Source organism: Chanos chanos, chromosome 4 (assembly GCF_902362185.1).
Source record: "Chanos chanos chromosome 4, fChaCha1.1, whole genome shotgun sequence".
NCBI lineage: Eukaryota > Metazoa > Chordata > Actinopteri > Gonorynchiformes > Chanidae > Chanos > Chanos chanos.
Window position 1 is genome coordinate 22,569,116 of NC_044498.1, and position 123,017 is coordinate 22,692,132.

The following is a 123,017-nucleotide window of genomic DNA, read 5'->3' on the forward strand; positions in this document are numbered from 1 at the left end:
AAAATCTGTTTAACTATATGGATTTAGAAACTGCTGTGGAACCTAGACTATGCTAGGTGCTTCTTGTACCTATATTATGGTGTGTTGGCTTATGGTGATACCTTTACTTGTCTTATGAATATTTAGGAATTAGAAAGCAAGCTTTGCCAAAAGCATGTCAAATACAACAGAGTCATAACATAGGGTGTGGTGCTCGCCACCCTTCTTCTGAGACAAAATGGTATGGAAAAAAAAACAGAATGTTATAGAAATACAAAACAGAATGTTATGGAAAGACAAAACAAAATGTTATGGAAATATGAAACAGCATGTTATGGAAACACAAACAGAATGTTATAGAAATACAAAACAGAATGTTATAGAATACAAAACAGAATGTTATGGAGGTACTAACACATGCTGACAAGATCACCGTACAATGAAATGGTTATCTCAGCCATAGCAACAGGTATTCATGTTCTTTACTGGGTTCAAAGCATGAGATGTTATCATAGAAACAGGGAGATGATGAAAGTATATGCAGTAATCCACAATATTTGCATAAGATGGTGTATGGATTTGTTCACAGGAAATAGAGGATTACATGAAAAGGAGCCACAGCCCATCTGAGTTTTCAAAGGCTTCAAATAAATATTACACACCCCAGACAGGAGTGGAAATTGTTTTGTTTTTTTTAGTGATTTAAGCTTTTTGAGAAAGATTTGTGCACTGTCTTGGTCAGCAAGCAACTCTGAAAACCTCACTGATCCAAAACCTGTCCTTTATAGAGAAAGGATATTTTAACACAGGTCAGCACTGAAAGAACAGACAGTAGAAAGCTCAGAGAAAAAACTGTGTGCTGCCAGTACCCTTGGCAAAGGAACAAAAAGAAACACAGTTGGGTAAACCACAAGGGATGACTAAGGTGATTGCTTGGTGTAGCTGCACAATCAAAAATACTGTTTACACATGTCAGTCACTTTAAGTTGTTTTCAATAAATATATACAATTATTCAATCAGTAAAATAAAATTAATCAAAATAACAATGAAATAAATCAAATCAAATAAATCCAATATCAATTATTTGATGCTGGAAAAACACATTTCACTTTGTTGGACTGCTCTCACTCTGATCTCTCACTCTGATCACACATACAATGTTGTTAAGTAAATTTGCTCATTCAGTCTAAAAATGCTGTAAGCTCAGAGTCTATTTAGATCGAAAGTTGTTTAATCTTAATTAAATGAACTGTAAACACAAGTGTTATTCACCAGTGAGTGTGTGGTGCCCCAGTGACATAAAAAAATTAGCTCAGAAGCAACCTTTTTAGTGACAGTGACAACCAATTCACTGGTAAATACCCAAGCTGTCACAGATCATTTACAGATCAAATGGGAGAACTTCAAAGGGGAAGTCCACCCTTTTTGACTTATGAGCCCATTCTAACAATTAACCTTATAGCATGTCAGTACCTTCGATTTTTAGTCTTCTGTGTTTTTCATCAACAACGGTAAATTTATGCACTCAAAACTTTTTCCATTCAACATGTCATTCATTACTGGAGGCAGCTGTTTCATCATCAGCGGTTCAACGGATCTATTTTTTCAAGGGCAAACGACACATTTTTGACACATCTTTAACTGTCCTTACTCTTCAAGACTGTTGAGGACTTTCTTAATGTTCTCACTTCATCTGCATGGATTGACTCTGTCTCTGATATGGCACAACAATAGCATGTCTCATGTACAAATTCTCTCCATCCTCCTTGCCAAGTGCAAGTTCAAACACTTTCCGCAAATTAAACTGCCATAATCAGAACTGCAAACAATCGTCTACATAATAGTTCGTTATCATTTGCTTTATGACTTGGTTCAGCGTTAGCTGTCACCACGCTGCTCACATCCAGTGTTAAATTTTCGTAAAAATGAGCACGGACATGAGATGTGCTGCATGGACTCAGGTCTTCAGAAGCCATTAGTCTTTAGAGGTTCCAAAATCATTTAAGTTATATATACAGTTCTCACCACTGACACTTTTGATTAGTGCCGCCTGGCTACAAGTATGCAAAACACCTTACAACTATGCAGGGAGAGGCCACTTAAGGAAAGTTATGAGTCACTTGGCAGCCTCCCACTGAGACTGCATAAGAAAAAAATGAGTAAATTCTTCCATTAAGCAACCTACTAATCAATAGTTCCAACATGCCTATTAAAACAACTGTTGATGACTGGATTCAAACAACGACTAGTATCAGTTAGAATCAATCTACAACAAACCCATTGAAGCACTGTTCTCTTCAGGGCTTTTGGGGTAGTTTTAGTTCCAGGAACTGCCCATTCAGTTCACCCATAACTTCAGCTAAACTCATCAACAAAGAGCAGAATGACAGCGATTTACTCTGTCATACTTGTGTGGTATGGTATATTAACAAACTAATTGACAACACTCAGATAAAAGCCACTCCCAAGTTGCAAGCTTGCATTCAACAGACCCAAGGGCAAGCACTGCTTCAAGTTCTCTGTTCATGATTGGAACAGAGCTAATGCACTGAACCCAAGACTCAGGCTCCTTAATATGAGCCACTGAACTCTTTTCCCACAGTTTTAGTATTATTAAGCAAAATGCAGTTTGGGAACACGTCATCATCATTACAGGCCATAAGTAAGGTGTGGCTGAGGCGCCAGCATGTGCAAGCATCAGACTGACGAGCAACTTGGTAAAGGTAGTCAGACCAGCCCACACACACACACACACACACACATAGTATATGAGAAAGGCAGCAAGGTGTCATCAAAATTTCCATGAAGGAAACTCAGAAACAGAACTCACAAACATTTGCCTGTCTCACAGGTTTAGTTCTGTCTAACAACATCTATAAACGATTTTTCCTCTGCCTTTTGTTCTTGTATGTTGTCCAAGAAAACAAACAAATGAACAAACAAACAAACAAGCAAAAATCTATTGCAGTGAAAATGCTTTTTTGTATGCTTTATGCATGGTACCTAAATGACACATTAGGTTCTGTACATGTATATATGAAAACTTTTCCTAAATTATGCTCATAACCAAGAATCAGGTAGAGATTTGTTTTCTTTTTTCTGTCAGTTTTTTTTCCCCTAAAACCACTCCATACCTGCAGGCATTTTTGTTCATCTGACAACAGCACTCCAAAAATATAAGATAAAAATTAAATCACATCTTCACTGACAAAAGAGAAAAAAAGAGAAAAAAACCCATTTACTACCAATAAGGAATGCATGATTATTAATTGCTCAATCACGTGAAACTGCAAGATATCCATTGAAGGAAACCATAACTGTCTGAAATGGCACAGAGGAAAACACAAACATGCTCTTTTACTCACTGTCTGTGAATATGTCAAATCTCAGACCACTAGAGGCACTAGTGCTGGCACAGGGGTGAACTTATTCTCATAACTGGACAAGCGATTAGTGGGAAAGTTGTACCAGTACGAGCAAGAGTTGACTGACTCAGCCAACATTCAAGATAACATCATCGTAAAGTAAACCAATACGGGCCTGGCTTTGACTCTTACCACAACACACCCACCTGTTCACGTTCCTTCCGTCCTTAACAAGGAAGAAAATGGAGGCTCTGCCCTGGTGATCCCCCTATTTGAAAAATCAACACGGTGTGACGGTCACAGTAATGTCTGGAACCAAACAGACACCACCCTTACAGGTCTCGTCTGAGAGACAGGGAACGGTTCATTCCCTTGACAGTGCATCAGGAGAATGTGGCCTAGCCTGTTCTTGGCCCCCTTACAGAAACAATGTGGTCTCACGACAAGCCGCTCAAATGAACCTGAGTTAATTAAACCTAGTAATGAGCAGAGACATGTAGTCACTTGCCCAGAAGTCAGCACCGCATGTATATTCTCTTAAATGGTGGTGAAACATTCTGTGGAAACAGTGGGTTGTTAGTCAACATTTAGTCCAAAATGATTATATAAACATATTTTCCTTGTGCTGATATGATAATGGGTTTTACACCTCTTGCCTTGAGGTGGCTATGATGAAATCATATCATATCATATCATTTTCTGCCGCTTATCCGGGACCGGGTCGCGCTTATGATGAAATCCTTTGCTCTAAATAAAATTAAAATCTCTCTGGTGTGGGACTACTGAGAGGAATCACCTTGGGTATAGTAAGGAGTATAGAACACATTCACTTATGAGGAATGTCTTGTTCACAGAATTGTTTTAGGTATTTGTTTATTACAATGTTTAAAAGAGATCCACAATTATTTGTCTAATTAAGGTTCCTTTTGTTCCAGAATTACTTCTAAGATTCATACCTCTGATAAAGTAGCACTGCTAACTGGACATGTTTTCAAGGGCAAAGTGCCTGACATTCAAACAGTGACACTCAACCTGAGGTAGTTAACACCTGAACTGAGGGTAACAGAGGGATAAAGGCCTATACATTTAAAAATGTGTTGTTAAAAAAAAGTGCTAAAAATCCCCATTCTCAGTGTTATGTACATTTATGCCCGACAGGATTTTTCTGAGTGGAAGATAAGGCTATTCCACATTAGAAGGCTGTAAAGAGCCTGGGGATATAAAATTACTGTGTCCCTAGGCCTAGGCCTTAATCATTAATGTGACATGACACTGTGACACTGTCTTCTTAGTCTCAAAGGCAAAAAGTGAAATCGTCCTTCACGTCTGACTACTCATGACTCATAGTGCCTCAGAGCAACTCGTTATGATCATACTACATCAGTGAACTACTCCAAATGACTTATGGAAGAACACAAGACCTTTCTGATAAAGCATTGAACAAATCCGTTTATAACTATATACCTCCGCACTAGAGAGACAGTGCATGATGCATTACATGGTTGTGCATTCATTCCACATAAAGCCAACGTAGGTGAAAAAAGTACACTGAAGTATACCTAATTTGAGTATACTTTCCATGTACTCATGATCAGTGTACTAAAGTGTGCTATTTTCGATTTAATAATTATGTACTTAGTATGCTAATTATATATCATTAGTGCTGTTAAAGATATACTTAAATACAACTAAGTGTACTAACTGTACTATTTTGAGACACCATTAAGATGCCCTTGAATATACTCATGTGCGTCTATTTTTTTTTTTTTTACTAAATTTGTACTTTTTAAAAACGTACTTTGTTTCGATTTTAAGCATATTTGAATGTACCTTTCAGATAACTGTTAATACACTTGTAATATGTAGAAAATATATTTGTAATTCTATCAAAATGTGTGGAAAACACATGTTAAGTATACTTTAATTTACTGTATAAATACATACATCACAGAGTTCTTTGCTGCGAATTTGACACTCACTCGGTTGATTATAACTGATAAGAAGCTGTCTGATGCCGCAACTGTAAGAAAACAGTTCTCAGTATACAGAGCCAGTGTAATTGAAGTACACCACTGCTATATATGCATGTGCACCAGTCAACTTCCAAACGGTGACACACATGTTTCATTCCCTCACTAGATAAATTGCAGATAACAAGCACATGCAAATAACATATTACAGGACAGTAATCTCCTTATTAAGCAAGAACTCTTTAAGCACAGCGGAACTCCCAGCATGCCCTGTACAAACCAGGAAGCAAACAGCAACAGAACTCTGTTACTCAGAACTCTGCTGTAGCCTCCCGTCATTTCACAGATCCTCAGTCTCTCTCCAGCAGTCGTTGTTTGAGCATTGTTCACCTCGCGTCTCGTTCGTTTGCGGAATGAATTTATATTTTCTCTGTTTATCATAATATTTCCTATGTGTACTTGTATTTTTAACAATCTGTGTACTATTCTATGTTTTCCTCTCTCAGGTCATCAAACGAATGCAATCTGCAAGTGTTGAAAGAAAGAAAATGTTATGTCTTGGTGACGTTAACTATGTAGTTAGGCCTACAATGGTTGCGTTCGTAGGCCTACTGAACATGTACAGACATTTCTTTTTCTTGTCATTATTCCTTAAAGAATACAGTACATCTATTTACATAGCATTTACACTGTACTGGGTATTATAAGTAATCTAGACATTATTTAAAGTGTACAGGAGGATGTGCATAGGTTATATGCAAATACTATGTCATGTTATATAAGGAAGAGGAGCATCCACAGATTTTGGAATATAAGTATAAGTAATATAAGTATAAGTAATATAAGTATATAAGTTCCTGGAATATAAGTATACTTGTTGCAGTTAGAAACACTCATCTCATTCTTCACTCGCTCATTATCTAAGCCGCTTATCCTGATTAGGGTTGCAGAGGGTGCTGGAGCCTATCATAAGGCGAAAGGCAGGGAAACACCCGGGACAGATCGCCAGTCCATCGCAGGGCAGACACACAGACAAACACACTCACACACACATTCATACCTAAGGGCAATTTAGTGTCTCCAATTCACCTAACCTGCATGTCTTTGGACTGTGGGAGGAAACCAGAGTTCCCAGAAAAAACCCACGCAGACACGGGGAGAACATGCAAACTCCACACAAAAAGGACCCTGGCCAGGAACCGAACCCCGAAACCATCTTGCTGTGAGGCGACAGCGCTACCCACGGTGCCACCGTGCCACCCCAGTTAGAAACAAGTATGTTTAAATACATTGTAATACACCTTAATTGTGTGTCAACATAGCACTTCAAAACTGCTACACTGACAATGAGAACATATTCTGAAAGTGTGACAAAAGTAAATTTCCTAAAAGCCAGCCATTAAGTACACTTGATAATAGTATGTGAAAATCCACTGAATCCACATTTTAGTATGGTATTATATAGTATATAGTATAGTTTAGTATTTTGGGGTAGTATACTTTATCTGAACACACTAAATATCAATTTAAGTATTAGTGCTAATTACTGTACTTATATTAAGTACACAGAAGTACTACTGAGGTAGAAATGTACTTGTAATTAGTACATTTGTAATTTAATTTTCTTTTTTGCACTTATATTTAGCACACAAACTAATAATGTGCTAGAAATGTACCTGCTGATATTAAAGTACATTTTTAGTCCATTAAAATATACTTCATTTTTACGTGGGAACCTGCGAACATTGAAAATATCAGTAGTAATATTTCATGAACTTGGATATTACTGTGCAACTCTCAGGTGCCTTGGCACTGATATAACAGAAAGGGGGTGACGGGGCTACCAACGCCTGCCCCAACGGATCCAGTTTGCCCCTCCGTATTCTAATAGACAGTTCTTATTACAGTATCGGGACCAGGGTACTGTAAGGGGGTGGGGGGGGTAGGAATAATGCAAGAGCCCAGCACTGACAGGGGGCCTTCATTGAACACTATTATTATTAGTTTGGTGGCCCAATATTATATTCTTTCATAGGGCCCAAAATTTCAAGTGGAGCCCCTGATCGGGACTGCTGGCAAATGGAAACGTGCAAATACATTTTCACAACAGAGATGACACTGAGACGTTCTGTGGTCAGGTAGCTACTGACATTTTCTTCCACTTAGAAGCGAATAGGTCAGCTCTATCCATTGGATCCTACTGTTTCTCTCCAATGCATAAGCATAATTGTGTGTCATGAATATATGCTAAATAATAACAAAACGCCACTTGCTCCCTGTGCAACCTAATATGCTGTAATCACAGCCTCCGACTTAGACGATTCATGTACGTGTGATCAAAGGAAAAATCTAGTGTGTGCTGTGAAGGACATGGCTACAGCTTTCTGTTTAGATCATGAGTTAAAGCAAATCTAAGGTCTAGAAAGTCTAAAAAATCTGCAAAGTCTACTGCAGCATTAGATTTTTCGTATTTTGATTAAGTTTTTTTTTTCTTTTTTTCTGTGTGTACATTCGTGTGTGTGTGTGTGTTTTCTTCTCCCTCTTCTTTCCTAAACTGGCACACAAACCTTCTCTATGTGAATATCAATGTTTCAAATTCATTGGGTTACTGCCATTTGAAGACCATTACAAGAGAAACTCTAACAGGATCTTTACATGATTCCAGAATTGTGGTATAAAAAAAACCTCAAGAAGAAGATGTTCTGAACATAACATGCCCCTCGGGGGGGGTTCAAAATGGCATTTTGCTTAAAAATAATTCTCTGCTTTTTGCGGTTTTAATTTTCTTTTTTCCTTTCTTTTCTTTTCTAGTTCCTACAAGTTTGACTTTTCCAAGCCGACACAGAGTTTGTCAACAAACATCCCAGCTAGTTTTGACGTGCAAAACTGAGTTTGAGCTTGTTGCTTTAACAGTACAAGCTTTTTTTTAAAAGCACTTTTCATCTGTCATTCTGTGTTTCTAGTAAACACTTTCCAGACGCACCGGTGTGTCAAGCGATAAACATGACAAGCATGCAGAACAAGGGGCGGCTGGAATGCTGTGGCTTATCTCTCTATACTCTGTCAGATGACTATGAGTGTGTAGATAACACAAACTACAGTAAGAGATAGGAAACAAATGGAGGAGAAAAACGATAAATGCAATTTTTCACTGATCCCTGTTGTTTGTGACAGGCTCTACAATATTTGCACAACCTGTTCATTTTCTGGCTCATTGTCAGGAAAGGTTCATTCACCTGATGCTTTGTTGATGCCACAAAGCAGCATACGCCAAAAACGAGCAATATTTAAATATTTAATACTTCCCACAGGGAACATGAGGTCAGTTTCTGTTCTGATGATGATTACCATTGTGTCTTAGAATGCTTGTTTGAAGAGTGATGTTGGACACGAAGCCCATTGTGGTGTTCTGTAAGTAAATGATACTGTAAAAGCCCCGTTCAGAATTGTAAACTACACGATCCCAACATGCATAAGATTACTGAGAATTTATAAGAAAGGCCCCCTGAGGACGTGTATACTCTTGACAAAAGGTCACTGTTGAGAAAGCTGATTAAAGCCATATTTACCCATAAAGTTTACATCAGTCTCCAGTCTATAGTCTAAATTACTGTATATATTGCAACAGTAGCAAAAACAACAAAAGCAGCAAAAAAACCCAATGTAAATCTGATCTTTTCAGTTTGGGGCTCGTGACAACTGATGAGATAACACTTTTTTCATAGTCTAGACCCCTTTTCCCAGCCCCTCCCCTGGACAGTTATGACCGATGTCAGAAGACTGTGTAGGTGAACACAATGTAATGACAGCTCTGGCTAATCGCCTGTCTTAACTATCTAGTCTTTCCAGATCAGAGAAAAGCGTGGGTTTGGAATTAGCAATGCTTTTTTTTGTGCTGTTAGAGCAACAGACATTTACTGTCTCAGCCCTTAAGCTTCTCTGTCAAAGACAAGCCGATCCTGCCGCATTAAAAAGCTATCTGTCTATATGACAACAAGTTTGGGAAATGAGAAACTATAAAGAGAGAAAGACAAATAAAAATATCGAAATGGGACAGTTGTGGAGTTACCCAGATAAGGAAACTGTGGTCACACAGATGGGCAACGCGCAGCTGAAGTGATCAGAGCCATTTTCTAAAGAAACAGATTTCAAGTCTCTCTGCATGTCATACTCCTCTCACCTGTTTCAACTGTTATCCTCTCCCTTCCTTCACAGAGACATATGGTGGACTTAAATTGGAGTGGACTTCGGTCTGCTTTGAGTGGGCTGTGGCTTTTTAAATGATTTATTAACTGATTTAATTGTTTTTGGTGGATTTTTTACTTTATGTCTACTCAAGGCAAGCACTTTTCCAGAACACACGTAGCACACAGACACACATCATACAACATCTGCAATGTCTTTTAGCAGGCCACGTTAACAACAGCAACAATGTGACAGTTGTCTAGGGATTACCTATTCAGAAAAAATATTAGCATAGCAACCCTTTAACGCCAAACACACCTGTCTGTTTTTTTTTTTAGTTGTTATTTGTTTTGTTTTCTTCCTTTTTAAATCCTACCTCCGACTGAGCCACCTTAAGCTTGCTCAACGTTCTTAACGTTGCACAATGTTAAAACATGTTTATTCACATTAACAGGAACACAGTTATGAGAGATGGAATTAAACTAAAAAAAAATCCAGAAATCCAGAGTTAGCATGGTTGGAAGTTGCAATGGTTAAACAGATATTCACATTCAGACATGAGGAACGTGTGTGAAATATAATTCATAATGTGTCTTCAAAACAAACACAAAGTTACGAGCTAAACGTGGTAATCTGGTCTGTAACAATGGGTTAACTGCTTAATTGAGAACAAATGAACAGACGTTAAATAAGAAAGGGCCGTTGACAAGTCCATCACAAGATTAATACATGGATTTGATGCTGGATCATTTTCACATAAGATAATCGAAGGACAAACTCGACATGGCAGGTTATCAAGTTAATCAGCCCATTAGAACCTATTATATCCGTAAGCTAAAACTAAGCTGCTCCTGACACTGTGGTTTGAAGATAGCCTCAGGTCTTAGTAGTGCTTGTCAAATGCAAAAAATAATTATACATGGGAGCGGTACCAATGGTTTTCTGTGGAACAAGGATGGGCACATACTTCAAATGCATTTAGACTTGTCACGGCATATAGGGACAGGGAATGATTGACACCAGCTATTAATGAGAGGGCTGGAACTTGAGATGCCAGATTCAGCTAATTGGCAAGTACTGTTTAAACATTGTCCCGAGAAGTACGGCAAGACACACAACCTGTTTGAAGGCAAATTCGTTCTTTGATGGGGCCGCTTGACAACCACTCATTTAAAACCTTTCTCTGTGGGTCACTGGAACAATTTCAAAAGGCTAACATGCCATCTCTTTACACATTCTACACATATTTTACACTACACATGTTATTTACCTACATCTACACAATAGAGTTTAAAAAGTGTTTATGACCATTTGATTACATACAAAAGTGGTCCTTGTCCTCTCATATAAATGTATGATATGATGATGGTTATGAAACTGTATACAGGGAAATTACAATGGCATATTTGGAAATGCAAATAGATATAGGTGTGCATATATGGGTATTTGTAGATATCATAACATGAATGGACTATAGGTTGATAGAGATAGATATTTACTTCTTTGTGACATGAGGCATAATGGCCCATTGTTTAAAAAAAATTCTACTAAAATATTATTCAGCTTAATTTATTTTAAATTTATTTAATTTACTTTGTAACTAAAAATACTTTGTTTGGTGTATGAATTGATTGACGGATGAATAAACAACAAATTTGCGTTAGAGAATAGCTCTTAATCACAGTATATGTGCATGTAGAAACTGTAGTAAAATTAGCAGTGTTAACTGAACTCAAACACAATTAAACTCCATTTTTACTCTTACGGTGTTAAACTGGATCCACTTTAATTCTGTAGTAGCTAATTTAGTGCTGCTGAGTTTACTTTGTATGTTTGGATGTTTTTTTGTTAGATGAGAGATGTATAAGAGGGACAGTCAAATGAAATATTTGAATTAGCAATTCAAATATTTGAATTAGTAATTCTTTAAATTAGCATGTGGAATTCTCAATTGTGGTTGGAGGAGCATTGTTTCTGAGCTACAGTACTAACATCTGGGTAAGAGAGAAGAGTGTGTTAGGGTTATGGCACACACTGAACTGCTGAGATAGTGGGATATGATGACAGCAAGCGCAAGAGTTGAGACCTGCCACGTTCTTACCCCTAGCTATGTGAACGAATAGACTGAAAAAGTCTTGCCATTTTGCCAAAGGTAGAACAGAGGACAAAGGCCTACACTTACATAACCCTTTATGGCATCTGCTGTTTAGTCAACACTTTTGCTGAGCCTAGCGTTACCCAAGTGAATGACCAGATGAGAGAATAATTTCACAAATAAATGTACATACAAAAACTAACAACGACAACAACAACAACAAAGTAAACAAATAGAAATGAGTAAACTAAACTGACAGATGTTTAATTCTGAGATGAGAAAATCTTAGGGCTCATTGCTTTAAAAATATATCTCTTTATCAGAATAACATTTTCATTGATGTTTCAACAAGGTGTGATAAACATCTCAACAATAGCTGTGCTGATGGATGGATGGATGGATGGATGGGTGGATGGATGGATGGATGGATGGATGACAGTTGTATATTCGGGAATACCTTAAAATCGTGTAATCATGTCTAACTGCCTATGTGCCAGAATGCTATCTTTGCCAGTACAGAGCACCCTAATACTGAGGTGTCGAAATACTCTCCGCTGACCCGAACAACAGTAAATTGTTTGTGCCCTTTTATGGCCTACCGGTAGGATGATCATGAACTGACTAGGATATGCTACCATAAACTGTGGTTACTTTAACTCTATAAAAAAGTGTTCAGATTATGCACATACTTAGGAGACTGGCTAGAATATTAATGATTTATGTTTTTTATGTAGTAGATGCCATGTGTATTAATTGTCTGCATTCTGCAAGATTAAAAGTGATTAAATTTAAAAATTGAAATTGGTTGATCAGGGCCTAGACTAATCCATTTAATTTAGCCCAAATCTGGTAATTCTGGTTAAAAGTTATTGGTGGAAAACATGAAAATGATCAGCTAATGATTTTTTTGGTTGAAAACAATTCTTTATCCAAAATGTTCTTTCATAACACAGCGCTCTTGTTGACAAAAGAGTCTGATGCATGCAGTATTACTTAGACAGCGCAATCTTTTTGACGATCTTTTGGGAATCGATTGCTTGTTAACCGTACTTAGACTGAAGAGCAAAGGCTAGCCCACTAAAGTCATAAAAAACCTGCCTAAAAAGCCGTAAAACTTTCGCGTACCTTTCATTCCGGTTTGTTAACCGTGTTGACAAAAAATATTACCACTTATTTGTTCAAACGTTTGTTCCTTATGTTTAGACTTCAACAGGCTATGTGGGGTCACGCGGTCCATTAAAGTTGCGCATATACGCTGTCTTGCTCGACGCTCCCTAACCCGCCCGCTCCTTTGTTTGACTCACCCTAGACACACCTATGATACCTGCCAGATAGTCATTATCATAAACATGCCAAAGGTACCCCACCCTCTCTCTCAGTTATATATTACGAGCCCTTGAACTAAAACCATTAGCTGCTGAGATCTTTTAGGTACACCTGTCAGCGACTTCAAACTTGCCTGAGCAACCATGAGTTCTCTGTCAATCAAAAGTTTTTCCAGTTCCCGTCCGTCCTCCTCTCTATCATACACCGGAGGGTTTACGAAGCGCATCGCTGTTGGTCACGCACCGAGCGTGTATGCCGGAGCAGGGGCAGGCTCTGTCCGCGTCTCTTATGCCAGCGGGACGAGAAGCGGTTTTGACTTGGCAAGCGCACTTAGTGGTGCCGATAATGGCTTTAACGTGTCTCAAAATGAGAAGGCAACGATGCAGAACCTCAACGACCGTCTTGCAAGCTACCTACAGAAAGTCCGGTCACTGGAAGAGGCAAATGCCAAGCTGGAGCGTCAGATTCGCGAGTGGTATGAGAAGAGGACGCCAGTGAGCAGAGATTACTCTCACTATCAGGTGACCATCGACGACCTGCGCTCAAAGGTAAGAATATCGTTATGTGATGAGAGATGTAGATAATGCTATTCATCAATGTGAGTTTGAAGACATGTTGATGGACGAGGTATGTTTAATATTTGAATAATCATGATCTCAAACTATTCAAAAATATCCTTTGTGTCGATGTTGGCAAAACATAATAGTTTCGACAAATAAAATAAATCCTAAAATAAATGTTTGCTACTGATGCCTCTTGCTCACAGTTATCTGTTATCTCTCATCTTTGAATTTCATGTCCCCAGGTTCTTCCAAGTTTAAAGGTTTAATTACCAGAAACTATTAAAATGCATTCAATGCATTTGACTGTAGGCATCGATATTCTTGTATCGATATGTACTTATGTAGTAAATCTGGAACAAGGGTGAATTGTGGTTTTCACCTTGTTACCATAGGTACCTTGTGCTAAAGGCGGTGAAAGAAGAATAGATAGATAGATAGATAGATAGATAGATAGATAGATAGATAGATAGATAGATAGATAGATAGATAGAGCCAGGCTCATTATGTCACACTATTGTTAGCGACATGGTCACGTTTTCATTTTTTTCCTCTCCAGATCAATGCTGTCACTCTGGACAATGCCAGGATCGTCCTGCAGATTGACAATGCCAAGTTGGCCACAGAGGACTTCAGGCTCAAGTCAGTATCAATAGCGAAATGAAACGCGATAGCGCAAATCTACGAGTCCATTGAAGTTATTGTTCAGATAGCTTGGCTTAAAAGTATCGATTCTCAGAACAATTCCACACAATAACTGTATATTACTTTGGAATCTAAAGCTACGGCGCATCAATTGATGTGTAATACCAAAAGAGTGCACAAGAGGGCAGTGTAGCGACAACTCCAGACACTTGAGGATTTTTTTCCCTTAATGGCATTCCGTAACGTTGTCATGGTCACAGTCATATCTTTACCGGTTTTGTCGGTCTGTCTTGGATAGGTATGAGAATGAGCTGGCACTGCGTCAGTCTGTAGAGGCTGATATTGCTGGACTCAGGAAGGTTCTGGATGATCTTACAATGACACGGTCAGATCTAGAGATGCAGATTGAAGGCCTGAGGGAAGAACTGGTGTTCCTGAAGAAGAACCATCAGGAGGTAAGTGTTTCAGCAGCAGGACACATCAGTCAACAGCCCTTCCATCAATTTTACATCATAGCATAATCTTGGCATTTAAGATAATATTTGCCTGTTTTTAAATGACAGTATGGATTGTGAAAGGTGTTTTAATCTAATGAGATGACTCTCTGGTTCTTCTTGCCATGTGCAGGAGATGGCAGCACTGCGGGCCCAGATGACCTCCAGCTCAGTGAACGTTGAGGTTGACGCTGCTCCACAACAGGACCTCGCCCGTATTATGGAGGAGATCCGCGCACAGTACGAAGGCATCGCAGAGAAGAACCGCAGAGAGATGGAGGCTTGGTACAAGGGCAAGGTCAGAACACGCACACACTCACACACAAACACACACATATACATACACAAGGGGACACACACACACATACACACACACATACACACGCACACACACATGCACGCACACGTGCATGCACACCCACACACGCACGCACACACACACACACACACACAAACACACACACACACACACACACACAAATACGCACAGGCCCACATGCATTCTGAAAGTGGTTTCTAGTTTAGAGTACAACAAAAATAGTTTGTTTACTTGGTTTATCTTAACTCCATTTTCTTAATTGCTGTGCCCACAGTTTGACGAGCTGAACAAACAGGTGACCATCAGCTCAGAAGGCCTTCAGACCTCTCGCAGTGAAATCAGTGAGCTGAAAAGAACCCTCCAGGCTCTGGAGATTGAGCTGCAGTCACAGATCAGCCTGGTAAGTATACACCTCTTTCTTTCCCTTAATCTCTTTCACTCCATCACTTCACCTCAAAAGCACTGTCTTTCTTAATCGCTGCAACTCTCTGTGTCAGTCTCCCACTCTGTCCCTCCTTCTCTTACGATCTCTCTCAGGCTCACGATCTCTCTCAGAGATGGTGGAATGGATTTGGTAAAAAAAAAATAGATTTTGTATCAGTCACATTATTTTGTGAGCTTGTTTATAATATACTCTGTGCATGTGTGTGTGTTTGCAGAAAGCGTCTCTGGAGGGCACCCTAGCAGACACAGAGTCTCGCTACAGTATGCAGTTGACTCACCTGCAGGGAGTCATTAACAGCCTGGAGGCTGAGCTCTCACAGATGCGCATGGACATCGAGAGACAGTCCAGCGAGTACAAGATGCTCCTGGACATCAAGACCAGACTGGAGCTCGAGATTGCAGAATACAGAAGGCTGCTGGACGGAGAGGACATCACGTGAGTGAAGAGTTTTTTACAATACAGAATTTCAGTGTCTCAAAGAGAAAGGAAAAACAAAACAAAACAAAACAAATTCACATACTGATGGAGTATACCAACTATCCATTTCAAATTCACAAAACATCATTTTAGAAGTCTGCCGAAGTCATCTAGTACAATAGCGTGGGGTCTCAATTAATTTTTGATAACTTTTTTTTTACTTCCAGGAAAACCACGACAAAAGTGATTGAATTTACACCTCCCCCCAAACGTAAGTTTCAAATTTCAGTATAGTTAGACTATTAAATATAATGAAGTGTTCATATGGGTATTATTTCTTTTTCACTAATTTTCTTGTGAGTTACACATTACACAGAATATGAGGAGTCAATATCAAAAGCATGGATTCAGCATTAAGATATTCCAGTATAGCTGTAGATATAGAAAAAAGAAAGAGGAAAGAAAAATGCTTTTTATGTTTGCCTGGGATACACTTAGTGTAAAAATGATTTTACAAGCATACTGACATGGGTGTGGTCCTCTTTAGCTGATCCAGTGGTGACCAAACGTGTGAGGACCGTGGTCGAGGAGGTGATCGACGGAAAGGTTGTCTCCCGCACTGAGGATGTTGATGTGGAGGTTGTGAGCAAGTAGATGACAAAAACTCAACCAGTGGTAGAGCTGTGTTAAGACACATTCAGATAAATATCCCTCAGCTCTGTTCAGTGTAACTGGTATCGAGCACCTTTGAAACAAATGTCATTTTAACACCTCTGTGAAACTTCAAAGAAAGTTAAATAAAGCACCACGTGATGTTACATCTTTATCTGCTGGCTTTTTCTTTAAAAGTTTAGAGGGTTCTTGATCTTTTGATCATGTTTCTTTTGTTGTTGCTGTTAAATTGAATTATTCAATTCTGCATAAACTAATTACTCTTAGTCTGAAACATTCTTTTCCAGCTAAACACTTCAAAGCTTTTATACCTGTGAAGCAGAAACTGTTTAATACACACAGTACTACATTTTCTCAGGTCCCATAACTGCATGCACAGATGCATGCGCACAGCACACACAGCTCCAAGCACAGCTTCATCCCATACCCCCATCAGCCTAGTTTCCATACAGCTTCACCACACATAGCCATCAGCATTGCTTCATTACGGCTTCAACACACAATCATTGGCGCAGCTTCAGTGCAGCATCACCACAAATAGCTATCAGCACAACTTCGACAGACACAGCCATCAGCACAGCTTCAATACAGCAAACACAACTACAGCACAGTGCAGCATCACCACAGCTTCAGCACAGTGCAGCATCACCACAGCCTCAGCACAGCTTCACCAAACACCATAAAACCATTAGCACAGGTTTAATGCAGCTTCGACAAACACAGCTATCAGTACTGCTTCAACGCAGCTGCAAAAAAACAGAGCCACCACCAGAGCTTCAGTACAGCCTCAGCAAGCACAACCTTCAGTAAGCATCACCATACATAACCACCAGTACAGTCTCAACCCTTAAACTCAGCATGGCCCCAGCACAATCACAGCAAATACATTTCTGAGTTCAGTTTCAGCAAAGTACAGCTTCACCACAGCAAAGTGTAGTGAAAATGTGGAGTCTGAAATGCTCCTAACAAACCTGCGCTACTAAACAGAATAAACAGCTAAGTAGCAGCAAGGTAGACAGAAGAATAAATGCAAGCAAAATGTCAGTATTTCTACAAAATAATCTTAGATAGATAGATAGATAGATAGATAGATAGATAGATAGATAGATAGATAGATAGATAGATAGGTGGATAGACAGACAGATAGATAGATAGATAGATAGATAGATAGATAGATAGATAGATAGATAGATAGATAGATAGATAGATAGATAGATAGATACATAGATACATACATACATACATACATACATACATACATACATGGACACATAGATAGATTGATTCAGTTCCCAGGGTTTTGTCAGCATGTGAATGATAGTTCACCGTTGAGTCTGTGTGGCTTCTAACTTGCTCATGTCAAACTAATGACAACTGGTGATCTGTTTGTGTGTGTATATGTGCATGCGGTAGGGGGTGTTTCTGAGTGCGTGTTTCACTCTGAAATACGACATGATTTTCTTGCTGCTGCAGTTGTTCAGCTGTGAAATCTGCTGGGAAATTTCAGTAAATATCTTGGTTCAAACAGTGATCTCAGTGACTCTAAGTTGGCTTTGAGGTGTATACTGTTTGAGCGGCGTAACTGAGTAGGCTTTTCTGGAGTGTGATGGATGACTGATAACGACAATGGCAAATAGAAAGCACCCAGTGACTCACACATTACCTACATTAAGTCTCATAGCCCCAGTGTAAACAACTGAATTGGGGCATTTCAGTCATTTTTAGAGAAATATAAAAAGTTGCTGCTAAAGTGGAGTGGTTTTATTTCTGCTTGATCAGTGTTCTTTCTTTATAATGTTTTTTTTTTCATTCTAAAGGACAACACTCATCTTTTAAAATAAATCCCTTTGCATTTTCCTTTTTTAAAGAAAAGTTTTTCAGGTGTTTATGTCCAGTAATATCCAGCAGGGGGAGCCAGAAACAAATCTCAGACAGGATCACGTGTGTGCTCTGCGGGTACCAGCAGTACAAGAAGCAGTTTGACCCGTCACTAGAAAAGTTGAAGTCTTGCCTGAGAAGTGGATGCACTGATGTGAAAGCAGATTCTAGCTGCTCCATTGGCTATCTATAAGGCCCAAGTCCATAAATCAAAAGTCAAGTCAATCTTTGGTGTCTCAGGTAATCTTGAGATCTACTGTAATTATTTCCTTAAATAACTATTTAGAAAATCTATACCACAAGGCACATTTAACAAAACAACAGAAGGCAAAAGGCCAGAAAGAAAATCCAGTTTGTTTGTGCAACAATTACAGTGCAGTGTAGTCATTTATCAACAAACAATTATGTTAATAGTTATGCATATTGGGGAGGTACACACACACACACGTACACACACACACTTCTCACTAGGTTTTTAATCATCATGGCTCTCACAGATCCATAATGGAGTCACAGGCTGGCTGCTCTCAATCAAACACATCCCTGTTTCTATGGTGATGAGAACTCCTGTCCTACCAATTCCTGTGCTGCAAGAAAAAGGAACAGAGAACAACACCGCTTATTTCAAACATCTAAATAACAGATACAGTACATCCAGTCATACTGCACACTGCTGTAATGCCAAATGACAAAAATGTCCAGCTATATCTAGAAGAAGCAGCTACAGAGTTCATACATACATTGGTGGCAATTCATATACATATGGCACAAAAGAATAGCTCTTTCTAACAATGCTAAGTATTCACAGTGCAGACTTCTCCCCATTTTGGTCTGCAGTACCAACTACTGGAAATAGTTACTGTTGTTTGTAGTTGTTTAATGCATTTAACATTGAATAATTTGGAAAAAATGAAAAGTATGTGCTCTCTGGTGGGATAAGTAGGATGAAAGGACAGGACTGTCAAACATCAGCAAACATAAACACACAGTTTATGACTTCAGCTTAGCTGCATGCAAAACCGGACAAAGACCACTTCAATATTGAGAATGATTCATGAAAGCCCATCTGTCTTTTAACCTGTGTTAGAAAAACTTGTCATGAAATGTGACAAATACACGTAAAAAGAAAAAATGTTTTGAGTGTTCTGTGGAGTGTACATTGTGGAGTGATTGGTTACACTATGAAAACATAAAAAGTCAAAAGTGTTCAATAGCAGAAGAAATTAGAGCAGTTCTTAATGGACAGTTCTGATTATTTGATTCATGTTATCCAGTTTACTGAGAAATCCTGCTCTGTAGTTGGACTACCGATACAAACCTTTGTCAACAAGTTCTTCAGTTTTACATGCTGCAGTAATTCAATCTTAACTCATGTTTATTTACATATTTTAACAATGGCAATTTTCTTTTCTTGCTTAACATGCTATGCGATGACACACACCAAACACAACGTACACTGTGTCAGTCAGATGACCACAACACAGGCGCAGTGTGGTTGACTTTTAATGATGTGCTTTGATCAATCGCTTCGTTCCTCTGCTATAATTCATCAGACAAACATCAGGCTAAAGTTGTACTTTTCTTTCACATATTTCTGTAAGACTGTTGCTACTAGTAACAGAAAGTCTGAGTGAAGCTCTGATCTTGTGGTAGACTTTCGACCTACTCAGATGCATTGTCAGAAAAATATTGTGCATCATTTCTGTGTGTGACATACTGTATCTCTGTGACGTAAAACTAATGTCGCTCAAAACCCAAATTTGCAGATTACCTTCAGTAACACCTACTTGGGCTTTTGTGATGGTCTTCTTTGATTCAGATATGCTCAGGATAGTTTTGTGTGGTGTTTTCTAGTACTGGTTTTTGGTGCCTGTCGTAGAGTTCTGGGAAATCTCTCCAAAAGCAGATGTTAGACAGGAAGAGAGGATTCTGAGAGGATCCAGGCTGTTACCAAGCAACGCGCTCTCTCCACAGACTACAGCAGGACACTCTGCTAGGATTCCATCTCCTTGCAGAACATTGGTGCACAAAACTCCAGCTGATATTGGTTATTGACAGTATGGAACAAATGAGCGCTTGCTTGAAAATTACATAGTACGACTTGCTGAGACGCGAGGGGTCCAAAAATTTGATGAAAATTTATTTGACAAAGAGCATAGGCTACAGAAATCTTTCCTTTAATTTCTTTTTTTAATTGATATTTTTGACTGCACGTCAGTTACGCTTACGAGGACAACTTGACCTTCAATATGTGGATGGAAAATGTTTTGATTCTCAACCACGATTTGGCTTTTTCGCAGCTCCAAAATGACACTGAAAAAAAGGAGCAGAGAGCCTTACATAAGCCCTCAGTAAATAGCACGCCGAGTCTCACAGAGGGAGTGCCTGCTGCGCTGGTTTGTCATGCCCCTCCACACTGAGAAACCAGTACCAAAATAATATTGTTCTGCATGTTTCACTTTAAACCGACTGGGCATGGTGGAGCGGTCCATTCACTCTCCAGAGGGACAAACGACTTACGAATCAGCGCTTTTATTCATGAGCAGTGGCTTTTACCTTTTTCCCAAATTCTGGAAATGAATTAAGTCGTAATTACGGCTTTGCTTTAAATAACTTGTGGTCGGTTACGCAAATAAAGACTGTACCAATGTGAACCAACTGAACGTTGCCCCCCTCACAGTTCATCTACTTATAGTATCAGCTGAGGAGATATAAAGAATTGAAACAGCTTTTTTTTATTCAATGGGGATGTCCTTTTACGTGGTGGAAGTTAAATAGTGCAAACTACTTTCTATATACTGACCACGTCGTTGTTTGTTAACGGCAACGTGTTATGTGTAATGTCGGCGCTTGCTTCTCTTGAAACGGACTGGTTAACGTACGAGCTGTCATATTGCTTCTTGGTAAGTTTTACATTATCTCTTGCACTGATGACCATAGTATGCATTAACGCATGTTCTTCGTATCTAATTGACGCGTATATTAAAAGAGATCTATAGTCGCTGCTTTGATAGAAAAGAAAATCTCCAGGAGTCTGGTTGAAGCGGTTTGTTTTGATCACGGCACATGAACCTTTTGGATTTTCAGAAACTCAAGACAATTGGCATGGTACGACATCACTTAATCATTGGACGAAATAGTGGCTGTGTTCGTGACTCGCTCGCACGCAGAATTTTATAAATTGTGGCTCTCTCTAAACCAAATTCAGTAATGAGAATGGTGTAGTGTCCATGTCATATAAGTGTAACAATGGCAATATGATCTATTATTGGACTATCGCATCATTCAGTATACAAAATGCTGTTCAACCGAAGTGGTCAATGACAAGCTCAAACAAAAATGCTCATGACAAAAATATCGATGTGATCTGGTTACTAAGCCTCCAGGCTTTTTGTGAAAGTGATATTTCATGAGTCAGTGAAAGTTGATGAGGTCATCGTCCACAGGCTTTTGTGGGTGTATTTTGTAAAAGTGGTGTGAGGAGGGGGGAAAAAGTCATTAACCCTTGAAATGCTGTATTTCTGATTATCCTTAGCGTTATTAGGTCTTCATCCACCCATTTACATGCCGACATCCTTACTGTTGTATTCGACAGGTAATTGTGGCCCCCCACAAAAAATATCCATGTCAGTCATGAAATCTGTACGTATACATAAGTGTAATCGACAATCAGGTTTGTAATTAGGTCACCTGCTGATCTCTGCGGTCTCTGTGTGTTCTAAGTGGCCTGATTAACTTAATGATGGAGAGGTGTCTAACTAAGTCTTTCAGTTCCGCCATGGCAGCCATGTTTTGGCTGTCAGAGCTCCAAAGAGGGAGGGTGAAGAAGCTACGAGGCCTCTCTCTGTCCCGCGGGAATGGATTGGGATGTCTGACTGAACTGGCTGGACATGATGGGCTTTTCCTTTGGATGACTTGTTAAAGCAACAGCTGGAGCTCAGAGGAAAGGGTATCTCTTTCCTGGCCTGTGACTCTGATCTCAGATATACAGCCAGAGGAAACTCTTGGCTTCCCTTCATTGTGGTTCACAGGAAGTGGAATGTTACTGCTTAGAATACTGTATGCTTCCTGTAGGTTCTATAGCTATGTACAGGGTGTCCACTCATCAGCCTAAAGCACGCAGTGGGAGCTGATTTGAAGGAAAAACTTGCTCTGTTTATTGTATGTTTATCATTTGCAGGGGTGTATCCAAGTAGATACAGTATGGTTGATGTCACAAGATTATCCCTCACAAACATTGCAAAATTGTGGGAGGAGGCCAAAAAGCTGCAGATTTGACCTTTATAATGTTATGGTATTAGTTGAACATTAGTTGAACGCAATGGGGATACTTTTTTCATTTTCCCTTTCTTTGTCCCCATTTGGAATGGTTGGTTACTCATTCTCATACAGGTGTTCCCCTCACACACTTTAGTTTAGGTGAGTGAGACTTCCACTGATATGCATGAAGGCTGTCATCACATCTTTCCCCACAACTATCGACTTAGCACTGCAGAGAGACATTATATCAAGGAAAGCAATATTCATGTGATGTCACTCAGAAGTACATAGATGCCAGATTGTCAGTGACCACTGATGGGCAGTGGGTGGGAGAGCTCCCCTGGACAACACACCAACCCAGGGGAAAGGCACCACTGTGTTAACCAGCATCCCTGGCCACAGTCATCCAGTCTGGCACAGCTAGGGATTAAACCTATGTCACAGTTAAAAACTGATCAGTTCTGATATGTGTGTGTATATATATATATATATATATATATATATATATATATATATATATATATATATATACACACACACACACACACACACATATATAGGAATGTTTCCAATTGTATAATCTCTTTCATGTCTTTGAAGCTGTTGTTATTTTTTTATTTCCGTGCATTTGTAGAAATGTTTGTTTTTATACAAGTCTTTATGTTTGTGATAATTATGTAGACCTCCTCCCTTGTACCTGAATGATAAAGATAAGTGAGTAATACATTCTATATCAGAGGTATTTTTATGAATGGTTTTAAGGAATTTAATTAACAAAGTCAGCTGATTTAATTTTTTCACATATTGATCAATTAATTTGCGCATATGCTTTTTTTCTGACCTGTCATGCCACAAGATACAAGACATGAATTATGAAATTAGACTAGCGACTTTTCTTTAGAACGTGGCTTTTCAGAGGCCAAAATTGTGATTTGACTGAGTGGTACTGTGATATTTACAGCAGTTCACTATTTACTGCAGTCGCGTTGCTCTCATTTGTTTCTTTAAAATACAGTCTTAAAGGTTGCACCTTATAATTCTTTGTCTGATGGACATAGCACACAGGTAATTGTTATTAGCGGTGACAGATTCTTATGTAAATGCTGTAATATAATGTTCAAGTGTTTTCAGTATTTACATTTGAGTGTAAACAATTTAGAAAGCATCAGGAGCGATGGTAGAATAGGGCTTTGTATTTTAAGGATCTATTTTTAAGGCTCTTTAAAAGGAAATAAGCTTGTTGAAGCTTTCTAAATACTGCCGTGTCCTCACACAGGCCAGGTTCACGTCATCGCATCTAAACCTCATTCCGCTACTCCACGGCGCTCTAGACTGCAGATTTCATTACTCGCCATATAAATGTGCAGTTACATAAATGGCTGGGATGTTGGCCATGCCAGAAACGAAGGAGCGTGCAGATCCTCTGAGACTGAACTGATGTTGCAGAAAAACAAAAGGACTCCCGTCGTCTGTTTCTGCAGCTATCGCTGCGTTTTCTGTCTGAAAGCCAAGGAGAGGCCATAATCGTATTGCGATGTAGCCCAAGTGTCTGGAGCATATTTCTTCTGTGAAATTTGGTATTGCTAAATATCCAGAAGAGGTTTCCATCTGCAGATTTGTCTGTATCTGTTACTGTGATTGTTTCCATTCAGTGCATAAAGTAGACTAAACCGCATAATTCTCATAAGTATTGATCAAACATGACAGAACACAGACTTAATGGATTTTGTTTGTGTATGAATGTGGATATACAGTATTTGCATATGTGTGAGTATCTGTATGCTGAACGAGAGAAAACCTCTTCTTCTTTGAAACATAGCAAGCAATAGCTGCACTCAGCTGACTCCATTCTCCCTCTGTGTTCCAGGTGTAGCTGTCTCCATGGCAACCAGCGCAGTTCCCAGCGACAATCTTCCCACATACAAACTGGTGGTGGTGGGGGATGGGGGAGTGGGAAAGAGCGCTCTCACCATCCAGTTTTTTCAGAAAATATTCGTCCCCGACTACGACCCCACCATCGAAGACTCGTACCTGAAGCACACAGAAATTGATGGCCAGTGGGCCATTTTGGACGGTGAATAAGTCTCCATCATTATCAGACAGACTTGTATCTGTACTGGGTTTTTATGGAGAGTGTTTCATGTAAACAGTATACGTGGATTTGAGAAGGTGCATACGTTCTATTTACACAGGTTCTGAAAGAGTAGCAGGGCCATCCCTCAGAGTTCTGTCTTTATTTGTCTGTTGGTCTGATGCACTGCTAGCTTTTACAGATACTGTGACAAGGGATTCATCTGTCTGGGTGTTTGCGCTCAGGTTTTAATGTTATAGGAGAGAACAGGTTCAGGCTCAAGTAGCTATTATTACCATATTCCAGCATTTATCTCACCAAATGCAGACCAATGGTTCTTAGCGTTTCATGGTAATATATGTTTTTTTTTGTGTTGTTTTCATGTGTGTGCCGTGCGCGTGTGTGTGTGTGTGTGCGCGCGCATGTGCGTGTGTGTAGTTCTGGACACGGCAGGACAGGAGGAGTTTAGCGCAATGCGTGAACAGTACATGCGGACGGGTGACGGGTTCCTCATCGTTTTCTCAGTGACGGACAAGGCCAGCTTTGAGCACGTGGATCGCTTTCATCAACTCATCCTGAGAGTGAAAGACAGGTTGGAACCTCGTCTAGTCACCCAGCGACTCATCAGCAGCCTCAACAGAGTTACGGTGGCTGCCAAAAAGCTTAAACAACACGTAGCTCCTCAACAAAACAACAAGAACAAAACATCACATACATTAATTCAAAATCAGTACAATACTGACACACAGTCCAACTCTGCATTAGTGCGGAATATGCTTAAGACTGGAAGTATTGTCATTTTTAAATGGGTTTTGGATGGTGGGAATAACTTACCTTCTTTCTGTTTTTTTTTTCTGCAGTTTTGAGTGGTTACTGTAAAACATCTGTGGATTATTAGCTTTTTCCACAAGGATGCATCATACCCAGTCATACATGAACCTTCCTCTCCCACTACATTCTTTTTCACCCTCCCATTTCACTCAGCCTTTTTTCACTCTGACCTTGCCCTACTCCCATCACCAGTTTCCTATAAACTTCACTCTTGCTATCAGTCTTCACCTTTTGCCGACCAAACTGTCCAGCCATGAATAATGCATACCCTGCCTGCAGGGCCTTTTCTTTCTCTCTCTCTCTCTCTCTGGCTCTCTCTCTCTCTTTCAATCAGCATAAACTGCACCCGCTGAACACATGGCTCAGGCAAATATGGATATGAATATGCCATTAATGATTCATCTGTTTGTGTGTGTGTGTGTGTGTGTGTTTGTGTTTTTAGGGAGTCATTTCCCATGGTCCTTGTTGCGAACAAAGTGGATCTGGTGCATTTGCGGAAAGTCACGAGTGAGCAGGGGCGAGAAATGGCCTCAAAGCATTGTGTAAGTTTCAGTTTTCTCTCCTCACCTTCAGAAATGAACCCAGTGCTTTGAAAAGAGTAGAATAAATTGACATGTCTCCTTCATGTAGCTGAGCTTTTTAGGGTAAAACATACCCTATTTGTGTGTTTATTCAAATTGTGTTGGTTAAAGCAATGTTTGGACCTTAAAGTTGATCTTTGAATCCTATAAAAGGCCTTTAGAGAAGTCTGATTATTGACCTTTGCGATTAGTATAAATATAACTGATTATGTTGTATGCTATTGTGAAAAATGTACCCTGTATACTGAGATTTGAAAGCTATGCGTCAAACATGTCACAGTAGTTTGACTTGGCAACTGTGGGGCTGAAAATAGAACTTGTGCACACACTTGAGTGTGCTTGAGTGAAATTCATTGTTTTACTGTTCTGTTCATTGTTTGGGTTAACATTTCATTAAGTTTAAAGCACTCATGTTGTTGTTCCCTAACTCTGTATTTCCAGAGCAGTCAGAGAGGCTTCACTCCCTCATAGCCCTATTAGTTTGGGGAGAAGATGTTGAAAGATGCTATATATACATACATATATATGGTGTATAATATGATTACTATGATATATTTGCAAGTTTTTATATCTTTTTGTTTCTTTTGTGATGAGATAGCACAGTGTATTTCCAGAAATGTTTTTGCATAAATGGTAAATGCTCTTTATCCCTGGTCTTTTTCCCTTGCTCTACCTGTACTTACCTGTTGAAATGGTTTGGTCCACACTGAGTAGGTCTCTGGGAGATGATAAAGACAGTCAGTATACTATCTTTGGGGAGGGGGGGGGGCCCTATTGAGTGATGGTCACAACAACAACCACACAGTTATGATGGGAGATGGAGGCCAAAATGTAATCAGAGTGATTTAGAAACGTGAAAAAGAGAAGTAATCACCGAAGGTCAGCAGAGGTCAAAGTGGTCAGTGGGAGAAGCCTACACGAAAATAGAGGTGACCTCACACACGTGTAATGTTTTCATTTTGTCTCTCATTCCCTTTTTTGTCTTTAGATCACATATATCGAAACAAGTGCTAAGGATCCCCCAATGAATGTAGACAAAGCTTTTCATGAACTAGTACGAGTCATTAGGTGAGTGTCTTCAAGTCTTAGGCTTCCTCTTATGGGGAGAAACTCTGCTCGACCACATTAGGCTCAAACCACAGCACTACAGCAAAATGTGAACATGAAGATGCAGAATTAGTTATCAAAAAAATAAAAATCTTTCTTTGTTTGTTTCTTACTTTTTGCTGCCTTACTCAGGCAACAGATTCCAGAGAGAAGCCAAAAGAAGAAGAAAACAAAATGGCGTTCAGACAGATCGCCGGGATCCCACAGACTTCATTGTGTCATACTGTGATTGTTTCTCTGCTGTTTTATTTAAGAACTCTTTTTGTTGTTTTTGTCGTTGTTGTCATTGTTGATGATGTTTTGGGCTTGTCACCATGGCGATGAAGACTCTGACTGTTAACGCACCCACCGTGCCTACAGCCATGCCACACTGTCAATGTGGGAGGTGTTGTGCCTTACAGTGAAGTATTACAGCTCACCATGGCAACCAGTGAAGTATTACAGTTCACCATGGCAACTAGTGTTGTCCAAAGCCAGGAAGGGCGCATACTTAGGAGAGAAATGCCCCCATACAGCCACTGTAAAATCTCTCTCTCTCTCTCTCTCTCCAAGAGGAAACAGGGACGCTCTGAGGCCTTTTTTTCATATATGTTGGGTATTTTGTGTTTTGTCTGTGTTCCTAAGATTGATTGTTTTCAAAAGCATGACATAAGTTGTTTAATAGATGAAGAAACTGTCCTCACTCAGTGATGTTTTTTTTTTTTTTTGTTCTGTGTTTTGTGTGTGGAAAGATGGAGGCCGTTTTGTTTTGATTAAAACAGATGGAGCTTGTGATTGTCTGGAAGAAGGGCGTGGCTATACAGAAATACAGGCTAGCTTGTCATGGAAGAGGTTGTGTAGACGTGTCTGTGTGAGAGAGGTTCATCGTGAAGAATATGGAAATTTAGTGTTGTCTTCGGAGAGTTGGAGCTTAGTCGTCTTGTCGAGAGGTGGAGATTTTGTGGTTTTAGATAGACGAAGGACTGATCCATTTTTTGTCAATATATAGAAGCCCTGGTGTTTGTACGGAGAAGTGAAGACTTCTGGTGTAGAGATGAAGGTTTTATTTGTACTGAAAGAATTAGATCCACTGTCAGTGAGGAGCAGTGAGAGTGAATCAGGCACCAGCATAGACACCTAAATGATTCCCAGCTGGCAGGGGAAATCCAGACATTGTGTGTGAAAGTCTGGGAGGGAGCCAGTGGGCATCCTGTAACTCACACAGTCAAGACTCCCTGAGTTCTCAACAAGAGTTCATTTGTGTTGTTGCCTGTTTCACACACTAGCCGTGACTTATTTTAAAATGGAAGAATGTGTCAGTCATTTTGACAATTTGTGAATGTTTTCCAGTAAAGTTCAGTGTCCAGAACTGAGGTTTTCATTTTTAAAATGACATATGTTTTTAGTTTGGACCCCCCCCCCTTCCCCACCACCACCAAATGACACAAATTAAAGGGGCACTCCATCCTAAATCTAAAACTGTGTCTCATTTGTCATTTATGTAGAGTATGCTGTTTCTTTCCTTAAATAGCACGATAAAGAGCCTTCCTCAAACACCCAGGCTGTTTATGATACTTAGGATGGACCACCTCTTTCAGTACCCATTCCACTATGATTGTCTTACTGTGTGTGACTGTATTGTTTTTCTTTGTCACAGACACCTGATTTTGACTTTGGCTTCGACTCAGCGTTTCCAAATACCTGCACAGCACTTGTTCTGACATGTGTGGCCTGGTGCACAATATCTGGTCATTTGTTTCTTAACAGTCAAGCCTTTTTGCTACTGTTTTTGTATTTTTAAATTATTATTATTATTATTATTTGTACAAGCATATTTGTATTTAAAGTGAAAAGAGGCCAAAGGGCTCAAAACTGCTCAGCTTGTACTGCTCAGAATTTTAGACCTGCTTATAAATAAAAATTTGTGAACAAAAAATAAGAAGGAGCTTGTCGATTCTCTGTCCCATTTTGACGGTCATAGAGCTGGATTTCTACTGAACATATCTGCCCAGCCCAGTCAACTTACTGTAGAATTTACTTGTCTGGCTTTATATATACATACATATATGTATGTATGTGTACACACACAAACACACACATATATATTTTTAAGAGAGTCTAATCCATTTTCAAATGCCAAAAATGAAAACGTCAGGAAATCTTCCAATGAATGTCGCCAGTAATGAGCCCTTCTCGCGCAGTGTACTTTCGAACAGTGTAGGGCTGGCCGTTTTCAGTAGGTGTTAATGCCCTCTAGTGGTTCTACATATAAAATGCACGTGTGGACAGAGTGTTAGTCTACAACTAATAACACAAGGCAAAATCTTGTTCTCATGTAGTTGTATGCAGTAGAAAAAATACACTTTAAACAAGTGAAATGTAATTGTAAATATTATTGGAAACGTTGCTGTGAAATAATTATAAAATATCCACTGACAGATGAATATGTTGCAACCAGATGGTGGCAATGTTGAATAACAGACGTCACGGTAACGGCATTATGTAGATCAGGCCTGCGTACAGGATGAGATTCTTAGAAAAGCCAAAAACACCAAAGTCTTCTCAAAAGAGTATTAACGTGCTAGTTACTGAAGTTCCAACTGCGATTTACCAAAAATGCAAATACTCATTCAAACCAACAGATAGAGTGTTCTTGATGTTCAAGTGTACTAAATTATGACTATTGTCCATCCTACTTGAACAACCTCTTCATACTTCATTTTGACTGAATAGATGTGCCAGACATGAATATGAATTTATACCTCTCCAAGAGCAGTACGACATGCAGTATTCATGCCTTGTGTTTGAACATAACATATTAGTTTGTTTAATATAGGCTATGCAAAGGCAAAGGCAAAGGCAGATGTGTGATAAAGAATCTGGACAAGCCACTTACTGGTCTCCAGAGAAATAAACAAGCGAAGAGATCCAATTAGGATAAAAACGAAGGCGCTGTGAACCACATGCAATCAATAGCAGAGTAATATTATCTAAGATGATGCAGCCTTGGATAGAAACATTACAGCTGGCTATTTCTGGAGTGTTTTTCCCCCGATTCAGCAAACACGATATTCTTCCGCGAAAAACGTGGTCATTTCGGAGAATCAGTGTATTTCTCATAGCAGGTGGCGTTCGAAGTTTTAAAGACTCAGTGTTTTATTACACCCTAACTGTCATGGCTTTTAATAAATTGTAATAAACTGATGAGAGTTAAGATGCGCAATCGCCATGAATGAAAAGTAAAGCTAAAGACAAGCGACTTTATATCAATATGGCTTGAGTCCATCGATTGCCGTGCATTTCTCTGATAAGAAATCACCAAAAGCCTTCACATTGCTCTTGTGGCTTCGGCTATAGGAATTATTATAGGCTAAACGGAAGGATTCATTACATATATAATAACAAATTTAGGCTGTAGGCCTATGTTATCATACATTTGATACATCCATTGCTTACGCATGAGAAACGTATGATCCACCTAACTAGCATAAACCTCCCCACTGCACACTTCAGTTAATCGTTCTCTCCCAGTCAGTTGTGGATGTCTGCGAATTTGACGTTCCCGCTCAATATGTTACTAATGTGGGTGTCTACTTCATTAATCCCATTAGTGACGAGACAAATTAATATCCGCCAAAATGGATCACATCCTAGTCTTAAAAACGCATACATTTACGCTGTGTTATCGCCACTGCTGGCTGTATAAACTCACCGTAGCTGTCGATTTTAAGGATTATTCAAATTTTATGTCAGTAATCTTGTATACTTTCATCTTGGGAACAGTTTTTTAGGTTTACGCGCACTGCAAGCTGCAAAGTCTGCAAATTGGAAACGTTTGATTGCAAATTGGCGGCAGAGGACTTTGCCGCAACGAAAAAGGAGAAAATAAAATGTTACTTGGTAACATATAGGCTGTAGGTGATTTGGTATTTTTTAACGGGGGATGATGGCCCAATGGTCACTGACACTACTGTATGGAGTAGGCTGCAAGGGGGATGCAATTTGATTATTTTGCTAACAAGGGGAAGGCGGGGGACGGCACCCCCCCTACAAATCGCCTACTGCCTATATGCCACATTTTGTGACGGAGTATTCGGGTCACATTGAGGGGGGGAAATTCTGAGATTTCGAGCATAAAGTAATAATTTAACGAGAATAAAGTCGGAAAAAACATAGTTTTTATGAAAATATATTACCAGCAACCAACAGAACCGCCGAGAGGACAATCAATGGCAGCCTGAGCCTGCTTCTGGCAACTGCTGTTTCAAGATTCAAGAACTTTATTGTCATGGTGCAAGTACAACGTCGTGCCGTGCCACACACATCAAAGTCCTCATACCTCATACCATAATATGGTGCTGATATGCCAAAAGATTAAGTATTTCGTTACTTGTGAAACCTATACTAAAGTATAATTTCACAAGATGCTCCACGTTCCCCATTTTAACGCAGGCATTATGCTTTATTCTCGTTAAATAACACCTTACTCCTCAAAATCACAGATTTTTTCTCCTCATTGTGGACTGTGGACCTCGTCTATCTATCTATCTATCTATCTATCTTTCTATCTATCTATCTATCTATCTATCTATCTATCTATCTATCTATCTATCTATCTATCTATCTATCTATCTTTGTGTGTGTGTGTGTGTGTGTGTGTGTGTGTGTGTGTGTGTGCACGTGTGTGTATATATACATATATGATGTATATTGTGTGTGTGTGTATACACACACACACACACACACACACACACACACACACAGTATATATATACATTAAAGAACTGCTGTTTTTTCTGCAAAAACATTTAACTGTAACAACAACTAGTAAAGAAAAAAAAAGCAGCTATTGTCACACTTATTTCCCAGTTTTGTTTACTTGAATGATGGTCTCTGAGACATACCTTATGCAGAATCAGGGTGTGCTGGTGTCCTGTGATCTGCAAGACAGAGCTGAAGGCAGTGTCTGAGGAAGCTAGAGGTTCCTGTGAGGTTTGTTGGTGTGGACGAAATGTTTCTCTGTCTCATATCTCTAGTTTTTGGGACCAGATGCAAACACAGCTCATCAAACTGTCACCCGCACTGTTTCTCCTCACTTAATTCAAACAGTGTTTGCACAACGCAACCAATTATTTCCTCCCAACTACTTGCTTGCCTAGGCTGCAACACAAAAGAGTCTTCTCTAGTGACAATGATTTAAACCACAATAACCTGAGACTATTGCTGTAAAGTGCTTTTTTCTATTTAAAGTGATTAAACATTGTCTACGAGAATGCCGGTCTTTTTTTAAATATGTGCTGCCCGTCTGAAGTATGTGCCGCCGGTATGCAAAAAAAAAAAAGAAAAAAGAAAAAATCTTGTGTCAAAACATTTGTGACAACTTAACAGCCTGTCCGTCAGTAATTCTTCCATAGAAAGAATGGATGAATGCTGTAAATACTCTCTAATGAAAGAGATGTTAAACCAAAATGGAAAGGATGAGATGAGAATTCAAAAGATTCTCTGGGGGGGTCACTGAATCCTTTGGAAAAGCTGGCATGTCTAATCAGCCTGGTTTGTTCTGTTCAGTCCCTCTGTATTCTTCAGTGTGGACTGATTTGACTGCTGTCTTGTATTCTCTGTCAGTGTGTGTTAAATTTAACTGGGGAAGGAGATGAAAACACTGCCAGGCAGATATGGAGATAAAGAGAATTTTATCCAAGATGGGTTGCTCTGAAATGCATAGGAGATGAGATCATTTAATAGGGAAGATCTACGATCATCTCTGTTTGGGCAAAGGGCCCAGCTGAGATCGCTCAGTACTGTGATGTGGAACACTGGTGTAACGTAATGTAGAATATGATTAGCTACTGCTGTAACACAGTGTCTAATACTGTAATGTTGTACCATGGTGTATGGAGCATTTTGATATGAAAATGAGTTGCTGTATACACAACACTGTGGAATTTCACTGTGATCTTCTGTGGTACACTGCTGCATTCTTGATGTGCTTGGCTAAATTTATCAAGTTTTTATTTATCTCAAGTTTAAGTTAATTTATCACTGTGGTCATGACATGTTACACAAAGGATAAATACATGTAAAGTTAATATGGGGATAATCACAGTGTGTGTGCGTGTGTGTGTGTGTGTGTGTGTATGTTTGAGTCTTTTCTTAAAATTTGGACGGTTTCTGATTCCTTGATGTTGTTAGCTATGGAGTTAACAAGTATGTGGTGATTAGGTAATTTTGGTTAAATACAAGGCAGCTAGGCCCTCTATTGCCTTTTATTTGAGGAAAAAAACTGACCAGGTATTTTCGTGAGGGTGGGGTGTGGGGGCATTAATAGAGAAGCATTGGTATAGCCCGCTAAAAGAATATCATATTATCTAATTGGGATACAACAAAGACATGAACGAGTTATATAGTGTAGGCTGGTATAGAATATTATGTTAATAAAATGTAGGGTGATGTAACGCCTAATAATGGACTCCTACTCAACAGGAGATTTCTTTTCATTGGATCATTCATAATGATGATAATCAGACAGCAAAAGAGAAATCCAGTGGTCTTTAACCATTAAGTAAAGTGCACTTTTTCTTTTTTTAGCAAGCTTATATATTTAGCTCTTAAAAGTTAAAGTCAAACCTTTCTACACGGCTGGACAATAACGGATAGACTGGAGTGAGTGTGTGAACTGAAGGCAGTTTTACTTGAGGATAAGTTTGAATTATGACCAAGTGAGATGAAATGAGATGAGTTCACAGAATTCACATGGTTTTACAGCCCAGACATCACTTCAGTGGAACACATTTCAGATCAGAGAAAAAAGTGACAGAGCATACTCAAGCCCTTTTTTCTCTTTGTCCCTTTTATCCCTTTTTCTTCCCAATTTAGTAGTGTCCAAACTCCCCTTGTAGTTCTATTCCCAGCTGCGTGCACAACCCTCACACTAGCCAGTATTAAATCTTTTTTGGTACGACATTTATAATTCGTTCATCAAGTCATGATAACTTGGAGGGCCATTAACTGTGCCATGAAAATATGACAAAATTATCACCTGATACTAAAAGGACTGAAACATGTGCTCTTCCACCTTCAGCAGAGTGTGAGGAGAGAGCTCAAATGGAATCTTATTACAGCTCACAGTCAGAGTTGGCACATGTAAAACATGAAAACAGAGTGTTCATCCATTTTTCATCCTTTGTCATTGAAGTGAGACCTTCTGTCATGACAGATGAGTACTATTAATCTCACCAGCTCATCAACCTCACCATAGATTTGATTGATTTTCATTGCTCAAGGGAGATTGTGAGGAAAAGACCATTAACAGGAGACATTGTTGTGGGAACAGTTACTTTTCACTTGGAGCAAAAAATAATTCCAGTTGTTTTCCTGCTGTACTTCATATGTGTTTGATACAGCCTACAGATTAATTCAGAGTTCATTAGTCCTCATGGGTTTCTGTTCTTTCTTAAACAGTGCATATAGCATCTCATTCAACCACGCGTGATGTCACAATGTCGGCCTACAAACGCAACACTGGGCGCCAAATGAATATTCAAATTAGGGTCTGTTTTGAGTTCCTCTTCTGTGTTCGTGAGAGGAATATCACAGGGGTAATGAAAGAGAGAGAGACAGAGAGAGAGAGCGCAGGGCTGTCCATTCTGCTCCAGCTGTGAATATTCTTTCTCACAACTAAAAAGCACAAAACAAACGTCATTTTTAAACAGATTGATGTGTCCATTGTCCACCTAGGTTCACATGGCTTAGATTCTCTTTGACAATGCTAGGCAATTAGCAATTCTGCTATTCACACAGAAGTCCAAACACCTATAAAAGAGACATTATTTATGGGCATAAAATTGGCCCTCGGTTATTTGAGATTCATTTTGTGGGTTGGGGTCGCTGATTTGCATTAGTAAAACGCTTTAATCACCACTTACACAGCAGAGGTTGGCTTTATCCATGTGTGAGAGCAATAATTTATACACTGGCTTCATCAGACAAGCTCTACACTCCAAACCTTAATGTATTTGTTGGCTCTGAATGAAAAGTTACAAGCTTAAAAATCCTGTGTTAAAAGACAATGCTTTATTCACTTACTGACAAGATACTTACACTCACCACAAATAAATATCAAGTGATTTTTTTTCACTTTCCTTCCCAATAAAATGTCCATCTGAATGCTGAGAAGTTTCCAAAAAAACACAAAGCCAAACCACTTTCTAGAAACCACAAATAAGACACGACAGTCAAGAATGCTTACACGCAAGCTGTACCAAATGCTTCCATTAGACTGTATGACAGATGTGTGCATGCTTTGCTCTCAAGATTGCGGGACAAGAATGCGCAACAGAAAGAGAGGGAGAGAGAGAGAGAGAGAGTGAGAGAGAGAGAGGGTACATCTAAAACATTATAGAAAGATTTTTAGATGATCTTGACCCAAAAGCTCACTGTAAGCTTATGCGTATTCAAAATGAAAACACAACTTTGTAACCGCAGATTACTATGGGTATCAGAAAACTCAACTACCCAGCTTTGTATTTACAAGATTCATCCTCTATGAAATGTGACAGGGGAGTAACCTTCTGTGCTACGGTGCATTCCTGAGATGAGAGCATACTTGTTATCCAAGAGTGGTTAAGAATTCAACTGTTGTTGTCATACCATTGAAAATGCAATCCTAAAACTACAGTAGAGGATTGTACTAAGAACACTTTGCGTTGAGATGAAAGTAATAACTCAGTAATAAATCCAAAGCTTAGTCCGAATTTCAAAGGTTCTTTCATGGCATTTGTGTGAGAGAATGAAGTGTGTAAAACTTAAAGTGCCAGTGTGCTTTACAGTGTCTCCTCAGCCTCCTCTGTCATCCTGCTACATGTCTCACGGATCGAATCTTTCAGGCTGATGTTGTCAGCGCGTTTCGTGCTCTCGTTAAGGGTGATGTCATCGATGCGTTTTATGCTGTCTTTCAGAGTGATGTCATCCAGGCGTTTGGTACCCTCCTCGGGCTCCTCTGGAATAGAGGGAGGCAAACTCTCGATGTCAGAGTTGCTGAAGACGTATCCAGGTAGGGCCGCGTGTGTGCTGGCCCTTGGACCCATGCTGCTACGAAACACTCGACTGGAGAACAGGGCGGAGGTACGAGAGACTGACGTGAGCTGGGATTGGCTGCTTGTGCTTCTGGTAAGGTTAGTCAATCCGGAACCATATCGGTAGTTTGCACAAACAATAGGTGCTCTCCAATCAAAGGCCAGAGTCCAACGCATCCACATCTTTCTCATCTCTGTCTGTACCTAAAGCAGCATCCACAGGAGCAGGGAGTAGCATGTCTGTTTACCGGACCAATCAAACTTACATTGGTAGAGTTAGGTATAACACTTTGAGTTAATTCAACATGCATGCATGTGTGTGTGTGTGTGTGTGTGTACGTGTGTGTGTGTGTGTGCACTCACATCTGATACTACATACCTAGAATACACTTACCATGCTACCACACACTACTCTACAACAGACAAGCTTGAACCTGTAACCCTATACAGATATTTCATTCATTTCTCATCTTCTGTGTGTCTTGGGCACCCTTCAAATAAATGATTTGTCATGACCCATTAACAGAGTGCTAGTCCCCACAGTCTCTTGGCAAACATTACACTGCCAGTCACAGCTAGACTGAAAAGAAACTTGGGCATTCATAGAAATCAGGTTTCATTTTGTTGAGAGACATTCTCAAGTGAGCAGACACTTTGAATCACTGAAAGATCCATCTGATGTGGTACTCACCTCACCATTGCAGTAACAATAGATAATAGACACGAAGAAACCCTGAAACAGAAGGAGATAGGCTCTTATCTGTTCAAATCTGGAGTCATGTACACTTTAATTATTCTAATTGAAGTACAATCATAATCCCAGCAAGCATAATCCCATTAAAATATGGGGATTACTCCAGTTTCACTAACATTAAAATAACCACTTGAACACGTCGGCGCATGTTAATTGAACTTCTCGGTTTTTACTGAAAACCTGATGTGACGTCTGAAGGCAAGGCAGCAACCATTGTCTTAAAACAGCCTTTGGTAAAAGAGTTAATGTTGGCATGAGTAGGAATCAATTATACTCTCGTCTTTTGCTTCCCAAGTGAACAAACTCTTCAGAGGCCATTGTATAAAAGCAAAAGATCCATGACAAAGATCCATGTGTAAAAATAACTTGTTTTTATCATTCGCGCAGCTTTGCTTCACCATGGGGAGGGCAGTGAGACAGAGACAGGAGGACACAAAAATAGTGTGCTTTATGTGGTTACTAGCCTGGTGTAAATGACACATTACTGCTTACATGTATAGTTCATTGACTTTTTCATTAATTTCATATATTTGAGTATTGTCAGGACAGTCCTTATCTAATACAAACTCAAATACATAACCTACGCTGTCATAATGTCTGAGAACTTCTTAGCCTGAAGTGACAAAACCCAGTTTAGTATTAGGTTTACTTGAAAACTTTTTAGCAAAATGTAGCAATGATGGAACTGAATGGCCTAAACATCGCATTTCAGCAGATGTTACACCCTTATTATGGCATGTTACTCTCCAGATGACATGAAACTTTAAATAACCACCATTTAAAGAATGGCTTAAACCAAAAACATCAGTCCACTGACAAGAGGCAAACAGATGTCCACCACAAAATCAGACTCCAAATTATTGCAGTTTCATGTCTTTAAGTAAACTGCATCGACCAGTCTTTGAATTTAAATGCTCTCATTACTATGTGATGAACATGGCAATAAACACCTGAAAGGAGTTGAAAAAGAGCTCGCAGTACATCCGTGTCTCCCATCCGGCTCCAGTGAACGTGTGTGGCATCCCGACAAACACAATATAGTGAACTCCAAACACCAGGACTAGCACCAATGTCGACTTTGCCAGTTTCCTGTTTGAACCAAAAGAAGAAAGATAAGATGATGCATTTAAATAGAGAAAACTCACCAAGATTTCAACACATAACCTGTCTGACAGCCAGTGACGCTCTCTCTCTCTCTCTCTCTCTCTCTCTCTCTGTGTATGTGTGTGTGTGTGAAGACATTAATCTTCAGTTCATCTTCAGTGTGGGGGCACAAGCTGATGAGATACAACAGTGTGAAGTTGTACATATACACATTCCACATACTAAATCTGTTTCTCATATCGACCTTTCTATCTGGTGTATAGCTCTATGTATACTAATTCTCAGACAGCTGAGAGATGACTTTTAAACTTCTTTGAAAATAAATTATGAGTGGAAGATTTCAATATACTCAAAAAGAATTCATTTTGTGCTCCTACTGTATATCCATAGACTCAGATATTAAAAACTGATCTTGGCAGAGATTAGAACTGAGAGATAGAAAGGAAGAGAGAGAGGGGGAAAAAAAAGTTCAATGCGGATAATGTTAGACAATCTTTCTCAAAGTCACAGAAATGTCATCTTTGCGTTGAGTGCTAAAGGGTACATGACTCAAGCAGAGATCATCATCCCTTCAGTGGATGAAATTGGATGGCAATTATTTTAATAAGAAAAAGAACGCTCCAAGTGTGCATCAGCTTTAAGGGGAAAAGCTCCTCAACAGGCTAGAAGTAGTACACAAAAAATACTCCCAGCTCCACAAGATTTCACTAGAGAATAACCAATGAACAGAAGAGCCAGCACAATGGGGTTTAAAGGACATTTAATGAAGAAAGTAGAAGCTGCTGTGCTCTCCTAGTCTTTGATTTTTTGTTTTGTTTTGTTTTGTTTTGTTTTGTTTTTTGTTTTGTGTTGTTTTGTTTTGTTTTGTTTTTCTCTTTTGGAACTTGAACCGGAACTTGTAACTTGTAACTTGTAACTTGTAACTGTTTTTCTTTTTTTAATATGATTTAGAACTTTCAGAGGCTTATAAAGAATGTTACACAAAGAAAACAGACAATATGCACAAACTTTCTTATTCTGTTGAGCCAGATATGGGTTGCTGATCTCATTATTTTATTCCTATCCTCCATATCACACCAATGGGCAGGAGCAAATAGCCCCCCACTATTTCCCCTGCCTGAAGACAGGTACAGCGTGTTTCAGCGTGAGAATACACAGAATGACACTCATAAGAGTCTACAGGAAAAGTGCATGCACAAACAGTGTACTGGGGGACGTGAGACAGAAACATCACACAGATAAAAGACACATGCCTAATGTGTTACAGAACTGTCAAAGACAAGACCAAACAATATGTTTATTATAAGTCTGCAAAAAACAACCAACCAGACAACAAAACAAAACAAAACAAAACAAAACAAAACAAAACAAAACAAAACAAAACAAAACAAAACAAAACAGAAACAGTGTTCTATTCTATATCATCTGTTCTATATCAAGTCTATGACTGAGATGTACAGGGGTCATACAATCATCAGTGAGACTGATTTAGCATTTCAGCGCACGCTTAAAGGAAGCAGTAATTAAAAGCAAGGGATGTGACGAGATGCAGTGGAAGAAAAATATATGGAGTCACCTGTATTGTTTGCGTGTGTCATATCTTCCTGCGTTTGTTTCTCTGATCTTAGTGGCCAGAACTCGAACAATGTTTACAAACAAAATAAAGTTGAGCTGGAATAAAAAACAATCAGAAATAACTTTTTCAAGTCTTTGTCATGGTAGCTGTAAACAAAATGACATTTCTAATTGAATTGAATTGGATTAAATTCAAATGAATGAAATAAATTATACTTTTCTCTTTTACCCAAGCTTCAAAAGAACCTGTGTGTTATCAGTGAGGCATAAAAGCTAAGCTGCTTTTGGGATACTTAAAGATTAGGCCCATATATCTCTGAATTGAACAAGTGGATACAGTATCCTTGTGTTGCTGCTGCTGTGGAAAGCCGTGGGAACGGTAACGGCTAAGCTGAAAATCTATACCTGCTGTTTTTTTAGGAATAAGTCTGAGAGACTGTGTGGGCACTGCAAATCTACTAATCCAGCACGGTCATATCTGATTCCTCACAGAGAGGTCCACAGTCTAGACAGACAGAAGAGATCTGTCAGCCAGAAACAGGTTCTGATCAAACTCCAATTCCCTGATTCAAAGTCAAGGAGATGGCCTTGACCGAACCATCTCCACCTGAGACACGCGTGGATTAAATAGATCTGAATAACTGCGATGGTCCCATTGCTATTAAATAGACTGTGTCATTTTAATCATTGATGAGAGGACAAGAGGAGTTTGTTAATGGGAGTCTGTAATCTAAGCTGGTTCGACATTCACAAAAAAAAAAATGGATTACATTAACACTTTTTTATTCTGCCTCTCCCACCATGAGGTAAATTGTACTTTCCAGTGACACATTTAGAGGAAAGTACACTTACAGTTTTTTTAGTTCCCCACCAAACTGTGTGTTGCCTTTTGAAAAAACGTAGATGGAGACAGTCAGTCACTCTACACAGATAAACCAATTAAGTGTTGTGAAGCACTGAATACAAGCATCACAGAGTCACACAGCTGAGACTTTTTACCATAATGATTCAGCCATCAATTGGCTGACCGATTGGAAGGCTCCATGTGATGATTTTAAAGTCTCTGTTTATGTATTTTTTTTCCCCTCTCTGTTTTTTAAATAACTGGAATGATTAGTTCTTTATGCATGAAATACCAAAAACTAAAAAGAATCCCTCTGTGATTTAATTTAAAAGGCACAAAATGTGCATCAAGTTAAAGACTGAAAGATGCAAGATATCACACCAAAAAAAGAAAAAAAGAAAAGAAAAAAGAAAAAAGCATTGGTGGCTTGTACTTTTTTTCTTTAGTGTTTACAACAATTTATACCTTGCAAGTGTCTGGTCCCAAAGGAAAGTTTGTGTTGTCCTCTGCAATTTAACATGAGAAACAGGATCTGACAGGAAATGAATATTTGCAGGCAAAAACTCAAATTCCCTTTCAACTGCCAACTGCCACCTGCGGTCACTGTAGCATTCATCTGGTGTGCACGAGCATGGCTAATGTGTCTCTGTGTTTATTGTCGGTATGTTTCATTGGATCTCTCATTATTTCACTGACAGGCTAGAAGAGTATATGTTTGCATGCCACCACTTAATTGCAGGTCTCTTTAGCCCATCCAGACATGTTCATTTCATCTGAAACCATTAAAAGGTGCTATTCTGAACAAGGCTGCTAATTATCCTACCCATTACCATGTGCGTTGACAAATAGTGTACTGCTTAATGTAACCATACATGTGTTCATATTCCTCTGATTTTTTTATACTTATATTTATACTTATAGCATTGACATGCAACTTAAACCGGTATCCAGAGTTACCTAGGTTACGGTTTCTCCCCAGTTTCATTCCCACATATTCCACTGAAAAAGGACAGTCTCTACTCTAACGGCTTTTACACCTAAGCTAAACATACATATGCAGAAACACACATATGTAAACATACATATGTAGGTTTCTGCACAAAATGATTCAGAGATACTGGTGAGAATTAATATAATGCAATTCATACTTTCTATGCCAAAAAGAAAATGAAACTTTAATTCACGTTGTTTGTCTCTATGTATCCCATATGGAAAGGATGTCTCACTAAGCCATGACAATAAGTATAGGCACACTTACTCCAATGGCTGTCAAAATTGGAACCTGATAGATCCATTTAATATTTCCTGCACTCAATTCCCAGCATCTGCAAACACAACCACACACACACACAAACACACACAGAAAGACAGAGAGACAGAAAGACAGAGAGAAAGAGAGAGAGAGAGAGAGAGAGAGAGAGAGAGAGAGAGAGAAGAGGTATATCACTGGAGACATCAAACATTTTCTCCAAAAGTAGAACATATAAATCCCTTCCTCTGACACGTCTTTTGAAAAGCAGTGGTAAAACATTGAGGTCAACCGTCCTTCACTCAAAGCAGTTATCCTTTTAAAGATGTATATCTTTAAGAAAAAAGAGGTCATAATAAATGAATGAACAGGTTACAAATTGTAACTGCCTGGAAATGATAATCACAAGAGAAAAACAAAATTACCTCCTAAGAGTGCTCTGTCACCTCTAAATTGCACGTTCATCTCTCCCTCTTTTTGCCTTTACATTTTACCTTACTGTTTGCAGGAGTCACATCGACTTTCAGCTCAACATTTAAATCGGTCAGTTCATAGAAAGGTCCTCCTGTGCCTCTTGTGTGTCCGTGTTGTTTATGTTAGTTTCGTGGAGGAGCCAAAGGAGTATATCAAGTGAAGAGTCTTACCGAGCATCTGCCAGCGTTGCCCTGACAACAGCCCAGGCAGATACAAAGAGAGCTGGAACACCTGTAATTAGAGTCACAAAAGTCTCCCAGTTGTCAAACATAGCATTCAAACTTTTCACCATGTTAATCACATGGGTGGATGTGGAGCAAACAGACCAAGAATATCTGGCTTGATATGAAAACAGCCATTTAGTATGATTATTTTGACATTTTTTTTGGCACTGTCATTAATATGACATAATACCCACTCACCACAGATTATAATCTCCTCATTGCAGTAAATCATCAATTACAATAACAGTGCAAAACCCATCAGGTGGATGGTTAGTACTAATCCAATTGGCTCTCTCACGCTCAGGATTAGTTACTGAAGATATATGTCTGTCAGGATTCAGATGAGTAGTATCTAAGTAACGCTATGGTGAATTATCTAGTGTTTGATTTTTGAAAACATTTCTCAGATCATTTAAAAATCTCATTCCGAACACCAGAGTAATCCAACTGTCAAAATGAACTGTAGCTTTGGTAGAGTGTTTATGGTCCTCATCCACAATTATGAGAGAGACAGAGAAAGGGAGAGAGAGAAGGAGAGAGAGAGATAGAAAGATTGACAGAAAGATAGACAGATAGCGAGAGGGAGAGAGAGAGAGAGAGAGAGAGAGAAAATAATCTCACCCCATCCTATCATAGTGAAACCCCAGAGATATTTGGCATCAGAGAAAAAGGCCATAAAGATTAGACTGTGCAGGTACAGGCCCTCCACTAGAATCCAGTAATAGTTGGTTGCCAGGAAGTAGATGAAGAGCAGTACAGTGATTTTACAGCCAACCTGTCACACAAAACAGTCAGAAACAGTCAGAGTGAGTCAAAGCCACAGAGTGTCAATCAGAATCAATCAAAGCCGGTGGCTGCCTTGTCAGAGCCACTTAGAGCCAGAGTCTGACAGAGTCAATGGGCCAGTCAAAGTTGATCAGAATCGGGATGAGTCACCGCCAGTGAAAATCAGAACCGATCAGTTGGACTGAACCAAGGCGAGATCAGTGTCAGATGCAGTGACAGCCTGTTAAAGTCAGTCAGAGAAAGAGTGAATCAGACACAGACTTGTTCTGAGGCAGTTAGAGTTGGTCAGCACTAAAGACCGTTCCAGTCAGTCAGTTAGTCAAACCCAGACACAGTCAGGGACAGTGAGCACCAATCAGAAGAGGGAATGTAAATTCACAAAAAAAGACAAGGAGCTCAAATGTATTTTCTATGGGGTTTACACATTAATCACAGGGGCCTAAATCATAACTGCAAAGTTTCTCTAACCAAAAAAAAAAAGAAGCTCCAACTCAAGCAGCTACCAGACAGACTTTGAACTGACTGCATTTTTCCACAAAGCTCACATGTTAAAGGCTAATGGTGGGCATAAGGTGTGGCCTTGAGGAGTTGACTCACATACTGGTACTTGTCCAGAGGAACCACTGAGATGGTTTTAAAGCTGTCCATGAGGGCGGTGTCAAACTCCTGCAGTCCCCCGCTGGCATGGACCACCCTGTCCTTCAGGAAGATGCTGACGGCACGCAGCATGAAGGACACAAACAGGTGCATGTGGATGAAATTTCTCGTGCAGTGAAGACGTCTGGGGGATTTAAAAGAATTTTATTTTATGTATATGAACATGGAAACGTGTTATTCCATATAGACTGATTGTAAATAATATACAGCACTAAGGAAAAAAACGTGCAAAACCTAACCTAAAATTATGTAAAAATATGCAAATATTTAGATGTGCAGAAGGTTCTGTTTTTCTTTTGCCAAAATGTAACACTGAAAACAACCATCTGGCGATGGTGAAAAGGGCAAAGAATGAGCAAACAACACATCCTCTGGTACTCTCCAGTGAAACTGAACCATTTTAATAAAAATGGTCTCATTTCTACAGCAACATTTTTATCTTATTATGCAAGCTATTGTAGGAGCATACTCTTAGCAAAACGATCTTGGACATAAACTCTACAAAGTGGTAGAAAAGCGGCTGGCGTATCATTACCTACCTGAAATAACTGATGATAAAAATGGCTACAAGAAGAGAACTGAAGGACACTGCATATCCAATAGTGTACATGACATAGAGTCGCTCAAAAAAGTCTCTCTGAGAAATGAAATAATGCACAGAGACAAGGGGATTACATTTAAAAACCACATAACTACCTATACAATTATATAAAAATATAACACTGTCTAAAAATGACATATTGCCACACTATTTACAAAAAACTATTGAAACTTTACCATAAAAAATGATATATCTATTAGATTAAAACTAAACATTGTAAAGCTGTGTAAAGTGAAGGATGGCACCATGTGTTAGCATGGTCACAGGTCACATGGTCTTACTTTCCCTCTCTCCTGCCCTGGCTGCAGGAATCTCAGACAGTCTGAATAATTTGCCCAGACTCTGTTCAGATTCTCCACAGATGCCCAGGATCCATTTACATCACACTTACGGTAGGCATAACCTGCAAACACACACACACACACACACACACACACACATGCATACGCATGCACACACACACACACACCCATACACACACACACATGCACACACGCGCACACACACACACACACACGCACACACACACACACACACACACACACACACACACACACACACGTGCACGCGCGCATACAAACACATGCACATAAGCACACACACTTCATCAGACTCACATTGTGTGAACATTTGGTGTTCTCTTGTTATGAAGAAGAAACAGGTTTTGTACCTTTGTGGTTGAAGTCGTAGATGTAGCTGGGACAGGCCACTTTAGTCAGAGTACCAGGGGAACCCTGGGGCCAGCAGATCAGACCATCCCACCCAGGAGGACACATATTATCTACACACATGAACTTTCATGTATTAATATGATGAAGTGCATGGAACATATACTATGAATTAGAGTTATACAGAAAGCAGGACTAACTCTGGGGTTTCCTCTGAGACAAAATCTATTTTTTCCTACTATTTATAGCATGTCCCTGGAGCACACCAGTAAGAAACAGACTAGTAAGTTTAAGCTGTGATGCAGGTTTTACCACAGACCAAAGACAAGGCAGAAAACAGCATAATATTATGACTCAACACGTTAAGGAAGACCAAGTCTGACGGGGGAACGGTCTTACATCATAGTTAAATCTATAGCTCCACTGAGTTCCACCTCAATTGACTGGTTCCTTTTGTGTTTCCTCACACTAAATATGGGTATTTTCTCTGAATAGTCATCACAGTAAAAGAACTATGGGAAAGGGCAAAGTCCATTCTAAAGAGTATCCTGTTGAGCACAAATTGATCCACAGGCAATGGAGGCATTTGTAAACTGGGGGGAGGAGGTGGGGGGGTTCTGCTCTGTAATATTAATCAATAGCATAGAGCTCTCATTGTGATGCTCACTTTTCATCCAAAATTAGAGGAAATAACAAGAGCAGAACCTTGAACGCATCCAATAATTATGAGAGACCAAGACTGAGATATTATTTGGTTTGGAGAAAGCTTCAGTTTTTGTATTGGCCACTGTACTTAACTGCCTGTTGCTTTACTTTATGCAACGTTACCTGTGTGTTTCTGGTCTACTGCACTAACAGCCTGTGACTCAGATCATGGTGAGTCATTTCATCATGCCGGTCTTGCAAAGAGCTGTGTCTGTTTCAAGCCAATCATTTCATAGAGTGAACAAAGCAGCAGGACCAGTGCCCATTCTGCATGTTTCATACATGGGAGGTTTGATTAGTATAGAATAAAGAGAATGGCTGGGAACACACATTTTGAGAACATCACTAAATTCATTAAACACGCTAGGTTTTATGTGTTTTACAATACCTAACTCTTTTGCTTAGAACACCCCCCCCACCCACCCACCCACCTGGCACACACATAAGCCCTCCCTCCATTTTAGTAAACTCCAACAAACAAAGCAATTGACTCATAATCTTGGGGTTAAACACTAGGTCTGGAAATACCTAGGGTCCAACCAGCCACACAGATGCTCAGATGTAAAGCCCAACCTGTGGTATTCCTAGCCTCAGAATGCCTTGAATCAGTGAATATATAGCTGTTTTGATTTTAATGCAGCGTGATATGGAGGTTTTGTCTGTCATGTTCATTCAAACTCATTTTCATTCCATTTCAAATTAATATCACATGTTGTCTTATCTTTTCACTGTGCAGTGACTAACAGGAAGTTTGGGTAAACTGATCAAAGACAAATATCACTAACATTCCGCTCTCTGGGGATTTGATGTAGCACCATTATTATATCCAAGCAGTAGCTTTTATCTATGTGAAGAGGTCCCTCTTTCCCTTTTTCCGCAAAGACACTCACACAGCTTACTATTTTGCCACACGCACACTGCTATTGTCATTGTGCCAGTGGCAGATTTGGTTTTTAAGGATTGTTTTGAAGGATTGTCGTCGGCAACGAAAACAGCAACAAAAAAGCGAATAAAACCGCAGACATATGTTTATGCGATTTTCCCAGAGGCTGTCACGGCGGCTGTTTTACCGAGTGGCCGTGTGGAGGGTGAGAAAGGTTACAGTGTACTCTGAGACACAGTGGAGGGAGGGCTCTGCTCACCAGACGGACTTTGTGAAATGTTTTGGAGGCACTGGAGCTTGGAGTCGTACAGCAGGTACATCTGCTCCTGAGCAGTGAGTCCAACTTCCGAATCAACCTGCGGATAAACAGTATCGCACTGCACTGAGAAAGTCTGGTTGCCAAAATTTCACTTACAACATGCGCGCGCGCACACACACGCACACACACACACACACACACACACACACTTAAAGTCTTCAGAAAGTCTACATACTGAAATAAAGCCCTAATTGAAGACCGTGGACACCACATTTTACTTCTAAAAAACCAACTGAACCTCCAATATATGAACCTCCTCTATAGATTCCCCCCGACCCTTCAGGTATAGATTCTAGGTGCAAGGCGTCCAATCAGTTAGTGCTAAGAGATCGTTTTCTTCTCGATTTGGAGCCCAATTGAGGTAGCTTGTGAACACACTTGCCTAAAGAAATCGGCAGCTCCATTGTGGTCAGTGTCTGAAAATACTTTTGTGTTTCGAGTATATACATAAATTATCATGTCTATATATATTTGACTGGTTTCTGCATAGGTTAGAATAAATCAAATGACGTCTGACATTTTCGATAAATATTGATGATTTAGATATTCATTAACAATTCACGGATATTTTTCTTTCAGTTGTGTGCGACGTTCTGTTTTTAAACATTTAAAAACAGAAAGATGTCTTAATAACATTTAAAAGAGAATACTGTCCTCTTTTGCTGTTTGGGAGGAGAGAGAATTCGATTTACCAAAGGCTGCAATTCCAAATCTACAGCGACGTTTTCTGTTAGTAGCTAACTGAGGAACTGAAAAAAGCGGCTTACCTGCGCGTAGACCAAAACCCAGAGCAAGATTACTTCGGTAAAGATCCACATCAGCTTCATTGTAGTCGCGATGGCTACTTTAAATCTCAGAATCCAAAATACAGTGTTGTGTGGAACATCACGGATTTCTTTTTCTTTCTTTCTTTCTTTCTTTCTTTCTTTCTTTCTTTCTTTTTGTTTTATAACTTGTTCGTTGACATCCAGAGTGATGCAATTAGTAATTATTACAGTTTATAGAACATCTGGCTTCGGATTCACCGTTTCTCGCTCAAAAACGCATTCTTGATCCTATTAATATTGGCCTTAAATCTACACATGTATAAAATTATGGCTACAAGGCACGCTTGTTGCGAATTTTATTGGCTAAAGTTCCTCTCATATTGATGTCTTTTTGTCACAACAACGAGAAAAGTCTCCTCGTGAATTGACGAGTGCGCTGGATCCGCGCCTTCCAGAGAAGTCCCCACCCTCTACAACCGTATCATCTCATAGTGAGCACAGCGTGCGATTTAACGGACTTACACCTGCTTACTTCTGACTAGCAATTTGATCTAAGAGCGTACTTTGGGAATAAACACAGGACGAAAACGACAGTTCCTGGGGAACGGAATGCATATCATTCGTCTTTCCCCCCATTTGAGTTATTGAAAAAGCTCTTGAGTCTAGAGTTTGGGTAAGGAGGCACAACTGTACGCTCTCTCTCTCTCTCCCTCTCACTCTCTCTCTCTCTCGTTTACACACACACGCACACATACACGCGCACACACACACACACACACACACACACACACACACACACACTTAATCATTTATTAAGGAACATCTGCTGTCAACAACTTCCTGTGTGACTTAAGTGTCACACTGGGATCAGCTGCCATAATACAATCATCTACTCTGGAGATAACTTGAAAAATATTCTGGATCATTTTTACACACTCATCTGAAGTAGAGAATTAGTGTAAACTCTACAGGGAATGCCTCGAACGTCTTATAAAGGGGCTAGTTCCACGTGCGTCAGGTCAGACATGAAACATACACAGACATTTTCACTCAGAAAGTGCAAACACAATATAGGAAAAAAATCCCTCTGTGTAAATAGTAACAGTTTGCTGTATCAGACTGTGTTATGGTGAGTTTTCTAAATGTCCTCTGGGAGTCTTTTGATTGGTCTGAAGAGTCAGAGTGTAGTCCAGGCAGTGTGCTGCCACCTTAACCATACCAGTCATTGGTGAAGCCAGGCTCCAGTGGCAGGGATCCAGATTAGGAAACAAAGACCATTACCTTATTGACCAACCTGCGCTACAGTCCAACAGTTCCAATTTGATGTGTAAACTTTTTTGGATAAGTGCCCAGCTACTTAACAATAATAGGCAAATAATGACTTTACTAATCTACTAATCTTTTCGGTGTCAGAGAGAGAGCTATGTGGCAATATTCCAGACTTTAGAACACATTCATTCATTTATTCATTAATTTACACAAGAGTCTCATTAACTTTATTTGTTGGATTATGAAATTGTTTCTGTTACCTTTGTTTCTTCAGTAATATTTAAAAACATGTAAAAAGCACACAGACTCAGATGTAACAATGTAAGAACAACAATAAATAACATTAAATTAAACTGTAGTAAATGAATAAAACCTTTAAAGACAAGCTATTTCTGTTTTTGAAACAGTCAGTACAATGTGTTTTTGGCTTGGTATCCCACAGAACACACCTAATGGAAATAAATGAATCAGGACAAAGCAGTAATAGTCTCATGTATAAGTCGCTCACTGTCTTTTTTTTTGGTAACTGATTTATTTCAAATGACTCCTCTCCATTTTTCTCACATAGTCACAATGGATTTGAGGAGAATGATTGAATGGGAAATTGTCTAAGTCCTAAGTGATTCGACACTGAGAGCTGTTGAAAATGCGTCAGATGGAGAGCGTGATTTAAACAGAACAGAAGACTGAGAGAAAGTCCTTCAGATCATGCAGTCACTGCCATAGGCCTGCAAACATCTGCAATTCAGCCATATAGTGCTTTGCTATGTTAAATGTAGTCCTGTTAAAAGGAGGGAGTGACCCTTGTTGTTTAAAGATTGAGAGCATTCAAAACGACAGGAAAACAACTAAATCATACGTCTTATCACAAACGCTAGACGTGTTATTACCCTTCATTCCATGCTCTCATATTCCATGTTCCACTATATTTCACATTAAGGAAAAGCCTTTTTATGCACCAAATTGTTTTTCAATCTCAATTTGCTTGGTCTTGAGAGTGAGGCACAAATTATAAACATTTTGCAGAAAGCTCTGTACACAAAGGGAGTGAGTAATGACTGTCAATTACTTATCGACTGGTACTGACTTGTTCTTGACGCTTGGTGATGTCATTGTTTGGAAAGTTAGATTCACACACAATTAGAGTTTATCTTCTTTCATCTTCTCAAATCTCCTCTAGAATTTGAAGACAAACAGATATGCTCTGTTTTTCATTTAACACATCTACTGAGCACAATGAATCTCTTATGCTCAAACAGGTGGCTTTTGTTACATGGACTTAAGAGGCACACATGAATTCTTTAAAATGTGGTGCAATTCGAACTGTGATTAAGATGTTCGTTTGGAGAGAATTCTTACAGTCTGGGGATTTGAAGAATAAAGACGAAACCAAAGCACACTGAGAGATTAATTAAAAAAAGAAAAAAAAAGAAAAGAAAAAAGAACAAAATATGTTCCATTTTTCAGTCACATTACCATATAAGGCTGGTAGTGAAGAAGAGACAGCTTTGACATGGAAAATTAAAAACACATTGACATGACACTGAAATGGACAGTACTCCAAAAGAACATTTTATTTCACATTTAAATACGCATATGCACCCTGGTGTTATCTAAGCACATGAGTCATGGTAAATCACATTTGTGAGAATTATTATTCTTACAAATGTAAATAACTATTCTTTTGGACTTCCTTCCATCGAAAAACTGCATAATAATTGTTATAATAACACTTAGGGAAACGAAACAGCAATTATGCCAATGACGTAGCTTGGCTTTTCACACAAAATGTGAAGAACTTTAAGCCCTTTCGTGTCAAAGGGAACAACGTGTTTGTATAATATATTTATAGTTATAGTTTGCTTTTATAGTTTTTTCTCACAGGACAGAATGACTACATGACCCCCATATTCCCTACAGGATCCAACCCAGTTCTACCACATTTAACATCCATCTGTTCAACATTAAACTCTGTATGAAACCTACATTGTGTGTGTTTGTCAAGTCCCACTGAGGTCTGCCAATAGTTTTCAGCATATGATCAGTCAGACTACCTTTACACTGTCATTTAATTAATTTGAGTCTTGCTGCTGTTTCCATTCAATAAAAAAATGTAGTAGCAGCTCTTGTATTCACTAAAGAACAGGAAGTGCACAGTCTAGCCAGCTTTAATTTTCTTTGATTGTAATCATCATAGTGATTTTTGCTGAATCATTATCGTAGGTTGTCTGACAGTAATTACTGTTTATTGACTTTAACTTTAACTATAATGGTATTATTTTAAGAGTAATTGATCATGTGAAATTAGATTAGAGCAGTTATTGGTGAAAGCATTTGAAACAGATAGCCTGAAAGACGGGAACTTAACAAACATCCAAAAGATGTCACAACCCTAAATGAAATATTGGCATCAGTCAACGTGATGAGAATTATGCCAGAAGAGATGTAAAGTCTGCTCTGCTGATGAAAATTTGTGTCTGGTTACAGAAGATGTTTTTGATATGCCTTGAAATGAATGTACCCGTCCAGAGCTGGATGATTACTGAGAGTTACTGAGCTCAGACATCTATTTCTGTGGAAACCTCTGCAGCAATGTGCCAGACTGCTCTCTGATCTTCAACACTTTTTTTTTTATCAGGGTAATGCGTGAATCTCTGCGGCTCAGTCCTGCTTTTCCCTTTCATGATCCTCTGGTCCCGGCACCAGCTCCGGGAAAGAGTTCCCTGTAGATGTCTGTTTCGTATCCAAGTGAGGAGAATCAGGGATTCCCTGCACATTACTGTCAGGACTTTTGGTTGGAGTGTAGAATGCTAGAACACAAGTGATGACTGTGACTTGCTTTGTACACCGATACATGCATTACTGTATAATAACAATACTACTACTACTACTACTACTACTACTACTAATAACAGCAAGAATAATAATAACAATAATTTTAAAAATGTTTTTTTTGGGGGGGGGGCTAGTATGTATTGTGTATTGAAGTGTTTAGTAACAAGACATTGATTATTGTACAGCTGATTAAGAGAGTTTTGAGAATGCTGAGCGGAGAAGAGTTGAGTGAAGAAAAAAAAATTATCCGAATTCGAAATGGTTACTGAGGTCTCCTGACCCCCAGGGATTATATCTCAGATTCCAGACCGACTCATTCCCTTGCACTCTGTTATCTCTCTACAACAGAATCCCTCTCTCCCCTTCCCCCCTCCTTCATTTTCTCTCTCTCTCTCTCTCTCTCTCACAATCCTCTACCCCTTCTCTTTGTCTCTCTCAGAAACCTACTCTCTCTTTCTCACTCTCTCTCTCTCTCTCTCTCTCTCTCTTCCTTTCTAACCAAATCCTACACTCTCTTTTTGTTTGTGCTCAGTGCTAAGGATTGGAGGGATTAAGCATTGTTTGTTTCTTGCTGTTTTCGAAATGATTTTTTTGGTGTGATTGTACATGCTGACTCACAGTATAGGTTCCTTTAAAGTAGCTCCAAATAATTGGCAAATATTTCTGCTACCATAAAAACTGTCTTTGTATTTTCCTTTAAATTGTCCATGAAGAGTTGACAACTGAGGCATTTATAAGAAGATTAGTGTTGAAAGCAAAATAATCCAATACATAAATATGGGAAACCACAGAGTAAACAACATATATATGGACAAACAAATTCTGTACTTGCTTGGCTGGCAGCTTTTGTTTTTTGTCACACAATGACATTCTGCTTATGTGTTTATCAGCGTCATACTTGCATGGCATATACAAACCTGGATCCCAGTTCCACCTCGCTGGGACGGCTTTCAATGCATGGAGAACTCTCAAAGAGATGACAGCTGCTACTGCTGTTGCTAGGTGAGAACTTATGTGTTACTTTATTGTATAAATCCTATGACTGACTCAATTCATTTTGTCCCCAGGACACAATAGTGTTCAATGAATGCAACCAAGGTTAACAGGTTACACGGAATACTCACTCAAATGTTTGTATTGACATTCCTGTACAAAGATCCTTGAGGGATTTAATTGTTACAGTGTTGTTTCAGTTTGTTCATTTCTCAGATGTCACTCTCTTATACAGTCAAGGTTAGTTCATGAAGAACAACATTTATGTGTGTCCCCAAGCCTCATGTTCTCTGTATCTTGGTATATGTCTGTGTAATGTATGTACCTTACAAACCTTTTTTTCCACAACTGTAACTCAGCTAATGGCTTCCCCTGAGGATGTAACTCTTTCATAAGGTCTTGAACAAATGAAAGGCACCTGTATGGAGTGTGATACACAGGGTTTGTACAAATATGATCGCATCTGAGAGTTGTCAAAAAGGATCATGACTGGTCAGAAGGCAAATTTGAAATGAGCACACACTACATTATATATGTTTGACTGGAGCCGAGGAACATTCTAGATGCAATAAGTCATCGGGGTACATTGCATAATACCTGAAAAGGCCACTGTGCTCCTTTTAAGTTATTTTTAAGATGACCAAAAATGTAGAAAAAAAAAGTTCAGTAACTGCCAAAAAAAAAAAAAAGCTTAAGTGTTTCAGCATGTCAGGTTTGCTGAAATGGGAAAGGGGGCAGGTAATTTGCTGTGAAAGGATGTAATTATGTACCTGTAAATTGTCAAGACATTTCCCTGTTTCAAGATTGTAGGGGAACATTACTGACGTATCAGTGCACACGCTGGCTTGCATGACTATCTGGGTTTAGAAAAGAGGTAATTAAAACTCCACTTTGCTCATCCAGGGTGAACAGAGGGGGCTGAGTAATCACCATACTGCATGCTATTCCATATTCTGTGAGAGCACTGACCAAAATGTCACCACATGGTTCTGTTTACCCCAGAGCATTCAACGCCACAGGGGAGCATTATTCTAAGTGTTTTTCTTTTGTTCATCTTGAAAAGATTTGACTCGTTTATAGAACGGATCTTAACTACTCAGTTGATTGATTTACTTACATTATCCAATAACTGTGGTAGGTAAGAATAAAACTATTTTGAGGACAGAGACCAAATGATACAGGGCTTTACTGATGCATTAGTTAATGAAGTAACTATAAGAACTGACTTTAAAATAAAGACATGAGCATTTTATATGATGTGCGAACTTCAAACAGAAACTTGGCATAAATAGTTACTTATGAAGGTTTAACATTCCGATGGTTCTCTATACAGTTTAAGTGAATATGATTCCAACTAGACACTGCCCCCAAGTGATAGTCTCCATGACTCAAACTTCCTTTTCAGTTCTCTTCCTTCACCAAATGTTGTAACAAGGTATCTGGTCCTACTGCTGCACCATGCTAAGTATTAAGTATTCATTTAAAAGGAGGGCGTGCTTTGGTTTACTGGGCATTACAAATGCAAGACTCTGCATCTTACACTAGAGGGAAATATGATCATACCAAATTAATTCATTTTTAAAAGGGACAGTTTTAAATGTGTGTGTGGGGATATTTTTATTGTTACCGTGCCAATTTTGGCCAGACTTTAAAAAAAAGGCTTGTAGTTCTCTCAGGGTTAAAAGTTAAAAGTTTGGTGTTCTTTGAGAGTTGCCCGTAATCTCTTGGGAGCCCCCTCAGAACTACCTCCATCCTTTTCTGTCTGGAGGTGCATGAGTTTGTGCTTCATTAAAGGTCTTACTATACTGCAGCCTTTCAGTTTTTCTTCATACTCGCTTAAAATGCTTGAGTCTGAATACCTTGACAAACTGGCAGTTTTTCCTGCAATGTCTTGAGTCGATATGACGTACCACAGATACAGTTTCATTCATTAGAATTTAAGGGCAATTGGTTGCACCTCAGTACAATTCATACATAATAACATAGGTGGGTTGATGTCTCTCAAATTATGCTAAAAATCATGAATTTAATTATCTATCTATCTATCTATCTATCTATCTATCTATCTATCTATCTATCTATCTATCTATCTATCTATCTATCTATCTGTTCCTCTGTCTGTTTGCCTGTCTGTCTATCTACCTATCTATTAGAATTATTTTGTTGAGAGAAATAACAGACAGTGAAATTTACTTACTGTCAAATTTAAAGAGATAAACAGCATCACAGAAATATGGTAATATTGTTATCAGCAGTATGCTTTTGTTGACTTGGTCTCTTCTTTGGGCACAATTAAAACTTTTTTCTTGTAAAGTCAAAGAGATACTGGACGTCATTTTCATGACTGAAATTTCACCTATCCCATTTCACCATCTATTTCACCATGTGAAACATTTGCATTCAGAAAAGGGGTACAGCTGAAACCCTCCAGCAGTCCAACACTAAATTCATTCTGTATTCAATTCTAGAGGAAGCCACGGAACATCTTAGGGAAAGTGCATATAATATATGGTGGTCCTAGCCCCCTGTGGCTGAAGACTGGCTCACCCAGAAAAGCCAGCACTCTCCTGAATCCTCAACAAAGACATCACATTATAAAAACATGACTCTCCTATGTCATAAGACTTAAATTAGGTTTAACTATACTGCTTCCTTAAGCCTTTAATACCAAAGTTCAGTGGTGGTTGGTACTACTTTGTGTTCTCTACAATTTTATTATATTGTAGTGAATAAACATATCTAATTCATGTCTAAATAAATAAACAGACAGACAGGCAAACAGACAGATAGATAGATAGATAGATAGATAGATAGATAGATAGATAGATAGATAGATAGAGAAACAATGACAAGGGAGCTGAAAGCAAACAATTTTAGCAAGGCCTGATCTTACAACATATACCAAGAAATACGGTCCTTATTTGTAAAATATGAATAGGTTATATTGAAAGGTTTCGATATAATTTAATGTTTGCAAACAGTTGTTTACTCTAAATATGCAACACTGGGTCAAAACTCTTGATAATTATAAAGCTAGAAGCCTGGTCATCCACCACTCCCCTACAACTGACTGGTCTTGCTAAACATCCGAAATAATTGCTTGCAATTACATTCTCATACATATTTTTTTAACGCAAGGGCATTGTTTGTGGATTCCTGTTTCCTGACCTCATTTTGGTGTCTTTCAGTGCAATTTACGATTCCAACTTCTTACCTCGTAAACATGATTTCAGCTAATTACGTCATTGGCGTAATCACTATTTCAAAAATAGTCACTGAATATCTAGAAATTACCTAAGGGATAATGTATAGTCCACCGATCATTATCAAAAAATAAATCCCCACAGGACGAACTTAGGCGCTTTCGCACCGAACAGTTCTAGGGTCTAATTCGATAGGAACTACCCCCTGTGGAGCTTCCCCTAGAACTACATTCGTTCTAGGGCCTTTTTTCTGTTTGCTTTCGCACCGCCAGTAGGAACGCTGAAGTGACGTAAGCCGGCCGACGGTATAGCAGCTGAGAGCTGTTGTTTATGACTAACCAGGATAGCTGCACATTTTGAAGTACAAATTTAATGACTTTTAAGACCTTTTAAATACCTCCAAAAGGAAAAAAAGAACCATTACTGCGGCAAAAGAAATCGACAAACTAGACTACAGTATACGCAATGAGTTTTATTGAATTTGAATGACAGAAATATTGATTGCACATTAGATAACCTATAACTGCGTTCTCATTAACGAAAATAAAACTGTATGGCGATAGACCCAGTCAAATGGAGAAAATAATTTCCCAATGCATTTATGCATTTACCGCAGTAGCAGTGAATGACTTGATGGGCATAGTACTTTTCGGGTGCTAGCATAGCGCTTGTGCCTGACCCTTGCTCGCGGCATCGTGTTTTTTTTTTTTTTCCCCTTTTTCCCCGCCGCAGCCCTAAAATCGTAAGCTGGATAAACACACTCTTATTTTAGGTTAAAATGCGGATCACAGCCACACAAGCGGACACACAAGCACCTACCGAAGCGGAGTGTACGCTACCTCTTCAATGTACAAATATACATTGGACGTTGCAAAATGGTGATTGTTGGGGGATATAAAATACCGGTAAAATAAAACATAAAAACCATGTGCCCCCTCCTACAATTCCAGACATTTTGAGACATGAATATCAAAAGCTAAATGAAATACGTTCTAAGACTTTATATTTTGCACGGATCTTTAAAAATGGCGGTTGCAATCATCGTATACCCGCGTCTGGACCAATGGCTGTACACCTACGTCACAAGGTTCCTATTGTGCTGCAAAAGTACCTACCCTGGAGTAGGGGCTAAAAAGCCCCTCAAAACGGCGTTCTTAGAACTAAAATCGTTCTAAGTTCCTGCGGTGCGAACACGCCAAAAAGGGGGTACTTTCTCCAACAGTTCTAAGAACTATGAAAAGTTCCTCCGGTGCGAAAGCGCCTCTTGTCTCGTCCTGAAGGGATTTATACTTGACAAAACTTGACTTTGTTGCCCTTACATGGCTTCTGCTGAGAAAAACAGTCCTTCTAGCAAATAGAACTTTAAAGTTGCAGGTGTTGCGTATCAACGTGTTAGATACAAATTACCATGAATTACGACAAGTGAACGGACTACTTGCGGAATGATATGAAAGACATGAATCAGAAGCATTAAAACCCGTTTCCATTGGCAGCGGTTAATACTTTTTTAAGCGGTCATTATCAAAGAAATATCGGACCTCGGAAAGTTGGGATGGCCCATTCAGTTCAGTGGAACTTTCTGCAGCATTCTGAGGAACCGTATAATAACACGTGATATCTCAATATTATAACTAGTGTTTTAGAAATTCGATTTCACATCGTAATTCAGCCGTAACTGTACTTTGGTATCTACAGTGCAACCAGTACGCGATTTGTAGGGGGGTGCCATCGCCCTTGTTAACCTGCCATCCCCCTATATACTCTGTAGAGTAGTGTCTGTGACCTTTGGGCCAACCCTCCTGTTAAAAAATAACAAATCACCTACTGAGTGCAACTTAGTAAGTATATCCGTGTTACGTATACACGGATTACAATAATTACAATGTTGATGGCCGACCTATTTGGTCGGTAGATTGTGCCAGAAATCTGTGAAAACTGCTGTCATAGCAACCAGTACAACGCACAAACCAAATAGCGATAACGGCGCAAAACAGGTGCCGCAGCGAGTGCCTGGCAAGGCTGTGAAACTTAACTGTGAATAAACACCATAGTACAATTCATTAATTCATTTTGTGCTGAACTGAAAATTGGAAATCCAGTATTGCCTTTGCAAAATCTGTTTGCCCACATTTGGTCTTTGCTGAAGACAATGCTGAAACAGGCCATGAGCAGTTGATTTCCCCCCACTCTTTAAGGGAAATTACAACTGTTTCAAGGCATTTTGTGCGGTGAACCCAGTGTGTTCTGCAACTCATCATGGGCATGATTCATTATTATTTACAGAACTCCGTAGAGGCAAAGTTTTCTAAACTACCTCCTATGCATATTACTCTTATTATGTCGAAATTCTTTAAGTTAATAATACGTGACTGGAAGTAAATCGTAATTATGCAGTATTACGTCATAAGTCTGCGACATTACATAGTTGCTACGTAGTAATTATCAGTATAACAAGTCGTAATTGCGAGACATTAAATGGTATTTTAAAATGTTAGTTTCTAATTGTGAAATTTTTAACGACAGTTCTGCTCTACTATGTCTGATTTATTAGGTCACGTCAGAAGTGCAAGATATTAGATCGAACGGATACCAAAATATCAATATACCAAAACGAGGCCGACAAAAAGACACCCTCAACCCATTTATTTACTTGTTGCCCGAAATGGACTACCACAGCCTACCTGGTTGTTGGAAAAAGAATTTGATGGTTATAGAAGATTATAGGTAACTCGTAGAATTTAGCTCTGCGATGATCAGAAGAGGGCAGCAAAGACCACAAGGCAGACCTTCTCAGTCAATCCCGTCAGAATAGTCATTCTGAAATAATAATAACACCTGCAAAAACAGAATTTCACCCCGTCAAGAGTGTATATTTTACCGTCGACTTCTGGGCTAGTAATGTGTGTCCAGCTTAATAGCAGTAGCGGAAAGATTATACCAGCAAAGAGTTTTCTTTTTGAAGACTTTTTAATGACAAGTGTTAGGTAAAACTAATCTTGCCAATTTAACGGATGCATAGATTCAAACATCGCGATGATAGTTAAATGTAAAACACGAATTTAAGAAACTTTACTCCTTGAAAACTGAAGGAGACTAATTATAGCTAAACGCCTCCTGCTGCAAACAAAATATCACGGTCGCACTAGAAAACAGGCTGAGAAGCGAAATTTGTTCGTATTAACGAAATTACTGGGTAAGTATTTTAACCTTTTAAAATAGACTTGCCTTCTACTAACTGACATGTTTGATATCTCCGAGCAGTTTTCTAGAATCAAAATCGTATTACTATTGTTGTTGTTGTTTTTGCTTACTTGTTTGTTTATTTATTTTAAATAATAATAGTAATAATAAGATTAGCAGAAGATTCATCATCATCATCATCATCATCAACATTGCAGTTATCCTAAAGAATCGAGATCCAAATAGCTATCAAAATGCTTAGTTTTCTAACTCTTCGTAAATGTTTTCTTACCATGGTGCTATTGGCAATATGTAAATCATAGTGTTTTTAGGGGTGATTGATTCCAGCATTTCTGAAAACACCTCATGAAGCAGGTTACTATTTCAGGCAGGTGCCGTCACATAGATAGGCGATCTAGTGCCTTCACTGCAATGAGACGGAGACATTCTCTTCGTTTTTCGCTCAGATGGGAACACCACCACGCTCCCTAACTGTCCGTGTGTTACTGTGTCTGTTGGACTTGGTTGAGACAAGAGGGAAAGGATTCTCATCAGGCAGAGTTCGTTATACCAGATCAGCGAACAGACTTCAAGATTACTGTACGAAAACGTCGGAGATTTAAGTGATTTCAGGATTACATCGGCCAGTGAAAAGGTAAGCCCTCCTTTCTAGAAACGTGCGCCCTTTGGGCTGTTTGTCAGGTGTGAAAACAGACGCAGTTCTATGCGGTCCACTGCGGTTGTGCTAGCCATTGGACACTAAGAGAAGAGGGCGGAAATCCAGGGGACAATTAATGAATGCATTTATTGTTTTCCCGTTTCTGTCCACTAAGAAAACATGAACTAATGTTTTCGTTTTTAAGGTTTTACTCTGTATGTCTTGCACCTAGCTAATTCCTTGTTAGCTAGCTAACTGACTAGCTATCAAGCTAGCTAACCTGTAGTCAGATTGTGTTGGTTTCTCCTGGTGTCCTGTCAGTGGACTCTTGCTTGACATTGTACCCTGAAATTGAACACCAGCTGCGACCTGAAAATGGTCACCTCGGTGAGTAGTTCCCCTGCTTTAAGGAGCTCTCATCTGAACAACTGGCTAATCACAGTAGTTAGCTCTGGAAATTTACAATAATATTGGCTGAAACCATGATTCACACGCTCTATGGCAGTGTCTTTGAAACTGATGTACCGACGCGTGTGGCTAGGATAATTTTATCTCTATCTGCAGCCATGTACTGGCAGGTTGTGAACTGTTAAGATATAGTTACCAAATTAATTTCTGATTAAACTAGAGGTCCGTCATTAAAACTAAGTATCTAAAAAAGATGAAAGAATATTTTTTACCAGAGTTTATTGAGACTATCGATCAGTAATGAAGTGGCTTACCTCAGTGTCATTATATTTAAGGATTAAATCACTCTTTGTAGTCACCTTTCCGCGTATTATACTAGTGACCAGTTTAACCTGTTGAACAGATTATAGAGCATTACTGTAAGTACAGAATTATTAACCTGAGCAATGATTAAAGTAATAGCTACCGATACATCGGGTACGTGACGGGTCAGCTGAACTCAAACCACTTTACATAGACCATGCACCTCGTTGAAACTATGTGAGCAGGGACACGTCGGATCAGACTTTTGGAAAATAGACTTTTTGTTTATTAGGGTCATTACTTTAATTGTTTTTCCTGGACGAGGTTTTAATCGCAAGGTATTCACAAAACTTAGAAAACTGTTTTGTATGTAAAATATTTGTTTATTTCACAATTGTTGGATCATAAGGGAAATTGCTTAATTTGGGGGGCTTTTAAAGAAAGCTTGCATTAAACCTAACTCTGTTTCTGGGTGGTAATCATTTTACTGCTTGTATGCACAAAGCAACGGTTAAAAAGCTTCGTAAATTTTTCAGAAATAAAAGCAGGCTTATTTGAACTCTTATTCGTCTTTGTTTAACAGTTGGAAAATATCGTTTTCTACGGAGAACTAGCACAGTCAGTCTGGACAACCTAATTTTGGTAAGTACATAGCCGTTTTAGGTCTGTTCGCGGTGTGTTTATGTTTGGGTGCGTCATCATATTAAATCTGGTTCTAATGTAAATGATGTCCGATGTGCTGTCTGATAGGCTGGCTCGGAACAAGCCCCACGCATAGTAATGGTCAGTCTGCTAACTGTCGAGCATGACTCCTGACTGTACAGCCGCTGTCTCACTCGCCTCGTGCTTGATAAAGAGCTCTTTTCACTTGCTGCAGCACACCTCCCAAGACGTTTATATCTATAGGAAAGAAACTGCACTGGTGTGTGTGTGTGTGTGTGTGTGTGTGTGTGTGTGCAATGGCTGGGTCGGCATCACTAGCCAGGGGTGGTTTCGGGGGGGGGGGGGGGGGGGGGGGGAGGTTGATGGGCTGATGGAGAACTGTGGAACACAGTGTTGGTGATGGATGTCCTTCACAGCACCAGAACACTAACTCTTTCACTGTTGAATGACGCTTTGCCTCTGATTCTCCTCAAGTACATGTTAGGGCCTCCTTCCCCCTCCCTGCAGGCCGTCATCATGCTCTCTTCACTGCCCCTGCCACTGCCTCCTTTCATACTCCCTGCTGAACTGGCCTCTGTGCCTCGTTCCCCAGTGCTTACTGTCCTGTTCCCAATCCATACTGCTCACAGCACTGCCCTTAGTTCATATGGCATATTGTATTACCTGCAGTAGTGTTCCCAGAACATACAGGCCGCTGTTTGACCAGTTTTACTGTTTTTTTGTTCACACTGGCACCTTCACTACCTTCTGTCCTGTCCCCCATTTCATGCTGCTAGCTGTACTGCCTCTGGTTCTCCTTATCATGGCATTTGGTTCTCTGATTTTAACAGCTTGTTTTTCTTTTCTTCAGGCATGTGTCCCTAAGGGGGAATATTTTGCTGCACAGGAACAAGACAATTTTAAAAAAGAGAGAGAAAGAGAAAGAGGAAGTGTGTGAGAGTTCGATTTTTTAGTCTTACTGGGTTTTTTCAAATGTAACAAAACACAGTAGGGTGCAGGCAGGAGGCAGGACAAGTGTCAGACCAACAAGAGTGAATCCTTGAGGTTATATAAAGGGTAAACACAGGTCAGTCACTAACTCCTTTGATGGGTCTGTTTTCCTGAAAGATTTCATGCCTCTTCAGGAATTCTGTAAATGTTTGCTGCTTTGGCCAGTGTCTGTGCCTGTGTTTGCATGGTGTTTACAGAAACAAACAAGTAGATTTACATTTCAAAATGCAGTATAGGCCAATTTCATGAAAAACACAGGAACACTGACACTGCAAAACAGGATTGACCAGAAGTTGTAACACTGTCTTGTTGGTTGGTTAACAGTGGCTGTTTTATACAGAAAATTGGCAACACATCTGGTGGAAGGTATATGTACTCTGTTTGATGGGTCAAAGGGAAATACTGACACAGTGCTAATCCTAGTTTTCATATTGTCTGTGCATTTTTGTGTCTATCAGTCTGTGGGTTTTTCCCAGTTAGCGTGAGAAAACTGAAAAGTCAGAGAAAAGATATCACTGTTATTATCTCACATACACACTACCCTGGAAGTGACAAGAACCAAGAGACCTCATAAAACAGGTTCACAAACATACACAGTGTTTTCAAGTTATTTTTGAAGGAAGGTTTATATCAGTTCATGGTGACGGCTGCTTTAGATTTCTCCGGAAATTTCCATAGTTAGATGCTTAGTCAGGGAGGGACACTAGCACAAACAGGTCTGTCTTGATTGTTGCTCAGGAAACACTTCCATTACATTGACATGGAAACAGCATATTTTAAATGTGAACACCTCGTTTGAAAAAAAAAAAAGAAGGTGGACTTTTCAGAGACCTAGCTTTCAAATAATGCCAGTCTTCCAGAAAAATGAATAGAGACAGTGCACAGATACAGTCATCGCAAAATAAAATGTCCTCTGGTTTTTATCAGATATTTTTGTCTTAGTCTTAGTGTGCATAACTCTTCCTGTTAAGCTGTGAATAATTTAATGGCGGTGTTAAAGTGAGGATGAAACTACACCCTCGACTCCGCTTTTGCTACTTGTCCTCACCTTTCCTCCAGAAAATGAATTCTTAGAGTTAGAATTGTTACAATATTATAACATTATAGCTTGCAAATTACTGTGGAGCTTAATCTGACAGCCTGGATATGACAATGACAAGTTATTTTGGCCTTGGCTTCTGCTCTTACCATATTTTCTTTGCTTTTACTGTATATAGTTTATGTACTGTTTTACTTTGTTAAAAATTCATTATTCTGAGTTTATTATAGTAACCTTCGGAGCCTTTCAAATAATTAAACAAATCTCTTTTCAAGCTGTTTAGTCATTATTGCGGTTGTTGGCGTTAGGTAAAAATACTAAGGGAGGTGACATACTATAGTATAACCGTAATAATAATATTATCCTTCCATATAAAGCTGATGACCAAAGAAGGCTAAGTACCATTAGACATATGAACCTGATTAGGTCTGCTTCTCAGTGAGGTGGAAAACGTCCTTTTTGGTGGAAATGCTCCATTTATGAAGAGAACCATTTATTATTCATGAACATTTTTTCCGTAGCTTTTGTTCTGGTTATGTAATTTCTGTAGGGGGCTCTTTTCAAAGCTGTTATTCCAGTCCAGTTGCGTCTGGCCTTTTTCAGGCTAGTACCTGCACTGGGATTATTGCTGAGACTCATTTTCTGCTTTTACTCATGGAATATTCTCTTTCTCTGTTTGGCCAGTCCAGACCTTAGAAACAGAACAATGCCCTCTACACACACATTGTGTCAAGGGGATGGACAGACTCGGGGAGGCATTGGGCTCCACACCTCAAAGCACATTGGACCATGCAAATAAACCATTCCCTCACACCATTCGTACTGATTTACAAGTCAGATGTCTGATGTCTTGTATTGGACTTTGTCTTTCGCTCCAGATGTAATGTGTAGCAGATTTTATTCCATGACCAAGTCCTGAAATAAAGCAGTGAGAGGGTCTGAAGAGATTACGTCTATTGTTTAAATAAGGTAACTTCTTGCCCTACCAAAAGAAGAGATAACTTCAATAGCTTGAGTGACAGTTTTTCACTCAGCACTGACCTACATGACGTATGCGGCTCCAACAATGCTTTGCCTGTTATTGGAGTATCGTCTCAAAACGGAAAAATATGTTCTTCGCAAGCTGTTAACACCGTGGCTTTCATTGGGTACATTCAAAGCCAAAAAGGCCTGGTGCCAGTTGAATAAAGCCCTCTAAGTTGGGATTAATCCATTTGTGTCCAGTGGAGAGGCAGGGGGGGTCCCGGGGGGGGGGGGGGGTGTCGTCAGTAAACATCTGAGAAATGGACTGAATAACCAGTAACCAAGGCTAGGTTTATTTTTTTCTCAAATATCATGACTGAAAATATAAAGGCAGTTTGTGGAACATCTGCAGATTGTTTATGAGAACAAGCTTGAGTGGATATTAGGCTTAGTTTCAGCATGTTTTCCTTCCAGTAATTACACCCTAAGATGGGTCGTCACACCTGGCTCCAAACTGCCTGGTCCACTCCCTCAGATGCCTCTTTGCCTAAGAGAGAGAGAGTTTTCTCTTTTATGGCCCATTCACACCAAACATGCAAATGTCAGTGGGTTTTGATGTTTAGTATTGGTAGCATTGGTTTTCGCTCAGTTATGCTATGGTTTAAAGGGTGTAGAGAGTCCCAATCTTTTCAACGGTGATTTGCCACACGTTTTTACATTTTGGAATTTATTTGGTTCAAAGGCACACAGAATCCTCAGATTTTCACCATTACTTTGCCGTGGACTTTTAATTTTGGAATTTGCATGTTCAGCTAACTTAATTAAATTGCTTCACCCAATTGAACAATTAAGTATGTTACTATAAAAATTAAGTGTAAGAGTAACTGAGTGTTTAGAATTAGGCCACTACACATTACTACCGTTGGTTGGTGCCGTGTGAATGAGCAGTTGTAGTTTAGTTATAAGATTGAAGTTCTAAGAATAACTTCACTTGACAGTTCACATGGCAGTTTCCTGCAGCCATGGGTTGTGGTGTTCTCAGTAGAGAGGGGCTGTCAGTGTCACTGCTGTGAACTACTTAGCCTACATCTTCTGCTCAAGCTGACCACAACTCCTCTTGCTTTTAGGTAGCGTGTGAGGGAAAGACTGAGCAGTGGCCTAAACTCATTTTGGTACATTTTATTTTGTGGCATCCACTCTGAGCAGGTTAGCATTGTCCAAGCCTGTCTTTTAACTTGTGCTGTATGGTTGTCATATCGCTAAACTTCTATATATAACACTACGTTAGTCAGTGTGCTGTGGCCTGACCTTTAGTTTGTAATAGATAAATTACCTAGATAAGTCAATTAGATTTGCACACCCGGAAAAAAAAAAGAGTGTTCTCTGTTCAGGGCCCTTGTTTGGAGTTGGTGACACACCCACTGAACTTTGCTTCCTTTTATATAGTTATATATATGTTTATTTATTTGTGCGGCATCAGCCAAGACATGGTGGCATTGCTTCTTGTTAGCGGTGCTTTGAGACAGTTGGGAAAGGGGAGTTATTTAAAAAGGGATGCCTGCCAAATCCAGTGCCTTCATGAGGCGTACTCAGCCACGGCTGAATGCAGATGAGGCCAGAGCGTTCCTTTTTAAGTGGCTTTGATTTTTTTTTCTTTTTGAGTCTTTATTATTTTTTTTTATTCGAGGCTTGAAAACAGATGTAATTGATTTGGGGTATGGGACTGTTCATAGTTTTCTTTTTGCCAAAAGTCTGTGTATCTGTTGCCTTCTCTTTTTTAAGTACATGGCTATATTCATAGTAGATATGTCATAGTAGTAGATAGTATCTCATTTCCCTCAGGTTTCCTATGTCTGTATTGGTTATGTTATGAAGATACTGCAGAGAATACAGTAGACATGTAGAGGAAGGTTGTGACACCCCCCCCCCCCCCCCGCCCTTTTTTTTTTTTAAGCTGTAGCTGTGTTGCAGTTGTAGGGACATAATAAAACCCTGCATTGGGGATCTTTCTTTTTCTTTTGAACTGGTTTTATAGTGAAATGTTCTGACGTCAGCCTGTGGATGTACTTCTCAGCAAGTCTCAACTACAGAAACCACATCCTGCCAATGTTGTGTCGACACCCCCACCATCCCTTCAAGAATTTTTTTATTTTACCTATCCACCTGCTCCTGTGTTACAGTAAAATTCCCCTAAACACACACACACACACACACACACACAGCCCTGTCACCACAAAATGGCCAGTTACATGTTAATCTTCACTTCGTCCATTAACAGGCAACAGACAGACATGTTCTGATATGTCTTTGTCTCTCAAACCTTCCTCATCCCCTGTCAAATCCATTGACCCCCCAGCCGTGTTTGACAGTCAGGATCAGGCTAAATGACTTTGGACGTAACTCCCAGAATGATTTCTACAAGCGCAGTTAATGACTTGAAGGAGAACTCAGCGTTAGTGTCTTGGGAGTTGTGGGAAACCACAACATTGCAGTTATGCCAAGCTGCAGGAATGTTAAATCATAACACAGAGGCATGAGTACAGCTCATCCTAAAACACGAGGCAGTGCTCAAGCAATTAATATATTATTGATTTCTTAAAGATGTAAAATTGTGAACGGGGATAGATTTAAAGTAAAGAGGGAGGAAAATAACTAAGACTAGAGCACGGCTAAGCCTGCCTTAAAGCCTTTTAAGAGACTAATGTCATTAAGGCCATCTTGCCTAAGTCAGACAGACAGGACTAAAAAAAGAACGTGAAGAAGTAAGAGTGCAGCGGGGGGGGCTTTGAAAATGTCTCATGTTTTGGTGAAACTTCACTGCCATGGTGCTGGCTGATCAGTAGACCCATTTTATTTTCTTCTGTTCCTCAGAAATGTCTGATTTTCCCAGTCAGAACGGACCTCTGTCTTTTTCAAACCCTTAATGGATTTCAAACACTTCCCTTTTTATTCAAGTTGAAGTTGGAGCTTGAGCATGGCTGTCATGAAATAGTTCCCTCAGATGGTACTAATAAAAAAACAAAACAAAAAAAAAATAACAACAACAACTGGATTTAGCTTTCCTCACGTTTACAGACATATTTACTTTCAAACATGTAAATATTTTCACTTACTTTTTGACTAGTAATTTCTTTAGCTTTAATGATGAGTAGTTTTTTGTTTTTTTTGTTTTTTTGCAGCGATGCCACACATTTCTTTTGGTTTTGATGTTGTTTTCTTTATGCAACATTGCATCTCTCTCTGTCTCTGTCTCTCTCACTCTCTCTCTCTTTTCTCTTTCTCTGTTTCTTTCTCTTCTCTCTCCCTCTCTCTCTCTCTCTTTTCTCTTTCTCTGTTTGACTCAACGAATGTTGAGGTTATTATTCTCTACTGAGGTTTCGTGCTTTGCAGTTGTACTTCGTGTGTCTTGCGCACTGACTGCATATGAAGGTGGAGTCATCCTGACCTGATATTGTCTCCACGAGGTTTGAAACTCTCACTCCTGGTGTTCACAAATGATGGCCAGTGGTTTAAATTACAGTTTCAAACAGAGGCAGTTTGGACTGTTACTGCAGGCTGTGGAACAGAGATGATCTGGATCTTACTACTGTGACAGTCAAATACTCAAGCATTCCAAACCTCCAGCACATGGAGAGGTTCAATGCAGCACATCATCTGATGAGATACTGTGTGAAGACACCCCACAGAGCCCCCCCCCCCCCCGAAACTGTCTCACACCACGTCTTTTTGACAACTCTGGCTGAACCCAGACACTTTCAAAGTCATTTCAGACATAATGAGTCATTGAGAGTTGACAACACAAACTTCAGCAAACATATTCATAACATATGAAATATTTTTGAAAGTCATAGCAAAAAGCGTAGGCTAACAAAAGGGCAATTTTTTTTTTAAATTTGACGTCTCAGTGTATCATTCAAAGTGCATCAGTTTTTTTTAATCTGCACATCATTAAAGTAGATGTGTGTGTGTGTGTGGATATATGTCTATGGAAGTGAGTGGTTTGAGCAAACTGTGTGTATGTATGTGTGTGTGTGTGTGTGTGTGTGTGTGTGTGTGTGTGTGTGTGTGTGTGTGTGTGTAAACTTAATATTTCAGTCTCTCAATTTGAATGGTTTCAAAGTATGTTGTCATTGCTTGGAGTAAATTATATCACTTCATTAAAAAAAAAATCAGTGGGCAGCATAATTACACTTCAGTTTTTCCATTCATCACTTGGATTTTCTGTAATAGGTTAAAATGCGCTGGGAACTACGTAGATTTGATCATGACAGTAATGGTGGTGGATTTTTCAGCTTTCAGAACCCAAACAAAACTTTTTAAAATGTCAACAACATTAAAGAAGCAACAAAATTCAAGCCACTGCAATGTTCAGTGAACGATGCGTCACTTATCTGCTGCTGCAATTGATTTTCAGCATACCATTGGATTATAACCAGATTTCACAAAATGTTATTTTTACTGAAATTAAAAAAAAAAAAAACTAGAAAAGTCGTTGTTGTGTCCCAGTATGGAAAAGCGATTGAATTCGCCTCTTATATTGGTGTGAGCTTTGTATGGGGTGTCAGGAATACAGACGAGGATCATTGTACGTGTAACTAAATTTGAAGAAGCTGTCTAGGGTCAGGTCCATGTATTCTTTGGATATATGAGTTATTTACCAAAACTGTTGTTCTTACTGTTGAAGTTTTCCTCCTTTAACTGGAGTCAAGGCAATAAATAAAAAAATCCCATAAAGAGACCCAGGTAAGATAATCTTGAGTGAAAGAGTTGTTTAGATTGTGCAAAGGTCTGGAATGGTATGATTTATGGAAACTGAGGTCAGTAGACTCGGCAACTTCAGACAACATGAAAAAAAAAAACATGAAGGAGGGGCAGGCTTTGAACGTGCTGTGTTTGGATGGCCGACTTCATGAGAGAGTCATGTTGTTCAGACAGGAAGCGTTATTGAGGAAAAACCAAGAGGAGCTGGTCGCCCCTCTGGTTTACACGAGTCCTGAAACAGCGGGGGGGCAGAGTGTTTGTGAGATTCCTGTCTAGGAGAAGACCCAAAGCGTGGAGCTGACTCTGTGGATACTACTCCACAGCTCCTCTGATTAAGAAACAAGCATTAACCCTTGTGTTTGGAGCAAAGTTCCATCCTGGTCTCATTGATCTGGGATTTCCAGTAACACGCCCTTGGTACGGTTTAACCTTTGACTTGACACTTGAAATGATTATTGTGGTGAGTGGGGTCAAGCCTACCCAGGGCCATGGTATCGTCCGGGTGTGCCCTTCACATTTGGTTTACGTGGGCTGAGTTTCACCAGTCCTAAATACGTGATTCATTTGTTTAAACATCCGCTCCAGCATCAAAACCCAGTTATAAGGGGAAAGGATTACAGCGCCATCAGGATTCTGTGTGTTTGACTTAGTGCTCCAGATGACTCATGGTCTAAAAGAATGCCTACCACAGAAATCTTTTTTTTCTTTTAATCAGTGATAATGGAAATATCATTTTCATACAAAGGAATATCAAGAATGTATCTTGTCTGTTTTCACACTAAATAGCTATTCATTTAGGTACCACAAGAAAGGCAACACTGCTTAGTTATAGTATTTGGATAGAATAAACAGAGGCCTCTTGCCTAAACTGTTTTAATGTAGGATGTTGTTTCTGAAAGAGTGGTTACTCGTAGTGTCGTTCAGATCTTTCCTTATGAAACTGGGTATCGTGATGTCAAGTCTCTGTTTCTAAGTTTGTTTCTGACTTTCTCCTCTCTCTTTTCTCTTTCTCTTCTACCCTTGCAGTCTGCGTTTGTTTCTTGGCCGGTAGGATGGGTTCAACAGCACAGCAGCAGTGAGGGCAGAAGCTCCACAACAACGTCACAGCCCTACGCAACCATGAGAACCAGCACTTCTTGATCTCCCATCTTCCCCTTCACACGGACAAATTTGCGCACACACACAAACACATACGCACAGTCACACTCGCAGTCACGCTCTCGCCATGGGCTCAGTGTACCTGTGGAAGCTGTCTTCTCAGAAGCTGGGCTTCTTCCTGGTGAGCTTTGGGTTCATATGGGGAATGATGCTGCTGCATTTCACCATTCAGCAGCGAGCCACTCATGAGAGCAGCGCCGTGCTCCGACAGCAGATCCTCGACCTGAGCAAGCGATACATCAAAGCCCTGGCCGAGGAGAACCAAGGTGTCATGGATGGGCCCTACGTGGGTACCATGACTGCCTACGGTGAGTGGACTTCAGCCGTGAGCATGGGGCATGGGGCATGGGGATGGGCTACGGGGTTCCTGTGTGTAATATTCAATGTTCAGTGTAGTTCTTGTTCTTAGCATAACTTACACAAAGTTATACCATAACCCTCATTGGTGAATTGGGTATGTGAGCACTGGGATACAACAATAATTGATTATCCTGTGACTCCATAAGATGATTGTTGGGCGTGTGCCCCCCCCGCCATAGACCTTGTTCTTTTTGATGTTACTCACTGCTGTGCTGAGTTAGAATTAAAATTCAGTGAAAGGAATTTGATGGAAGGAAAGATAATGTGCCTTGGGCCAGTACAGCGAGGATTACTCTAATTGAGTAAGTTAGCTGAATATATGCTTTTATTTTAAAGAGCACTGTGGAACGAGAATGTGTTAATGTATCTGTCCAGCGGCAGGGTAATTGCACTGGAAACAAAGCCCCTTGTCAAACACACAACACCCATGAGTTCATAAATATTCCACGTGCATTCCATGGAATGAAGGGGGGAGGGGGCAGCCAACCCAGCACTGGGCACAGAGAGAACCCAGTGCATTTTTTTTTCCAGCAGATAATTATTTATAACAGGGGTATGACATTTCCAGCCCTTCTCTCTCTCTCTCTCTCTCTCTCTCTCTCCCCCTCTCTCGCTGTTGTTTGGCTGCTGTCTCACTGGCTTTCATTAACAGAGGCAAAGGCAAAGGCAAAGGGGACGATGCTCAAATGGAACAGACAAGAAAGGGGGGGGGGGGGGGGAGCAAGTGAAGGAATACAGCACCACATGCACCGACACAACACATGCCTATACCATTGGTGGCGGGAAGGAGGGGCGGGGGGGCAGGAAATGTATGTGTGTGATATAGTATGGGAGAAAATCGAAGGCAGAGAAAGAGAGAAAAGAAGAAGAGATGGAGTAAATGCAGGGCCAGCTGCATTCTACCTTTCTCCGAGGAGCCATCGATAAGTTATTCATGCAGCTAATAGAGTCGTTTTGTTCGGGGAGAGGGTTCATTAAGGCCTTGAGATTGGTATCGATTCTGTTCTGTAGCAAAGCAGAACATCATATAGGAACCATACACTTAAACAACCACTTTAGCACCTGGTTTTACACCCAACGAGGCACCGTAATAAACCCGAGTGGTAACCTCGCCCATGCACATAGCCAAGCACCTGTGGGTCAAGCAGGCTGTGCTTGCCTTGGTTTTCATACTCATAACGGCTACGTGCACAGACCAGGAAGCTGTGAACAGAGCTATGGGGTATTGGCTGTGACTGTAGCCTGACCCAGTCATACTGGAGCCTTGCCTCTAACTGCTGCAGCTTCCCTCAAGGTGTATGAGAAACGTTTATGATCCTTCACAGGTCGACTGTGTTGCAGTCTAGACTAATGAGCATTTAACGAGCAGCACTAATGACAGCTGGAACAATACCATTTGTGATGTCCCAGAGACTGCTCTCATCAGTGTGATCAAACCATTTACCTCTTCACAGGGCGGTCTTGGGACTCAAACAAACTGCTTTCGACTGGCTGGAGAAATCTTCAGTGTAAATCCGTCAGTGCAAAACAAATGACCATTAAAACAACTCCCTTACTGCACACTAACAGAACAAATTAACATGAAACATTGTTTTTGCAGGTAGATAATTACAACAAAATACGTACAGAATGCCTCCTCCAATGTCTTTTTTTTTTTTTGTACCTGTGATGTTCTTGTGTGTAACTTCATCATCCCGTAGAGATGATCATTTACTGAAAGACCGTGGGCTCTTGATTGACAGCAAGAAATATGCTGGAATCGGCCATTAAAACGTGGATGATTTGTGATTGGCATGTTGCAAGCATGCGTATGTGGGCAGCATCTCGCGGGTGCCCTGATTGGCAGGTTTCATATTCTGCTAATATTTTAGTAGTTTTTGTCTGTGAATTGAGTTTGTTGTTAAGGTTTAGGTGTAGATTTGGGGTCGGTGAACTGCGATTGTGATGGAAATTTCAGTGTAGTGATTCAGTGATGGTGAATCCACTGATATGGAAATTTATGTGTAGACTCAATTGTGGGCTTGGTGCATTGGTTGGTGCATTTAGCGTGACATGAAAATTAGTTTTGGTTTCAGTGTCGGTGAATTGAGTCTTTCATTATATTTCAGCATAGTTTCATGTCTCATGAAATTTTGCCTGCAACCCACAAAGATCCAGTGTTTATGGCAAAAGCGGTCCGAGACTTTTTTGTATTTGTTCGGCTGGTTTCTTGGCAGTTTCCGGCACGCAGTACCAGTACAAGCTGGTAAATGCAGTATTCCTACTCAACATTCAGGTGAACACTGAATGGCTGCAGACATGAAATAAGCAGGGTTTGAGGATAGGTAAACTTTCCCTTAAAATTCCTTTTAAAAAGTCTCTTGGAAATATTTTCATAAAGTACAGATACTTGAAAAGGGTAATCAAGTATAGCAATAATGTAGGCTACACGTGCTTTGTCATTGTCCACCACTAAAAGCAATTTATTGTTCCCATCCAGCAGCATAAATAAAACCTCCCTCTCAGGAATTCAGGATATTCACACAAAAAATGTTCTGAGCTAGAACAGAGAAAATTTGAAGTACTTGCTCAGTGGTATTCATATGCTTTGTGAATTGCCACCTGCCTCTTCTATAAAGGATGATGCAACTAAAAATTGGAGGGAAAAAAAGTGTAATAATGTTCAGTACAAAATTCGTTACACGTGCGCACACACACACACACACACACACACACATGCATGCACATGTATAGATAGCGCTTAACTTAAACAAAAGAAATATTTTAGATGTCCCCCCAATGCTGGAGCCCAGCAGTATGAGTGACACCATGTCAGAAACACCCCCATTGTCTAGTTATAATGTCATGGTGCCATGTACACAGTGAGTGTAGGAGGTCTCCAGCCATACTCATAGCTTCCACTGCGTAATCAGCAATGCTTTCTGTCTCTTTGCTCATTGTCTTGTTTACGGAGAGTGCATCGAGGGTAAACAGTACCTGCTGTTAAGCAGGGAGAGTTGTGCGTGTAATCTTGCCTTTCATTTTGCCTACATGCTGAAGTAATGGTTCACTGAACGTGCTAATGCAACTCCTTTTTTTTTTCCTCCCTTTTTCCCTGCTGATGAGGTGGGACTTTTGTGTGTGTGTCTCTATCTGCTGTTTTTGCCTGTTGTGTTTTGATATCCAAGATTTACCATTAAAGACTGGTGTCTGCACATACCTTAACCACGGTGTGAGGATGACTTATTAACCCTCCGTCGGTGGAAAAGTCAATCAGGCTCTTTCATTTTTAATCCTCAATGGTGAGCGTGTACACACTGTCGTCATGGAGCAAGATTCTCTCTTTCTTTGTTTTGTTGTGGAGGAGGATATAAAAGACTGAAACTGACCTTTTCCAGCCTCATCTTAATGATTCAGCACATTTCTCGCCTGGCTGCTTGCTCTGGTCTCCTGTTACCTTGGTTCCTAATTTTATAATCTTAAACCATATGCAACTGAGCCAACTGAAATGCTTCACCCACATACCTGATTTAAACATCTCATACACTTCTCTATACAGCATAACTTACATAACCCTACCTCACTAACCCGATTTAAACATCTCATACATTTCTCTATACAGCATAACTTACAGAACACTACCTCACTAACCTGATTTAAACATCTCATACACTGCTCTATACAGCATAACTTACAGAACACTACCTCACTAACCTGATTTAAACATCTCATACACTTCTCTATTCAGCATAACTTACATAACACTACCTCACTAACCTGATTTAAACACCTCAGATATTTCTGTGTCCAGCATAGCTAACACAACACAACCACATTAACTTGATTTAAACATCTCAAATACTCCTGTGACCAGCATAGCTAACACAACACCACCTCACGAACCTTGATTTAAACATCTCAGATACTTCTGTGTACAGCATAGCTAACACAACACCACCTCATTAACCTGATTTAAACATCTCAAATACTTCTGTGTACAGCATAGCTAACACAACACCACCTCACTAACCTGATTTAAACATCTCGAATACTTCTGTGCACAGCATAGCTAACACAACACCACCTCATTAACCTGATTTAAACATCTCGAATACTTCTGTGTACAGCATAGCTAACACAGCACCACCTTCTCATGTAATCTGTCTACTGTCACAAACATACAGCTGGCACTGCTGTAGTAGCAAGACAGCCTGGTCAGGACATGTAATTCAGAGGTGATATAGTTTATATAGCTGTAGTGCAGAGATTATTTAGTTTATATAGCTTTAGTGCAGAGATTATATGATTTACATCGCTATAGTGCAGGCATTATATGGCTGACAGAAGAGTATCTGGTTTTTAGTGACTTTGGTCAGCTGCAAAAGCGTTAGTGTCCAAATCTGAGTTTCCTCACATAAGAGAGAGAGAGGGAGAGAATGGTCTCAGTGGATTAGGTGAAGCGATATTGCATTTGCAAGGCAGAGGAATTTTTGCCTCTCCCTGTTAATTTTAATACTCTCATTTTTAAAATGTGTCTCTGTTTGGGAACTTTTTTTTTTTTTTTTTTTTTTGCCCCCTCAGGCTGGATTTGACTTATCGCATTAGTTACTGGTTATATGACCTCTGTCTCAGCCATTTTTTACCCGGTAAACATTTGCATCTGATTTGTACATCAATTAAAGGAATAGATTCTTTTAAACAAAGAAGCGTATGTGTATGAGAATGTCATCGCTGTCAGGACTTAAACGCCCTGTGCTCCCCCACCAACCCCCTTTCCCCAGCGAGGCCTGGCCGTATTGGGTTTATGGGATTTGCACTGGATTCTGTGATGTTTTGATGCCGATCAACATTTGTAGGGCAGCAGCGCATAACAACATAGAAATATGGATTAGAGTCCAGGTCTGTCCATCTGGCTGTTTTCTTCGGAACAAAACAAAATCTCCTCACATCTGGTCTGTGATACAGAGGGACAGGCCACAGCTGTGAGTTCCCATGACGAGTTTACGTGAGAGTTCATGTTTGTGGGAGGCTTATATGTTTTAAGTTTAGTCACGTACCCTTAAAAAAAAGAAAAAACTTCTAGTGTGAGTTTGATTGGTTTTATGCTTAAAACCTGCCTGAACCAAAACGCCCAGTGCAATGTGAAAAATCAGTGAAACTGCAGGGTTGACAGGCCCAGCAGAAGTGCTATCTGGAAAAATTAAAAATTAAAAAAAAAAGAGAGAGAGAGAGAGAGACAGCAGGGACAGAAACAAGTCACAGAAGGCATTTTGGTTTAAGAAGCTCTTTTTGTGACAAGGAAAAATTTTGACGCTGTGCATTTTTCTGTGCGATTTCATATATAGCATATCACTGTATCTGTCATGTTACAGCCTATGTTTCATGAACAGACATGAACCATTATTTTCTGGTTTTAGCCAATAAACTGTCTGACTCTCCAGTAGGCCATGCGGAGAAAAATAAGAATTAATGAGATGTGTATGACATGCTGGCCAAAGGCTTGAAAATATCTACGCATTTTTGTTAGACTGTAGCCTGTCAGTCAGCTCCAGAATCTCCGTTGACAGTCCTCACCACTGGCTTTGTCCCTTCTTATTTTCTCACTTTTACAAACCTAACAAATGCTGCTTCCTCTTTTATTACTCCATTGACTCTTTGGGTTTTAGTTTATAGAGTGTTAGTGAGCTAACGGATCAGTTAGTGTTTAGATAACTGTTCTTGTGGGGGTTTTGTGCTGAAATTACAGCGCAAGACATGTGATTGAGAGTGATGGCAGAGGAAATGATTTGGAAGGAGGAAAAGAGAGAATTTGTTGGTTGGGAAAGGGAGATGGCATGATGTTCTCTCTCTCTCTCTCCAGTGGATGGATGTTGATGATGTCGATACTGAGTGTGGGTCTGTGCAGCTGGGAGAATCTGAGCAAGCTGTCATTCAGTCATTCCAGCTGATTTACCCCTTGTCCTGACTTGCTGCTCAAGGCATCTGTTTCCCTCTGCTCAGACAATGCTGCTTTGCCATGGACTCCTCTTTTCCCTTCCCCCTATTCCTCCCTCTACATGTGCTCTCTCTCTCTCTCTCTCTCTCTCTCTCCCTTCCCTCTCCTGCCTATCTCTCTATCTCTCTCTCTCTCTCTCACTCTCTCACTGTCTATCTTTGTTTTTCTCTCATGCTGACTGACTGTTGAATGATGTATATGCAGAAAGAAGATGTCTCCATGGGAGCCTGTTTGACAGATAGGCTGATTGGCACAGTGATTTTCTGGTCATCTTCACTTAGGTCCTAATCTTTCAAATTCTATTTGTGTAGAAGGGTTGGGGGGAAGATGTCAGTTTCATAATTATACTGAAATCCAGAATTTCCTCTTCTGCCAGAACTGTCAAGCTTTCTTTACTGCCTGGAAGGCAGGCATGCTGAACTAGTTCTTAAGGAATAAAACTGTCATAAGATTGATTCTAGGTATGACAGCTCCTTAACGAAGCTTGATAAATGTGGAAGTATCACTACAAATGAAACCAGTTTCCTAGGAGGCCTAGCCTTAACCATTTTGGTTTCAATGAAAAGCTTCCTTGAAAATGCTTTCCTCCTCGCAGGAGATATATCCAGGCTCTGATTTGTGGATTGAGAAGATGAATCTTCTAAAAGAAAAACACTGTCAACATTTGGTCCATTTCAGGACTCCAAGCATACTGCAACACTGTCATGTTTAACATAGAAAAATGGTTTTGGTGACATTTTAAAGTTAATAAACAGTTCAATGACTGAACATTTTGAGTACAATTTTAAGGTTTTTTATTAAATGCATTAATTTTTTTTTTGCCCTCAGGTACCTAAAAACAAATGATACCATTTTTGTTTTACATGTAATCTAGCTTACACTTGTGCAAGTGCTGAAATTAGGCCTAAGTTTTTAAACCATTGTTGAAGCAGGATATTCCCCAATGATTTTGAAGAATAGCATCAGAAACTCTATCTAGACATTGTAATAGATACAATACAGAAAAGGAACAGATAAGTCCGTCCTCCAGACTGTTGTAAGTGCATTTATTTAAACAGTTTCACGGCAGACCATCTTATTACCTTCCATCAGTGTGACTTCTTCAGTAAAATGCAGAATGTGTGTTTTAAACAACTGTTGGAGGATCCTTCTGAATGTTCTTGCTGTTAATGATTTCTCTTCTCAACAACTTTATTGTTACATGAGGTGAAACACAGTCACAGCGTTGGAACGACATGAAACAACTTTCAAACCAGTTCCCATTTCTTTGTCTCCTACTAGCAAGGCAGTGATGGGCAGTCAGATATTGTACTGTTTTGTCGTTTCTGAGTGATCCTTGACTAGACTGCAGTCCACCAAGGAGGGCAGTATGTGCTGCTCTCATGGATGTGCAGTGCAACATAAGAACTGCAGATCTTTTCAGGATGTTTGCTATTGTTTTTAGGACTTTGATTTTCTCCTGCATGTGGCAAAGACTTAAATGTTGGTGTATAAGGACAAACTGCTGGGCTGGCAGCAAAGGTTGGACTACAGTGTCCTCATCAGAACTTTTTGGCTATTGAAGGAGAACATTTCACAAGTGTCCAACGCCGGCCTGAGGATAACATTCCTTGACTTCTTTTCAGTCATGCAATACCTTTAACTGGGACAATAGCACCGCATTGCTCTCATTACTTCTAAAGAGCTAAAGTCTTTTACCATACCAGTCTTTCAACTCAGAAACCAGAAATTTGAGAAACCAGTCCCAGTTGATGAGAAACCTTGGCACTTTAGTGTTGTATTTGCACTGAACATGGGTACATGTTTCCCTTAGATTAGCATTTGTGAAAAGTTTCACTTAAAGCTGAAGGGATATAGACAAATATGGCCTTTTGGTGACTGACTGCATGTGGAATGACCCATTGTCTCATTATAGATACCGGTGACTAGATCGTTGGCAATGAAGCCTCTGTACTCTTACACCGCAAGCTGGAGAGGAGAAAAGGAGTACTCATAAGACCTGCTTACATAGTAGTATCAACAAGAAGGCACATTCATCTCTACTTGCCAACAGTATTTCAGAGGGCATTTCTCTGAATCTGGTCTTTATTGTCTTTTGCGCCGACCTTGCTTTGAACCACCTGCTGTGTGTGTTTGCTGGTGAAACAGGGGGAAGATCTCTCAGTGAGAAACCCCAGATGAAACCGTCAAGATGATCTTTCAAAGTCGAAGCTCAGCCCTGCATTCTGATGAGCTGCTGCCTCCTTCTTTATTTAAACTTTTTTTTCAGACACACCGCCCTGTCTGTCTAACAGAGGAACGAAAAGACTTGGCGGCCTTGTGTGATGATAAATTGACTGGTTCAAAATATAGATAACATATAGTGTCATACGTCTCGGCACTGATGACAGCTAAACATATCGTATCATATCATATCAGCAAGAGTGTACGTTTTTTGCATTACATTTCTCTTTGGCCCTTTCTGTAGCACAGTCTCTCCCGTTTTACCAAAGAAGGTGACGTCTGTTCAAGCCTTTGGAGAGGAGGAGCGGCAGTTCTTAGTGTACAGCTGGGCTAGGAAATTTCTCAGGTTTTACTGAGTGGTTTGTCACTGATATTAGTATGATTCAAGAGATTTATTTGTCACATGCTTGATTGTGCAAGTACAACAGCAGTGAAATGAGTTGCAGTAACTCCGACAACTGTGCAAATGTAAAGCTGTGTATGTCAGTATAAAATTAAACAAAAAAGAAATAAAAAATAAAGCTACATACGGAGAAGTTAACGGAGAATCATTATAAAAATAATAAATAATGATGTAAGCTATATACAGGGAAGTAAACGGTGTGCAATTGTATGAACAGTTTGCATTGTGAAGGTGCAGCAAAAAGATGCAGAGTGCAAAATAGGTGCAGGGCGTGTGTTGGTCGCATGTTATATAGGTTTGTAAGTGTTTATAGTCTGAACGGCCTAGGGGAAGAAGCTTCCCCAGGTGTGGTGTAGATCACTCATTTCAGTTTTCCATAAAGACAGAGACATCTGTGGAATGAGTGGAGCTTGTCAAAAATGTCAGATCCACTCTTTGATGGGCTGATGGGGAAATGAAATTGTTTTGACCATGCTTTGTTAATCTTGTGTAACTGCGTACAAGTTCCTCTTACTGGAAATTAAAAGCTGTAGATTTTTTTTGTAAATCATTAACCACAATCTTAAACATTCCTAGAAAAGCAATGAATCTTCAGACAGAATTCTGCATACACTGTGTATCCATCTGGTCTTCGTGTCATTAATGACCATAAACTTGCCTATGGTAAAATGAAAAAAATCTTGTAAAGAAGTTTTGTTATGGGAAGAAAGTAAAGCTGAAATCCTCCTAGCCCTTTGAATACATAATGAAACGTGACATTATTAGCTAAGGATGCCTTTATTTGCATTGTTGTTTGGAGTACAGGATTTGGTTGACGTAAACTGACGTCCATGATGTGAATGCCTCTCATCCATGCCAAAATGTGTGACTGTCTGTGTTATCTAACTTATGAACCTATCAGTCTCACAAAGGTCAACAGATCTTTGTTTCTCTGTTAGAAAGATAAGCTATCTGAAAAAAAGAGTGTTTAAATACATAAAATTGAAGGTTGCAGCTCATTAAACGCACAACCAAGTGTCAACTTGAAAAGAATGGTGGAAATGAAGAGTCAAAGGGAAATTTTAAATTAGGCCACATCAGGTTTGTCATGGAGAATTTACAGAATTCTCTCGTACATAATTAGCTTTATCTGAGTGAGTACTTTGGGCCAGCTAAAGGGATTTAGATTTGGTTCAGTGAAGTTTTAGTTTCTGTTGGTTGATTTGTCTTGCTGTCTGTCATCTACAGATCTGAAGAAGACCCTGGCGGTGCTGCTTGATAATATTATGCTACGACTGGCTAAACTGGAGAATCGGGTGGATAATATCATTTATAATGGCAGCGGTGGGAACCTGACCAATGGCACCACTTCCAGCACTGCGGCGCCCAACGTGGCCAACGCCGAGAAAGTCAACGTGGCAGGTGAGCGCCAGGAGTCTCAGTTCCACGTACTCCTCATTGATTACACAATGCTTTGTGTTTTTTATTTACGGTTCGGGGTGAAAGAGTCTCTTAACATCACACTCTACTTGCACTAAAACACACACATGCACACACACACACACTCAAACACTGTTTGCTCAAACCTGTCTGTCAGAGAACACACGTAGTTCTATTATATCTCTCAGCCATGGATCTTAACTCTTAATTAAGACTGTAATTCTAAATATTCCAATATAGCATGTTCTTTTCATTCGTTCTCAGTGATTTTTGTCCTGCGGTTTTCTTATGATGATCAAGGGGTAGCTTGCAAATGAATCATTTGTGGGGGGTTTTGGAACAGAGGCCTTATTGCTGTAGCTGCGGGCCTATGCACTTCTGAGTCCTGAATGAAGACCTTGTGTTTAGGTGTATTTAGATTGGATTTGAGTTCTGTTGATGAAGTTACTAACAGAACATACCCGGTACCCAGGAAGAGATTTTTTTTCCCATTAGCTTCGCGAATGAGAGCGTCCGGTTTTTTGATATATTATAGCTGTGTACCCATTTGATGCTGACCCTTCAAAAGATTTTTGTTGCTCTGTCTTGAATTCTTGTTATCTTACTGTGTAAGGAGTTGATTAGGGTTGAAAGACTTTTGTACGTCTGTTGTGCTGTGTATGAGAGCGTGTGTGTGCATTGGGGGGTGCTGTTGAGGGAGGGGCTAGTAAGGGCGTGTCAATCAGTCAGTCTGAATACAGCGTCTTCAGACTAAACACGCTCTAAACACACCTTGGCTCTCGCTCTCCAGTACATGATTGTAGCAGTAATGAAAAACCAGCTGTTGACTGGCAGGGCGTTTTTTTTCTCGCTGTAGACACTGTTGGAAAACGTTGATAATCCCCCTTTGCTTCCGTTTGCCGAACGCTGACGAGTTTGGAGTAAGCGCTGTTGGCAGTATGCAGACAGGGCAGCCTGTGTGTGTACGGAAAGGCTCTCTCTGTGTAACAAGCTCCACCCCACACAGACTAGACACAGACCAACTGGGAAATTTCACTGACACTACAGTACAAGGACACTGCCAGAAACCATAAAGAAACTGTAATGTATCACTGATTATGGATAGCCGGGGGGGGGGGGGGGGGTTCTTGCTGGCAGTGGTTTGATTCCGTCTGGTGGGGTCTGGTTAATCTTCAGAAACGGACTGTGTTTGCAGGTTTTTTCTGTTCGGATGTACCATCCTGTGCTCTTACCAAGCAAGAACTGAAGGTCATATTGCGAAACTCAATATAGCTGCGTATCATGTGAAAGCTTTTCAGGAATTATTTATGGTTTTAAGTACATCTATTTTTGGATGAGAGAGCCTGTGGTAGTTGAGTCCGATGATGCTATCGTTGACTGCTTGTTCAAATTCTTCTGAATTTCAGGAAGAGAAGCAGTTCAGTAGCTCTTCCAAAACGACTGTGTGGGGGTGGTTCATTTGTTTAAGAAAAAAAAATGTGTTGACTGTGTTGTTATAGACCTATATTTTATATTATTGGACGGACTGAAAATGTTATTGGTGTTAATAAACCCTTTGTTGGACCTGAGTAATGTGTTGAGCTGTGTTTTTGTAGGCAAAGACATTTCCTTCCTCTCTAGCTCTCCTGATCAATATTAATCTCGTCCTGAAACAGACTAATCTGTCAGCAGCTCTCTTCATCTGATGGCGCTTCTCCCTCAAACACGTCAGAGTTCTTCACTCTTCCATACCACTCTGTCACTACCCGCCTGTCTTTTCTCTTCGTGTGCCTGGGACAGTGTCGTCCACCCAGACACACACACACACGAACACACATGCTGGACTAGGGGAGCTGTTTACAGTCGTTAGATTGGCTTTTGACACATTGTCTCTGTGTGGTGTTAAAAGCTAGAGATGTCAATGTGTTTATGATCAAGAATGCCCCCCCCCACTCTCTCCAGGTAACCCCAGGTTTAAACAGTGTGTAATTACTTTTAACCAGGGAGACTGCCTCTACTGACACACACCACTGCCTTTAATGTTTTTTTCTAGAATGATCCATGACTTAAAGTGATTAGCATGTGTGTGTGTTTACACATGTATAAACTTGCGGGATACCATCTTTCACTCTTGTCACTGTTCCTTATAATACAGTAGTCCTCATTGTGGTGTGTGTGTGTGTGTGTTTTATCAGCGATGGTGGCTAATTCAAAGGCTCTTTGTTGGTAGATCCTACAGATAAGCTCTGCTCTGTAGAGTGTGTGAAGAGTCAAGCTGTCAGTGTGCTGTCAGTGTGTGTGTGGTGTAAGTTGTCGCCGTCCCTCAGCGCGGGGCCACTAAACAGACACAGTAGACCTGCTCTAATATGTCCCATTAAATAAAGAACAAGACCCATAAAGCAATGAAATATGTGATTAGTCAAGAGTGATGTGTGACGTGTGACATCACTCTTGACTAATCAGTCACTAGTATGAGTGTGTGCATGGACAAGCACGTAAGCCTTAATGGTTTCAAGCACAGTTATGTTTTCTTTCAGTCAAAAATCAGTCACAACACAAACAGGTTGATCCCTGGATTTTGTTTAAATAACTTCAGACCAGATAATGGTAGAAAACTGTTTTTTTTTTTTGTTGTTGTTGTTGTATTTCCCCTGTCTGCATGAGATCAGCATCCATATATACTGAATACATATTGAAAGACCCAGAACCACAAACTACCTCACTGTGGAGCCTGAGAAAACATGTTTTTCTGACTCACTTTTAACCATGACTTAATTTAGGAAGTGCATGTCTGTGTTTTAGAATCACACTATTACCCGACGCTTTGATCAGTGCTTTTTTCTTATTCAGACACGTCCTGTTGATTGGCACACTAAAGAGAGAGAGAGTAGCAGACAAATGCAGTTCGTAAGTGACATCAGTCTGGAGTTTATATAATCCTCACTGAAGCCACAGAACAGAAAGCTGTTTCTGTTTATATTATTTTAAAATGTTTATTTTGACTACTCTCATCCATGCTTATGTTGAACGCTTCAGTAGCTCAGCTGATGTTGTATGAAAACAGCACTTGAAAGGGAAATGAAAAAAGAGAAAAACAAAAGAGAGAAAGAGAAAGGAGAAACGTTGTGAATGACATGATGGAGCGCTGGATGTGAGTCTGATGTGACGTTATCGTGAAGAACGTCGTCTGCCGTGCTCCATAAATGACCTCTGACCCCTCCGTCTGTAGAACACATGTTGAATGCAATGAGCATGTCAGTGTGTGACGAGAACGAGAAACGGCCAAGCGAGGAAACAGGCGAAAGACCAGTTTCATCTCTCTCTCTCTCTCTCTCTCTCTCTCACGCTATTTAAACTGTAACATATAAGGAATAATGAATACCTGATCATTTTGATACTTAAAACAGTAACTAATACCTAATAACTTTAATAGCTAACGACTCTAATATAGAAACCCAGGTTTATGTGAAAAGGCACATTTTTTATTTGTTTAAGCCACCAGTTAAAGGATTATTCTTCCTGACTGGGGACTTTTGCTGCCCTGGCTTTAATGAAACAGAGCTAGTCATGTTTTATGAGGGAGACCAATCCAATTTAAGCATAACTAATCTACCTTAACAGCAGCAGCTTTGCTCCTGCTAACAGACACACAACCTGACTGTTTACCTAGTGGTGAGTTTGTGTCCTAAAGCGAGACTTTTGAAGGAGAGGCCGTGAAAGGCAGCACCCGGTGTAAGGCCAGCTTGCAGGATAAGCGCTGCAACAGGACACAGGGCTTTGTACGGTTTGTTGACAGTGAGAATGAGAGTGCTGGAGAGTAGGAAATGTATAGTAAAGGAAGTGAGGGTTTTTTTGTTTGTTTTTTAAAATGGTTTTCATGACTGGTCTTCATGGTTCTTCCTCTCTCCCCTTGACCACTTAAAGTGCTATGGACTGCAGCTTTTCTGGGTTTCTTTTTTTTTTGTTGTTGTTGTTTTTTTTGCTGTGTGTTCTTGGATGCTTGCACACGCTGAAGAAGGAAGATGTTTCTACCTGCTGATCTGTCCTGGTTTTCCAGATCTATTCTGTACACGCAGACACACGCACACGCGCACACACACACTTCACACATCACACTTCACACTTCACACGCTCAGCCCTCACATAGAAATCTGGGCTGTCTTTTTTCCTCTGTTCCTTTCAGAGAAAAATATTCCCTCCAGGTTTTGGAATGAACTTTCTTATCTTTTTATGCCTTGAAGGATTGTGGTATTACGTGCGAGGACGTGACTGTTAAGGCCTTAATAGACATATCTGTGTTTTTATTTGTTGCCCGGATGAGCTTACGTCAGAACCGATTAATTTTCTATGAGGAGCTCACATTCAGTTTAAGCAGTAGAGCCAAGTGGCCTCAGACAAAATGGCTTTGTTCTGTTTGCATTATATCAAACTGCGTAGGTTGGACCAGCAGTCACATGCATGGACAACATTTCACAAATAACACACATTCTCTCTCTTTCTCGCTCTCTCTCACCTCCTCTCCCACTCATTCTTAGTTTCTCCCATCATCATCAGAGCCTACATCTCTTTATCAGCTCCTATTTTTCTACTAACCTGTCTCATTAAAAATCACTCTTTTTCTTCTAGTAGCATCAACTGGAGATTTTCATGAAGATATGCATTTGTTCTGTCAGTAGACACTGTGATTCTGATCTTTGGTAAGGAGGCAAGATATTCTTTTGATTGTAATCTTGGTGCCTGTGTTTTCCCAAACCAATGGGACTGTAAAGCAGCTCTAGGGTTCTCTGATTTGTTTCCCTTTTGGCTCTGTCACACTCGCTGTGTGTTTGGGCATTCACTGCGTTCCTAATGAGTGTGCTTTAAGAGGACATGGTTGTTTATGTCTCAGACGCTCAGAGAGGGCTGTGCTGCAAACAGTGAGAGACTGTGGACTTTGTTTGTGTTTCACAGCGTCTACAAATCTCTCTCCGCACTCCCGAGGTGTTTCTACAGAGATAAACAAACAAAATCTCTCATATTCATCACTTATAATTCTATTGTAGGCACAGTAGAGTGTGAATGTTTGCGTGTGTGCTTTGCACAGTACAGGACATGATGATGATGTGTGCGGTGACTTAACACGTGTTAACAAACTGATATTAAGTCATGTAGAATGTCCAAGATACTGGCTGCCTCACGCAAAGCTATTTCTGCATGTAGTTTGTGTGACTGTTTTTTAATTCATTTAGATTCATAGTTCACACTTTGCTCTAACTTTCGCACTTAATAATTCACACTTGGTTTTGTGCCTTAATTTGGCAGACTCTGTTTGTGTTTCTCCGTAGCTGTTGTTTACTAAGTCAAATAATGTTTGATTGTGTTAGTGCTGCGTTAGACTAATTCTCTCTGACTCTGACCTGTGTCTGTTTTAAATTTGTCCTCTAGCATGGGGTCTCATGTCTCACACATACTGTATGTAGGCAGGAGGACCACAGATATCCCAGAGGGAGGTGGATGGTAGTAGTTATAGCTTTTAACAGGAGTTAGAGTGTCGCCCAGTGAGTAGGCAAAGCCATTTTATTTTTCTGATGAGCCTCATGGAGCTTTGTGGAATTGATTAAAATGTGTTAATATTGTGGAATTGATCGATAGGCTCCAGTAGCATGGAGCTGAATGCTAAAATGGAACAGTCAGGCCTCCCTCTTTGTGCTGTCATAGCTTCTGTTCTCCCTCTGCTCTTTGGTACCTGACGGGCTGTGATGCAGTCCAGCCCGTGCAAGCTTTTTTGTTCTGTGGTGTGGCACGTCAAGCTGATCCTTCTGGCCTCTTGTCTCCTGGCAGCCGTTGCCCTTGGAAACGCTGCCTAAGAAGCTTCAGTCTTGCTGGCATGGAATCAGATGATCTTTTTCCTCTGCCTGGGGTACCTGCTCTCTGCGGCGTCTCACTACTCCTCTCCGCCCACAGGTCACATTAAAACCACCTAGAGGCTGAAGAAGATGATGGATGGTTCATGTGACCACGCTTTTATTTATTTAGTTATTTTTTTCCTTACTAATGCATTTCTCTGGATATGACACTAAACCCTCTTATCTCTTTCATTTCGTGGAAACGGTGACCTATTAATGTGATGACATCACATGATGACATCACCTGATGATATCGCATGATGCTCTGCTTATGGGAAGTAGCACACATTTTTACTTCCTGATTCCTCAGCTCTGTCATTAGATCTCTCAGGATTATAGAGTCTGGATAATAGTTATGTCATTGTATCAATATAAATGCAGGATACTTTATTGTGGCAAATTACAGTCTCTTCCTTGATGGCCTGGTTTTGGGAGGCCACCTCTGCAGTTCCTGTGTGCTCTTTAAAGACCAGACCACTCACACTCTAGTGTGGCGCACACAGTGCTGCTGACCCGATTCACAGATTTAAACTAGCGTTGTTCATATGAAACAAGCATTTGAATATCTATGCTTTTCGTGCGTGTGTGTTTAGGTAGTCCTCTGTGGTAATTCAAGTACAGTCAATGTTCCCAGAGTTCTGAGAAGTCACTCAGTTTGCTATTAAACATCAAGATAAAACAAACAAACAAAAAAGGAACTGAAACTGACATTGTTTAGGATGTTTTTAGCTTGTGGTCATTGTGAAAAAGCGTCGGCTGCTGACTTGGTCCACCTGGCGTCAGACAGACAGGAAGGTCCTTGGTGTGTCTGCTTCCTGTCACATGCTCAGCTGTGTTGGTGCTGGCTGAGCATTCTCTGCGTTGAACAGGGACATAGGTCAGGCTGAGGCCAGCGTTTTTCTCACATGAATCCATTAGAACCAGAAGGCAGAAAATCTTTGCCTGCCTTTTACCTATTCACTACAGCCGTAACTTTCTGTGATCTCTCAGTGAACTGGTTAGGCAGGAGCAAATTCTCTCATGTTTCTAAGGTCAAGTGTCTAGATTTTGGTGACGGTAAAGCAGGTAGAGCAGGCATGAATTTTAATTCTCTTGACACATAGGCAATAGTTTGGTTGTGGTTTTCTCTAAGGAAACCAGTTAGATTAGTTGAATGGGTGTGAATCAGGTGAGAAAATTATGTGTGGCAGAGGAATGCAGTGTTCTCTCACTCTTTCTCTCTCTCTCTCTCTCTCTCTCACATACACATGCACATACGAACACATACAGGGTTCCCATCTGTCATTCATATATGGCACACGGTGACGAGCTGCTTTAGCTCACACACACACACCCCCCCCCCCCCCCCCCACACACACACACACACGCACAAACAATACATAGGATACTAACCATTCACTCTAGCTCTGAAAAGGTCAGTGAGCAGAACATGGTTGGTGATGTGTCAGTGAACATGGTTGGTGATGTGTCAGTGAACATGGTTGGTATGTATGTGTGTTTTGATGCTTATGTTTATGCATTGGCTTATGATATTGTCCCTTGTGTTCAGATCTCCTGAATGGAGCCCAGGAACGCTGCGAGCTCCCACTGCTGGACGGCTTCCCTCACTGTGAAGGCAAAATGAAGGTGAGACCAGCAGTCATCCTCTAAACACAAGACACACACACAGCCATGCATTTTTGGTCACACACACCATCTGCTCCTTTGCCCCTGCGTCTACCTGTTCCTGGCTATGACATGCTCGCTATGGAGATAAGATCATCGGAGGAGGACAGTGTTGAGAGAGCAGAAAACATTAACAGTAAATTGGGAGGGTGGGTGGGGTAGGGCAGGACCTGTTTCACTTCTCATATGTGCACCTTCCTCTTGTTAAATGTGTGTCTTTTACCAACAACAGAAGTTTAATTCCTCATCACTTCCTTTAATTTGAAAAGGTTTTATTTCCCTATCCTGTGAACACATGCATATTCAATGAGGATATCTGCATCGCAGAGCTTCAAAGAACTCCAGTGACCGGTATTTTTCCAGAGGCACTTCTGGGGGCTGTGTTTGAAATGCCAGCTGCCTCTGTCCTCCGTTAGCGCATTTGATATGAGCTCCGCTGGCTACATCTCCCAACAGCTCCCTGCTCACATTGTAGTCAGAGTTTTTCCATTAAAAAGACCTCATGGCTCGTGGATCTTTAGAGATGGAGCTCAAATGAAATGAAATGAATGAGAATTGTTAAAGCCTCCCTCTCAAGTCATCAGTGAGCGAATCTCATGTGTGTGCGTGCAGACTGTAACGCGAGCGGGGTATTTATGCCTGTTAACATAGGTTCAGTTAACCTGCTTCACAGGATCCTTTTCAGTCAAACCTGTCCCTGGGAATAAACCATCAAAGGGCCCATATTGATCAAATAGTCTAGAGAATTATAAAAACCATCCTGTAATGTTGTATCGGCACTTTGATGGAAAGATCAGATACTGCAGTCTTCCCAAATGCATTAGCGTATTAGCAGCCGGACGTCACTTGGGGGCCAGTGCAGGATTGAAGTCCCCTCTGAGGTTCCGGAGTCAAGCAGATGCATGTGATATGGGCTCAGCGGTGGGACCTTGTTGTGGGAGTGGGGCTGTGCTGGGCGTCTCTACATCAGAGGCGCTGCCAGTACCCAGTCTCTTTGGGACTCAGACCAGTTTAACTCTATCCCAGAACCATAATCCCCCTGGTCACTTTGAACTCATGGAAATTCTTCTGCTCTGGAAAGCTTTTGAGCGCAAGCAGATTGGTATTAATCCTATTGTTGAAATCCAGGAACAATGAAATAACCATATTCCTTCAGGAACGTTTGCCAAAACCCTCAGGTTTTCATCCGTTTGTTTTTACCATTTGAATTTACTCCCTGATCTACTATTTCCTGCTAATATAGCTGAGAGGAAAGAGAGTATTTTAGTCTGATATGAGACACATTTCTGTGAGAACCTGAACTGAAGCTTTAACCAGACTCTCAAAGGTTTTTTTTTTGTTTTTTTTTTTCCATCCGGCACTCGGCAGCCCACCAATACAGATAGCTAAAGAGCAGATCCGCGGATTGTCCCACAGTGACAATAAATGTCCCAGATATGAGCTCTGTCCTTTCTCTGTAGTGTCCTGAGGTGGATATTTACTGTGTTATTGAGTTTCACGCAGATCTGGCTCTTCCTGTTAGTGTAACTCTAATACCCAGATTTTCAGCTCAGAGCCTGCGATGGCATCTGCAGGAGTTGCCAATCAATAGAACCATCTCTCTGATCGATGAAGAGCGATCTGACCTACAGACAGTGCTGCAGCAGGAAGAAATCAAATATGAGAGAGAGAGAGAGAGAGAGAGAGAGAGAGAGAGGGAGGAAAAACTTGAATTGTGAAGGTGAAGAAATAGTGTAAGAACACTGAGATATATGCTCTCAAATCTTTTAAAGGTGAGAGCTTCTGATCTTCCCAAGTACGGTTCTTTCAGATCGGTGACAAAACGACAAAGGTCAAACATTTGGTACAGTTGCTCAACACGGTAAAACAAGCAACTGAAATAGAGCCGGTAATGTGGTCATGTCTAAGAATAACTGATAATAACTGGAGAACATGGCCAGAAGCATTTTGTTGATGTGAAACAGAAGCTGTATTTTTTTAATGATTTTTTTGTTATTCCCTCTCTGTTTCAGTGGATGAAGGACATGTGGCGTTCTGATGCCTGCTACAGTAACTACGGTGTTGATGGATCTACCTGTTCTTTCTTTATCTACCTTAGCGAGGTGAGTCATCATTCTCTTTTATCTAATCTGTTCTTCTGTCTGACTGTTTGTCTTTTCTCTCTCACGGTGACCGGCTGTTGTAACCAGACTTCAGAAGTATTTGCATCAATTTTTACAGGAAGTGACAGGAACAGTCGTGGACTTGTGCGAGGATACTTTTGTCAGCGTACAATTAAGTTGGCTCAGTGTTTGACAATTAGTCTTATCCTCTTCATTTATCGCAATTAAGCATGCCTCCCCAGTTAAATGTTTCCTTCTCCTCTAAATCCAGTGTTTTATACCAATTTGTGAAGCTGAGAGAGTTCAGGCCTGTGTCTCTGTATTTAAGGGGTTTTGTTCACTGTCTGTGCCTGTGAGATCAGTGTGATAAATGCATTTTATGGGCAAACATAACGAGTCGAGTGTTTGCTCTTACAGAACAATTACATGCAAAAACACATTTATCATCCACATCTCACACTCTCCCGTACTGAAAAATGCACTCATGAATATTGCTCTCGCAGCATGAAAGATTCATACGTTTTTTTTTGACAAGTCAGTTTGTGTAATAATGATGGGATTAGGCCAGACGATCTGTAACCAGACGTGACTTTTGTCGTTTTGCTTTGTATGAACAATTGCGGCCAAAAGCTCAAGACTATCCAGTATCAGCTAATTACAGTCTCTTAGAAACCGCTTTTTATTTTTTTTAATCTGTCGACATGTTTTGTTCCGGGAGCTTATTGCAATCCATTTTCATCTGAAAGAGCCTTAAGTTCATCTTGTGCTGCAATTTTGTTTGAAATAATCAGTTTAACCCATATCAGATTAACATATGGATTCTAATAATTTGTTTAAATAAGGGTTGATTGATGAGACATCCGGGGATTATATCAACAAATTTCAAAATGAGGCAGTCCTCCCTACCGGAGGTTGTCATTATGGGCACAGTAAGGAACGTTGGTTCTGTGTGTGTGTGTGTGTGTGTGTGTATGTGTGAGCAGGGAGAAAGAGCTGTGTCCTGGGAGGGGGTGATGTTCCCTGTACCATGATGGAAAATGTCCTTTTGTCCCAGGAAAAACATGTCAGAAATCCATTAGTGGAGAGTGGGAGCAGAGCGACGTGTACCCACACTCACACACGCCAGCCTTTTATGTCATATAGTCTGCACAGTCACCATGGCGATAGGCATACATTTCCATATCAACATCGTTCTCTCTCTGTCTCTCTCTGTCTCTCCCTGTCTCCCTCTTTCTTTTGATGAAAGGTATAATTAACACTGGAATAGGACCAGGTCAGACAGCAGAACACATTTTCCCCACGTGTGATTGATGTCCAGTAGTAAAGGTCAGCACTTAAACGTTTAGAGAGTAAGGGGCTGAATTAATCTTCCCTAACCAGGCAGCGGATCTAGACGGATGGCTGGCAGATGGGATTGGTCGGTCAGGCCGAGACGGACTGCTGCCTTTTTTATGGCCTCGTTTGCGATGACCGCTTGTCAGGAATGTGTGATAACTGAATGACGTGGCCTGCCATTCCGCTGATACGCAGAGACAAAGTATTTGCCTTTGAAAGAATGTCATGTTTTGAAGTGTAGGAGATTTTTGAAGTGGCTTTTAACTGAAGCTGTATCAAAGAAGCCCAGAGGGTTGTGAATGGAGCTTTATCTGGTGCTGTGCCATAGTCAGTGATGTCTATATGGAGGCCTTAGTCATGGTTGTGAGAGATTGAGTTTAAACTGTGAGAACATAGCGCAGTTTGTAGAGTGAAAGACATTGAAAAGGACATGTACTGCTGCCAAATAATCTCAGCCCTCACGCAAAGTCTCCATCAAATCACCCCCCCACCCTACCCCGCTTCCTGTTTTCGCTATCAAGTAATACCCCCACATGCGCATTCTCTGCCAAATAATCACCTCTAGTCTGCACACATTGCCAAACAGTCACTCTGGAAGACGTTTCCTACCAAATATAGGCCCTTGGTCAGGTCTCACTGCCAAATAATCAGGTTTTGCATATGCTTCCTGTCCATTACCGACAACTGGTGTATTCTTTTTCTCCCTTAACCCTGAATTCTCTGCCTGAGTCTACACAGCACTCTTAAACACTGGAGTACACCCTCTCTGACTGGTCGCGTTGGTTCACATGTGTTTTCTGATTTGTTGTGTTGTTGTTGTTATTGTTAGGTGGAGAACTGGTGCCCCCGCCTCCCATGGAGAATCAAAAATCAGAAGGAGGATACAGAGAAGGGTCTGGTAAGTGTGTGTGTGTGTTTGTGTGTGTGTGTTTTTAATGTATGTACTGGCTCTGTGTGTGTGTGTGTGTGTGTGTGTGTTGTAATAGACAAATTTGTGAGTTAAATAGCTTGGAAGGTAAGGACTGTCTTTGCCCTGAGCTTTTTACTCAGTGCTATTGACTGACATGAAAGAGGTGCAGAAAGAGAAGGAAGAGGCGTTAAAATGGAGCCTGTCGCCATGCCAACAGGCACTCACCCAATTCTGCAACAGGCGGCTGGCGCTTCACACATCTCTGGCTTTTTTAGAACAAAGCTCTCCTTCTCAGATTAGACAGGAAATCCCTTCTGAATACAGTTTGTCCGTTCCCCCAAATTTTATGAAAAATGCAGCGTGTCACATTTCATTCCTGTGTTTCTGGGCAGGCATGGGAATGACACAGAGAAATGACTGTGGTGTGTATTTTCCATTTCCTAGCACGGTTTGGGATGATTTTCACCCTTGTCTCAGTTTCAGCATGGGCCATCTCACTGTCATTTTAAACTGACACATTTGGTCTTACTATGAACATACGGAAGAATAGTAGCAAAAATACTAAACTCTGATTGGTATAAAAGCAGATATTGTTGGAGTCTGTTCACTGGTTAGACGCTTAGACCAGTGTCAGTCACCTCATGAAGGCAGTAGTTGTGCTGTGATAGTTATGGATCCTTCACTGCACTCACACCAGATACTGAACAGTAAATGTGTAATGTTCTCTGCCGTATTGCACTGTTACGTATACGTATTTGACTGGTCTGTGCCGCTGCATGTACAGCACAGATGTACTAATAACATGTGTGGGTGTTTGCGTTTTGTAGATGGACATCCGGTCCAGTTTTGACGAGCTGTACCGGGTCATGTCGAGGCGGGAGGAGTTCCGCTGGATGATGCTCCGGATCAAACGCATGGAGGAGCCGTGGCTCAGCGCTGTACGCTCACTGGCCACCAAACAGAACCTGAAGAACCGCAAACGCAAGAAGGTATGTTTTATACGAACACACAGATGCACACACACACGCACACACACACACACACACACACACACAGACCTGAACAACCGCAAACGCCAGAAGGTTTGTTTTACCAAGCACACAGACATGTACACACACTCACACATAGACCTGAACAACCGCAGACGCAGGAGGGTATGTTTTATATGGACAAACACACACACTGACCATAGACTCAGTCAGACACACATAGACTCAGACACACACACACACATACAGGCCTAAAGGGGTCAATTTTAATTTGTCATTGAGTTATGTCGGTAACATTTTGAGTAGCTCCTAAAGGCACATCTTTTAAATTCTCATTAAACACTTGCCCTGTCCAAGGTCACATGCGGTGCAAAATGGGAAGGCCCCCCTTCCATGAGGATCTCAGGGTATCTGTGTGTGTGTGTGTATGCGCACGTGTGTGCGTGCATGCATGTGAACGTGTATTTGTGTGTGTGTGTGGTGTTAAGGGAGAAAACATGAGAAATCCATTGTGTTGTGGAGCTGCCTGTTTAAATATTTCAGCCACTTCTATCCAGCTGTTCACACCAGCCACGGGGGTGCTCTATCACGACTCAACTCCCCAGTGTGTGTGTATCACTTTGTGTGTGTGCGTGTGTATGTGTGTGAGTGAGAGAGAAAAGGAGAGGCTGCCCATTTACCTGTTGCCAAGAGCCATGGCACAATCCCAAAACAGTCTCTCTCTCTCTCTCGCACATACACACACACACACACACACACACAGAATGCACTAGGGAGTGCTCCATTTGATTGTGAGAACACCTAAAGCCTAATGAGGATGCAGTGTGTCCCTGAGTATGGCTGTATTCAGGCCCTAATCCTCTTCCATTAATCTCAGCACAATGCAGGGAAGCACTGCAGCTGCCTAAGCAGGGAGAGCAGTGTGACTAGTCTTCTGGGGGAGTAACACACTCACACACACACACACATACACACACAAATGTGAATACACATTCTGCTCTCTGCTTTAGTGAAGCCTGTAAAAGAACACAATCTGTTGGATGATGGCCATAAAGTATGACTTCTGTAATGATGTCAGTTGTGAAGTCTTTGGCTCGTCAGTGTTACCGTGTGGAATTCTTATACTCCAACCCATCATTATACACAGTTCTAAAGCAGTCTCAATGGCACAAGATGAAACATCAGAGGATCAGATGGTTCTGTCATATTTCTCCCTCTCTCTCTCCCCCTCTCTCCCTCTCTCTATCTGTATCTCTGTCATCCACGCACGCACGAGTACACATTCATATACACGCAGTCTCATACACAGTCATACTTTATAACCAAGCAATTACTCTCATAGTCCTGGAAAGTGTCTGTGGAGTTGATCAGTCTCTCTGTCTCTTTCTCTCTCTCCCTCTCACAGGTGCTTGTTCACCTAGGTTTGCTGACTAAGGAGTCTGGTTTTAAAATAGCGGAGAATGCGTTCAGCGGTGGACCACTGGGAGAACTGGTTCAGTGGAGTGATCTTATCACCACTCTCTATCTACTAGGCCATGACATACGCATCTCTGCTTCTCTAGCAGAACTCAAAGAGTGAGTGTATATATCTATCTATCTGTCTCTCTCTCTCTCTCTCCATATATATATATATACATATACATATACGTATACGTATACGTATATATATATATATATATATATATATATATATATATATATATATATATATATATATATATTTATGGTTCTATTTATGTACACTTACACATGCACATGCACACATACCCACTCATTTAAACACGTGCATATACCCTATACACACATATACTACACGTGCTGCAGACATACACATCCATGTATAAACATGCATATACACAAACACACATATAAAGGAGCCTCCTTTTTTTTTTTTATAGAGAAATTATATTCAGAGTTAATCTGTCTCTCTCTCTCTCTGTCCCCCTCCTCCACCTCTCCTCTCTGTAGAATCATGAGGAAAGTGATGGGGAATAAGTCCAGCTGTCCCACTCAGGGTGATAAAGTGGTGGAGCTCATCTACATTGACATTGTGGGTCTGGCCCAGTTTAAGAAAACCCTGGGACCTTCCTGGGTCCACTACCAGTAAGTGCCTGACACTCATCAACTTCAGAAAAACGACACACACACAGAGTTTTTTTTAAAGCGAGAGAACTGAAGGGCTGTTGCGTTTGTAGAGAGAAGCAACCTGAAATCCCGCTGTGAAGGTTTGGTTTTTTGGACACTGTTGACTGCGGAAGGCTCAGGTAATAAGCTGGCTGCTCTTGTGCAGCGTAGTACAGAGTTGACACAGTAAAAGCTCTGATTTAACAAAACTCTCAGAAGACTGATACTTATAAACAGACTCAAGGTCCCTGTGGTTTCCTGTAACGTAGATCTTTTAGAGTTCAGTTACCGATGTTTTCCGCAGAGCTGAGTCGAGCGTGATAGCATCTATGTTAAGGGCTTTAGTGAAAATGAGCTTTAGTGTGTCTCTTCCCCAGAATTCCCAGAGCTGAGTTAAGACTGGCCCTTGGCTGCCTTGTGGAAATAGACCAGAAAACAATAGCTGAAGTAATGCTAGCACTTCCTCTCCCCCTTTCAAACTGCTTTTTTCATATTTTATGTCTCTGAATGCATCCTGTTTCTTAGTTTAGAGAAATAATGGACTGAGTGGTTTTGAAACTACCAGGATTTTTCTTGTCAGACTGGACCGGGCCTCAGTTCTGCGAAGAGAAGTCCACTCTGTTCACCAGCACCAGACTGTCAGGGATGAACAGAAAAACGAGATATGCTTTACTGGCGTGGCACTGGGGCAGTCATTCCATTCACAAAGCCAATTAGACATTTGAGATTTTCATTCACTGCACTCTGAAGATTTGCAGTAATATGGTGTTTATAATTTACAGTAAATCTCTCAGAGTGTTGTATTTCAAGCTTTCCAATTCTGCTGTGTTTGCCCCAGTTTAGTTTGAAATATAGCATGTGATATAATCGTGTTTTTTCTTTTTTTCCTCGCTCTTAATATCTCCCATCGAAAAAAGTGATTTCTTTCTCCCTTGTTTCCTGATTTTGGCTATAATCTAATATGTTTGTAATCCATGGCTGTCCCTACGGAGGGATGACTCTTCAGTGTGACTGGCTTTAGTTACAGCCTGTGTAGAAGTCTTAGAAGCAACCTCCATCTGCACAGCAGCTGTGTGCCCACCAGAGGAGCAGTCTGACACACACTCACACTGCACAACCTTCACCTGCACTTCTCACACACACACACACACACACACACACTCACACCTTTCCCTTGCGTCTCACGCTACACACTCCCGCACACACAAACACTCTACACTTTCTTCCCTTTCTCACACTACACACACACACACACACACACACACCTTGTGAACCACAAACATTCACACGTCATACACATACTGCGTTCACACTTAATATACACTAAAGACAGTAAGGTAACACTGCACACTAAACTGTGGTATGATTAATTCAAGGTGTTTTCACTTCAGATTGCTTAAATTTCGTTCCTCGGACTGAGACAACAAACACGAGCTCCCATGAACTAACCTGTTATCATTCAGAATGCAAAACAAAGACAGAGAGAGAGAGAGAGAAGGAGAGGAGATGAGAGGGGAAAGAAAGATGACCCAGTTGTAGCATATTCCATCACAATTGATCTTACTGTAAGGTCTGTGCTAAAGAGCTTAAATGTTAGATGACTTAATTAAAAAAAGCTTGACTAAGCCTCTTTCTCTCAGCTCCTCTTTCTATTATATTAGTGCCTCGTGTTCAGTCATTCATTTCATCCTTGTTTGGCCAAACAGCTCACACAAAGACTTTTGTTGTCTCTCTCCGTGTCCGTCTTTCTTAACAGGTGCATGCTGAGGGTGCTGGATTCCTTTGGTACAGAGCCGGAGTTTAACCATGCCCACTACGCCCAGTCAAAGGGACACAAAACGCCATGGGGCAAATGGAACCTTAACCCACAACAGTTCAACACGATGTTCCGTAAGTTAGCCTGTCTATGTCTCTCTATCTGTCTGTGTGTGCGTATGCTGTTGCCCGTTCTTCGCGGTGAAAGCTTTCAGTCGCTGGGGATTAAGGCCAGTTTCCTCTCTCTGGTTTTAACCTCTGTGTTTTTTGCCCTTTAGTCGTTGAAATGTTACCCCTCAAGTTTCAGTTTCAGGGCTAAGGCCCAGGTAAGGTGTATTGTGAATAGAGTCTTTTGTTCTTTGATGGACGATGACATTCTCTTAGAACATGGGGTTTCCCGTTCTCTGCAGGGGTTTGAAAGTGATTGTTCTATAACATGGAAACAGAGATGTCTTTTTTGACTGTGTGCGTACATGTGAAACCAAACACATCAGTCTTGCTGTGCTTGTGTGCATTGTATGTGTGTTGTATGTGTATGTGTGTGTGTGTGTGTGTATGTGTGTGTGACTGCTCCTTTGGAAAGCCTCTGGAGTCTGCGAGTCTCTCTGCAAGTTTCTCCTCTCCGGGTAGTCAACGTGTCTGCTAATGGCTCTCCCACTAACAATGCATCTTATATAACGAGTAACTAAATATTTTAGCATGTTTACTTATAGTGTTAGATTGCCTGGTGTCCCAGAATAGATCAGATTGAAGTCTCTGAGTTTAGCAGAATGATGGGAGCGATTGATTTCAGTGTGGGATGTTAAACATGACTACCTCATGAACTCACACCCATCTCTGAGTACAGCCACTGATGCACGAAGACCTGAGAGCTCAGCTCTTCTGATCTTTCCCTTTCACTCAGATCAGAACTGAAATCCGATGACAGAGCTGTTCAACGTGAAGTGGCATTTGTGTTTTTTTTTCCTCCAGAACTTGTGTTGTGCTGGGTCATTTAGTGTGGAATTTTACTGTGACACCTTAAGCCTGTACTTGAATTTTTCCACGTGTTTGGTGAGGTTGAAGTCTACTCCACTCATGAGTCTGATTTTGATATTCTCTTTGTAAGGCGTGGCAGTTTAACACCTCATCTAAATGTGCTTGCATCTCAGGAAACATCTAGCAGAAAACTCGTTAAGGCTTAAAGGCCTCCAACAAATGAAGCAGTAAAATGCACAGAAACCTTTAAGTTAATCTGTAATCTGTATATGTTGTACACAGAGTTCCCAACTATACCATTAAACTTGCTGAAGTCTAGACAGGGTCGTTTTGAATGACCTCTGTATGTCCCAGGTCATGCATATGCTTTAGCGCGCGAGACAGAGCGCCATTTGTATGTTTCAGCCGGCGCAGAGTGTCTCTCAGTCTGCGGATTTGTTCATTGTTCCTACTTCTGTGCCAAGGTTCCCCCTATGAATAGCTTATCCTTTAGCTTCAGCGACGGTGTCAATGGCCTGCCCCACACCCCCCCATCTCTGCAGAATAAGTGTATTATGAAACCATGAGCGACGAACTTTGTATTGTTCTGCCCTCTTCCCGCATGTATCGGATGATAGAAGGATCAGTGGTGCGTCAAGTTCACTTTGGAGGTTTGGTTCTTCACAGGGTGCTTTTATATAGCTGTGTCCTGGTCCTTTTGGCATTCTCTTCCTTATCTGATTTATAATTTTCAATACATTTTCAGGGCTTGTTCTCTGTCCACCACCCATTGAAACGCAAATGGTTATGGGTGATTTCTTTTCAGTTGCAGTTCTGAATTGACTATATTTTTAGGTATTTCAATGATTTGGCTGTGTGTTGCTCTTTGAATATTGCCCCATTAGTACAGAGCGGGGCATACGGTGGCACAGTGGGTAGTGCTGTCACCTCACAGCAAGAAGGGCCTGAGTTCGATTCCCAACCGGGCGGCCAGGGTCCTTTCTGTGTGGAGTTTACATGTTTTACATGTCTGCGTGGGTTTTCTCCGGGAGCTCCAGTTTCCTCCCATAGTTCAAAGACATGCAAGTCAGGCGAATTACAGATGCTAAATTGCCCCTGTGTGTGAATGTGTTTGTCTGTGTGTCTGCCGTGCGATGGACTGGCGACCTGTCCAGGGTGTTTCCCACCTTTGGCCCGGTGAACACTGGGCTAGGTTCCAGCACCCCCCCCCCCCCCCCCCCCCCCCCCACCCTAATTAGGATAAGCAGCTTAGATAATGACAGTGTGAATGAGTACAGAGCGAACATAAAACATTTTTTTTTATCAAGACTTGTCAGTGAAGAACTCTTCTAGTGGGAAAAGGTTCTCTTTGTTCTTTCTCTTTGACCTAAGTGATACGCAATTTGTGGTTTCAGATTTGTCTCACACCTCGTGTGTGCACATGCAAAAAACAAACAAAAAAAACCCCATGCAAATGAAAAAGCAATCAGGCATACTCTGCTACAGAGCCCCATTGTTCTGAGGTCTTTCTTTCCACACGCAGACCCATCTGGCTTGAGCGACAATGCTAAAGGTCCTTACAGGTTTTTCTGAATGTGCTTTCATCACTTGCCTAGAAAAGGAAAACAGGACCGAGATCTGCTGAAACACTCACAACTCAAGCCTCAAACCAAATGTCTGTTACCAAATGTTCTGTTAATAAATAAACGTCTGGAGCATGTGGTACAGAACTTCACTTTTCCCACAGCCAGAGCTCCATTAGGTGTCAGTGAGCTGATGAGCTTCATTATTCCACACTATGAGCAGGGTTTTTCTTACACTTTTCTCTGATTAGTTCTGCACACATACACAGTGAGGACTTGGTATATACTCACATAGTGGAGACTGCCTGTATACTCACATTGTGGGGACTGCTCATACACACAGTATAAAGTATATAAACAGTAGTTTATATACACACTAGTTGTACACACTGGTAGTGGTAGAATGTGCATTTAATGATCAGAGGGCTTAATGTCTTTGATAGGACGTACCCTCAGGCATCCAGCATGTGCCTACAGACCTGAAGTGTTTTTAGCCTCCAGAGCAGATGAGATACCCTAAGGGTGGAATTTCCCATTTTACCACCCGTGTCAGACCTCACTCTGTGGGTTCTTTAGTCCGCACAGCCTCACCCATTGTGACTGTGGAGGCAATTTGAATACCACGGTTGAATTGAATACTACATAAGATACTCAAGGGTAAGAATCATTATTCATAAATCATGAGCTTTGCCACGCCCTGCCCTGTAACTGCTCTATAAATAAGCTTTGGGCTATCAGCCTCGGAAGAGCTTTCGAGTTGGAAGAGTTAGAACTTTCTTTAGATAAGAAATTTGAAAGTCAAAAATCATTGCTCTCTCCAGTGTAGGCTTTGCTGAATGAATTTAAATCAACAGGACATTGTAGATTGCTAGTTGAGAACCCTCACAACCAGTCGCCGGCATCTAGTTCTGTGATTAATATGTATTTGAATGTATCATTTCTTTTTACTTTTTGTGATTTAATAAAACTCTGTGAACTGTCACCAGAATATTCCTACTGAGCAGCGTAACAGCTTGTCCAGTCTAATCGGACTTAAAATCCCCCTGGCTGCTTGACAGTATGGTGGATTATCCACTATATTTTGTGCAGATCCAAGAGGACATACCAACACCATGCTGGGCAGTGCGTAAGAATGGCAACATATAGCAGCCTTCAGCCCCAGACTCACTGTTTACATGAAACAAACACATGGAGTCTCGGTTAGAGCTGTTCCTCAAATGTCACCTCTGAGTCACAGCTATGGACACGGGATTGAAAGAAGCATGATGAAAAAGGAGATTTGTGGAGGTAGTCTTTTTGCTCCTTTGGGTCTCATCTTGATCGTTTTTTACTGCTTGGCCATTGTTATGAAGAAGAATGTGGTTTGTCTGCACAAATTGTACAAAATGCAGTTGTTCTTAAGGTCTAAAGTTTTCAGATGTAAAGCGTGTCTGTGCTGCCAGTTTAAATGGTCTGATCATTATGTGAGACTATTGTGACAAATGCTTGGCTTAGATTTGAGTTTCTGTGAAATTCCATTGTAGTCTCCTGCCCTGTGGTTCTTGTCTTGATTGTTTTTGAATGTTTTATCATCATTGTAAAGAAGAATGTGGGTTTTTTTTTTGCGTCAGTGGTGTAACACACAATTGTTCTTAAGTTTTAAAGTTTTCTGATGTGAAGCGTGTCTATAGCTCCAGATTAAATGGTCTGATCATTCTGAGAGGAAAGTTATTGCGAATACTTGGCTTAGTTTTGAGTATAAAATTTTTTATTAATTTAATGATTTCAAGGCATTCATTTTAGGGGTCCATCTATAAGAGTTTTGATCATGCGAATTTGCTGTCTTCAGCGGTGAATATATTTTTTTTAATGTGCTCTGCTCTGCCAAGTTAAAGTAAGTAGATACAGAGTGAGAGAGACAGAGAGAGAGAGAGAGTGTGAGAGAGACAGAGAGAGCGTCTATTATTTTCCTATTTGGCAGATGGTAATCCCCTTCCACCAATTAATAATTCAGGCAGATATAAACAGCTGATTATGACAAATTACAGTGAAATAAGGGTTGTTAAAGGCACATCCTAGCCTGTAGCACAGACAGAAGCAGCCATTCTAATGGGCCGATGAGTAATGAAAGGCGTAGAGCTGCTCCTTTGCTTTCATTAGGGAGAGACACGTCTGGCCCCGGAGAGCACAGCTCCTCAACTTAAAAACTAAAAACTACAAAAAAAGAGAGAAAGAAATCAGTAGTCATCCTTTTGAACCAAACCAGTTTGGCAAGAGATTGATGTCTTCTTCCAAAGATGCAAATTTAGCAAAAGCTCAGGAATGTCTCACAATTCAAACAGAGCTGTTTTAGCTTCATCAACTTTGTTGAAGTGACAAGTCAAAAAAAATGGCTGGAATAGTTTGAAATATCAATGTTGCGTCTGTATTGTGGACTGGTAGAATTGAGTGCTTGCTATATCGATGAAGAGTGATTGTAAAGTGGATGTTTTGTGGATTGTTGGCCTGTGGATGAGTCACTGAGCATGTCTGCCTTGCAGCAGAGCTGTTATTAGGGAGCTCTGCCATTGCTTTCATTTGGTAATGATCAAATTGATCACTTTTTAATGATGATGATTCACTGAAGGCAGGACAGGGTCAAACAAGGTCAAACAGAAAACAACGTAGCTGATTCCTCCAGGACTTCAAGCCCTCTTTCTGAAGAAAAAAAAAACAACAAAGCACCCCTTATTCCTAGGAAGAAAGATGACAAATAAGGAAGTGTGCCAGGACAGCACGACTTCTGATCCATCAGTGATTTTTCTTTAGGACGGAATCCACGTTCAGTCACAGAAAACCAGTTACAGGAGGTTCATTTCCCAAAAACTACCTAAAACATCAATATACATCACTCTTTAGTTCACATTTAGAATCATTTGAAGTCCAGATCTTCCAGCAGTCTGAACTGTGTGCACTCTTTCTTTCAGCAACTCACAGACCCTCCCATCCCTCTGCGTGGGTTCCCACAGGGAAAACACAGTTCACTCCTCAACGATTCCAGAAATTCCTGTTTAAAACGCTGCCACCAGCCACTTTGTCATCTTGTATTTTTTTGTTGTTGTTGTTGTTTTTTTTTTTTATAGCGGATTCCCCTCAGAGAGGAGTGAAAGCATTCATTTTTGTAGGGGAGTGTACTGGTCCAGATTAAGACAAACACTCATTATGTGCTGTGTTTACCTGTGACATTACTCTGACCGGAGCTGTGATCCTGCCCAACACTAGCAGGTGCTTAACCTCCCGGGACCATCCGTCAAAATGATTGACAGTCTACGAAAGGGTTTAGGAGGCACCCGTAGGGTATGCTGTAATTGTGTGTGTGTGTGTGGGTGGGTGTGCTTTTTGTCCTTTCAGTTCAGCTGTCCATATCCTGTCCATATCCTCTCTTCTCCTCTGCTCTCCTTTCCTCTCCTCTCACTGTAATGGCAATTAACAGACCAGTTTTTCTATTGCAGTACAAACATCCCTTTCATAAAGCCATTCTTCATTTTCTATGTTCTATGCTGACCAACTGTGTTTTACTCTTTTTGCTTTATTACTTAGTTAAATATTCTGCCTCCTATACATTAAAGTGCTGATGCCAGCACAAGCTTTGAATTCTTAACATGGTACGTTTGTGGACATGAGATCCCCATTTTGTAATGTCTTACACAAGAGCTTGATCTTACTGGACAAGGCAGGAGGTCGAAACAACAGAGCAGTCCGAAGCCACGCTAATGGTTTCCATTACAGCTGACATGGCTGTATTAACATAACAATTCGTTCTCTGCTATTTAGAACACACACACACACACACACACACACACACACTCATCAGTCAGCCAGAGCAGAGAGAGGTTCATATTCCACTCAAATTGCCCCTGTATGATTTCCACAGAATCACCCAAATTACATTATGTGTGGGCAGCCTTCTGCAGATTGTGATTATCTGTCTCACTCTGGGCCGTGATTGGATGTGACGGCCGGCGTCGGATCGGGTGCCGCTGGCCTTGCCCGCCACTCGACAGTCTGCAACGTTTCGCTCTGGCTCCCTGACCGTGCGATGACAGAGGCTTTCCAACGCCAACAAAACAACTTTGACTGATCCTATTCACCCTTCACTCAACCACGCACTCACGTGCCACACAAACAAACACATACCGGCTGTGTTACCGTAACACTGCGGGGCTGAAAACATAGGAGGGGTCGAAATTTGAGTGCATAAACACAAACTCGCTTTGAATGTTTCTGTATGTGTACGTTTGTGCCCTTCCAAGCATCCAGGAACAGGTGCCGAGTAGTGTGTGTCTGCCAGTCAAGCCGCTGACAACTTTTGAAGTGTTGGCTATGAGCTAGTCAGCCTCAGAGCTTCACACACAGAGAGAGGTCCATGGTCAGGGGGGTTTCTGCATTAGCATACCCACGGATCGTTTTGGCTGGGTCTAGTTTGAATATGGTTTTGAAATTGTTGACTCTCAGAAGGGCAGGAGAAAGCAGAGCTTGTTTGTCTGTGACTTTTTGAGACAAAAATCTCTTCATTTTGGGTTTATCTTTTTGTTTTTTGTTTTTTTCGCTGTAATCTCTCGAGGGCAGAAATCCTCTTCCTCTCTAGACAGATGGTTCTGAGGTGAAACTCTGCCAACTCTCTGCTGCCCATTTGACCTTTGGCCTGCTGTTCCCATAGTTTCCCTCAGCTTGGCAGCACAGACCTGAAGACTACTTTTTTTTGTTGTATTTGTTTTTTCCTCCCAATGAGCAAGGCTTGTTTTTTTTCCACGCTTTTGTTGCCAGGTTGGATTTTTAAGTTTATGCCTGGTGTTGTTTTTAACTACAGCAGCTACATGAAGCAGCTCTCTGATTATTTCTGCCTGGCACTTTTTGCAGTAAATAGTAATACCTTGTCTGATTAACCCTGTGCACCGGACACCACCATGTTTTGTCTCTGTTTTAAAACGGAGAAATTGCAATGAGCATTTGCTATTTTCCTGGAGATGAAATGGTGCTTAATGTACAAACTGGGTTCTGCTGTTTTCAGTAAAACTACTGTAAACAGTGTGTATGTTTTGTTCTTCTCTCTTAGCTTCATATTGGAGTTTATAAATATGTTTATTTTCTCTTATTCTGATTTGCTGTCCCGTTGTCTTTCTTATAGCCCACACTCCAGACAACAGTTTCTTGGGTTTCGTGGTGGAGCAGCACCTGAATGCCAGTGACATCAAACACATTGATGACATCAAGAGGCAGAACCAGTCTCTGGTGTACGGGAAAGTGGACAACTTCTGGAAGGTACGATTTTTGTTTTGTTTTTTTTGCTCAGTTTTGCTTCCTTTTGTTCCGAACGCGTTTCGTAATCGACTTAAACGGTCTCTAGTGTCCCTCTAATGTTGGACGAATATGGCTTCTCTGAGTCATCTGTTATGAGAAAGCTCAACCTTTCCATTTCATCATTGTATGGCCAAGTCATTAGAAACCACACAGAGCTGATGTGTCCTCAGCTGTGAGCAGCAGGTGCACCTTTCCTCCAGAGCCTCTCACAGCTAATATCCAACATCTGTATCATAGTTTAATCTCTTTTAAAGGAGATGTTGGATTTAACAAGGAAAAATGAACTCAGAAAATGATAAATGTGACTTTTTTAAGACGTTTGATTTACTGTGGGCTGAAAGACAATGGAAGGAGTATCCCAGAACAATATGAAGCATTTGAAAAGTATCACCGACTAAAAAAAAAAAATAAAACCTGTCGAGATTATTTTTCAGCTTAACGTTATATTTTGTTTTTCACTTGTCAAAGTCTTTTATATCGGGTTTACTCAGAGGCTGCGGTGGGGAAGTGAACCCATCTCTGTGGATCTCTGTCTTACTCAGAGATGGCAGATACTGCAACGCCATTGGACTTTGTGGAGAATTCAGACACTGCAGTAGCAAATCCAGCGGGTTTCACTCAATCCTTACTCTTAAAAAGGAGAGAGACAGGGCCCTGTCACTCCTAGGACTCTGGAAATACATGTTAGTAATTTATCTAACACACAGTCCTCAAAAGAGCGGGGGTGTCTAAACCAGGATGGATTTAGGAAAGGGGTTGGGGGGGGGGGGGGGGGGGGGGGGGCGTGTCCTGTGTGGATGTAGCAGAATCTGAGTTGTTGTTTTTTCTCCTTTCTTTGTAAGAATCGTTTTCTGTTCTGTTATTGTTCTTTTTTCCCTAGCAGTTTGTGCTGTGTGCTGCATTGGGACTATGGTGGACTGAATGTGGAGAAAAGGATACATTTTGGTCGAATGTGTTTATTATATTCGTTGGTTCTGACACACCAGTATTTTTGCCAGAGTTAATTCACCAGGGGTTAACCACATGTAACTGCCAAAAAGCTGGCGGAAACTGTGCTGTTGGTTACTACACATTAGTACACAATGAGTTCACCTCATTGCTCAGTAATTTTAGACGGGGAGTCTTCCACAGAAATCCTCACGCTAACAGCCTGGTCAACCATAGCAGCAAGACTAAACTCTCATAATCATCTGGATAGGTATAATTTACAGGTGGGCCAAAGGTTTTTATGTTTCCTGGTTGCAATCATATTGGTATGGGTTAGGTAAGACACGGTGTTGCAGAACATAAATCTAGAACATGGCAATTAAAAATCAACCAGCCAGTCAACTGTAGAGACAGCATTAGATAGCAGCAAGATAGCAATGTAGGTTTTTCAGAACGCTTACCCATAGTTTCCAGGTTGTTTGCATGACCTTTATAGTTGTAAAAATTAAATATCAAAAAAAAAGGAAGGATAAATCACATGAAAGATCAAATTTGTCTGTAGTATGTAGCCTGTCTTCATCCCACCGCATTACCTGACAAGGGGCAGTCAATAGTTTAAAGTCAATTCACATAGTTTTCACATCAATGGCAGAGATAAATTTACTCATACACTAGACCTGCATCCCAGCCAAATACAGAAGATGTGTGGGTGTGTGTTGTCTTATCTTATCATCTCTCTTTAATTCCACTGTTTACTAAATTGGCAACAAAGCTCACCGCTCAGGTTTCCTCTATTGCTACATTGAGGAAATGTGAAATCACATTTAGGCTCCTCATCACCTACTGGTAATGGCCTGCCACACAAACAATCAACACCAACCTCAAAATGTTGTGCTGATTCATTGAAGAGATTGCTTTTTCCTTGGAAAAAAATGAAGAACCGTGGGTGAGATTTGACCATGTTCGTGATCTCATTATAACCCAATAAGTCTTTCACAACAATTATCAGCCGAACAAATTACAGAGAGTAGGCGTTTTGCTATCAGGTTAGTCATTTACTGTTACATATAAAACCATATTGCTGGGCCTGTTGACAAGCAAGCCTGCACACGCACGCACACACACTTACACACACACACACACACACGCACATGCACACACACACTCTCTTTCTCACTCACTCAGGCACACACACATACACAGTAATGAGAGTAGAGTGGTTGATGACTGCAGACCACACGATGCACAAGCTACTGCTCACCTCTCTGTCCATGCTCCTGTCTCCTGCTTTTTAATTAAGCTTTTATGCCAGAGTCATTTTTAAACAAGCGTTAATCAGTGAGGAGCTCACTGTATTTCACACACACACTCATCTCTGACAACAGCCGACAGCAGCGCGCACGCTTGTGTGTGTGTGTGTATTTGTGCGTGCGTGCGTGTGTCTCATTTTCTGTTAGCGGGGTGTCAGCGTGCTGCTGTAATTGTCTCCTGCAGATCAGGCAGTTGTAGTGAGTGGAGGCTGATTCGTGCTCTGACTGGCATTAAGTGTAATTAGAAAACTAGATCCATCTGTAGGCTCATTATGTGCCAACTTTACTCCAGCAGGACTGACTTCACTTCAGCTTTCTGGCCCCCTCTAATGAGCGTCTCGGCAGGAATGAAAAATTCAACTCGCAGCCACCAAGCTGAAATGATGTTTTAGTTATATAATGTTTTGATAAGATCCCTTCTCCATGAGATTCCCGTTCTTTTTGAAGTAGTTTTTAACCAGAGGGACCGATTTTTGTCATGTTGTACCATTATTTAAGTGTGAGTCTGTGAGTGTGTAGCAGTGCACAGTGAGCTGCAGTGTCACAGTGTCAGTGATTCTGTGATGTGGGTCAGTGATGCTGTCTGTTCATATCTGTGCTGTGATTTCTCCACATGTGGCCGCATGTGGCCGCTGACATCAGAATGGCTGCTTTAAGTCTTCAAGGTGAACACTGAGCCTACTTTGTCACGGATATCTCGCTTACAAAGATGAAAAGGCATAAAGAGCAAGGGAGGAGGGAAATAACGGATGAAAAACAGAAGTGAGACAGGAAGGAAATAAAAATAGCAACTTTAGTCATGTGCAATCTTGAGGAGGGGTTTCCATGGCAACGATCTTGCGCTCAGACCTAATGCTAGGGAAGGATGTCCTCTCTGACTACTCTGTGTGTGTGTGTGTGTGTGTGTGTGTGTGTGTGTGTGTGTGTGTGTGCGTCTGTGTCCACGCACGCATGCGCATGTCGTTTTAAGTGGGAAAAAGAGAGAGAGAGAACCCTAGGTCATTTGGAGTGGGGTACAGGAGAGTATGGCAGCTGGTCTTTGAAATGCCAGTGAATTCAGTCTGCACATAATTTAGTTTACAGCTCATCTCAGGCAGCAAGTGTGACTGATATAGGAGTGCCCTGAGAACAGTCAGTGGCGGGGTTGTGACCTAAGAGTGTTCAGGGGTGTGGGTGTGGCCTGAGAACCATCAGCATGGACGTCAGTTTGTCTTGAAAAGTGCGGGGACAGTGACGGGTTTGACATGTTCACACCTTTTTTCATTGGGCCATATACTGTCGATAGATGTGAACGGCATCTCTTTAAGTATCACCTTTAAAAGCTGCTTGCACTTTTTATGTGTGTTACGATGCTATAAGGTTAACCTACTGACATGGATGCTGACATGGATGACATAATACGTCATAGTAAGGTAGACGCATTTGCTTCTTTTAGTCTACTGTTTTGAAAGTCACTGTCATGTAAAACATTATGTCTAAGTTATGTCTGTCAAGCACACCACCTATGCATGTTTTCCCAAATACTGAGACCGTCTTAGACCTATCGATATTACTACTCCAAGCCATATTGCGGCACATTAGAAGCAAGTAATGTTGACATTCCTTTTCATTTTGATTGTGGCCGGCAAACTTGGAGAATCGAAGAAAACTGCTGAGAAATCACTCTAATATTACCTCCCTGGGGTGTGTTCGTGTCTAAACTAAAGCTGTTGCATCATACATAAAAGAGTGCACAGCAGCTACGTAAGCATTTCGATTTCGATTTACCGATCAGTAAGCATGTTGGGTCTCTCTCTTAATGACATGATATGTACCAACATCATTTTATTCATTATTACGTTCAACTAACTAAAGGCTTTCAAAAAGTGGTTGGGATGAAATGGGCCACAACAAATAGTGGTGGGGACATGTCCCCTGCGTCCCCAGCGTAAATGACTCCTGTGACCTTCAGTGTTGGAGGTGTGGCCTTAGAGCAGTCAGGAGTGTTTGTGTATGTGGCTGAGAAATTCCTTCAAAGATGCTGACGTTGCAGAGATGGCACGCATTACACATATACCAGCATCATTTATTGAATGTTTTTACATACCACAAGCATGTACATTAAATTCTTAGTGGTCCGGAACCTTTAACATATTACATTAGCATTGCAGAGCCATATGCATTGCAGCTCTATTCAGGCCTTGCTTACACACATGCAGTCATCTCTTGACAGGTTTTGATGAATGAGATAAGGGCTTGTGTGCTTGTACTCCTTTGATCATTCCCACATGCCTTTCCCCACCTGAGTGACAGGCTAGTTTCAGAGTTTTCAGCTTGCTCTCTCTTTGTCTCTCTCTCATGTTATCCCTCTAATTACGTACACTCCAATTACATACACTAACCTCTTCCTCTCTTCCCCCCCCTCTCTCTCTCTCTCTCTCTCTCTCTCTCTCGCCTCTCTCGCCTCTCTCTGTCTCTCTCTCTCTCTCTCTGTAGATGTGTAGTTTGACCCGCTGATGAGTGTCTTTTCCAGGCTGTAGGGCTGATCTGAGATCTGCTGTATATGCTTCAGCTCTTTCTGTTCCACCAGAAACACTAACAGATTCCCTCTGATTTACAGCACTATAAAACTCATTTTATCCCGTTTGATGGAGTTCTTCCACCATGGCTGTGAGTTTTATTGCTCTCTGACTCCTGTAAAGTATACAGGCACTAATTCCCAAAGAGGCACACTTACCTCATCTTCTTTTCGTCTGTGTTTCTCTGGACTGACTTTTCATCTTTTCGTTCCTTTCATCTGAGGGATTTTTTTAAGTGAGAGTTGTTTTAAAGATGTTAACTTAGATGATATGTATATCTGTAACCCTGACTTCATCCTTCTCTTAAAAACATGACTAAAACCGTTTTCTGTCATAGCCCTGACTTAACTGGATCTATATGTGCAGGTGTTTTTGTCCTGTCTGTGTTTTGTCCTGTCTCTCTCTCTCTCTCTCTCTCTCTCTCTCTCTCTTTCTGGGACAGAGGGATTAACTAATACAGATATATTTCACTATCTAATTACACTGTTTCACTGAGTGCCACCTCCACTGTTCCTGTGTCCCTCCGGATCCCCTCCTCTCCAATTACAGCTCTGTCCCTCTGTCTCACTGCACACATCTGATAAGTCACTCCCCCAGGGTCCTACACACACACACACATTCACACACACACTCACATACACACACTCTCTCTCTCTCTTTCGCCCTCATATACACACACTCACACACACAGGCGCGCTCATACACTGTGATTTTTTTCCCTCACATCTACACTTAAATTCATATATATTTTGTCTACAGAGCAAAACCTCATCTGTCTTATTCTGGTGCAGGGGTTTTCAGCAGGAGGTTCGTTAACCCCTAGGAATGTGTGGCAGTACTATTGGGAGTTAGTGAGATAGTGTTGGAAACGTCAGTGTCAAATTAAATTCACTTAGATAAATCTCAAGGGGCTGCTCAAGGAAAATCATTTAGGTTGAAGAGGGTTGAGCTGTTAAAAAGGGTTGAGACCTCCTGTTCTAACAGGGTGTGTTACACATTCAAACGGAATCTTAATCTTAATCTGAATCTGAAAGCCGGTCCACATGCAGGATAGCTCCATGTCTTGTTTATTCTCAAGGGAGTAATTGTGTTGGGTAAGAAGTCTGTAGCTGTAGAGTTGTAGAGAGTAACTGGTTAAGATTCCCCTGGCTACTCAGATGGCCGTGGGCAAGATGTGTCTACCCTCAGAGCCCCAGGCGTGCGCTGCACTCTGGATGACTCTGGACTCACATCTCTGACACAGAGGTGAGGTAAAAGATGAAATCCACCAGTATGTAAAATGAATAATAACGGTTTTAGTCAGAGTTGGTTTGAATTGAAAGAATGTAGATTGAAAGGAGAATCCTGTTTAAGTCAAATGTTTTTTTTCTACATACCAGACTACAAACACAGACTCAGTACCGTCTCTCATTTGTTTCACTGGAAAAGCAAGCCGATCTTTCAGTTATTGGGGCAGACTTCCAACTGATTGTGTTAGTGTGTGAGTGTGTGTGTGTTAGTGAGAGATACCATGCGCTGAAGCACTGGTTTGGGAATAGATACTGAAGTCTGGTTAGCTGTCTTTGTATGTCTCCTCTCTCTCATTCTGCATGTATAAGTAAGCCAGTTACAGCAGGGAGTCCCAGTCATCTATGTTCTATTGTTATTCAACCATACGCGCCAAAGGAAAGTCAGCATTGACACACGAGCTGAGGCGCACGCAGTATCAGCATGCCGACAAATCCGCTCTCACCTAATCTTCTGATGTGTGTATGAATATAGAGAGGAAATAAAGAAAGAAAGGATCTCCATGTGTAAATCCCTACACTAATCAGTGTGGAACTCTGAAGCTATCTGACTGCTGAGTCTAGTCTACTGCACAGGTTACAATGGCCATTTTTGTCCTAACCAAAGCACGCTGCAGGGGACAGCCAGTCAGATGTGGTAGATGTTGCGGTGGAATGACTCTTGTTTCTGTGGAGGTTATGACTCAGAGTCATGTGAATACGCTCTACTCAAAACCTCAGTCTCCAAATGTGGAGCAGATCCAGTCTGGGAAAGGGAGTGCTGCAGCGGATATCCTGGTCGAGGAGAGAGACTGTTACAGCTTTTAAGTGCCCCCCACCCCCACCCCTCTGTGTAATGCTCACGTAGCTTAAAATAGATTGAGGGGATTTAAAAACAGCTAAACCATGAGTTCATGAATTTGTGTTTACGTGTCAGACAGTTATCACGCCGCTAACGTAAATGTCGACTCGCATTAGACGCGAGCGGTTTCATCCTCTTGATTGGCTGTTGAAGGAAATTTTCCTCGTCTGATTGGCTGATAAGATTTACAGGCTCTGAGTTTGAAAAAAAAAGACCTTCGTTGGAAGAGTTTTAAGTAGACCGGTTGTTTTTGTGGTTGTTATGCAGCATTGCCGTGACTTTATGAGTTGTTATCACACATCCTCAGGTTAAAGGCCTGTTCTGGGGTTTGTGATATCGGCTTTATGAGAGGACACTACTTTGATGGAATCCTCCCCCATTAAAATTCACATCTGAAATTACATACTTCAGTTTAAAATAAATAAATAAAGTTATGTATGTACAGAGATCATGGAAAAGTTACTTCATCTCGACATGTTCATGAATATTAATCTGTTTGCTGCCTTTGAAACAGAGCTTCATTTCTGCGTCTTTGTTGTAGAGGCCAGACGTTGTTTTGCTGAGACAAGTTTGTCCCCCCCCACTCCACTCTGAACCACTTGGGATTATAGCTGAGTGATGAAGTTCAAGACTGAGGACCTCTTTCTTTCTTTGTTTCTTTCCTTCTGTCATATTTTCTTTCTTTCTGGAAGATAAAACAGTGTTTGTGTTTGTAGAGGGAAACAATGACTGACGAATTGAAGTGTTTGGTATGACAAACACAAATCCAGAAATAGAAGTCCAGATTAATCCCCCTAAAGAATCTTGACCTCATATAGCTTTTGGTAATCTTCAGAATTAGTTTTTATCTGGGACGCAATATTAAAACAAGGAAAAGAATATTTCTCCTTATCCTTACATAATCAGATTAAAGGTTTAGTGTTGTACGAGTTAAGTTTTTCTTTTTTTTTTTTGCTAGACATTTGAGGATTCACCTAAGACAGATGCCTCTTCAACAGCATTACACAGAGACAGAAAGTCACGTTTGTTTGTGTTGGTACCATTTTAGCTGACAAAAATTGTTCCTGTGTTCTAGGATAAGAAGAAATACCTGGACATCATCCACTCTTACACAGAGGTACATGGGACGGTCCACGGCACCAGCCTGGTCCATCTGCCCAGCTACGTCAAAAACCATGGGATCCTCAGTGGACGAGACCTGCAGTTTCTGCTTCGAGAGACCAAGGTGACAGCTAAAACTGGCCTACTGCAGAGGCATATTGTACTGCTTGGAATAGGTTATTATATATTAGAAATATTTCAGTTTTGCTATCTTTTATTGTCTTTGAACCTCTAGGCAGTGTTTAATGTCGGTGAGAGGTCAGGAGTGATAGAATGGAATGAGTTCCCTGTGGGTGATGTCATCCCTCTAATTATATACACTGACAGTAGATACGTTTTTTTCTCTCTCTCTCTCTCTCTCTCTGCCCCCCCCATCTCTGTCTCTCTCTTTTCTCTCTCCTTCTTCCTTTTTTTCTAACTCTTTCCCTCTCTCTGTTTCTTTCTTAGTTTATTAACCAGTGTCTGTGTTTAGCACAGCTGTTAAGCTACAGTTACCTAATAGCTCATTTGCATCTAGTGTCCCCAGGCAGGAAATGCATTTATTTCATTACTCTGAGACAAAAAATGTGAAGTAAATCACCAAAACATCACAACATTTACATGATTCTTAAGTCCCTTAGGTCTTTAGATCTTTTTACGTCTTTCAGGTTTTTCTGTTTCTGCTCTTTTTCCATCAAATCAGTTACTCTGTTTGTTCCTACTGTGCCCTAGTCTCGACTGTGTTTACTGTTTAAATGTTTTCTCTCTTTTTCTCTGTTTGTTTTTCATTCTCTTAATCTCTCGCTTCTGAAGCAGTGGAAAACTTGGAAAGAATTTGAGCACAAGAAGTGTTATGTGTCAGAATCTCAGACTGTGGGTCTGATTATAAAGTCTGACTGGCAGCTCATTATCAACCATAGAGAATATAAGAAGAGTTTCTGTCATTATCAGTCATAGACAATATAAGAAGAATTTCTGTCATTATCAGTCATAAAGAATATATGAAGAGTTTCTGTCATTATCAGTCATAGAGAATATAAGAAGAATTTCTGTCATTATCAGTCATAGAGAATATATGAAGAATTTCTGTCATTATCAGTCATAGAGAATATATGAAGAATTTCTGTCATTATCAGCCATAGAGAATATAAGAAGTATTTCTGTCATTATCAGTCATAGAGAATATAAGAAGAATTTCTGTTATTATCAGTCATAGAGAATATATGAAGAATTTCTGTCATTATCAGTCATAGAGAATATATGAAGAGTTTCTGTCATTATCAGCCATTGGGAATATATGGAGAATTTTTGTCATTATCAGCCACTGGGAATATATGAAGAATTTTTGTCATTATCAGCCACTGGGAATATATGAAGAGTTTTTATGAAACATGAGCAGTTAGCAGCACTGTGCTTTAAGTCATGTGCGCAGGGCAGCACAGCTCTCTGTTTTGCTCTGACTCGCTCTCTCTCTCCCTCTATCTCTCTCTCTCTCTCTCTCTCTCTCTCTCTCTCTGTCTATAAGTATGTGGCACACATGGGGCTTGTGTTGTATATGTGTGTGTGTCTGCGTGTGCATGTGTGTGTCTGCGTGTGCACTATAAAACTACTTTTTATACTCAGCCCTTCAAAGCCAGGCCAACAGAAGCCACCCCTCATGTCCTCTCAGGGCAGTTCTCACACATTTTTATATTATTATATTGTTTTGTTATCGTGAAGCAGATGTGACTCATTACCAGTGATTATATGGTTTTATTGCACTTTTCCATGTCGTGAGATTCAGACTGGACTATCATAAATGGAGCCAGGATGTGCCGCAGGGCTCAGATAGTGAAACAGGACATTCTAAACATCTTTTTAATGCGGAACTCTCCTGTAGTCATCTCTCCTCTCTCTTTTTCAGCTATGATCTAGCTAGAAAGCGCTTACTAGAACTGTACTGTATGCATGTAACACCCTTAGTGTCAGACGAATATATGTGTGTGGGTGAGTGCGTGTACGTGTGCGAGTGCGAGTGCGTGTGCGAGAGCGTGTGCGAGTGCGAGTGCGTGTGCGTGTGCGAGTGCGTGTGCGTGTGTGAGTGCGTGTGCATGTGTTGGACAGGCGTAGAGCTGCAGGTTTGAACACCAGTGAGAATATGCAGTACATAATGTTCTGCCCTCAGCTAAGACTCTATGTTTAACTGTTCATGTTCACTTTACAATATTTATATATTCAGTAGATAGTGGTCTGACTGGCTGTCTGAACACACACACACACACACTCAGTCATTTTAGCCTACAGATGCATTAATACCTCCTGTGCTGGAGCTGTAGATTCTGACCGTTCACACTTCCACTACCGATTTCCTTTCGTACAACTGCCTCTCTAATTCTCTCATCCTCTCCTTTCTCTGTTTTAAGCCTTTTTATGTGATCTAATGGGCCTCTGCTGCCCCCTGTTGACTGTAAGCTGAAATAGCACCTTTTTCAGATTCCGGCTACTGACTGTATGCATACCAAGTGTCCATGATTATGCCTTAAGTAAAAGTGTCTTTTTGGATATTAAAACTGTACAAAACTAACAAACCCACTAACTCCACAAGATACAGTTTATACACTTCCTTTATCTTTACACTTCTCAATGCCAAATGTGTCATGAGAGTGAGCGTTTGTGTGTGTGTGTATGATCATGCTACTGCAGTCTGAGCTGGAATGGAAAGGTTCTGGTTTCATCAGTCAAGCTACGTGTGTGTGTGTGTGTGTGTGTGTGTGTGTGTGTGTGTGTAGCCTTGTGGTCATCTGTCCAGAGCTGTAACAGATTGCTCTTTGTGGCTGTGGGTTCTTGCTGAGGCAGTGTAGCGTTCGTAGCTGCCGTGCTGACCACTCACACAAGCTGCTTATTGTTGTTCTCTTTATGGCCTGAGTGTGCTAAGCTTACGGCATGCTAACAGGGCATTGACAAATATTAGCTTTACTCGTCTAGCTCAGTGGCCTGGCGCGGCTCCTCCACATGCCCTGGGCTGTCTCTCACTCTGTCTGTGTGTGTGTGTGTGTGTGTGTGTGTGTGTGTGTGGACAAAGAGTGAACTGAGAGTGTGGCCTCCCAGAATAGCTCAAGAGGGACACAGTGTCTATTGTCTCTCTAAAACAAAGCATGTGTATCACCGCTTATTCACTGAATCTTACTTTACACAGCTACAAACTGGACCTGTGTCTGTCGCATTTCAATCTCCAGAATATTCTAAGGCTTCATCATGTAGTGAAAGATTATTGGCTGTGATCATGAATGTTGTGTGATGCAGATGCAGTAACTCTACAGTATATCAGTGTGAATGTCTGCTGTCTGTATACAGCAGTTTAGTTGTGTGTGTGAGAGAGTCCAAACTGAGCTCTTCATTGAAATGTGAATGGTTTCATCCATGCGTGCTACAGATTAATGGAAACTACAGCACAGGGAGAAACAGAAGTAGTTTTGGGAGGTTTAACAGTTTGATTTTGATGTCTTTGCAGCTTTTTGTGGGACTTTCCTTCCCTTATGAGGGCCCTGCCCCCCTGGAGGCCATAGCCAATGGGTGTGCTTTCCTCAACCCAAAGTTCAACCCCCCGAAAAGTAGCAAGAATACGGATTTCTTCAAAGGCAAACCCACTCTAAGAGAGGTATGAGTTCAAACACACAGCTCAAACACCAGTTCATGCCCAGAGTGGGTCTCAAAATATGTGAGCTCCACCTTATGGTTTTGTTCATTTAGCTGACAGGTAAAGCACGTTTTGTTCATTATCTCATGAGATCTATGTGTGACTGGAATTGCAGAGGGTGAGTATTGGGTTACACTGGTACTTTTGACTTGTCAGAGATATTTGGAAAGAAACTTTAAAAAATACACAGAGAAAAAGGAATTAGTTAAGTGCCCTTTGCCAAGGTTTGTCTGTGTGTGTGTGTGTGTGTCTCTCTGTGTGTGCCAATAAATAAACCCCACTTTCTCTCTGCTGTGTGTCCCATAGTTGACGTCCCAGCACCCCTATGCTGAGGTGTACATTGGGAAGCCCCACGTGTGGACAGTGGACATCAACAATCCTGAGGAGGTAGAGGGAGCCATCAAATCCATTCTTAGTCAGAAGGTACAAACTCTCATCTCTTCACAGTTCAGTTTGTTTGTTTTTATGGGGATTTATCGTAAATTAGATTCTTTATCCCAGGAATAATGACTTAAAGTCTCAAGTCTTCAGTTGGATAGGTTGACAAGAACACAAACACAGAATCTGTCTGTCTGTCTGTCTCTCTCTTTCTCTCTCTCTCCCTCTCTCTATCTCTCCCACACACACATTCACACATACACACACACACACACACACACACACAAACACAAAGCTTTTGTAAATTGTGTTAAGGTTTCCTCCCACTCACACTGTGAGAGTCATTGAGAGAGAATCTCCCTTGATGTGTGTGTTTCAGATTGAGCCTTACCTGCCCTATGAGTTCACCTGTGAGGGAATGTTACAGAGAGTCAATGCTTTTATAGAGAACCAGGTACAGTTCTCTCTCTCTCTCGCTCTCTCTCACTCTCTCTCTCCATAATGGGTGTGTGTGCATGTGTGTGTGCGCGTATGTGTGTGTGCGCACGTATGTGTGAATGCGTGACTGTCATAGGGACATATCCTTTAAACACACACTTAAGTCAAAATAAAGGCCCATCCTCCACTCATTTCGTGCAAGGCATTTGGTAGCAGTTACACAGAGGCTGTTTATCTGACATTATTTTCTGTTTCTCTCTCACACTCTCTCTCTCTGGCAGGATTTCTGTCATGGTCAGGTGATGTGGCCTCCTCTGAGTGCGCTGCAGGTGAAGTTTGCGTCTCCAGGTCAGTCGTGTAAACAGGTCTGCCAGGAGGAGCAGCTTATCTGTGAGCCCTCCTTCTTCCAACACCTCAACAAAGACAAGGACCTGGCCAGGTGAGCACACACACACACATACACACACACGTCACACACACACAAAACCATTTACACAAATTGCCATGGCTGGAACAGTGACCAGTGACTGAGTTGTATGCTCCATTGTAACACTGCTGTTCTTCAGTACCAAGGGCTTCATTTTTATGACTGCATGGTTCAGTGTTACTGAAATACTTAATTTAACCACAAGGAGGCAGTCATTGTAAATTTACAAGCTCTCTTTCTCCCTCTGTCTCTGCCCTTCTGTGTGTCTCTCTCTCTCTCTCTCTCTCTCTCTCTCTCTCCCTCCCTCCCTGTAGGTTTGGAGTGGAGTGTGGTACAGTGGAATCTGCGAGTGACACAGTGGTTCCTGCTTTCAGTGAGTCCAGCAGACACTGTGTGTTTCAGTCAGACCTACTGTTGTTCAGCTGTGCTGGATCTCACCCCACACTCAAACGCGTCTGCCCCTGTAGAGACTACATGAAGGGACAGGTGGCACTCTGCAAAGACTGCTTATAGCCTCACTTGTCAGTCTGTCACACATACACACACACACACACACACCACACACCACACAACATACACATACAAGACACACCAACGCTGGTCTGCAGTCACTGCCCTTCACACCACACATGTAGACACCATGCACGCACACACACACACACACACACACATACACAAAGGAACCCTATATGACAGGCCTGGGTGAGCTCTATCTTGTCTGGAAGCCTGAAGCAATAGCATTTCAGACGAGTACACTGGTGAAGAACAGCAGTCTCAGTGGAGAGACAGAAAAAAAGAATGACTGGACTGGACCATGTGTTCACTGGAATGCAGGCAGACTGAATGACCATGAACTTGCATTCGCCTGAAATACTTGAATAGGAGACTGGGTGCAGTTATATGGAGGAGTGCAGGGGACTCAGACTTCTACGCTGCCCCCTGTTGTCCTGGAGGCAGCGCCACACTGCTCTCTCCTTTCTCTTGAATCTGTATCTCTCCTCCTCTTAAGCTCAAAGTTCGTGTGGGACCAAACTTCTCATGGTTGGGTGGATTCTACAACTCTTCTGTTGCCTGAACGCAGCATGGACCCTCCGAACACTCTTGGGAATATGAGTGTGTTTAGCTGTGTCTCTTATGATTTTCAAACGGTAAATCAAAAGAAGTCCACTTTGGTTTTACACTCTAACTCCTGCCTTCCACACAAACAGACAGATACACAAGCATACGATTGTACATAAAGGATATTTTATGTGTGTGTAGACAGATCTGTTCATGCTTACTGCTCCAAAAACCTGTACAGAAGTCATGTGGAGCATTCTCTCTATCTTTCTGTCACACACACTCAAACACACATCCATAGCTTAGTAATCTGCATGGTTGTGTGTTACCCAAACTGATGTGTGTATGGCATTAATGTGTGTAATTTGTGTACACACACACACAAAATAGACCAACTCTCCCGAGTTACATACCCACAACATGTCCGTACAGAGGTCACAGCAAAGAGTTTTTGTCTGTGTGTAAGAGAGAGTTTACACACATATGTATGTATGTGTGTATGTATGTGTGTAGCAGGCTTAGCTCACACTGACTGGAATACAAAACAAAGCTACCTTCTGCACATAGTGATCTGAACATGAAGGTTTCGGATAAGCGTGTATGAATCGTTATCCCCTAAATCTAGGAGGTGTCTCTCTCTCTCTCTCTCTCTCTCACACACACACACACAGACAAATGTTTCAGACTTACACTCTTTTTATTCTTTTGGCCAGTAGAAGCTAATATAATAAACAGTGTGGTCTGATTTCTCTAGGTAAGCAATCCCCAACAAAACTTCTATACACTGCACACTCCTACATAGAGAAAATCATTAAGTAATGTTATGTTGACACTGTACTCAGAGCCCTTGCTGGTATCTCTATAGTATGATTATATCTATTCCCTTATTTTTCAGAATAGTAAGCGCACACACTGAGTCCTGTACATGTGTATATACTGTATGTAAGGATATACTTTTATTCTACCCACCTCTCACACAGTCATAACCTGTTCTCTAGTTTTTAGCTCTATTGATTTGGAAAATTCACATTTTAGGGATGTCCATTTGCCTGCAAGACCCATAGACTTTTTTTTTTTTTTTTTTTTTTTTTTTTTACAAATTGTCTTTTTTGTTTGTTTGTTTGTTTGTTTTTTGGAATGAAAATGCACTATCTTAACATATTTACTGAAGATTTAACATGGGGTGGGAAAAGCAACACTGTATAAAGTTTATGTGGGTTTTAGAAATCTTTTTTTTTTATTTATTTTGTATACAGATCTTTATCTCTTGTCTGTTTGGTGATTTTATTGGACTTTTTATTTATAGAGGAGAGATTTCTTTTATAGTGGAAGGGTGTTTATTTATGAGTAATGAGTAATTTAAGTGGGTTTTTTGTTCATATTGGAGTGGGTGTTTGTTTTGTTTTGAGTAGTGCTCATGGGACTCTGGTATGCGTGTGTATGTATGTGTATGTGTGTATGTGTGTGTGTGTGTGTGTGTGTGCGTGCATGCGTGCACCTATGTGTACATCCTTAAACAGCCCTGACTAACTCCCTTATCTTCAAACCCAAACACTATACAACTGTATCAGCCCTTTCCTGAAGTGCCTGCTTAAGAAATGTACGTTGTCGTACATCAGGCATGTTCTGCTTCCATGGACGTATGCAGGCGGTAGCTCTTAACCAATGCCTTTACTTTACAGTAGAAACACTGTCATGAGAGGCCCATGCAACAGGATGCATATACATTTTTCCCTGTGTTTTGTATTTGCTTTGAGTGTTAAATCAACAGTGCCAAAGGGCATCCCCCACCCCAAGCTGAAAAAAGGGTGTTACACATGCACGCGCACACACACGCACACATACGCACACAAACGTCATCTCCGATCATCACAGAGTCTCTGTCTATGAAAGTGCACTAGATCAAACACAGCACTCCCAATTTAATTGTCAATGCCAGCAAGAACCTCATTTTGATTTTTATTTGATATCTATTGCTGTCCCATTTGCACATGTGTACATATAGATTTTTTTTAATTATCCATTCTAACTTATGTCATAGATCTTTATCCATTTTCTTCACTTTTTGGAGATCTACATGTCTTTGAAAAGGAGACCTGCAGCCAAGCTATTGTTTTAAAGTAGGAGTATATAATGTGCCTTTTGATAAAATAGTGCTTGTGCGTTCTGCGTGTGTTACCTGACTGGCAGAAGGCGGAGCAATGCTAGCTATCTAAGATCTTTTCCAGCAGTTCATTAAAGACAGAGAAAGTGATTTCAGAACACTAAGTTTAGATCAGCAATTGAGCAGAACTGTGGTGCTTGTTACAGTTAAAAGAGAAAAGAAAACAAGTAATTAAATAGATACTTGTAGCAAACCACCAGTTTGGATATGTTTACAGTTCGTTAGTAGTGAATAGCGGATGTAGAGTTAATACCTAGGAGGTTCTGAAAGACTATTGAATTTCTCTGTTATTGTGACTGTGTGTGAGCTAGTATTCATTGCTCTTATGTTTAAATGACGCCAAACCCATAGGATCCACAACTTAACTACTGTTCAGTAGAAATGTCCAATTCAAATATTACCACTCTTTTAAGAATATACTGAAATTATCATCGAAAATCGACAGAAAATGGTTTGTTCATGTTCATATAGCAACATCTTGTATTTGCTGTTCTTTGGGGGGGGGGGTCTATTGCTTAAATTGCATTCAGAGATCATTTGCTAAAATGTCAATTTTTTGGGTATGTTTTATTTCCCCTTGGGTGTGTTTTGTCTTTGTTTCAAGGTTGAGGTATTTATGAAAGAAACTATGATTGGAAAAAAGAAGAGACGTTTTGTTTTCACAGTTTTGATGAATAAGCAAGGATATATCTTTATTTTTCAATAAATCTTTTTCTGTGACAAGAGCAGTTCTGATCACTGTATTTATTTCAGTGTAAAGGTGTATACTACAGAGAAACAACTCTAATATATACATTTTCACATAACTCTGATCACAAATTGACCAATGGCCTGATTTACGGTGTAGCACAATTCAACTGAGCGCTGCGTTTCATCTTCACGCGCGTGAAAATTCAATCATGAACACTACACCGTACCTTCTTCCTACTCGCCGTTAACCTCGGTTTGTTTCCGCAAAACATGTTTCTGTTTGTTGTATCTTGTGCTGACAGTAATGGCGGTCAACGTTTGTAAAGGTAGGCTGCGTTTATGAGCAGAATTTCACCATCAAACTCACCAGTCAAACAGAATCGTATAATACCATACACAGTTATAAGCAATCTAAATATCGCTCGTGGTCCATGAAAAGACTGGGAAAAATCTCCACCCCTTTAGCAAATATAAAGTTTAGTATTGTTTAGTTCTGAAAATACGGAAAATAATGCAGTGTTGTTCAGTGTCGATCAAAATACATACAGACTGCTTCCTAATAAGACTGTATAATTACAATGATTACTATTCACATTACAAGTGATTTACCTACTTGAGAGTTATATTACGAAAAGGCTCAGTATCCTAAACATTCTACAAATATACAATAAATATTACAACAACCTCGGCAATATTTCCATTAAATTATTCAACGTAGTCTCACATCATTTCGGGGGCTGACATTAAGGCTCAGTGTTTGTGCAGTTAAATGTGGCCCGTCTGGATCTGTGTCTTCCGAACAGCTTTACTCTTACTACGCTCGGACTTAGACTTCAGCTGCTGTGCTTGACGTGAACTTGACTTTATGTCGGTAAAGGTATTTCATGAACAAGGTTGTACATTCATGGTACAAA

General features: G+C 40.6%; 4 protein-coding genes across 6 annotated transcripts; 3 read left to right on the forward strand and 1 right to left on the reverse strand.

The window, feature by feature from the left end:
* The first annotated feature begins 13,064 nt into the window (after positions 1 to 13,064).
* Positions 13,065 to 16,455, forward strand: krt97 (keratin 97). 3 transcript variants are annotated; one of them, XM_030773060.1, is made up of 8 exons: positions 13,065 to 13,469; positions 14,041 to 14,123; positions 14,425 to 14,581; positions 14,754 to 14,918; positions 15,214 to 15,339; positions 15,599 to 15,819; positions 15,955 to 15,974; positions 16,349 to 16,455. In XM_030773060.1, the coding sequence occupies exons 1-8, from the start codon at positions 13,065 to 13,067 to the stop codon at positions 16,453 to 16,455; spliced, it is 1,284 nt and encodes a 427-aa protein (XP_030628920.1). The 3 variants fall into 3 exon arrangements, with proteins under 3 accessions (XP_030628920.1, XP_030628919.1, XP_030628918.1); XM_030773059.1 differs by lacking the exon at positions 15,955 to 15,974 and adding an exon at positions 16,029 to 16,072; XM_030773058.1 differs by lacking the exon at positions 15,955 to 15,974 and having other exon boundaries at positions 16,320 to 16,455.
* A 4,658-nt stretch (positions 16,456 to 21,113) lies between these two features.
* On the forward strand, positions 21,114 to 27,735 carry mrasb (muscle RAS oncogene homolog b). Its single transcript, XM_030773062.1, has 6 exons — positions 21,114 to 21,254; positions 24,479 to 24,685; positions 25,121 to 25,274; positions 25,956 to 26,055; positions 27,083 to 27,162; positions 27,334 to 27,735. The coding sequence occupies exons 2-6, from the start codon at positions 24,493 to 24,495 to the stop codon at positions 27,428 to 27,430; spliced, it is 624 nt and encodes a 207-aa protein (XP_030628922.1). The 5' UTR covers positions 21,114 to 21,254; positions 24,479 to 24,492; the 3' UTR covers positions 27,431 to 27,735.
* An 8,267-nt stretch (positions 27,736 to 36,002) lies between these two features.
* pth2rb (parathyroid hormone 2 receptor b) lies at positions 36,003 to 47,924 on the reverse strand. The gene is made up of 13 exons (XM_030772185.1): positions 47,865 to 47,924; positions 47,038 to 47,134; positions 45,193 to 45,303; positions 44,804 to 44,925; positions 44,461 to 44,558; positions 43,862 to 44,045; positions 43,100 to 43,253; positions 42,425 to 42,485; positions 41,790 to 41,856; positions 39,689 to 39,783; positions 37,959 to 38,097; positions 36,946 to 36,987; positions 36,003 to 36,458 (listed from the first exon to the last, which is right to left on the reverse strand). The coding sequence occupies exons 1-13, from the start codon at positions 47,922 to 47,924 to the stop codon at positions 36,003 to 36,005; spliced, it is 1,686 nt and encodes a 561-aa protein (XP_030628045.1).
* Positions 47,925 to 59,961: 12,037 nt separating this feature from the next.
* mgat5 (alpha-1,6-mannosylglycoprotein 6-beta-N-acetylglucosaminyltransferase) lies at positions 59,962 to 118,744 on the forward strand. Its single transcript, XM_030771958.1, has 17 exons — positions 59,962 to 59,999; positions 70,156 to 70,595; positions 80,475 to 80,648; positions 88,080 to 88,156; positions 90,208 to 90,297; positions 92,462 to 92,530; positions 93,370 to 93,531; positions 94,937 to 95,106; positions 95,500 to 95,634; positions 97,412 to 97,545; positions 105,097 to 105,230; positions 113,267 to 113,416; positions 116,762 to 116,908; positions 117,254 to 117,370; positions 117,705 to 117,779; positions 118,045 to 118,202; positions 118,505 to 118,744. Exons 2-17 carry the CDS (start codon positions 70,355 to 70,357, stop codon positions 118,701 to 118,703), a joined length of 2,232 nt encoding a protein of 743 aa, XP_030627818.1. The 5' UTR covers positions 59,962 to 59,999; positions 70,156 to 70,354; the 3' UTR covers positions 118,704 to 118,744.
* The last annotated feature ends 4,273 nt before the right edge of the window (positions 118,745 to 123,017 follow it).

Excerpts from the sequence above, each read along its gene's own strand:
- krt97 (XM_030773059.1), top strand. The coding sequence starts at position 13,065 with ATGAGTTCTCTGTCAATCAAAAGTTTTTCCAGTTCCCGTCCGTCCTCC. Across the intron at positions 15,820-16,028 it reads CTGGACGGAGAGGACATCAC|GAAAACCACGACAAAAGTGA; the intron begins GTGAGTGAAGAG and ends TTTTACTTCCAG. Across the intron at positions 16,073-16,348 it reads ATTTACACCTCCCCCCAAAC|CTGATCCAGTGGTGACCAAA; the intron begins GTAAGTTTCAAA and ends GGTCCTCTTTAG.
- mrasb (XM_030773062.1), top strand. The coding sequence starts at position 24,493 with ATGGCAACCAGCGCAGTTCCCAGCGACAATCTTCCCACATACAAACTG. Across the intron at positions 25,275-25,955 it reads ATCCTGAGAGTGAAAGACAG|GGAGTCATTTCCCATGGTCC; the intron begins GTTGGAACCTCG and ends TTGTGTTTTTAG. Across the intron at positions 27,163-27,333 it reads GAACTAGTACGAGTCATTAG|GCAACAGATTCCAGAGAGAA; the intron begins GTGAGTGTCTTC and ends TGCCTTACTCAG.
- pth2rb (XM_030772185.1), bottom strand. The coding sequence starts at position 47,924 with ATGAAGCTGATGTGGATCTTTACCGAAGTAATCTTGCTCTGGGTTTTG. Across the intron at positions 47,135-47,864 it reads GGGTTTTGGTCTACGCGCAG|GTTGATTCGGAAGTTGGACT; the intron begins GTAAGCCGCTTT and ends GTTTATCCGCAG. Across the intron at positions 44,046-44,460 it reads TTTATCATCAGTTATTTCAG|ACGTCTTCACTGCACGAGAA; the intron begins GTAGGTAATGAT and ends TAAATCCCCCAG.
- mgat5 (XM_030771958.1), top strand. The coding sequence starts at position 70,355 with ATGGGCTCAGTGTACCTGTGGAAGCTGTCTTCTCAGAAGCTGGGCTTC. Across the intron at positions 88,157-90,207 it reads ACTGTGAAGGCAAAATGAAG|TGGATGAAGGACATGTGGCG; the intron begins GTGAGACCAGCA and ends TCTCTGTTTCAG. Across the intron at positions 117,371-117,704 it reads AATCCATTCTTAGTCAGAAG|ATTGAGCCTTACCTGCCCTA; the intron begins GTACAAACTCTC and ends TGTGTGTTTCAG.